The sequence below is a fragment of the Pseudochaenichthys georgianus genome, chromosome 21, assembly GCF_902827115.2.
Source record: "Pseudochaenichthys georgianus chromosome 21, fPseGeo1.2, whole genome shotgun sequence".
NCBI lineage: Eukaryota > Metazoa > Chordata > Actinopteri > Perciformes > Channichthyidae > Pseudochaenichthys > Pseudochaenichthys georgianus.
This window is the reverse complement of record NC_047523.1, coordinates 6509915-6644204: the sequence shown is the minus strand read 5'-3', so window position 1 is coordinate 6644204 and position 134290 is coordinate 6509915. Positions and strand designations below refer to the sequence as shown.

General features: G+C 41.1%; 6 protein-coding genes across 10 annotated transcripts; 4 read left to right on the top strand and 2 right to left on the bottom strand.

The window, feature by feature from the left end:
- Positions 1-7522: 7522 nt before the first annotated feature.
- On the top strand, positions 7523-8601 carry LOC117466253 (holotricin-3-like). Of its 2 annotated transcripts, none has more exons than XM_034109397.1 (4): positions 7523-7572; positions 7690-7731; positions 7819-8231; positions 8495-8601. In XM_034109397.1, the coding sequence occupies exons 2-4, from the start codon at positions 7713-7715 to the stop codon at positions 8528-8530; spliced, it is 468 nt and encodes a 155-aa protein (XP_033965288.1). In that variant the 5' UTR covers positions 7523-7572; positions 7690-7712; the 3' UTR covers positions 8531-8601. The 2 variants fall into 2 exon arrangements, with proteins under 2 accessions (XP_033965288.1, XP_033965289.1); XM_034109398.1 differs by having other exon boundaries at positions 7572-7608.
- An 11322-nt stretch (positions 8602-19923) lies between these two features.
- Positions 19924-20992, top strand: LOC117466262 (holotricin-3-like). Of its 2 annotated transcripts, none has more exons than XM_034109408.1 (4): positions 19924-19973; positions 20091-20132; positions 20220-20632; positions 20908-20992. In XM_034109408.1, the coding sequence occupies exons 2-4, from the start codon at positions 20114-20116 to the stop codon at positions 20941-20943; spliced, it is 468 nt and encodes a 155-aa protein (XP_033965299.1). In that variant the 5' UTR covers positions 19924-19973; positions 20091-20113; the 3' UTR covers positions 20944-20992. The 2 variants fall into 2 exon arrangements, with proteins under 2 accessions (XP_033965299.1, XP_033965300.1); XM_034109409.1 differs by having other exon boundaries at positions 19973-20009.
- Positions 20993-39383: 18391 nt separating this feature from the next.
- hibch (3-hydroxyisobutyryl-CoA hydrolase) lies at positions 39384-85714 on the top strand. The gene is made up of 14 exons (XM_034109912.2): positions 39384-39539; positions 40388-40430; positions 41024-41155; positions 42724-42808; positions 43315-43395; positions 44568-44620; positions 64052-64130; positions 75724-75869; positions 81602-81688; positions 81826-81884; positions 82291-82372; positions 83795-83914; positions 85381-85414; positions 85556-85714. Exons 1-14 carry the CDS (start codon positions 39508-39510, stop codon positions 85669-85671), a joined length of 1149 nt encoding a protein of 382 aa, XP_033965803.1. The 5' UTR covers positions 39384-39507; the 3' UTR covers positions 85672-85714.
- Positions 57512-60347, bottom strand: LOC117466576 (general transcription factor II-I repeat domain-containing protein 2B-like). Its single transcript, XM_034109906.2, has 2 exons — positions 58316-60347; positions 57512-58192 (listed from the first exon to the last, which is right to left on the bottom strand). Coding segments are annotated over exons 1-2 (1869 nt in total). The 5' UTR covers positions 60184-60347; the 3' UTR covers positions 57512-58191.
- A 9923-nt stretch (positions 85715-95637) lies between the features above and the next one.
- c21h2orf88 (chromosome 21 C2orf88 homolog) lies at positions 95638-102926 on the bottom strand. 3 transcript variants are annotated; one of them, XM_071207081.1, is made up of 3 exons: positions 102480-102926; positions 100914-101128; positions 95638-100211 (listed from the first exon to the last, which is right to left on the bottom strand). In XM_071207081.1, the coding sequence occupies exons 2-3, from the start codon at positions 100957-100959 to the stop codon at positions 99925-99927; spliced, it is 333 nt and encodes a 110-aa protein (XP_071063182.1). In that variant the 5' UTR covers positions 100960-101128; positions 102480-102926; the 3' UTR covers positions 95638-99924. The 3 variants fall into 3 exon arrangements, with proteins under 3 accessions (XP_071063182.1, XP_071063184.1, XP_071063183.1); XM_071207083.1 differs by having other exon boundaries at positions 100919-101128; XM_071207082.1 differs by having other exon boundaries at positions 100924-101128.
- Positions 102927-110085: 7159 nt separating this feature from the next.
- Positions 110086-113939, top strand: mstnb (myostatin b). The gene is made up of 3 exons (XM_034109913.2): positions 110086-110780; positions 111115-111485; positions 112269-113939. Exons 1-3 carry the CDS (start codon positions 110402-110404, stop codon positions 112647-112649), a joined length of 1131 nt encoding a protein of 376 aa, XP_033965804.1. The 5' UTR covers positions 110086-110401; the 3' UTR covers positions 112650-113939.
- Positions 113940-134290: the final 20351 nt, after the last annotated feature.

Here is a 134290-nt window from a genome sequence, read left to right as displayed (position 1 = left end):
AATCAAGATAATATTTGCATTAAAGGGAATAAAATGTCTTTGGTAGGAGGAGAACCGTAACAACCAACAACAGTTTAATTCTTACCATGAGCAAAATCAATACTAAGAGAGGGCAGGACCTGTGTATATGACTGGATTTAACTTATATCCCCTTCACTATGTATCCAATATAGACTCGGAGAGCCAAACAACAGTTAAATTGGAAGACGGCGATTAAGCTCATAAATGCATCATACCGAACTGACTTGCAATTTTCTTTAAAAATCATAGGATTTGATTTTCCAGACTATTTTCCATAAGAGTACATAAAACTAACAAAAGCAGAAACCCTACTCCACTAAGACAATATGGCTCATGTTGTTGTCCTGACTACCAGCCTAGTATTTCATTGTTGAGTGTGGGGTATTTGTTGCGTTTAGGCTGAACGCAGGTGGCGAAAAACAAATCTCCAGGTTCACTTTGACATTTATAAAGAGAGACTTGGCCTTTATAATTTGGAATTGAAAAACGCACGACAATCATTCTTCTCTGACATTATTACCAAAAACAAAAACAACGCACGTGCCTTGTTTGCTACCGTCGACAGACTAACTAACCCCCCAGTGTCAGTAGCCTCTGAATTTCTAACCACCAGGGCGTGCAATGATTTTGCCTCCTTTTTCACTGACAAAATTCAGAAAATCAGACAAGCAGTCAGTGCCTCTGCATCAGGAACAGCAAATGTGTTGTCTCTGTGTCCACTTAACATCAATTCAGACATCATTACATTACATTACATTACATTGCATTTAGCTGACGCTTTTATCCAAAGCGACTTACAATAACACAATTCCATCAGATTAATGATAAAAACCTAGAGGACATTATTCAACTTCTGAAATCCTCCTCCTGCTGCCTTGATATTATTCCAACAGGATTTTTCAAAGATGTTTTGCCCTGCATGGCCTCAGAACTACTTCATATAGTAAACAAATCTCCTCACTCAGGTATTTTTCCACAGGCCCTGAAAACTGCAGTCATTAAACCGTTCTTAAAAAGAATAATCTAGATGCCTCAGTAATGAACAATTACAGGCCCATATCAAACCTGCCATTTCTAGGTAAAATCATTGAAAAAGTTGTTTTTCAACAGTTGAGTAATTTCTTGCATTTAAATAGTTGTTTCGATGTGTTCCAGTCAGGCTTTCGTCCAAACCACAGCACTGAGACTGCTCTTGTAAAGGTCTTTAAGGACATCCACTTAAACACAGACAGTGGCAGAACTTCAGTGTTAGTATTATTAGATCTCAGTGCTGCGTTTGACACTGTTGACCACAGCATATTACTAGACCGACTGGAAAACTGGGTGGGACTTTCGGAAACAGTTCTAAATTGGTTTGAATCCTACTTAAAGGATAGAAACAACTTTGTTTCTATAGGTAAATACACATCTGAGTTGAGAAATATGACATGTGGGGTTCCTCAAGGCTCCATCTTGGGGCCTCTTCTCTTTAACATCTACATGCTACCACTGGCTCAGATAATGAAGAACAACAAAATAAGTTACCATAGCTATGCAGATGACACACACATTTACGTAACAATTTCACCAGGAGACTATGCTCCAATTCAAACACTGAGTAAGTGCATTGAACAAATCAATGACTGGATGTGTCAGAACTGTCTCCAATTAAACAAAGATAAAACTGAGGTAATGGTTTTTGGAGCCAAGGCAGAACGTTTAAAAGTTAGCGCTGAGCTTCAGTCTGCAATGTTCAAACCAACAGATAAAGCCAGAAATCTAGGTGTAGTCATGGACTCTGACCTGAGTTTCAACAGTCACATTAAAACAGTTACTAAATCAGCCTACTATCACCTAAAGAATATATCTAGGATTAAAAGACTAATGTCACAGCAGGATTTGGAAAAACTTGTCCATGCCTTTATCTTCAGTAGACTCGACTACTGCAATGGTGTCTTCACAGATCTCACTAAAAAATCTATTAGAAAGCTGCAGCTGATTCAGAACGCCGCTGCTCGAGTCCTCACTAACACTAAGAAAGTGGATCACATTACTCCTGTTCTGAAGTCTTTACACTGGCTTCCTGTGTGTCAAAGAATAGATTTCAAAATACTGCTGCTGGTTTATAAAGCACTGAATGGTTTAGGCCCAAAATACATTACTGACCTCCTGCTAAATTATGAACCATCCAGATCTCTCAGGTCTTCAGGGACTGGTCAGCTTTCTGTCCCCAGAGTCAGAACTAAACATGGTAAAGCAGCGTTCAGTTATTATGCTCCAAATATCTGGAACAAACTCCCAGAAACCTGCAGGTCCGCTGCAACTCTTACTACTTTTAAATCCAGGCTGAAGACTTTTCTTTTTGTCGCTGCTTTTAATTGAACTATTCATATCTTAAACTGCACTGTAACTTTTATCCATGTACTTTTTCTTGTAATGTTTAATTGAACTATTCATATTTTAGACTGCTCTGTAACTTTTATCCATGTATTTTTCCTTAATGTTTATTTTATTAGCTTTTCTTTTTTAATGCTTAATGTCTTTCATTTTTTTTTGTAAAGCACTTTGAATTGCCTTGCGTTGAAAAGTGCTATATAAATAAACTTGCCTTGCCTTGCCTTGCCTTGCCTTGCCTTGCCTTGCCTTGCCTTGCCTTGCCTTGCCTTGCCTTGCCTTGCCTTGCCTTGCCTTGCCTTGCCTTGCCTTGCCTTGCCTTGCCTTGCCTTGCCTTGCCTTGCCTTGCCTAGGCATGCAAAGAAAACTGACAGCTGAAACTAAAAGTATGTCATCACTCTTCAGAAAGTCTTATCTCCTGATAACATCACACTGTCTGTCAAACACTGACTCAACACCCGGAGTGTATGACAAAATAATTGTCTGTTAGGTACCTCGAAGCTTTAACATTCCATCCAACCGTGAGACAGAAAGAACACGCTGTCCTTTGTGATGATTCAGCTGGTATTCCTATTGTGTATCTATTTGTGATTGACACTGACACACAGTGTACCCTTTCAAAACAAATAGTATCTGATAAGAGAGCAGGGACCGCCCCGGCCTGACAGACCGCTCACCTTCAGGTTTCGCTACATTTAAAAGGAGCAGCAGCTCACAGTGAGGCTGAGGATCTGCTGCCCAGTACACAGTAAGTGAACCTTTACTGATCATCTATGCATATATAAATACATACATTAAATATTTTCAGTAATTTTTCATTGTCACACCTCAACACGCCTTACAGTTGCAATCCCATTTGAATCTCAGGTGTGTGATTTTAATTTGGTGTGTGAATTGTTTTATCTTTTTGTACAGGGGATCTGTGGAAAATGTCTGGACACCACGGTAAATAACTGTTTTGGTCTATTCTCATCCCTATATAACAAATGCATTGGATGTGCATCACATTTACTAAATATAGATTTTTTAACTTCAATACCAGGGGGACACTGTGGAAGAGGAGGTCATGGCCATGGTGATCACGGCCATGGTGGTCATGGACATGGACATGGTCATGGTCATGGTCATGGTCATGGACATGGACATGGACAAGGACAATGTGGTCAAGGCGGTCAAGAACATGGACAAGGACAATGTGGTCAAGGCCATGGACAAGGACACTGTGGTCAAGGCCATGGACAAGGACAATGTGGTCAAGGCCATGGACATGGACAAAGTGGATGCCATGGAGTGAAACGCAGGTGCAAGCCCAAGCGTGGACGCAAGCATATCAAATGTCACAAGAAGGGAAAGGAATGTCACGGGGTAAGACTCAACAGTGCCGTTTTTTCCACAGAAAGTAATTTTTTTCAGAATTCAGAGAAACATGATAAAAGATGTTTGTGTAATCCAATTGAATGAAAGCCGGAATGATAAAGTATGGCTATTTTATAATTGATTGCCATTTACAGGAAACTAACATTACAAATTACCTTGAGATTTGGTTTCACTTGACATACATACAAATGAAATAGAATACGCTCACATTTAAAAACAGTAAAAATCCTTGCTCAGGTATCAATAACTCATATAATAATAATAATACATGGGATTTTTATGGCGCATTTCCACTACAGCGCGGAGCGCGGTTTAAGTGTACCATGCCGTGCCCGGCCCGTTTTTGGTTGCGTTTCCACTAGGCGTAGTTCCGGCTCGCGGGTACTTTTTCACAGTTTTTCTGGCTCTCCAAAATCGAGGTTCTTTCTGGGCCAACAACCGGGCTGAGTATGCTAAACTAGTGAGAGAATCGCTGGCAACTACAACAAAATGAACATATTTTACCGTGATTTAATTGTAATACACGTTTCAAAATGATGCCGAATTAAAAACATACTGTTACCGATTAGTAAAAACCATGAATTAATGCTTTGACAAGTCTGCAGACAGACGGCAGGCGAAAAACCTTTTAAAACGTGTGTTACTGAATGGAGATTGGCTAAGCTAACGCAGTATATGCTCCGACCGTAGGCTGATGTTGGTTTTGTGTTTCGCATTGAAGATGACGTCACGGCTCCGCCTACACTGTGTTACTATAGATACTGGCCCAGTTCCTAAACTGTAATGGAAACGCAGCATAAAGTGAGCCTGGCCTAACAAGGCCTAAGCCATACCGTAGCCGAGCGAGGCCCTGCATTGGAAAAGAACCTAATGCTCAGGGACGCTTATCCCTTTATAACCTCAGGCAGTCACGTGTTCCTTTCGGTAAACATAGTTTTTGTAGCCATTAAAATGTTTTGGGATGATTATGCATCCGATTATTAGTTATTAATTTCCCTGCAACCATCAACACAATGCGCAGTTTATAACACATTTTTGTGGTAAAGAGATGTTCAGGTAAATCTTATGGTGGCCGACAGGTGCAATCCTGCTCCAATGGCCCAAAACACAATGTTAAGGTTAGCTTATAAATCCAGCTGTTGGAAAGGGTATGGAAGCAAATGAGAGAAGAAATACAGTCATCCAAGTCTGATCGAAATGTTTCACTCTCATTTATTTTTGTTACTAATATTACATAACTTGTTAACTCACAGTATACATTCTGTTTAGAGTGCATGCAGAAATTCTCCTTGTAAAAAAAAAAATCTTCACATTAGAATTAGATTTACGCAACTTAGAAAAGGTATCCTAGCAAGACATTTATTTTCACCTGTGTCATAAGCCCAGGAGATAAAAATATAAAATGAAACGTGCTCTCTTCTGAAACATCCTTTCCAAGAGAAAAACCCTGTCCAACTCTTTTGTCAGAAATGTAATGATAAGCATTGCTGTTTGAATTGTTGATTTAATTTTTTTTCCTGTTCTCCTGCTGCAGTCCTCCAGCAGCTCCTGCAGCAGCAGCAGCGACTCCAGCAGCAGTGACTCTGACTAGATGAACGTTCCTGGGCAGGAGAAAAACAACACAAGTTACCACCTGCAAATCTTCAAATTGAAAAGTTCTTTGTAACTCATAAGCATTTATGTCTCATAAACGTCAACAAGATTTTGTCAAAACTGACTTGTTCACTGATTGTAAGGCTTTTTATCAAACTAAATAATAAAGTGAAATCAGAGCTTGGAATTCTTTTTATTTTAAGAAAAGTCACTGTATTTATGTTAACCTGTTGTTAACCGACGCACCCTCACCATGGTCGGCACCTGGCTGGTACTTGTCGCTGACCCGACTCAAGAGCTCCATGTCTTGCGCCCCCAGTGGTCTCGTATGGAGTCAGATTTGGGTCAATATTCTGCTGTCAATCAAAGTCAGTCTAAAACGGCTTCCACCACTAAATTGAGCATTTAAATGCCACAAATATGGCTACACTCTGTATATGTTAAATTAACAATGGATCAATGTGTAAAATTAGACCTGCTATGAACTCAGAAAATATATATCTTTACAGCTCCCTTTGCCTCTACAAAGACACGGTTTGCTTCCGATTCAAGTGTAATGTTAATTGTGGCCCAAACACAAATCACAAATAGTAAACCAGAAAGAAGTTATTGAATAGAACATGAAAGGTCCTTTTCAAAATGGATTCCTAAATCTAGAAATATATTCATCATTCAAAGACACACTAACAACACTGAATTCATTTACTTTACCAACTTTATCCGTTTCTTTTGCAGTATTATGTTTGTATCATTTATTGATGAATTCATACATTACATTATAATTTTTCTTAATGTAGTCCTCAGGCAGCGACTCCAACTAGATGAAGAAGATGCGAGAAGAAACAGATGGAAACCTTCATCCTGCTACCTGAAGCTCTGGCCCCCAACCTGGGGTCTGCAGGGCTTCATGGGGTCTGCAGGGCTTCATGGGGTCGCAAGGCATTTTACATTTTAAGAGTTGTAACATAACTAATAAAAAAACTGAAGAATGTGCCTATGTCTCAGAGTTTAATCCTTTTTTGGAAAGAACATTTAAAGAATTGGGTAGAGTTTGGATTATTATTTAAGATATAAAGTTGTTTTGAATCGGTTTTTTTGTCAGGATAATTAAAATAGTTTGTTTGTTGTAATAATCATTCTGGCCTCAAGAGGCTGATGAAGTTCTATTTCTACATCCCTGTGCATTAAATCACCGCCACCAAGTGTTGAAAAATAATATGTGCAAGATAAATCTAAAAATAAAACTGACATGCAAAAATTAAACATAATACTCCTACGTCATCAGGCAGTCTCCCACACAATACAATCTATGTACAGTGGGTTTACAGAAAATTGATTGGCAGCCATTTTGGTAATTGCTCAAGTAATAGAAAAACAATAAAACATTTTACAGATCCAGCTAGTACTTGTAAGGAAGTATGTTTTCCACCACTACGGTACGGTATGACTGATCTACCCCCCCCCCCCCCCCCCCCAGTGTACCTTTTCTGTCCATCATTAAAGCTAGTATTTCTTACCTGCCTTTTAACTCTACATTTCATTTGACGTCATGGTTTCGTATTACACTATGTGTGTTATCTTTCACTGTGCATTCATATTACCTTTATGTACCCAAGGAGTGTTGAGCGACCTTTGTTTGGCATTGACTTTACTAATAGCTTCATCCTGTTACATTCACATGAACCTAGATGTAGTCACCTGCTCATTCATACCATTTTTTGTCTCTTAATAATGCCATTTCATCTTTGACACATAGATACGTCTGATAAGTGTACTAACAAGGGATTAATACAATATTAATTGATGTTATATTTCTTTCTGCCTGATTAAAGTCATCTATATGATTGTCGAGAAGGGATATGTGCAGAAACTCAGCTTATATTAACACAATCTCAAGATTAAAATGTATTTAAATATTTCAAGTGTTATGAGATTGCAAAGGGTCAAATATCTCTAACTAGTGGACTAAAAGATTATTTGTAAACCTGATTTTTTCTTGCAAATTCAAATCGTTTTTTGTTTGGGTGTGGGAATCCATATCTCAGACTGCACATGGTTCCTATTGACTGTATGTTAAAGATTACACAATCACACCCATTTAGCTCACAAAGCAGAAATGTCCTGATGGGTGTTCTGGCTCTGCCCTCTGTGAGGTGGCCTGCAGATAAAAAGGAGGTGGAGGCGGTGTGATCTGCTCTCCTGCACACAGTAAGTTCACCTCCGAAACTCAGCTGAGGATTCTCTGTAAGGTTCTGAAATACAGAATGATTGTATATATGTGTGTTACCTAAATTAACTGTGCTTTTGTTTTCTGTTTTGCTTTAGCAATCTTTATCTGAGGTTTCAGAATGTACGGAAACAACCAAGGTAAGTATCAAAATCACTGTCTATAAAAAAAAAAATGGATTACAGACCTGATGTTTAGTTTTGCTCAGTCCTCCTCCTTGTGTTTAGGAAACCACCCTCCTGGTTACCCAAACCATCCTCAACAGATGCCGGGGGGGTACCCTCATCCTCGGGGCTCTGTCCCACCACCAAACTACCCCCCTCAACACGGAGGCCAACACGGACCAGGACCGGGTTATGGGCCAGGACCGGGTTATGGTCAGGGAACTGGAGCTGGTTGTGGACCTGGTTTTGGTCAAGGCCAAGGACAGGGCCATGGCCAATGCCAAGGTCAGGGTCATGGGCACGGACACGAACATGGGCATGGACATGGACACGAACATGGACACGGACAAGAACATGGGCATGGACACGAACATGGGCATGGACATGGACCATGTCATGGAGAGGGCCATGGCCATAAACACAAGCATGGTCACAAGCATGGCAAGTGCCACAAGAAAGGAAAGGACTGTCACGGGGTAAGATTCAAACATTATTTTTTATTAATGCATGTTGGTTATATTTACTAAAAAATTGAAAATAAATATATATATATATATATATAAAAAAGAAAATCTGAGTTTATCACATGATATCAAAGAAGTATTGTATTTTTGAAAATAATTCACAATATTGTTCAAGAAATAATGACACTTTCCTTACATTTTGTGTGTGTGTGTGTGTGTGTGTGTGTGTGTGTGTGTGTGTGTGTGTGTATGTGTTGTGTTCTTCCCCCCTGCAGTCCTCCAGCAGCTCCTGCAGCAGCGACTCGGACTAGATGAAGGTTCCTGATTGGATGAGAAACAAGACAAGCAGGAAACATTTTCCTCATATATTACAATCAATATATTACTGTTAAATAATTCTTCATGTACAATTAAAAAATAGATTATGTATCAAACATTGTATCGCTGATGGTGTTTGTGTGAATGCAAAAGTGCTTTCTGTATATGAAAATGCTAGTAAAGTAAACTTGCAATGGCTTAGTTTTTTCATTTGCTTTTTGTAAGGAACTATTACGGCAGTGCATGCTTTTGATATATTATTATTTGAGCGCTCTCTTGTGTTTTACATTTCATCGGACCTCATGGTTTCATATTACACTGTGTGGGTTAATTATCTATCAGTGTGTATTCATATTATCTTATTCACCCAGGGAGCGTTGAATTAAGACCTTTGTTCTGAGTGATTTTGAAGACATTGAATCACTGCTAATTAGATAAACTCACACAAACCTTTGAGTGCTTCTGTATCTAAGATGATTCACCGCTCTTAATCTATTACCTATCAACACAGATATCGGCAAAGCTACTGGCAGGCAGGGCCCGGGCATGTCCTGGAAAGAGTTGAGAGTGCCATACGCCCTTGAGCTGGACCCAGCAGATATCAGTTTGCAGATTGTTTTGGTTTGGATGATTGTGGTAGGCATGGTGATGAAGCCGGGGGAGATGCGCGTCTCTGCTTTGGTGATTTTGGTGGGCGTCGTTGAGGAGCGGGGGTAAAGGACATGCTGCCAGCCCTGCGTATCGCCTTAGTCTGGTCTTTGAAATCCAGGAAGGAATCGGTGCCAGCCCTCTATATCTCCTTCTTGTGTTCCACACTCCAGGATGGTGGGCGAGGTGAAAGGGTGAACGGAGTATCCTCAAAGGCGTTGACAGGGGGGGGGGGGGGTGACGGGCGTGTGGACTCCTCATAGGTCTCCCATAATCAGAACATTCCTCAGGCGGGTGCAGTGATACTTCTTCAGGGTTTTCTGCGCGATGTTGTGTCTATCTCCTGTTTTGATTCCTCTTGCCGCTTGTCCTTGGCAGAGGGAACAGATTGATGACGCAGGCAGTTGAATATGTTAGAGATAAACAATTTCACTCCTGACTTGTTCAGGCAAACTCCATTTGCCTTGAAAAGATGTCTGCGGTCCCAGAAAAAGTTAAAATTGTCAATAAAATGCACAGAATGGTCAGTACGGCAGTTGAAAGCCAGGTGTTCAGTGCAAACAGTCTGCTGAATCTCTCCACTCCTCTTCTGACTGGCGTTAGAGGGCCACTGATGAACACCTCTGCATTTAGAGAGCTGGCAGTTTCCACAGACATTTAAAGTCTTTTTTCAGCACTTCTGACTCTTATTTCACAACATCATTTGTTCCAATATGTAGTACACATTCTTCACAGTCGGATGTTCAGCCCCAATATGCAGGATCTTCTCAGCCAAGTCAGAGACTGTATCCTTGGGAAAACAGAGTACTTTGGTGTTGTTCTTACTACACAGACCTTTTACATCTCTTACAGCAGAGTCACCCACAATCAGAGTTTCAGGCACAGTCGTTAGCTTTCCCTCTAGCCTTTTGGAGTAGCTATTGGTCCTTACCTTGCTGTGTGAAGAGGACGGGTTATCCAGGGTCATCAGAAAGAGATCTCCGGCTCTCGGTCAGCGGAGCGTATCTGTTCTGGATTGGCACATGGGTGGTTAGGAGGATTTTTGTAATTCTCCCTTTAGCAGCTGTCCCACTGCTGTTTAGGGGTTGAAGAGGCGCTCCTCCTGGGTGATAACAATGCAGGCCAGCCGGTCGCATCACATATTTCAGAGTGTTGGGCTCTGCCGTTATCCGTCCTCCCAAATCCCATGAAAATGATTTACTCTTAGGCTTTGCACCCAGAGAGTTCCAGGGAGGACCACCACTTGTAGATTTATGACCCGGTACACAGCCCTCCCTGTTCCTTGGGAATCCTGTAGCTGCTAACTAGCTGTGAGTTAGCATACCCCTTTTTCATTATTTTTGCAACACTGGTAAAGTGGGTCATTCCCCACGACATAGTCCATTCACCTTCCACGTTAACTTCCAACCGTTGCATTTTCATTTCCCAGCACGGCCATCTTCTGTAGAAGTTTGTGGAAGTCATCTGTAGAGAACGGAGGCATTTTTCTACCAACTAGCTTAAGCTAAATAGCATGCAGTAGCCTACCAGGCTTTAGCTGTTGCTAGGCCACGCTACTGTAAGACTGGGGTCGCCGTAAAAATGTTGAAATATGGCTTGAAACCCTCCGTCTATTTACGAAGATGAACTGTCCCAGTGATAGGTTAATGTCCAGGAGCCGCTGCTCGAAGTTTTCAGCAGAATAAGAATAGGAAAATCAGCCATAAAAAGTAAGCAGAGGCAGGAGCAAGCAGAAAAGCGTCTGCACTGTAAGAAAGATAACACAGCTAAGACGTTGAGACCACAGCTTTCCGCTTCGGCAATAGAGGCTTTGAACACCGACCACTTCTGGTTCAATGTCCCCAACCTCCACAGGAATGCCCGAAAAGCTCCGCCGGAGGTGTGAGTTGAAGGCCTCCTGAACTTGGGCCTCCTCCAGACGTTCCCAGTTCACCCGAACTACACGTTTGGGCTTACCAGGTCTATCCCAGAGGCTTCCCCCGCCACTCGACCCAACTCACCACCAGATGGTGACTCAGTTGACAACTCCGCCCCTCTCTTTACCCCGAGTGTCCAAAACATACGGCCCTCAGGTCCGATGATACCATAACGAAATCGATCATGGACCTTCTGCCTAGGGTGCTCTGGTACCACGTACACTTGTGAGCATCCTTATGTTCGAAACATGGTGTTTTGTTATGGCCAATCCATGACAAGCATAGAAGTCCAGTAAACAAACCACCACTCCGGTTCAGATTAGGGGGGCCGTTCCTCCCAATCACGCCCCTCCAAGTGTCTCCATCATTGCCCACATGTGCGTTGAAGTCTCCCAGCAAGATGAAAGAGTCCCCTTCAGTAGGGAGGCGACCCTCTCGTCCACTGGGGTAAACTACAACAACGAAGCACCCAACCGGGGATTCGTGAGTATCCTCACACCCGCCCGGCGCCTCACACCTTGAGCAACTCTGGAGAAGAATAGAGTCCAACCCCTATCCAGAAGTAAGGTTCCAGAGCCGACGCTGTGCGTAGAGTTGAGCCCAACCAGAGCCAGCTGGTAACGCTCCACCTCCCGCACAAGCTCCGGCTCCTTCCCCCCCAAAGAGGTGGCGTTCCACGTCCCCAAAGCCAGCTTCTGTCACCCGGATCTGGTCCGTCGAGACCCTCTGCTTTCACTGCCACCCTTCTGGCAGCGCACCCGACACCATCGTTGTTTCCCGTAGGTGGTGGGCCCGCGGGACGGAGAAGCGGAGATGTTGCTCCGTGGCAATCCCGGCCACCAGACGCTCGCTGACGAGTCCTCCTTCTGGGCCTGGCTCCAGAAGGGGACCCCGGGCTTCCTCCGGGCCGGGTATCCTCACTTCTTTGTTGTTCTTTCATGAGGTCTTTTGACCAGCCACAATCCTCAAAACCCAAACAGAACAAACTTAGAATCGAAAAACGATCCCCTTAATAAAAATGAAAAAGTACCAAACTCGCCATTACTTCATTGCCCAACGACTCCAATACTTTCACATATAGATGGATCCCAATCAACCCAACAATTCCTTAACAGCTTTATATGAAACAATATGCAAGACATCCATATTTCAGACTTACTATTCAACCACTTCACCATTACAAACCATCCATGTTTCAAAAACCATAAAATAGCTACAACTTTGACAGCCCGATAAATAATTTCACCAAATAACTAAGAACACTACCATCCGGAACAATCCTGATATCTTATTAAACTCAATTAGTGCAATCAAGATAATATTTGCATTAAAGGGAATAAAATGTCTTTGGTAGGAGGAGAACCGTAACAACCAACAACAGTTTAATTCTTACCATGAGCAAAATCAATACTAAGAGAGGGCAGGACCTGTGTATATGACTGGATTTAACTTATATCCCCTTCACTATGTATCCAATATAGACTCGGAGAGCCAAACAACAGTTAAATTGGAAGACGGCGATTAAGCTCATAAATGCATCATACCGAACTGACTTGCAATTTTCTTTAAAAATCATAGGATTTGATTTTCCAGACTATTTTCCATAAGAGTACATAAAACTAACAAAGCAGAAACCCTACTCCACTAAGACAATATGGCTCATGTTGTTGTCCTGACTACCAGCCTAGTATTTCATTGTTGAGTGTGGGGTATTTGTTTGCGTTTAGGCTGAACGCAGGTGGCGAAAAACAAATCTCCAGGTTCACTTTGACATTTATAAAGAGAGACTTGGCCTTTATAATTTGGAATTGAAAAACGCACGACAATCATTCTTCTCTGACATTATTACCAAAAACAAAACCAACGCACGTGCCTTGTTTGCTACCGTCGACAGACTAACTAACCCCCCAGTGTCAGTAGCCTCTGAATTTCTAACCACCAGGGCGTGCAATGATTTTGCCTCCTTTTTCACTGACAAAATTCAGAAAATCAGACAAGCAGTCAGTGCCTCTGCATCAGGAACAGCAAATGTGTTGTCTCTGTGTCCACTTAACATCAATTCAGACATCATTACATTACATTACATTACATTGCATTTAGCTGACGCTTTTATCCAAAGCGACTTACAATAACCACAATTCCATCAGATTAATGATAAAAACCTAGAGGACATTATTCAACTTCTGAAATCCTCCTCCTGCTGCCTTGATATTATTCCAACAGGATTTTTCAAAGATGTTTTGCCCTGCATGGCCTCAGAACTACTTCATATAGTAAACAAATCTCCTCACTCAGGTATTTTTCCACAGGCCCTGAAAACTGCAGTCATTAAACCGTTCTTAAAAAGAATAATCTAGATGCCTCAGTAATGAACAATTACAGGCCCATATCAAACCTGCCATTTCTAGGTAAAATCATTGAAAAAGTTGTTTTTCAACAGTTGAGTAATTTCTTGCATTTAAATAGTTGTTTCGATGTGTTCCAGTCAGGCTTTCGTCCAAACCACAGCACTGAGACTGCTCTTGTAAAGGTCTTTAAGGACATCCACTTAAACACAGACAGTGGCAGAACTTCAGTGTTAGTATTATTAGATCTCAGTGCTGCGTTTGACACTGTTGACCACAGCATATTACTAGACCGACTGGAAAACTGGGTGGGACTTTCGGAAACAGTTCTAAATTGGTTTGAATCCTACTTAAAGGATAGAAACAACTTTGTTTCTATAGGTAAATACACATCTGAGTTGAGAAATATGACATGTGGGGTTCCTCAAGGCTCCATCTTGGGGCCTCTTCTCTTTAACATCTACATGCTACCACTGGCTCAGATAATGAAGAACAACAAAATAAGTTACCATAGCTATGCAGATGACACACACATTTACGTAACAATTTCACCAGGAGACTATGCTCCAATTCAAACACTGAGTAAGTGCATTGAACAAATCAATGACTGGATGTGTCAGAACTGTCTCCAATTAAACAAAGATAAAACTGAGGTAATGGTTTTTGGAGCCAAGGCAGAACGTTTAAAAGTTAGCGCTGAGCTTCAGTCTGCAATGTTCAAACCAACAGATAAAGCCAGAAATCTAGGTGTAGTCATGGACTCTGACCTGAGTTTCAACAGTCACATTAAAACAGTTACTAAATCAGCCTACTATCACCTAAAGAATATATCTAGGATTAAAAGACTAATGTCACAGCAGGATTTGGAAAAACTTGTCCATGCCTTTATCTTCAGTAGACTCGACTACTGCAATGGTGTCTTCACAGGTCTCACTAAAAAATCTATTAGAAAGCTGCAGCTGATTCAGAACGCCGCTGCTCGAGTCCTCACTAACACTAAGAAAGTGGATCACATTACTCCTGTTCTGAAGTCTTTACACTGGCTTCCTGTGTGTCAAAGAATAGATTTCAAAATACTGCTGCTGGTTTATAAAGCACTGAATGGTTTAGGCCCAAAATACATTACTGACCTCCTGCTAAATTATGAACCATCCAGATCTCTCAGGTCTTCAGGGACTGGTCAGCTTTCTGTCCCCAGAGTCAGAACTAAACATGGTAAAGCAGCGTTCAGTTATTATGCTCCAAATATCTGGAACAAACTCCCAGAAACCTGCAGGTCCGCTGCAACTCTTACTACTTTTAAATCCAGGCTGAAGACTTTTCTTTTTGTCGCTGCTTTTAATTGAACTATTCATATCTTAAACTGCACTGTAACTTTTATCCATGTACTTTTTCTTGTAATGTTTAATTGAACTATTCATATTTTAGACTGCTCTGTAACTTTTATCCATGTATTTTTCCTTAATGTTTATTTTATTAGCTTTTCTTTTTTAATGCTTAATGTCTTTCATTTTTTTTTGTAAAGCACTTTGAATTGCCTTGCGTTGAAAAGTGCTATATAAATAAACTTGCCTTGCCTTGCCTTGCCTTGCCTTGCCTTGCCTTGCCTTGCCTTGCCTTGCCTTGCCTTGCCTTGCCTTGCCTTGCCTTGCCTTGCCTTGCCTTGCCTTGCCTTGCCTTGCCTTGCCTTGCCTTGCCTTGCCTAGGCATGCAAAGAAAACTGACAGCTGAAACTAAAAGTATGTCATCACTCTTCAGAAAGTCTTATCTCCTGATAACATCACACTGTCTGTCAAACACTGACTCAACACCCGGAGTGTATGACAAAATAATTGTCTGTTAGGTACCTCGAAGCTTTAACATTCCATCCAACCGTGAGACAGAAAGAACACGCTGTCCTTTGTGATGATTCAGCTGGTATTCCTATTGTGTATCTATTTGTGATTGACACTGACACACAGTGTACCCTTTCAAAACAAATAGTATCTGATAAGAGAGCAGGGACCGCCCCGGCCTGACAGACCGCTCACCTTCAGGTTTCGCTACATTTAAAAGGAGCAGCAGCTCACAGTGAGGCTGAGGATCTGCTGCCCAGTACACAGTAAGTGAACCTTTACTGATCATCTATGCATATATAAATACATACATTAAATATTTTCAGTAATTTTTCATTGTCACACCTCAACACGCCTTACAGTTGCAATCCCATTTGAATCTCAGGTGTGTGATTTTAATTTGGTGTGTGAATTGTTTTATCTTTTTGTACAGGGGATCTGTGGAAAATGTCTGGACACCACGGTAAATAACTGTTTTGGTCTATTCTCATCCCTATATAACAAATGCATTGGATGTGCATCACATTTACTAAATATAGATTTTTTAACTTCAATACCAGGGGGACACTGTGGAAGAGGAGGTCATGGCCATGGTGATCACGGCCATGGTGGTCATGGACATGGACATGGTCATGGTCATGGTCATGGTCATGGACATGGACATGGACAAGGACAATGTGGTCAAGGCGGTCAAGAACATGGACAAGGACAATGTGGTCAAGGCCATGGACAAGGACACTGTGGTCAAGGCCATGGACAAGGACAATGTGGTCAAGGCCATGGACATGGACAAAGTGGATGCCATGGAGTGAAACGCAGGTGCAAGCCCAAGCGTGGACGCAAGCATATCAAATGTCACAAGAAGGGAAAGGAATGTCACGGGGTAAGACTCAACAGTGCCGTTTTTTCCACAGAAAGTAATTTTTTTCAGAATTCAGAGAAACATGATAAAAGATGTTTGTGTAATCCAATTGAATGAAAGCCGGAATGATAAAGTATGGCTATTTTATAATTGATTGCCATTTACAGGAAACTAACATTACAAATTACCTTGAGATTTGGTTTCACTTGACATACATACAAATGAAATAGAATACGCTCACATTTAAAAACAGTAAAAATCCTTGCTCAGGTATCAATAACTCATATAATAATAATAATACATGGGATTTTTATGGCGCATTTCCACTACAGCGCGGAGCGCGGTTTAAGTGTACCATGCCGTGCCCGGCCCGTTTTTGGTTGCGTTTCCACTAGGCGTAGTTCCGGCTCGCGGGTACTTTTTCACAGTTTTTCTGGCTCTCCAAAATCGAGGTTCTTTCTGGGCCAACAACCGGGCTGAGTATGCTAAACTAGTGAGAGAATCGCTGGCAACTACAACAAAATGAACATATTTTACCGTGATTTAATTGTAATACACGTTTCAAAATGATGCCGAATTAAAAACATACTGTTACCGATTAGTAAAAACCATGAATTAATGCTTTGACAAGTCTGCAGACAGACGGCAGGCGAAAAACCTTTTAAAACGTGTGTTTACTGAATGGAGATTGGCTAAGCTAACGCAGTATATGCTCCGACCGTAGGCTGATGTTGGTTTTGTGTTTCGCATTGAAGATGACGTCACGGCTCCGCCTACACTGTGTTACTATAGATACTGGCCCAGTTCCTAAACTGTAATGGAAACGCAGCATAAAGTGAGCCTGGCCTAACAAGGCCTAAGCCATACCGTAGCCGAGCGAGGCCCTGCATTGGAAAAGAACCTAATGCTCAGGGACGCTTATCCCTTTATAACCTCAGGCAGTCACGTGTTCCTTTCGGTAAACATAGTTTTTGTAGCCATTAAAATGTTTTGGGATGATTATGCATCCGATTATTAGTTATTAATTTCCCTGCAACCATCAACACAATGCGCAGTTTATAACACATTTTTGTGGTAAAGAGATGTTCAGGTAAATCTTATGGTGGCCGACAGGTGCAATCCTGCTCCAATGGCCCAAAACACAATGTTAAGGTTAGCTTATAAATCCAGCTGTTGGAAAGGGTATGGAAGCAAATGAGAGAAGAAATACAGTCATCCAAGTCTGATCGAAATGTTTCACTCTCATTTATTTTTGTTACTAATATTACATAACTTGTTAACTCACAGTATACATTCTGTTTAGAGTGCATGCAGAAATTCTCCTTGTAAAAAAAAAAATCTTCACATTAGAATTAGATTTACGCAACTTAGAAAAGGTATCCTAGCAAGACATTTATTTTCACCTGTGTCATAAGCCCAGGAGATAAAAATATAAAATGAAACGTGCTCTCTTCTGAAACATCCTTTCCAAGAGAAAAACCCTGTCCAACTCTTTTGTCAGAAATGTAATGATAAGCATTGCTGTTTGAATTGTTGATTTAATTTTTTTTCCTGTTCTCCTGCTGCAGTCCTCCAGCAGCTCCTGCAGCAGCAGCAGCGACTCCAGCAGCAGTGACTCTGACTAGATGAACGTTCCTGGGCAGGAGAAAAACAACACAAGTTACCACCTGCAAATCTTCAAATTGAAAAGTTCTTTGTAACTCATAAGCATTTATGTCTCATAAACGTCAACAAGATTTTGTCAAAACTGACTTGTTCACTGATTGTAAGGCTTTTTATCAAACTAAATAATAAAGTGAAATCAGAGCTTGGAATTCTTTTTATTTTAAGAAAAGTCACTGTATTTATGTTAACCTGTTGTTAACCGACGCACCCTCACCATGGTCGGCACCTGGCTGGTACTTGTCGCTGACCCGACTCAAGAGCTCCATGTCTTGCGCCCCCAGTGGTCTCGTATGGAGTCAGATTTGGGTCAATATTCTGCTGTCAATCAAAGTCAGTCTAAAACGGCTTCCACCACTAAATTGAGCATTTAAATGCCACAAATATGGCTACACTCTGTATATGTTAAATTAACAATGGATCAATGTGTAAAATTAGACCTGCTATGAACTCAGAAAATATATATCTTTACAGCTCCCTTTGCCTCTACAAAGACACGGTTTGCTTCCGATTCAAGTGTAATGTTAATTGTGGCCCAAACACAAATCACAAATAGTAAACCAGAAAGAAGTTATTGAATAGAACATGAAAGGTCCTTTTCAAAATGGATTCCTAAATCTAGAAATATATTCATCATTCAAAGACACACTAACAACACTGAATTCATTTACTTTACCAACTTTATCCGTTTCTTTGCAGTATTATGTTTGTATCATTTATTGATGAATTCATACATTACATTATAATTTTTCCTAATGTAGTCCTCAGGCAGCGACTCCAACTAGATGAAGAAGATGCGAGAAGAAACAGATGGAAACCTTCATCCTGCTACCTGAAGCTCTGGCCCCCAACCTGGGGGTCTGCAGGGCTTCATGGGGTCTGCAGGGCTTCATGGGGTCGCAAGGCATTTTACATTTTAAGAGTTGTAACATAACTAATAAAAAAACTGAAGAATGTGCCTATGTCTCAGAGTTTAATCCTTTTTTGGAAAGAACATTTAAAGAATTGGGTAGAGTTTGGATTATTATTTAAGATATAAAGTTGTTTGAATCGGTTTTTTTGTCAGGATAATTAAAATAGTTTGTTGTTGTAATAATCATTCTGGCCTCAAGAGGCTGAAGTTCTATTTCTACATCCCTGTGCATCTAATCACCGCCACCAAGTGTTGAAAAATAATATTGCAAGATAAATCTAAAAATAAAACTGACATGCAAAAATTAAACATAATACTCCTACGTCATCAGGCAGTCTCCCACACAATACAATCTATGTACAGTGGGTTTACAGAAAATTGATTGGCAGCCATTTTGGTAATTGCTCAAGTAATAGAAAAACAATAAAACATTTTACAGATCCAGCTAGTACTTGTAAGGAAGTATGTTTTCCACCACTACGGTACGGTATGACTGATCTACCCCCCCCCCCCCCCCCCCACAGTGTACCTTTTCTGTCCATCATTAAAGCTAGTATTTCTTACCTGCCTTTTAACTCTACATTTCATTTGACGTCATGGTTTCGTATTACACTATGTGTGTTATCTTTCACTGTGCATTCATATTACCTTTATGTACCCAAGGAGTGTTGAGCGACCTTTGTTTGGCATTGACTTTACTAATAGCTTCATCCTGTTACATTCACATGAACCTAGATGTAGTCACCTGCTCATTCATACCATTTTTTGTCTCTTAATAATGCCATTTCATCTTTGACACATAGATACGTCTGATAAGTGTACTAACAAGGGATTAATACAATATTAATTGATGTTATATTTCTTTCTGCCTGATTAAAGTCATCTATATGATTGTCGAGAAGGGATATGTGCAGAAACTCAGCTTATATTAACACAATCTCAAGATTAAAATGTATTTAAATATTTCAAGTGTTATGAGATTGCAAAGGGTCAAATATCTCTAACTAGTGGACTAAAAGATTATTTGTAAACCTGATTTTTTCTTGCAAATTCAAATCGTTTTTTGTTTGGGTGTGGGAATCCATATCTCAGACTGCACATGGTTCCTATTGACTGTATGTTAAAGATTACACAATCACACCCATTTAGCTCACAAAGCAGAAATGTCCTGATGGGTGTTCTGGCTCTGCCCTCTGTGAGGTGGCCTGCAGATAAAAAGGAGGTGGAGGCGGTGTGATCTGCTCTCCTGCACACAGTAAGTTCACCTCCGAAACTCAGCTGAGGATTCTCTGTAAGGTTCTGAAATACAGAATGATTGTATATATGTGTGTTACCTAAATTAACTGTGCTTTTGTTTTCTGTTTTGCTTTAGCAATCTTTATCTGAGGTTTCAGAATGTACGGAAACAACCAAGGTAAGTATCAAAATCACTGTCTATAAAAAAAAAAATGGATTACAGACCTGATGTTTAGTTTTGCTCAGTCCTCCTCCTTGTGTTTAGGAAACCACCCTCCTGGTTACCCAAACCATCCTCAACAGATGCCGGGGGGGTACCCTCATCCTCGGGGCTCTGTCCCACCACCAAACTACCCCCCTCAACACGGAGGCCAACACGGACCAGGACCGGGTTATGGGCCAGGACCGGGTTATGGTCAGGGAACTGGAGCTGGTTGTGGACCTGGTTTTGGTCAAGGCCAAGGACAGGGCCATGGCCAATGCCAAGGTCAGGGTCATGGGCACGGACACGAACATGGGCATGGACATGGACACGAACATGGACACGGACAAGAACATGGGCATGGACACGAACATGGGCATGGACATGGACCATGTCATGGAGAGGGCCATGGCCATAAACACAAGCATGGTCACAAGCATGGCAAGTGCCACAAGAAAGGAAAGGACTGTCACGGGGTAAGATTCAAACATTATTTTTTATTAATGCATGTTGGTTATATTTACTAAAAAATTGAAAATAAATATATATATATATATATATAAAAAAGAAAATCTGAGTTTATCACATGATATCAAAGAAGTATTGTATTTTTGAAAATAATTCACAATATTGTTCAAGAAATAATGACACTTTCCTTACATTTTGTGTGTGTGTGTGTGTGTGTGTGTGTGTGTGTGTGTGTGTGTGTGTGTGTGTGTGTGTGTATGTGTTGTGTTCTTCCCCCCTGCAGTCCTCCAGCAGCTCCTGCAGCAGCGACTCGGACTAGATGAAGGTTCCTGATTGGATGAGAAACAAGACAAGCAGGAAACATTTTCCTCATATATATTACAATCAATATATTACTGTTAAATAATTCTTCATGTACAATTAAAAAATAGATTATGTATCAAACATTGTATCGCTGATGGTGTTTGTGTGAATGCAAAAGTGCTTTCTGTATATGAAAATGCTAGTAAAGTAAACTTGCAATGGCTTAGTTTTTTCATTTGCTTTTTGTAAGGAACTATTACGGCAGTGCATGCTTTTGATATATTATTATTTGAGCGCTCTCTTGTGTTTTACATTTCATCGGACCTCATGGTTTCATATTACACTGTGTGGGTTAATTATCTATCAGTGTGTATTCATATTATCTTATTCACCCAGGGAGCGTTGAATTAAGACCTTTGTTCTGAGTGATTTTGAAATAGTTACACACCCTGCGGCCAGGGGAGCCGCCAGGGATTTTGGGCCCCATGAAAAGATATCACATTGGTTACTTAAACATTTAAACATGTTTTGTTCTAAAATTGTTTGGGCCCCTGTTGATGCCTGGCATTCAGGCCAAAGAGATCCATTTTGGTTTCATCAAACCAGAACATTTGGTTTCTCGTGGTCTGAGAGTCCTCTAGGTGTACCATGGGGGCTTTCATGTGCCTTTTGCTGAGGAGTGGCTTCCTTCTGGCCACTCTACCATAAAGGCCTGATTGGTGGAGTGCTGCACAGATGGTTGTCCTTCTAGAAGGTTCTCCCATCTCCACAGAGGAACACTGGAGCTCTATCAGAGTGGCCATCGGGTTCTTGGTCACCTCTCTGACTAAGGCCCTTCTCCCCCGATGTTCAGTTTGGTTTGGGCGGCCAGCTCTAGGAAGAGACCAGGTGGTTTCAAACATCTTCCATTTGCAAATGATGGAAACCACTGTGCTCGTTGGGACGTTCAATGCTGCAGACATGTCTCTGTACCCTTCCCCAGATCTGTGCCTTGATTCAATCCTGTGTCTGAGATCTACAGACAATTCCTTGGACCTCATGACTTGGTTTGTGCTCTGATATGCACTGTAAACTGTGGGACCTCATATAGACAGCTGTGTTCCTTACCAAGTCACGTCAAATCTATTTAATTGACCAGGTGGACTCCAATCAAGTTTTAGAAACATCTCAATTTTCAGTGTCATAGCAAAGGGTGTGAATTCTTATGTACATGTGATATTTCATTTGATTATTTTTAACACGTTTGCAAAAAAGTCTTTAAAAAACGTTTTCACTTTCTCATTGTGGAATATTGAGAAACAAAATGAATTTAATCCATTTTCAAATAAGGCTATAACATAAAAAATGTGTAAAAAGTTAAGGGGTATGAATACTTTCCGGATGCACTGTAACCCGCTCCTGGGCTGCAAACAAAAAGCAGGGAGGCGAGACGAAAGGTAAGAAAATAACAATTTGTTTATTTCCTTATAAACAAATGAAGAAACAGGACCAGCCTCAGGTCCCCGAAGCTGGCACGGAGAGAGTGACCAGAGGAGTTCTTCCACGTAACCGGCTGGGCTCCTCCTATATCCTGTTCAATTCCAGGTGTAGCTCATCAACCCCTGAACCTGCGAACCTAAGCACACATACAAAGAACACACAGAAACAGCACCCCACGTGGTGTGGAGGAGTCGTCACAGTATCACAACCCCTGTCTGATTATGTCTTGTGATACGTATTTGTTCTTCTTATGTTTAGAATACATACCCTCCTGTTGACCAAGACCAGCGACGTGCAGTCAGGGGAGGCAGAGCCTCACCTGTCATACTCCAATGTAACGGAAAAACAACTAAAGATAAACTAAATAGTAATAATAATAAAATGTCTCCACTGATCTGTGTTGTAAATGTGATTTATGTATGATTCCAATCGCTTTTTATAGTCAAAATCAGCAAATTTGCCGAGCTCCGCTACAACTACGGGTGCGATGAGAAGTGAGGCAGGGAGGAGCCATGGATGTATAATAAGGGGACGAGCTCTGAAGGAGTAGGTCTCACTTCTCCGCGCCGATTCTATGAGTTTGCTTTAAAAGAAGGAACACTCAAAACAACCAGGACGAGGGTTAAACAATAATCTGTTTTAATTATAAAAGGTAATAATGCAATACAATATAATACATTACCATACCATATAAAATCATATCCGTAATGTAAAGAGTAGGCCTACTCCTGCCCTAGTTCACGTGCTGCTTCGACCCTTCGATCTGGACAGCGCGAGAAGAGAGAGCGAACAAAAGGATGAACAGGCTTTCATACCAACACAAACAGGAAGGGGTGGAGTTAACTGGTCGTCTTTTCCGGTCATCTCATTGGGAGATGCAAACGTGAATCCACGCGTACCAGCAGAGAACCAAACAGTTTCAGTTTGAAGCAAAACAAACACCTCTGGCATTCACTGTCTCATATTTCTGCAGCCTCCACACACACATCCCCCCACATTCCAGAGACCTCAGTTGTGTCTAAAGGATATTCCCTTGCTCACAAAGATAACACAAAGATCTCATCTCTCATATCTCCAACTTCTGGTTACACAGACTGCTTATTATTAATACAAAGTAATTAAACCCACACATATACTATTCAAGATATGTAGACTTCCCTGAAACATGACATGCTAGAGATCCTAAGCAGAATATACTCTCATCCACCTAGCCCCCTGTCAGGGGTGGCGGGTGTTGTAGGCTAGGGAAGGCTAAGCCTTCCCAAATATTTGTGTCACTGCATCCTGGTAAAATAAAAATATAATGTTTGTGTCTTTGACATTAGCACTGCTATGCAGCCACCTGTGCCCTGTACTACGAAGCCAGTTCAAACCCTGGATATGTTTGAGTTATCTAAACTAACCCTAACAAACGAGATCTCGACGCTGGTTAATATCAACTCGGTAAATCAAGCCACGGCTTCTCTCACCAACTGAGAGCGCGTTCACGTGAAAGGGGTGGGGTTAGCAACATTTGACCAATCATAAATAGGGACAAGTGTACTGACAGCGCAGCGTCATACTTCATTAATGAAAAGTAAACTAATATTAGACAAATATGAACTTTAAAGTTCATATTTGTCTAATATTAGTCATCCATGACTTAAACATAATAATCCAGGATACAAGCCACCTGCAAGGTGAATACAGAACAACTGGTTACAAAATAAATAAACTACCGAGTGTTTGAAAGCGTAACAGTTTTATGATATCACTGCCCCATCTAAGACACGAGTGGATCTGACTTTAATTACATTTGAGTTGAGTGTTTCGTCAACCTAATGTAATCTCTCATATCTTCAACTTCTGGTTACACAGACTGCTTATTATTAATACAAAGTAATTAAACCCACACATATACTATTCAAGATATGTAGACTTCCCTGAAACATGACATGCTAGAGATCTTAAGCAGAATATACTCTCATCCACCTAGCCCCCTGTCCTGCATACATACACCTCCCCCACAGAGCAATAAAACCCTGTTTACTCCAACCAGCCCAGAATGTTTATAGCCATTTTAGTCCTCACATTTATGAAAGGATAAAACAGAGAAATCAATATAAAACACAAACACAGGTATTGTTTGAACAGTATTCACTTAACTGCTACTATTGATAATTACCAGAGAAACTCAAGGGACCTCTTTTAATATCTGGAAATTGCAACAAGACTTTCTGCCATTTCAAATGTAACACACTTCTTAAATATCAGATGATAATAATCTTCAATCCCCCTTTGTATCTCATTCTCAAGAGATAAACTTACACAAGGCATTTTGAAACATATCTACTATCATTCTTTTCTACTGTGTCTGTCCCCCAATATTGTATAAATCTATCAGAAACTGAGACCCAAGGTACTTGAAATCTTTGGGAACAGAACATCACTTTCCATGGCAGTGAAGGAACCATGAGAGAGCAACCTGAGTGCTAGAAAGCAGTCTCCTTGTGGTGAATCATCAGCCCACTCGGTCGGGGCCGGAGAGCCTGGGGTTGAGCCACTTTGTCCTGATGACCTTCAGCCAGACGAACTCTGCTGTGTCAGCCTCCTGCGATACAAATCCCTCAAGCCTACGCTCCGGGCTCCGGGGCCCTCGGCTGTTTGATCCACCACTGCGTAGGCCACTTGGAGCCTGTTGGTGGGGTGTCTTAAAACAACAGACGTCTGTGAACAGGTTTTCTAAATTAATTGTACAGCTTCAGAATCTTAATACTTGGACTGTGCCAACTAAATAAGAACCCCAACATCTTTAGGTAAACTAAATAACATATTTCAATAGCTCTGAATTTCTGACAAGCATCCGTGTTTATTTTTAAATGAAATCCTTGAGATCCCATTACAAATCTAAATATGATTTGAACTGCTAATGTTTCTGGTAAAGAAACACACTAATGTTATGGATTCAAAAACAACCAAAATCACAATACTAACAAAGTGAATGATTTCCTGGTGATACTGCTTTTACCTGTCAGTGCTTAGATATTATCCCGCTGAAATAATGAATACAGAATTCCAACAAACTGTCATCAAATGTCTTTCTATTATAAATGTAGATGAAATGTATATCCCCATAATGACCTAAACAATAAAGTATATGGCTTTTACTTCTTTACCAGGCTAGTTACATGATGTTGTCTAAATTATATTTGGTCTCATTACATTACTATGTTTTAGCTTTAACTGTAAATATGTTCTTTCTACATTTCAAACCTCAGTTACTTTAATACCTGTTGAAACATTAGTTGAAACATTACTCACAGGTCAACTTCTTCAGTATTCCATTCTGGACTTACATCTCTCTGGTAGCCCCTTGGCCACTGATTCTTTATCTGTGATACCTGCTATAACTCAATCAATATTAGAGACATGTCAACATTCATCAAACAGTGTGTTATCCCCAAATATGGAGCAGGTCAATTCTAAAACTGTCAATCAATGGTCAGATTGAACAATCGAGTTGGGGCAGCAGGTTCCTTTCAGTCCCTAAATGAAAAATGTACATTGTGAAGTTTACACTGCCCCTTTTTACACATGAACTCATGTGTAACCAAAATCCTGTATGGGAAGAAAACCTTCAGGTCATAATGGATTATAAGACAATACCAAACATTTTTCCCAAATGTACATCCATCATTTCCACAGTAAACACTTCAGTGAAATGAAGTGTTTCTCTCCATCATTCAGTCCTAAAAGAAACAGAATCTTCATGTTTTAGTTTGAGTTTCACATTCTGCAAACTGCCACCTCCTGTGGGAGTGAAATATCATCAAGTAGATTAGAAACGGGTCACATGTGCGGTTTCCCCTTTTGTGGAATGTTAGGAAACCTCTCATTTCCCACAGAGCCCCAAAATAATGTGTTAGTCCAAAAGCATGCTTGATTAGTCATTGTTTTAAATCATGCAGTTGCACTGATCATATGCAGACATACACTCACACTGTCAGGTTGTAAAGTCAAGTTTGGTCAGGTTCACCCCAGAGTCAGTCATTAACAGTGCCTTCTCAAGTTACCCTGTCGGTCAGGGTCAAAGGTAATTTGGTCTCAAACTTTTTGGCCATGTGACGTGCTCTGCAGAGACTTTGATATTTCAGCATAGGCCAGTATTCTTTGTCTATAAAAATCTGTATATATGGAGCGCCATCATTTATTAATTCACAATTACAACTATAATGTTCAAGGTATCTCTAACTTTTCATTGGAACAGCTGTTTCCCACATTCCCTGAAAAGTGTCTAGTCAAAAATGTTCACTTCCCCATTGTACACCACTGCAGTTCATCCACACCTAATCCACATCAAAATGTCCAATAGATCTATTTCTAAAACTTGTGCACACAATTATTATCTTGAGTCAAACCTCTTCATCGGTCACTATACTCATGTATCTTCAATTCTGGTATACCTAAAAAACAATGTTAACGTCTTTAACTGTCCGTGGAACCCTGGGTGTCCGAACATGTAACAATCACTCCTTCCTCTATCAAGGATTTAAAAACAGAAGTAATTTCATCAATGGTTTGTAGCTGAACTTAGGAATCATCCCTCATTGTAGGTATGTTTTTACTTTTTAACATCTCTAAATGTTAGTTAATCACCAACTAAATGAATGTCCATTAGGAGGTGGTGCCGCTAGTCCTCTAAACCCATAATCCGGCGCCGTGCGCTTCCTGTGAAGCTGCAAGTAAGACTCTAAAAACCACCGCAGCTGTAGTCAGTTGGATCAATGAAACTCTTGTTTTTCACTGGGATGTCCTGAGGGGGAAGGAACCTCTGGATCAATGTGGTACAATCAGCAGACACACGTTGTCCTCTGCACAGCAAGAATCCCCAAAAACTGCAGTTCCTCGTCACACCACTGTTGCCTTGGCAACGAGGTACAAGCAAAATGTCAAACCCTCCTCAGAGATGCGTTCTTTGCACAGTTATTCTGTTTCTGTAGTGAGCAACTCTTCACTAACACACTGATTCAGAGTACAACCCAAAGGAGGCGCACAACTATCCAGTGCCGCTGTAATCACAGCAAATCAGCAACTGGAGAAAAACTCAATTTAAATCTCTTCCCCAAAGGGTTACAACATAAAACGGCTGAGTGTCTATATGGTCAGGAATGCTGAAACATGTGAATGTTAAAACAAACCAATGGCAGTAGTCTACCCAGATTCTTTACTTCATTAAAAGCAGTAAAACCACATTGTAAAATCTCTTTTGTCTAGTTGAAGTCCTGCTTCTAAAATTCTAGTCAGGAAAAAATAAACTTCATCTTTAAAATCTTCTTTAATTTGAAACCAAAAAAGGTCTTCCTTCTCCACCATGATCCTATTTCTAAATCAAAGTCCATACAAACTGATAATTTATCTTTAAAAACCATGAGGAATGACAGTTCTCATAACACACTATTCTTCCTTACTTCAGTTCTAAATCAAATGAGCCAAACAGGGAAACCCCCTTTAACCACTTGCTTATTCTATTCTTTTTGAAACTGTTTATCTAAGTTGTGTTACAAGCAGGTTAGATTTGTAACAAAATACAAAACTAACTGTATTTAGCGCTATATTCAATGTTATTCACTCCTTTTTTAAATTCAACGCTCAGCAGCCATTTTCTAGGCATTTTCGAGAAGAAGCACAAGCAGTCACACTCTGGGCTGCTGCACAGCAATTGGAGCAAAGCTGTGAAGAAAAAGGGGGGCTTTCTCGAACCCATGGTATCCTGTCATGACTTGACATGGTATCCTTCGCATATTCGACATGGCTTTTCAGCGATGTGACATTCTCATGCAGCCGAAACCCAGGTCAACAGAATCCTTTATCGTCACGTTTAGCCTTCTAGATTAACCCCACAGAACAAGAGAACGAGATTCCATTCGTTTCAAAATGGCTTTTTGAAATTTGCGTATCCCCCCCTTGGATTTATACTTACAATGCAACTGCAGCTTCCTATGAGACTGGAAAGCATTATTCTGTTTTGTTCTGGATGGAATCTTAAGAAACCACTGAACTTCCCCGATGGGCTAGCCGTATTGATTTCTGAAAAAACCCACGGGGCCTTTCACCATCGTCTTACATTCCTCATCGCTTCACGTGTAGCTAACGAGTCAGTCGTGTGATTCTGAAAAATCCACGAGGTTCCTAACCGTTGCTTTATTAATCTTATTAGTTAGTTTGTTACCTACCTATGCTAAAATATGCATTGCATTCTTTACCGTAAATGACACCTGGAAATATCTTTGACAACTCTAAAATTTAGCTTGAGCCAATTACAGACCTTCGATAGAAACAGGCGTCCGTTTTACCTTTCAGTTGGATCCATAGTTGTCAAATATTATTCCAGGCATCTCCCTCCGTCCGCTGGCTGCTAGTGTTTCCTCAAAAAAAACAACACTCATGACGTCACCACGTCGGCACGTCCTCACGTCACCACGTCATGACGTCATCACGTCGGGGTCACCATTTGAAGGAGTAGGTCTCACTTCTCCGCGCCGATTCTATGAGTTTGCTTTAAAAGAAGGAACACTCAAAACAACCAGGACGAGGGTTAAACAATAATCTGCTTTAATTATAAAAGGTAATAATGCAATACAATATAATACATTACCATACCATATAAAATCATATCCGTAATGTAAAGAGTAGGCCTACTCCTGCCCTAGTTCACGTGCTGCTTCAACCCTTCGGTCTGGACAGCGCGAGAAGAGAGAGCGAACAAAAGGATGAACAGGCTTTCATACCAACACAAACAGGAAGGGGTGGAGTTAACTGGTCGTCTTTTCCGGTCATCTCATTGGGAGATGCAAACGTGAATCCGCGCGTGCCAGCAGAGAACCAAACAGTTTCAGTTTGAAGCAAAACAAACACCTCTGGCATTCACTGTCTCATATTTCTGCAGCCTCCACACACACATCCCCCCACATTCCAGAGACCTCAGTTGTGTCTAAAGGATATTCCCTTGCTCACAAAGATAACACAAAGATTTCATCTCTCATATCTCCAACTTCTGGTTACACAGACTGCTTATTATTAATACAAAGTAATTAAACCCACACATATACTATTCAAGCTATGTAGACTTCCCTGAAACATGACATGCTAGAGATCTTAAGCAGAATATACTCTCATCCACCTAGCCCCCTGTCAGGGGCGGCGGGTGCTGTAGGCTAGGGAAGGCTAAGCCTTCCCAAATATTTGTGTCACTGCATCCTGGTAAAATAAAAATATAATGTTTGTGTCTTTGACATTAGCACTGCTATGCAGCCACCTGTGCCCTGTACTACGAAGCCAGTTCAAACCCTGGATATGTTTGAGTTATCTAAACTAACCCTAACAAACGAGATCTCGACGCTGGTTAATATCAACTCGGTAAATCAAGCCAGGGCTTCTCTCACCAGCTGAGAGCGCGTTCACGTGAAAGGGGTGGGGTTAGCAACATTTGACCAATCACAAACAGGGACAAGTGTACTGACAGCGCAGCGTCATACTTCATTAATGAAAAGTAAACTAATATTAGACAAATATGAACTTTAAAGTTCATATTTGTCTAATATTAATCATCCATGACTTAAACATAATAATCCAGGATACAAGCCACCTGCAAGGTGAATACAGAACAACTGGTTACAAAATAAATAAACTACCGAGTGTTTGAAAGCGTAACAGTTTTATGATATCACTGCCCCATCTAAGACACGAGTGGATCTGACTTTAATTACATTTGAGTTGAGTGTTTCGTCAACCTAATGTGATGCTTAAAATAATGCTTCTGCATACAGTATGTGATGTGACACTGTGAGTGTTGCACGGCCAGATACGGCTCAGCTGACTCAGATAAGGAGATAATATAGGCTATGATATTATATGATCGATGATCTGATTGAATGTGATATGAATGATAAGTGCGACACGTCGGCGTCTTCTCTGCATACAGCAGTTTAATCTGTATTTCCTTTATCCTGTAATATGATTTGATAGATTTAAACTCCGCACACTGAGCTCTGATTTTTCAGCAGGCGGTGCTTTCACTGAGTTGATCTCTTTTCTATAGATGCCAGAGGCGGGCAGCGTCAGGTAAAAAAAAGTGATTTAGCCTTCCCAAACCTGAGCCTCACGCGCCGCCTATTCCCCCTGTCCTGCATACCTACACCTCCCCCACAGAGCAATACAACCCTGTTTACTCCAACCAGCCCAGAATGTTTATAGCCATTTTAGTCCTCACATTTATGAAAGGATAAAACAGAGAAATCAATATAAAACACAAACACAGGTATTGTTTGAACAGTATTCACTTAACTGCTACTATTGATAATTACCAGAGAAACTCAAGGGACCTCTTTTAATATCTGGAAATTGCAACAAGACTTTCTGCCATTTCAAATGTAACACACTTCTTAAATATCAGATGATAATAATCTTCAGCTCTGCCTCCCGTAAACCCACAGTAACTGGCTTGAGCGCGGGCACTAATGTAGCGCGGGCACTTATTTTGTGAGTGCGCTCAAGCCAGCTACTGTGGGGTGAGGTGAGGCACAGATGAGCTCTGCCTCACCTCAGAATGCGTCACCTCACAGAAACTGTCTGGAAAGCGGGCCCTAAGCGCATGCCTGCACCATCTCACTGTATGTCACCAATGTAATGTTTGTAGATCCCTTTATTACATTTATCCTCGCCATCCATAGTCTCTAAATAACTTATTTCACGTATATGATATTTAAGCTCGCTGGTCTCATCATACAACGGCAATGAAAAAAGCACCAGGGGAGGCAGCCACAACCTCTGCCGCACTAAAGGGGGCGCAAGTGAGCCCACAGGTTCTTGTTGCTACTGTTATTCTACGCAGAGACGGTAGACGCAAACAACAAGCTAGACTTTTGAAACTAGAGGAAGATAAGAATGACTTTTACAAATAAGTAATAGAGATTGTTGTCCAGAAGGACAGCATGGACTTCATCTTCAAGTCAAGGTAAGACCACAATTGTAATGAACATGGGATCTTACTAAGAAAGAACAATCCAATATTTAGATTTTGGGTATCCTTTTGTTGAACGGTCTGTTTAAAATGAATCGAAGCATCAGACTAAAAAAGCTTTTGAAAATAACCGAATATTTCGATTAAGGTCAAAAATATAATATTTGTAAATCTGACTCTGAAAGAGTCAGATTGCCTCACCAGCCATGAACCTCACTGCACGTCACTGCTGTTGACTCATATGCCAGTATCATACCCTTATGGGCAATACGGTTATTATCAACCACCAAACTACTTCCATCAGACATGTACCATAATATATGTTCAAGGACCTCTGGCTGGTCAGGGGCATGGCCACAGAGATGGTACTGGCCAGCAAGACCGCCATATAGAGCAGCAATGCCACTGAGATGGCCATGACCGTAAGCAAGTGTCACCAGAATGGACAGGACTGTCACAAGGTAAGATATCATTTCTATGGCTTCTATGTTGGTTATAGAATATATGTTATTCTAGCAGTTCAGTAATTTTGATTAATCATAACGATAGTGATTATAAATATTTAAAAAAAACAAGTTCAAAATAAGCAATAATGATTACATTACAGTGTGTGTGTGTGCGCGTGTGCATGTGTGTGCATGTGTGTGTGTTTCCTCCCTGCATTCCTGCATAACAAACACCAGTAGTAATGATGCAATGGCTGATTTTTTATTGTTGCTTGCCTCTATTCTTCTTAATAAACAACTCTGGCTAATGTCAAGGTGTGCTTTTTATTTGCCATGGGAAGGCTGCCATCACCCTGGAACTTCCAGTGCAGTATTCTGATCTCAGTGTGATAGCCTGTGCAATCAAACACTTGTTAATGTTTACATCCACACTATAACACAACAAGTGGTTCTTTAAGAGCCACCACTTCTTGTTTTTCAATACATGTTTTATAAACTCCCACAGTATTTTCAGTGACTGGTGGAATATGCATTGAAGTACTTAGAGTATCTATAGCATAGTATAGTATAGTAATAATAATAATAGATTTATTTTACAGGTGCTCAAAGTCGCTTTACAGAGATAGTGAAAAGGAAAGAACAACAAATAAATATAGTTAAAGTCAAATTAAAATCAAATAATAGGCAAGGCAAGGCAAGGCAAGTTTATTTATATAGCACTTTTCAACACAAGGCAATTCAAAGTGCTTTACAAAAAAATGAAAGACATTAAGCATTAAAAAAGAAAAGCTAATAAAATAAACATTAAGGAAAAATACATGGATAAAAGTTACAGTGCAGTCTAAAATATGAATAGTTCAATTAAACATTACAAGAAAAAGTACATGGATAAAAGTTACAGTGCAGTTTAAGATATGAATAGTTCAATTAAAAGCAGAGACAAAAAGAAAAGTCTTCAGCCTGGATTTAAAAGTAGTCAGAGTTGCAGCGGACCTGCAGGTTTCTGGGAGTTTGTTCCAGATATTTGGAGCATAATAACTGAACGCTGCTTCTCCATGTTTAGTTCTGACTCTGGGGACAGAAAGCTGACCAGTCCCTGAAGACCTGAGAGATCTGGATGGTTCATAATTTAGCAGGAGGTTAGAAATGTATTTTGGGCCTAAACCATTCAGTGCTTTATAAACCAGCAGCAATATTTTTGAAATCTATTCTTTGACACACAGGAAGCCAGTGTAAAGACTTCAGAACAGGAGTGATGTGATCCACTTTCTTAGTGTTAGTGAGGACTCGAGCAGCGGCGTTCTGAATCAGCTGCAGTTTTCTAATAGATTTTTTAGTGAGACCTGTGAAGACACCATTGCAGTAGTCGAGTCTACTGAAGATAAAGGCATGGACAAGTTTTTCCAAATCCTGCTGTGACATTAGTCTTTTAATCCTAGATATATTCTTTAGGTGATAGTAGGCTGCTTTAGTAACTGTTTTAATGTGACTGTTGAAACTCAGGTCAGAGTCCATGACTACACCTAGATTTCTGGCTTTATCTGTTGGTTTGAACATTGCAGACTGAAGCTCAGCGCTAACTTTTAAACGTTCTGCCTTGGCTCCAAAAACCATTACCTCAGTTTTATCTTTGTTTAATTGGAGAAAGTTCTGACACATCCAGTCATTGATTTGTTCAATGCACTTACTCAGTGTTTGAATTGGAGCAGTCTCCTGGTGAAATTGTTACGTAAATGTGTGTGTCATCTGCATAGCTATGGTAACTTATTTTGTTGTTCTTCATTATCTGAGCCAGTGGTAGCATGTAGATGTTAAAGAGAAGAGGCCCCAAGATGGAGTCTTGAGGAACCCCACATGTCATATTTGTCAACTCAGATGTATATTTACCTATAGAAACAAAGTTGTTTCTATCCTTTAAGTAGGATTCAAACCAATTTAGAACTGTTTCGGAATGTCCCACCCAGTTTTCCAGTCGGTCCAGTAATATGCTGTGGTCAACAGTGTCAAACGCAGCACTGAGATCTAATAATACTAACACTGAAGTTCTGCCACTGTCTGTGTTTAAGTGGATGTCATTAAATACCTTTACAAGAGCAGTCTCAGTGCTGTGGTTTGGACGAAAGCCTGACTGGAACACATCGAAACAACTATTTAAATGCAAGAAATTACTCAACTGTTGAAAAACAACTTTTTCAATGATTTTACCTAGAAAACGGAGGTTTGATATGGGCCTGTAATTGTTCATTACTGAGGCATCTAGATTATTCTTTTTTAAGAGCGGTTTAATGACTGAAGTTTTCAGGGCCTGTGGAAAAATACCTGAGTGAAGAGATTTGTTTACTATATGAAGTAGTTCTGAGGCCATGCAAAGAAAAACATCTTTGAAAAATCCTGTTGGAATAATATCAAGGCAGCAGGAGGAGGATTTCAGAGGTTGAATAATGTCCTCTAGATTTTTATCATTAATCTGATGGAATTGTGTCATGATGTTTGAATTGATGTTAAGTGGACACAGAGACAACACATTTGCTCTACCTGATACAGAGGCACTGACTGCTTGTCTGATTTTCTGAATTTTGTCAGTGAAAAAGGAGGCAAAATCATTGCACGCCCTGGTGGTTAGAAATTCAGAGGCTACTGACACTGGGGGGTTAGTTAGTCTGTCGACGGTAGCAAACAAGGCACGTGCGTTGTTTTTGTTTTTGGTAATGATGTCAGAGAAGAATGATTGTCGTGCGTTTTTCAATTCCAAATTATAAAGGCCAAGTCTCTCTTTATAAATGTCAAAGTGAACCTGGAGATTTGTTTTCCACCACCTGCGTTCAGCTTTTCGACATTCTCTTTTTTCTGTTTTAACGGTCATGGCCTTTCTCCATGGAGATATTTTATTCCCAGTCACTTCCTTTACCTTAATTGGAGCAATGGCATCTATAACATTTTTAATTTTTGAATTAAAATGATCTACTAGCTCATTTACTGAGGTGTTAGCAGAGGCAAGTGTGGAAGAAAAATTCTGAGTAAACATTTCCCTAGTATTTTCAGTTAAATATCGCTTTGTGGTTACCTCTTTTTGAACATTTGTGTGAACAGAAATAGAGCTCTCAAAGAAAACACAGGAATGGTCAGACAGTGCAACATCAGTCACCACAACCTTAGAGATATTCAGACCCTTTGAGATAATTAAGTCCAGAGTGTGCCCCTTATTGTGCGTGGGCTCCGTCACATGCTGAGTCAGTCCATAGCTATCAAGAACACAAAACAGTTCTTTAGCCCCTCTGTCCTGGGGGTTGTCAACATGGATGTTAAAATCACCAACAATGACTAGACGGTCAAAGTCAATACACACTATAGACAGCAGTTCAGTAAGGTCATCAAAAAAGCTTGCACAGTATTTGGGTGGCCTATAGATATTTAGGAACAGAGCTCAAGAGGAGCATTTCAGCTGAAGGGCCACATATTCAAAAGAATCAAAGTTTCCATATGATGTCTTCCTGCATTGAAGGGAATCATTGAACAGAATAGCAACTCCACCCCCTTTCTTATGCATTCTTTCCTGACTCATAAAACTAAAGTTGGGAGGGGTTGATTCGATAAGAACAGCTGCACTGTTATTTTGTTCAATCCAAGTTTCTGTTAAAAACATAAAATCAAGATTGTGCTCAGTGATAAAATCATTGATTAAAAATGTTTTTCCTGCCAAAGACCTGACATTTAATAAAGCTAGTTTAAGTTCGTTAAACACACTATCAGTCATGGTTTTTGTAACAAGCTGTGGCTGACATGGAATCACTGCTACATTAGATAAACTGTATCTAAGATGATTCACCGCTCTTAATCTATTACCTATCAACACAGATATCTGCAAAGCTACTGGCAGGCAGGGCCCCGGCATGTCCTGGAAAGAGTTGAGAGTGCCATACGCCCTTGAGCCTGGACCCAGCAGATATCAGTTTGCAGCGTTTTGTACACACACATCCCTATCAGGCTTTTTATTATGTATTATTTGAAGGGGAGGGAGGAGGAGGACCCACCACCCTGCTCCTCCATACAAAAACAATCACACATGAACAAATATGAACTTTAAAGTTCATATTTCTCTACTATTAGTTTACTTTTCATTAATGAAGTATGACGCTGCGCTGTCAGTACACTTGTCCCTGTTTGTGATTGGTCAAATGTTGCTAACCCCAACCCTTTCACGTGAACGCGCTCTCAGCTGGTGAGAGAAGCCCTGGCTTGATTTACCGAGTTGATATTAACCAGCGTCGAGATCTCGTTTGTTAGGGTTAGTTTAGATAACTCAAACATATCCAGGGTTTGAACTGGCTTCGTAGTACAGGGCACAGGTGGCTGCATAGCAGTGCTAATGTCAAAGACACAAACATTATACTTTATATTTTTATTTTACCAGGATGCAGTGACACAAATATTTGGGAAGGCTTAGCCTTCCCTAGCCTACAGCACCCGCCGCCCCTGTGTGTACGGATTGATCGTCATTTTAAACTAGACAAACAGATCAATTCTCTGGTAAGATCCAGGTTCTTTCAGCTAAGAATTTTAGCAAAGGTCAAGCCTTTCCTTTCTTTTGATGACTTTGAGAAAGTAATACATTGTTTTATATCCACTAAACTGGATTACTGCAATTGGGTTACATTAATTACATTGGGGTAAGCAAGGCTTCCCTGTCTCGCCAACAGCTGGTCCAGAATGCTGATGCGCGCCTCCTTACAAGGACAGGGAGGCGTGAACATATTACGCCTGTACTCGCCTCTCTACATTGGCTACCAGTCAATTTTAGAATTCAATTAAAAATGTTATTGTTCGCATACAAAGCCCTTAACGGTTTAGCCCCACCGTACCTGGCAGATCCTTTAAAACCATACGGTCACTGAGGTCTGCTGACAGACTCCTTCTGGTAGTCCCACAATCAAGGTTAAAGCAACGAGGAGACAGAGCCTTTGCTGGTGCAGCTCCAAAGTTATGGAACGAATTACCCCTCCGGGTTAGACTTGCTCCAACTCTACTTAAATCTCGTTTAAAAACCCACTTCTTTTCCCTGGCATTTACAGGCCAGGTATGACAATGTTTATCTTACCAGTGTTTTGTATTGTTTTTACGTCATGTAGGAGAGTTTTTCAGTCTGTGGCTTCTGATCTGGTTTCATTGTCCTGTCTGTTTTTTTATGTATTTATGCTATGTTTTTATACAGTTGATGATGTACAGCACTTTGTTCAACTCTGTTGTTTTTAAATGTGCTATAGAAATAAAGTGGATTGGATTGATTGTATATTGTAGTATAGTGTTATTGCATTGTATAGTAAAGATGGTGAATTATATTAATGCAGTAGTTTAATTTTTGTTTAAGATTACTACAACCTCTACAATGTTGTCTTCGAGACGGGTTTAGATATTTATCAATATGAATAAAACAATATTATACAAAATTCACAGTACTGTTGAGTCTAGTGTAATATGTTTTAAATAATATATTAGTATAATATAGGAGTGAGAGCGCCTCCTCTGCACAGTAGGTGGCAGTGTGGCAGAAACAGCATGTACCCGGATGCATACATCTCCCTCTGTGGTGCCAGAGCCCTATAATAGAAGAGTTGCGACATCTCCGTTCACTCCATGGATGTATAATAAGAACTGGATACAGCGTGGGAGGCGAGGTCTCGTTCTTTCCAATGAGAGTTGCTCATTGGCGCAGGAAGACAAAATGGCCCAACCTTTGAGAAAGCGAAACGTCACAGATTACCCATCATGCCTGACTGTCAGAGCAGAAGTCACTCACTGATTTTGGATTGATGGCAAAGGCAGAGGGACTTAAGTGAGAGTGAAACACAAGCAATTCTCCATAGGTTGCTAGATGTATTTAACCCTTTCTCTTGTCTTTGTCTCCCTCTTTCAGCACAAGAACCCCAGGGGGATTCAATGGAGCCTGAAGACCTGCACTGAGACCCTCACCCTGCACCTGAGTCTCAACTCCCAGAGTTTTGCAAGCCTCTCCCTGTTCCTTATTTTGATTAAACAGACGTTAAGCTTCCCAATGGTGTGGTCTTCGTTTTGTGAAAGATTATCTCACATGTTTTGTTGCTGTTGTTGTCTTTTGTGATAGTTAAATTGCTCCTGCTGACTTGAGCCAGCCATTATTTCCTCCTCTCTGTGTCAGTGGGGAAACTTTACATGTGTACTCCTTTCTCTGAGCGCTTGGAGCATCCCCAGGCAGCACAGCAAACCATGGGGGAGACGATATGCCAGGTCAACACAGAGGAAAAGGCACAGACAAACTGTATGATATGCTATTCAATGTTTATTGAATTCCATTTATTTACAATGGATGTTCCTAAAACAACACATTTATCATCATCATGCTGCTGCTGCTGCTAGCCCTTTGACTCATTGTGCTGTCAGTTGACAATCATGGCACCTGTGAGTCTCCTGTCCTTTCTGAAAGTCATAAAGATTACATAGTGGCCCGGTGGTGGTGGGGTTATGGTATGGGCAGGCGTATGTTATGGACGACGAACACAGGCCACTCGATTCACAACATTACCCTACCCCTACCACTCACACCAGATACTGACTGGTTTTCGGACCCCCCCAGACCCCCCCAATAAAGCAAAACTGCACGTTTCAGAGTGGCCTTTTATTGTGGCCATTCTAAGGCACACCTGTGCAATAATCATGCTGTCTGAGCATCTTGATATGCCACACCTGTGAGGTGGGATGGATTATCTCGGCAAAGGAGAAGTGCTCATTATCACAGATTTTTTCAGATTTGTGAACAATATTTGAGAGAAATGGTTATTTTGTATATATAGAAAATGTTTTAGATCTTTGAATTCATCTCATGAAAAATGGGAGCAAAAACAAAAGTGTTGCGTTTATATTTTTGTTCAGTGTATATCAATACACATTAGAATGTGATGCTCCTGACTACCATACAAGTTTAAGAAGATAATATTTGTTTTAACGAATTCAAAGCAAGAAACAACAGCAACAGGCTCTGTAACCAAGGCAACGTTAGCCTAACATACATGTTAGCAGGAAAGCTGTTCACACACTATGTATATTTTCTACTTTTTTTCATGCTATTTTAATTCTTTTTGAGATGTTTACATGTTGGATTGTTTATTTCTTGTTTTTTACCTTCTCTAATATACAATGCCTTGACTTTTGCTGCTGCAATCATTTCCCAAATTGATATCAATAAAGTACTTCTTATCTTAATCCTCAAATATTAGCGATATTTACTTTAAAAAAACAAAAACATATTGATGTATCTACATACACATATCGATATGTTGTGTAAATATTACAAATCAAAACCTTTATGTACCACTAATCAAAAACCAAAAATCGCAGTTCAATCTCCTGTTATTAATGCATTCAAATGGCCCGCAAACGAACTTCCGGGAACTATCTGAGTCTCCGTGAAACACGTGACGATCAAGCATTTTAGCAACTCTTCAGAGTTCGGGGCTCTGGGTGGTGCGTACTCCCCTCGTGACGTCAGCGCACCGACCAATCAGGGCTCGGTCGGTGTCTCGTCCAGGAAGTAAATGCTGACAGTCCAGAGCAGAGGAAAGGCAAGAGCAAAGAAAACGGTATCAGAGTGCAGTTACCTGCTACAGGACGTAATACAAATATAATAATGTCTTTAACCGCGTTGACGTCTGCCTACAGGTATGTGACTGTGTCTCTGCGTGTATAATTTAAAGTTTGTTGTCCTGAGTTTGCTAGTTGTGTACAATGTGCAGTCTCTCTAGCTTGTTCTACAATATCAAATAATCTGGAAAGGTTGAATTCAGTCCCTGAGATGATAGCTACTGTCACTTAAAGCGTCATGATGCAAAGGTTGTACTACTGTGATGCATCCACCTCCCTATATCACTGATGTTGTTCTGGATGGGAACTTGGCCGAAATACATTTGATTGATTCTGAGTCTGAAGAACAGAACTGGGAAGTAACACATGTACTCAAGTACTGTACCTAAGTACAATTTTGAGATACTTGTACTTTACTTGAGTAGTTCCATTTTATACTACTTTGTACTTCTACTCTACTACAATTCAGGAGTAAATGGTGTACTTCTACTCCACTAAATGTATTTAATACCTTTAGTTACTTTACAGATGTGGATGAATTATGTGAAATGTAATCAAGTGTTAAATCAGACTTTAGTTCCACCTGGAGTAAATCCACAAGCTACCCTGCAGTCTACAAAGTCATTCAAACATTTACCAGCTTTGAGAACACTTTCTGATCAATCATTATAAAACATATCATATATATTATTCTGAAATGGACCAATCTGCACAAGGACTACTTTCACTGTCGCTACTTTCACTATATTTTGATGATAATACTGTTACTTGAGTAACATCTTGAATGCAGGACTTTTACTGTAACAGAGTATTCCTGCTCTCTGGTACTTCTACTTTGACTTAACTATAAGATCTGAGTACTTCACCCACCTCTGCTGAAGAATCACATGTTTTCAGATGTGTTTATGAATGATTGTGTCCTTCAGACTGAGGACCCTGTGCAGACTGCAGAGAATCCAGGGCCACATGGTGAGAAGCCCCTCATGACCTACCTTTCTGGATCAGTCTATGGATCCTGAATGTTGTTTTGTGGCTAATGTTTATTTATGCTAATGTAAAGTTAGCGTGCAATTGAATGTGTGACTTTCGCTCTCATCATATCATTTGAAGGATTGTCAAGTCACACTCTGAAGAAAAAATAGATTCATATAGAAATATTTGTGACCTCAGATTTGCCTCTTGCCACATTGTATTATAGAAAAGATGAAGGCCTACTTTTGTATATCCTTTTATTGGTGATTGGAAAAAATGCTAAATGAACCAAAGCCACCCATATTGTATAGACCAAACAATACATCAATATATTACATTTCAGACCTACCAATGTATGCCCTTCAAATGATGACTTCACATCAAACTATGCATGTAAATGTATTTGATTATGAATGTATTTAAGTGATGCTTTTTCATCAGTGGAATTCAGTTTCGATCAGTTTTCTCTACGCTCTGTCAAAGTTCTTATCCTTGGCTAACTATATACATCAGCTGTAGAGCTATTTCTGAGTTGATTCAAGTGTTCTATAAAGGCATTTACACTATTGCTCCGTCTCTGTTTGGATCAGATGTCGAGTCAGGTGGACTCCGGGGTTCTTCTGGAGAAAGTGGGCTGTGCAGGTGTGATCACCTTAAACAGACCCAAGGCCCTGAATGCCCTGAACATGCCCATGGTCCAACATATCTACCCTCAGCTCAAGGTAGGGCACGCTTGCTTAATGCTAACTTCTTCTGGCTTAAAGGTCCAGGCCTCCCCTGTGGTACATGCCATTTGTTACAGCAGCATGTGACTGGTTATACATGGCTTCCAGTATCTCACTTAGACTCTCATCAAAATCAAAACTGACAGTTTTCTCAAAAACCTGTAAAGGACTTGCTAACAAAATACTCTGTACAAAAAATATGTATTTATTTATATATATATATATATATACACCTTTTATATACTTTAAGATAATACATTTATATACTTTTAGTGTGTTTTAAAATACTATATATCTATATAAAAGTAAATTTCTTATACTAAACTATTCAGTTTAATCATTGGCCATCACTCTGATATACATTGTAAGTACTGTATGTTTTTTTTTATTTTAAACCATATCTGTTTACCATTGTTCGAGGGAGAGGCTTCAGGTGTTCATTGTTTCTCTGTAACTGTTGTGAATATGAGAAATGAAGTACTGAAAAACATGTTACCATAATGTAGCCGTTAGGAATGTGCTAACTTTAACTTCCTGAAAAACAGAGAAGTTTGATGTCATGTGATACCAGAAGACACGCATATAATTATTTCTAAGGATCCCTTACATCGCAAAAAGAAAGACAAAAAACTAAAACATATTTTTCCTTTGACCTGTTGTGCAATTTATTTAGATGATTTTGTTCTGAGTTGCCCAGTGGAGAAATTAACAGCGTTCTTACGGTCATTAAAAACCTGGAAAAGTCATGGAAATTGAAAATGCAAATTTCAGGCCCTGGAAAAGTTCTGGAAAACAATATTTTTATCAAAGTTTTGGAAAAGTCATGGAAATGTAACTAAAGTTGCATCAAATATAATTTATATTTGATCTAATCGCCGAAATAGTAATACTATAATGATAATACATACTGTATCGTATAGTAATGAAACTTAAAATGGCATTTATCTGACGAGATATTTTGCTGGTGAGAGATTTTAGTTGCTTTAGCGTGTAGAAAGAAGCTAGTAAAGTAAGCCGATTTGTTTTAGATAGGCACAACATGTTTCAAATGCAGACCTTATTTTCCTGTTCCATTTTCAAATAAACCATTTGAGTAATTTTTTTGGTCATGGAAAATTAGGTAAAGGTCATGGAGAAGTCATGGAAAATCATTGGTGAAAAAGTGTATGAACCCTGAATGAACTATCTCTACTATTCTAATGGTGGTGCTCAAAGCGTCAACAATATATTTAAAGGAACTCAACTGCGGTGTTGTTCTCCTGAAATCATGACGAGACTGATCAAGATTATCCACAGAGCTTGTTGTGGGCATTTTTATGTTGGAACTATTTCTATCAAAGGATGACTTCCAATGACTGACATACAGGAGCTGATGCTTCCTTCAGCATCGTAGAAAGAAAATAGTTCCTACAGAATAATGCTCAAACAACGTGTGGATTCTTTTTAGTAACGGTACAAAAAGCAGATGAAAAATATATCTGTTTTGGTTTTGAGGGTGAACTGTCGCTTCACCATAACATTTGTTTTTGATGATCCTTTGAATGCACTGCTGTCTGTGCTTGTAGAAATGGGAAAGTGACAATGAGACGGACATAGTGATCATCAGAGGAGCGGGGGGGAAGGCCTTCTGTGCAGGGGGAGACATCAGAGGTAAGCAGAACCATTGAAGGATCAATCACTGCGCTCTGCGAGGACCCTGTTTGGGCCTCATGTGTGTTATCAAACATTCACATTAAAGAGGTGAGCACCAGTTTCTCCTAGAGACAATCAAGCCACAACTAAAGATTACAAAAAAGAATGTAATAAATAAAAGCGTTTATATGAATATTTGCATTTTATTTGATCTTCTTAGTGCACATTCTTACTTTAACTTCTTATCGCTATATACATATTTGTATTTGATACACACTAAACTGTCACATTTACTCAATTTCTCCCAGGATAAATAAAGTATTCTGATTTGATAATGATTATTAACAGAAAGATTATGTCAGAAATAAAAACATGTCATTCTGTGAAGCCTTAGAAATATGTTTGAACTCTTTTTGATTGAGAGATATAGATTGTCCACTCTGTTACCTGAATGTAATATAAAACAGAGGCGTTGACAGTGTGGCTGGATCGAATTCCTGTTTTGATCTGTTTTCTCCTATCAGCCGTCACAGAAGCAGGGAAAGTGGGAGACCCTTTGGCAGAGGACTTTTTCCGTGAGGAATACACCCTCAACCACGCCATTGGTAAGCATTACAAGCACAATCACACCTGTATTATCAATCAGCTAGGGATGCACGATATTGGGTTTTTGAAACCGATACCGATAACTTCCTGCTTCTCAAGACCGATACCGATAACCGATAATAATATAATATATATATATTAAATGTACCTGTAGTTTTTGCACACCTGGTGGTAAAAAAAGACTAGTAGTGAGCAAAGGACATGCGCATTACTACTATGAACAAAACAAAGCCAAGAACAGTTCTGACTCTTCAAAGTGACCATATTTATTTTCCCAAATAAAGTTCTTGCCTTTTTCAAAAGCCTCGTCGATAGGTAAAAGCCCCGGTGCCTTTGCAGCTGGCTTTGGATTCGCCGGTAGTTTAGCAGAGCAGGCGTCTTCGTACGCTTTTAACACACCATCGTAGCCATGGCGATGTTTCAGGTGACTGATCAGGTTGGAAGTATTATAGCTCGTTGCCTTTTTCCCTCCTCGTGGAACTTCTGTATTGCATTTGTTAATACAAATAGCAAGCGAACTTTCTAACTCTGAAACTTTGAAATAGTCCCATACTACCGACGACATGTTTGTTTACTGTCCTGGCTTCATGGCTTCACGGCCGCACGCCATTTACGTCACAGCCAGGCGTGAGAAGGGAGCGCTGGATTTGTGAAAAACTCCCCTCTTCCTAAACCACTATACCACAGTACTGGCAAAACGGGAGGAGCCGAGTGAAAAACAAGCGTGCACCCCTAATCACAACTACTACTTGTGGGTGCTTAATTACTGATAGTCTCACTTGATACATTTATATATCGTTGTTCATTTCATCTCATCTCATTTCTCATTGTATATATGTTTACAATCAACACATTTTTTTTATATGATTACAAAAAGCTGTATTTTCTTTCACTTTTAAGTGTTGAATTGTACATTCTACTTTATCCTATTCCATTTAAAATGAACATAGTTTACTTAATCTTACATATTTACTTGAAAAAGGTGTGCACTCTTTTCTTGTGATTTTTCTTTTATGTCTTAAGTATATTATCCCTGGAGGAGCCTGGGAATTAAGACATGTCAACAAATATGCTGTAGATATTTTAGACATATGACAATAAAGCGGTTGAGATTTGAATCTGGTAAACACCCAGGCCTCTACTTTGCATGTCTTGATTCTCTGTTGTATAGGGACATGCAGGAAACCCTATATCGCCCTTATTGGAGGAATAACAATGGGAGGGGTGAGTACATTTAATATGAATGTGTAAAGTTTATATTATACATTTGGGTTGCCATTACACCGTTTCTTTTTGTGTATGTGTGTGTCATGATGAGACATGAAAGCGACCATACCAGCATTTCTTGCAGCCTGGGTGCCTTGTTAATTTAACATGTATTCTTCTGTGTGATATACTGGAATGTGCCTGTAGGTGTCAGTAGAGATCTTTCTGCCACTGTTGCCTGCTGCCAGCGGCAAGGTGGCCTCTGATTGGAGGAAATATGGAGTGACAGAGCAATGTTGCTGCCACTGTTATTTCCCTCCAGGTGTCAGATACATTCAGAATTTAAATTGGTACCTTTGCCCTACATTAGGCATGATATCACATACAATTATTTACTGTAATATATGAATATAGTATATTCCATGACACTGACCTTGACCGTGAGTTTACTCCTGAGGCTGCTCAGCCTCTACAAGGTCATTACTCACTGTGTGTTTGTGTGTGTGTGTGTATGGGGGGGGGCACATACTGACTATGAAGCCAAGTTTGAGCCAAGTGTCAACCCTAGCTCTAGCCAAAGCTCTAGCCAACCTTTATGGTTTGGTCCCAAACAAGGTTTTTTTTCTCGATGCAATCGATACTATATATAATCCTAAGTATCCGTTTAACCTTCTGCAGTATTAGGAGTAGCTCTAAAAGATTATACATTTGAGCAGCCAGGCAAAAATAGTGTCTGTTTTAGCCAGGTGATTTATACGGAGTGTCCTTTTTTCCCCCGGGTTACATTTGGAATGGATGTGTAGTTATTCACAGGAGGATACATCCTAAAGGCTGTGAAGCTCATCTCGTTGGCTGTTGTTTTCATAGATTTAGACAGCCATGATGACACTGACACCCCCACTTACTTATTTTCCTTTCCAATAGACGGAAGCTGTAATTCATGTGTCAGAACAAAGCTGACAGTGTGTGGTAGCAGCACAGTGATGGAGGCCGCTGAGTGCTGCTCCACTTGGTGTGGCACACTTCAGTTCTCCATCCCAGTGGAAAACCCTTAAGAGCTGCGATGCTCGTCTAACCCCCTCCACTGCTTATAACACATATTTATTATGGGTTTATGGCTCTGGGAATAAAGTGACTTGAAGATCAGCTCTCCTCTCTGTCATGTCAGAATACAGACATTACTGTTGATGCAAACTATTCTCACGGTGATTGCTGTTTAATGCGTAGTTAAAACAGGCTGGTTCTATATTTGGAAAAGACCAAGAGTCCCTGAACTGCACTGAGCTCAGGGAAGAACTCCCATGTCGCAACACGGTTCTGGCGCCAGTGATGACAAACTGCCAGAGAGTAAAGACATGTTCTGAGGAGGTCAAATATCTCTCTCACACACGCACACGCACACGCACACACACACACGCACACACACTTCGTCTATCTGTTGGCCCCTCTCTAGAATCCCTAGAATGAAAGTCTGTGAATCCTGCAATGTCATTAATCCCTTCCAGCTGTGCTTTGCGTCAGAGCAGACAGAAACTTGTTGGGTCTTTTTTAGCACGTTTGATCAAAAGGGGCCATATTCTATTCTCTGTCAGGTTCATATTAGTACTTTGTCTCTACCGAGTCTTTCCATGCTTCAATGCCCTGTCTGCTCTGATTGGATTCCCAGCTCTTTTGTGATTGATCAACTGCTTAGAGATGTCCCGCCCTTAGCCTGTCATGTACAATGTGTTGGAGCGCTAGCCAATAGAGGTGCAATTGTTACATAGTGATGTCATTATGTTACGGAAGTAAACAAAGGAGTCCAATGGAGGTGTTTCATGCAGGGGGAGAGAGAAACTTTGAGCTTTGAGATGTTAGTCTTTGCAGACCATTTACCTAGACACAAACCTATATAACACACTACAGGAAAGGACAAGCCCACAAAGCAGAATAGGGCCAAGTTTCCCTGCTACATTACCATGTATTATTATTGATTTAGTATTTATTGAGAATCTCTATGAATTAAAGTCAAATGTACACCAGTCTGTGTTCTGTTGCCGCATCGGATCTCCGCCAAATGAGTCTTGTTCTACCCGTGACATGCGTGACGTCACTAACCGGCGAAAGCTGTTTTGTTCGGAGCGGTCGTGTAACATCGGAAGTGAGCATGGAAAGTTGTAATAAACCACGATTTATAAATACAGCGGGCATATTGTCATGAATGACATGATTTCCCATTAATAATAGTATATATATTATCGTAATAAGAACGGTATTGTCCTTCATTTCGTAAGCTCTTTAAGATTGAATATAGGAGCCTTCAGTCGTACATTAGGCCCCTCAAATTCAGAACACACTGCTGCCTAACCTCCGTCAATTGGCAGCAACCCAATTGATGGATGTTTGTCCCATGACTCTAATGTCTTTCCTCTGGAGAACAGAGCTCTTGTTTGCTAATGTCTCATCATCTAATGAGGAGACAAGAGAGAGAGCCAACATAAAACAACATCCTCAGGGCGGATTCTGAGCCCTGCATAAAGCTTCTCATCTTCCAGAGCCACTGCACTGCTTGGTTTGAAAGTGAATACTTTGTGCCAGACTGATGTCAAACAGATGCCACCTTTTCTCTAAGTGTTTGCTACTGTTATCTGTCACTTCGGTCAACTGGAAGGCTTCTGCAGGATGCTTTACACTCTTCTAAACAGTGGCACTAATTAATTTGGATTAGCAAAACTTTATTCCCATGTCAAATTGATATTATTAACTATAGGTGCTAAGATTCCACTTGGAAAGGTGTGGAAAGTAACTACTCTGCAATATATTTAATTTAAAACATCAAAACTGTTATATCAATATTTGGTTTGTATCCAGTAAGCCGAATATGATGAAGACTTGACAAAGCCTCCCAGATTCTGACCCAGTGGAAAGTCTTCCCTGCCAGGTTGTACGTGTGGCAGCCTGTTCTGTTTGTAAGCATTAGCTATGAACATGCTGGTCCGCTCTCTTTTGCACATTCCCATTGCTTACAGCAGGAAGTGGAGACATGTTCTTATATGGTGCTTGGTGGCACCGCACCAGCACAGAGCAATGTTCCACTACTTTTATGGTAAATACTTTGTATGGGTAATGTGACATTAAACAAACCCCTCATTCCTCTGGTATCATCAAGTCAGCATTGCAAGAAGACTATTTAAATATTTTGTTTATTTCTCTCAAAAATATTTTTTTCAGGTTGTTATTTGTATACTTTGGAAAAATGACTATGCGGTTGATCCTCTGTTATTTTAAGTGCACTTCATATTACATGACTCATTCTGTATCCAATGACAAATAAAAGGGATTGTTTTGCTAAAACCTTACCAAATAGAACTTTGACCAGTATCATTAACTACATTATCAAACAAATACTCGCAGAAAAAGGCAGTAAAATATCTAAATGAGCGGACTGGAAAAGCTCCAGTGTCACTTGTAACATTAACCGTGGCTCTGTTCTACTAAGTGTTCCAGGAAGTCATTACTGTGACAGTGTCCCAAAATGCACAAAACAAGACCCTGGAGACTGAAGCAGATGATGGTTTCAGCCAATATTATTTGTACCATTATATACTGTAACTCGATGCAGTCACGTCTTAAGATTTCTGATTTTGAAATCTTTGTGATTTTTAGGGAGCCCAGGATTGACCATAGAGAGAAATAAACATATTAATCAGGGCCATGATTTGAATTTGTCTGCACAATATGGAATGTATGGCCAAAGTCGTTCCCATATATCAAGAAACCTTGCAAAAAAGAATATACAGAGAGCAGGTATAAGCGTTCTCCCTGCAGCATGAAGTGTGGGACACCTCCTTACAGTTATTATTAGCAATCTAAAACCAAGGTGAAGTGCCTAAATATTTGGAAGGTAACGTTGGAGAAGCAGGAAAAAGTAAGCCATATTTTTCAAAGTATCTTTTTTAAGAGAAATCTAGAAAGCCACTCCCCCAAAAGGATTATTGTTAAACATATCATAATGGACATAAACAGTGAGCATGGCTCCTGTTAGTACTCACAGCTGTCAAGCTAGGTGCTAATGAGAGTCTCATTTCAACAGCCACAGATACAGGAGTGTTTTTGTCGGCTAGTGACCTGTGGCGACACCCACCTCTCACTCAAAGCTCACAAAGGCTTGATTGTTTCCTACTTAATTCCTGTGCAAATACAAATCATCACAAATGCAACATTTCGTCATATGTGGTTTTTGGAAAATCTTTTGAATTCCTGGTTCAACCTTACAAAGCTCACTGGATTTGTGAGAAATGAACCCAGGCGTGTTGCCAAAGCACAGTCGTCATGTAATTCATGACCTGAGCTGACAGAAGTCTCAGTCTGTCTCTTCTGTTTGGGATCTGGTTCTTTCAGGAGACAAATGACTCCAGGCAGACTGTTTGGTCTCCAGCCATCCGATGTTCTTAATCCTCTGCGGTCATTTGTAACACAGACCCCCCCCCCCGCAGCTCTGCCCTCCTCTACACTCTGCTCACTGAGAGCAGGGTGAGGACAGGTCGAGGAATGAAATCACACTTACAGTATTGTTGGCAGGGATTCTGCCTTCAGCATGTGGCGTCCAAACACAGTTTTATTTATGAGCCAACAAGGAGCTTCATTTGTTTACTTTCATTAGTTCCATTTGTTCCGATAGTTTTGTTTTATTTATGTGCCAAGTTTTGCTTTATATTTGCGGTGTGTTTTTCTCTTTTCCTCTATCTAATGGGAGCGGAGTTGCTCCTGTGGGTATTGTCCACAGTACATGTATAATACCAATGTATACTTGTAAAAGCGCCTCGATGACCTCGAGGCGTGAAGATGGACGGTGTGGCGCAGTGTGCTGTGCCATGATCATCAGATCAAGGGGTGAAACCCGCCGCTGCTGCGTCTGTAAAGCCGGTGGGTCCTTGTGCAAGACTCTTCACCTGAACTTGCTCCTGTGGGTATTGTCCACAGTATCTGACCATTGCATGTATGATGTGCAATGTGTGTATATGTAAAGCGCTTTGAGTCATTGATAATGCGCTATAATAAATGTAAGGAATTATTATTATTATTAGCTAGCTGGCCAAACTGGTAGCAGTTTCTTCTTTGTTGTTGCCTTTTTTTCATCCACGGTACTTTTTCTGTTCTGTGTCAAGCTTCTATTGTTTGGCTGCTTGAATGGAATTCCTTAAAACCCAAACTTATTATTACACGAGTGCCGAGTTACCAACAAATCAGGATCAAAAAGTTGTGAAATTAATATGATTATAGCTCAGCTCATATCCATCTATCCATTAGTGGACCAAAGGTCACAACTGCTATGTTTTTGTTTTTGGGTTGCCTTTTAAAGGAATGGTCCACTCATTAGATAATTAATCAAAACTTCAGTATTTAGTGAAACGTTATGTTTAAACCATACCCTGAAGAAATCAGCGATATTCCCCGGTAAATAATGATTTTATAGCTCTTTTTTATCAAGACCTGTATATTCCGTCTGGCCGCCGCCATGTTTGCCATTTTCAGTAGTCACGTGATGGTCGTGACGTCATCCATGCGTTCACTTTGTCAACACTTTGTCAGTTCGGACTCGTCAGCAGAGGAACAAGTTTTGACCAATGTGAAGAGATTGGATGGGGGAATTCAGCCATACATATCAGTATGACAATACGACACCCTCTGTCCTTAGACCCTCACATCGTACAAGGAAAAACTTCCGAAGAAAACCCACAGTTTAAAGGGAACATGGGAGAAACCTCAGGGAGAGCAGCAGAGGTGGGATCCCTCTCCCAGGACGGACAGACGTGCAATAGATGCCGTGTGTAAATTGAAAAGATAATACATTTGCAACATAGGTAGTCCAAATGTTTGGAAATGCATGTGTGTATAATGGGAAGATGATATAAGATACTATATGTATGCATGTAGTACCACCCTTGCTAGCGATTCCCTCTCTAGTTTAGCATACTCAGCTTCGTTGTCCCTGGCCATAGAATCACGATTTTATGGGGCCGGAAAAACTGGGGGGAAATACACACTAGTCGGTACTACGCTATATGGAAAGGCCACCAAAAACTGTCCTGGCCTGGACGTTAAAACGGGGCTAGCTGCTGCAATGGAAATGCGCTATAACATACCTTATTCTTACTCCGAGCACTACTTCTGCTCCTCCGTCGCTTCACACTTGCAGAGGGCGATTTCTCAACTGGCCGAACTGGTGTCCTGGTCGGTGATGACACCAGAAAGACCGATGGTACTGCATCTCCATTAAGTAATGGTTGTTCTTTAAATCCCATGTTATGTTTGATCATACTCTCAGAGTAGTCGTCCGGAAATTTGAAATGTTCGCTGCATACATGAGCCTGTAAATCTCTCGGTTCGGGCCGGCCACATTTCGCTAGCCACTGCCTCCGAATGTACTTCTTATGCTTACCTTTTGGCAACAGATGGAACCGAGCATTCCGTGGATTGTTCCTATCAGAATTATGGCAATATTTCGCGATTCAGTGAGGCATATTTGAAGAGAGAAACTACAGTAAATAACATGGAGATCAACGTGTCTTCGAAAACCAAACGCATGGATTACGTCACGTCCGGGAAATGGCGGCGCCCACAGTGTTGATGTTATTTCGGTATATAATCAGTTTAAAATCACTGATAATGTCATCGGATTAAAAAAAAAAAAAGAGAGACTGGCAGAGACTGGTCTGTTTTATCGGATGATAATTTTTTAAATGAGTGTCATGAGCATACCATTCCTTTAATTGCGTTTGGTCTGACATGGCCCCTTGTCATGTAGTGAATATCAGGGGGAATTTGTCTTTGGACAGACATTTTCTATACGATTACATTGAAATAACACACACGCACGCACGCACACACGCACACTAGGGATAACTGTTATCATTGTCTAGATGTAATAGGACATCCTTCAGCTATGTAGCATTGGAAGAGGGGAACAGGAGAAGCAAGTAATAGGCACTATATTGTAATATTTCTCGATCAGGTAACAATGGTTCAACATTTTGGGAACTATGTACAGAATTAGTCCAGATAAATGCAGAATAATATAAAGATTTAATTAGTGTGCTTGTTGGTATTTTTCAAACTTCAGGCAGAGCCACGGGAATCAGTTTACCCTGTTTCCAATCTTTTTTTTGCTCAACTAATAATCTGCTGTTTTTTATTGACAGAAAAAGGGAGAGAAACTCCCTCTGGAGGGAAGACAGGCATTTTAGTCTTTGCAGACCGTTTACATGCGCAAAAACCTATATTACACACTACTGGAAAGAGAAAACCCCAAACGCGTAATAGGGCCCCTTTAATTTACTCATGTAAGGATAATGATGATTTCAAACCTTTATTTATCCAGGTGTATCCCCTTGAGATCGGTGATCTCTTTTACAAGGGAGACCTGCTCAAGTAGGTTCCACAAAAAACATAAACAGAACAACAAAAAGGACATCTTACAGCATCATTACAGGGATTACAATTTACAATAATTATCCACATGAGCAGGTGCCAACAGCTTCCGATTGAGTAGCATCCAACCGAGCTTTAAAAACATTTAGTGGCACCAGATTGCTCAGGTTCCATTTAATTTGCAGACTATTCCAAGACAGAGGAGCTGCGCATCTAAAAGCTATCTTCCCTTAGACAGTCCTAGCAGTTGGCACATTTAATAAAACTACAGCATACGATCTCAGGCAGTAGCCACTTACAATTCGCCGTGAGATCAATCAATCAATGTTTATTTATATAGCCTAATATCACAAATGTTACGTTTGTCTCAGTGGTCTTCACAGTGTGTACAGAACATCAGTATGACAATACGACACCCTCTGTCCTTAGACCCTCACATCGTACAAGGAAAAACTTCCGGAGAAAACGCACAGTTTAAAGGGAAAAATGGGAGAAACCTCAGGGAGAGCAACAGAGGAGGGATCCCTCTCCCAGGACGGACAGACGTGCAATAGATGCCGTGTGTAAATTGAAAAGATAATACATTTGCAACATAGGTAGTCCAAATGTTTGGAAATGCATGTGTGTATAATAGGAAGATGAATCCACGAGGATATCCATCCAGGACTTATGATCCAGGACCACAGCCACGACTCAAGATCCAGCGCTCGCGATCCAGGACACAGGACCGCAGGATCATCCATGACTCCGGATCCCGGCGTATATAGACACCAAAAAGAAAGACATGTGGGGAAGCTGGGTTAATCGGAACATGAGAGTACACAGGTATAGACAGAGAGAAGGAAGAAGTAAGATGTCCCCCGACAAACTAAGCCTATATCAGCAAAACTAGGGGCTGAATCTAATCAGCCCTAACTATAAGCTTTATCAAAAAGGAAGGTCTTAAGGATAGGGTGTCTGCCGCCCGAACACAAACTGGAAGCTGATTCCACAAATGTGGAGCTTGATAAGAAAAGGCTCTGGCTCCCATTGTACTTTTAGAGATTCTAGGAACAACCAACAACCCTGCATTATTGGAACGCAATGCCCTAATAGGACAGTAGGGTATAATGAGTTCTTTAAGGTAAGATGGCGCCTGCCCATTAAGGGCTTTGTAGGCGAGAAGAAGAATTTTAAATTCTATCCTGTGTTCTATAGGGAGCCAGTGTAAGGCAGCCAGAACAGGAGTAATGTGGTCCCTTTTCCTAACTCTGGTTAGTACACGACTAATAGTTGCTCAATTTCAATACCATAAGTCAGAACAAGGTCGAGAGTGTGATTATAGCAGTGGGTTGGTTTATTTACACTCTGACAGAAACCAACATAATCTAATATAGAGTTAAATGCAACAGTAAGGCTGTTTTTATCATCGTCAACATGAATATTAAAGTCACCTACGATAATTACTTTGTCTGTTTTAAGAACCAAAGTTGATAAAAACTCAGAGAATTCTGAATAAGGACCTGGTGCACGATACACTGTAACAAATAAGATTGGCTGCAAAGTTTTCCAAGTCGGATGCGTAAGACTAAAAACGAGGCTTTCAAAAGAGGTATAATTTAATTTTGGTTTAGTATTGATAAGTAAACTTGAGTCAAAGATTGCTGCAACTCCTCGGCCCGTGCCTCGAGCAATATGAGTGTTGACATGGCTGGGTGGAGTGGCCTCATTTATGCTGACATATTCTTCATGTCTCAACCAAGTTTCAGTGAGACGGCATATATCAATATTATAATCTGATATTAAATCATTTACCAATATTGCTTTAGATGCTAGAGATCTTATATTTAAGAGACCACATTTAATCTTCCTGTTTTGTTGCACTGTAGTAGTTGTTACATTTACTTTTATTAGGTTATTATGTATGACACCTCTATTAGGTTTTACCTTAAATTGTACTTGGGCAGACACACACACCGTTAATAGATCAGGGAGCAGATGTCGGATGGAAGTTTCCCTAACATGGCTTTATATATACAAATGTACCAGTGACTGAGCCTCCGTACAGTTAGTGAAAGCAAACCAGCCCTTGCATACAGGGTACAGTGATGGGTTAATGCTTTACAGTTTGTCACAAATCTCAGTGCACTGTGATACGCAGCATCTAACTTGACCAGGCAATTGGCAGGTGCATTCATATACATTAAATCACCATAGTCCAGCACAGGTACACAGGTCACAGTGACTAGCCTTTTCCTGGCCTCAAGCGAGAAACAGGACTTGTTCCTGTAGAAGAAACTTAGCCTAACCCTCAGTTTTTTAAGCAGGTTATTGACATGAAGTTTAAAAGTGAGACAATCATCAAGCCAGATACCAAGGTATTTGTAACAGGTAACCACTTCAATTTTTATTCCTTGCGTAGTTACAATATCTAAAACAGGCTCTGGTGTCTTTTTAGATTTTGAAAAGAGCATTACCTTGGTTTTCTCAACATTTAAAAGAAGCTTTAGTTCAGAGAGCTGAGTCTGAATAATGTTAAAAACAGCCTGTAATTTAACACCAGCCTCCTTAATGGAGGGACCTGCACAGTACATCACGGTATTGTCCGCATAAAAATGTAAGGTTGCTCCATCGACATTTTCACCTAAACTGTTGATGCAGATGGAGAATAAAAATGGTCCTAAAACATAACCTTGAGGCACACCATTAGTAATGTTTAACCACTCAGAAGACAGCCCATCAAAGTGAACACATTGGGACCTTTCAGAGAGGTAGTTTACTTCACACACCACCCCACTGCATGGCTGGACATGCCTATACTGAGTAGCCTCTGCTTTAAGATGCGATGATCGACGGTATCAAACGCTTTGGAAAGGTCAATAAACAGAGCTGTATAAACAGAGCTGCACAACTCTGCTTATTGTCTAAAAAACTCACAACATCATTCACCACTTTCATTGTGGCAGTGATGGTGCTGTGTTGCTTTCTGAAGCCTGACTGATGTTTAGACAGGATGTCATTTGTACATAAAAACACCTTTACCTGTTCACTCACTAGGCGTTCAAGAACCTTAGCCAGAACTGATAATTTAGAGATGGGCCTATAATTATTTATTAAAGTGGCCTCCCCTCCTTTTAGTAGAGGCAGGACATACGCTGACTTCCACAATTTTGGAATTGCATTTGTGCTGAGGGAGAGGTTAAAAAGAGTAGTAAGAGGAAGAGCAATAAAATCTGCAGCTATCTTTAAAAAGAAAGGTTCTACGTTGTCCGGGCCAGCCGGTTTCTTATGATCTAACTTGGTTAAAGCTTCACGAACAACATCAACAGTAAAAGGAGTAAAACTAAAAGGGTTTTCCAAAACACGTTTTTCAGAATCACAGACTGTGGTGTTCACAGAAGCAGAGTTAGTGACATAATCAAATAGAGAACCACAGGACACAAAATGCTCATTAAAACAATTGAGCATAGTGGTCTTGTCCGATATAGGGCCAGATGCTGTGGTAATGCACGGAGGTAGCTCATTACGGATATCACCGGTGGATATCGATTTTATGGCTTTCCAACATTTTCCAGGATTATTCAGGTTCTTTGTGGTTACTGACAGATAATACTTAGATTTAGCACTTTTGATTTGCGATGTGAAGCTATTTCTTAGCTGCCTAAAGCATAGCCATTCTACCTCTGAGCCTGATATCCTAGCCTTCGCCCAGGCCTTGTTTCTCTCATGTAGGAGACTGGACAGATTAGCAGAAAACCAAGGATTGTCTCGTCCCTTTACTCTAAATTTACACAGGGGTGCATGTCTATCAATGATCTCCATAAAACCAAGATAAAAATAAGACCATGCGGTTTCCACATCAGCACACAGATCGATTTGACCCCAATCAAACCCAAACAGATCATGAACAAAATCCTGCTCCACAAAATGTTTTATGTCTCTCTTAATAATAATACAAGGTTTAACCTTCTGGACCTTAGTGTCCCTAATTGTGGCTACAGCACAGTGGTCACTCACATCATTCGCAAATACTCCCACAGATGAGTATTTATAGGGAACATTAGTTAAGATGAGATCAATTAGGGAGGATTTATTAGGGGACTTAATGTTAGGGCGAGTAGGACTGTCAACAATCTGAGTAACATTTAAAGAGATACAAAGGTTTTTAAAATCCTCTGATACTTCAGTTAACCAGTCCCAGTTAAAATCTCCAAGTAGCACTATTTCCTTGTAGTCTAGCTGCAATATAAGATTTGCTAGCGAAGACAAGGAGTCCTTGACAGCTGAGGGGGGTCTGTAACAGCCCACCACCATGACCTGTTGCCCCTTTGCCAAAATTCGAATTGTTTACTGATAGATTTGGAAACTAATGTGGATACACTGAACTTATTCTTAACATAAATGGCAACGCCACCACCTTTATTAGGCCGGTCGGAACGATACACATTTACACCATTTAAGGCTATGTCAGAGGCCAAAATAGATTTATTTAGCCATGTTTCTGATAAAACAATGACGTCAGCGTCAGTCGAGGTTGCCCAAATGCGGACAAAATCTAGTTTACCTAACAGACTGCACACATTCAAGTGGATGAAACCCAACGCAGACCTAGCTTTAAAATCAGCAGGAGTAGCGATCTGACTACTACTACTGGGCGGACCAGGGTTAGGTTGTACATTTCCTGACAGTAATAGCAACAAAAAAAACAGGCATCTTTTCCTCTTAAACGACACGCATTCATTGTCATCTACTTTATGATAATCCCAATAACTGAAATTCACTTGTATCCTCCTTCAGGGCCGGTCCTACATTTTGGTGCCCTAGGCGAGATTATGATTTGGTGCCCCCCCCTCCAAGCAATACACAATAGAATATATCAAGAATAAATGAAAAATCTCTACAAAAGACCAATACACTACAAAAACTGAAATGTATCGACATGTTGGTTATATACATAAAGAAGGTTTCAAATGTATTCATTATTGTATGACCATGTTGTAATTGGGGGGTGGACGTCAAATCCTCTAGGGGGGTCCGGGGGTATGACCCCCTGTAAAGATGTGTTTTAACATTTTAAAGTAACATTCTTCAATCTGATGCACTTTGAGCAGAATTACTAGAGACTAGATCTAGGGGGTACAACTTTAAACACCCATATGAAAAAGATAGGTTTACATTTTAATAACCAAATAAGTATGTGAACATAACCAATCACCTACCATAGCCAATAACAAATAAATGTAACTTATTTTATTTTTGTTGTTCATTTATATCTTATTTTATCTAGTTAACATTTATTTATTCATGCATTTTTTTAATATCTCCAGTTTTAAACGATATTTTTGGTTTACTGTCCTGTAGTATGCATTGGAATGATTTTAAACCTGTTTATATTTATCCTAATAATTATAAAGGAGTGCCTTGGAAATATTTGTTTACATAAATTGTGACCAAACCGTAAAGTGAACTATCTAAACCAGGGGTGTCAAACTCATTTTCACCGAGGGCCACATCAGCATAATCGTTGTCCTCAAAGGGCCAGATGTAACTTATAAATGTAACTAAATGCAATGTAACTAAATGCAATGTAAAATAAATGTAACTACTCCTTAATGTTAAATAACTCTGAATGTATTACTTATTCAAGTTACAAATATTACATATATATATTTGCATAGATGTAAAAAATATCTTTGCTTGTTGCTTTGTTATTATAACAAATCCTTTTAATTTGTCAGGTTATGAAACCCACATTACTCCATCAATCAACGATCAAACTATCCAAGTTAATAAAGAAAAATAACATCAAACAGAAGTTATGACATTAACTTTGTTCAAAACTTGAAATAACAAATAACTGTAAAACCAACAATTGTGAGCTGCTAAGAACATGTGTGACAGATGTAGCATTTTACAAAAACAAATGGCTGCACACAGCCTTGCAGGGGGCATACATCCAACTAATGAGAGATGGTTTGATTACAGTAAACATTTGTCTGCATAAACACATAAAACCTGCAAACACTAAATACATTTCTACACATATAAAGTAGTATATGTAATAAACTCACAATAAGGGTTGTCTCAGTCCACAACTATATTGGTCAAGTTTTTAGGTTAGTTTTTGATGAGGAGATGCTGCCTGTCCTTGAACACACCATGTGGATCCCCTCTCCACCATCCTCATCCAACGATCATGTTCTGAAAATAACAAACACAAAACAAAATGCAAGCACAATCATTACATTGCACATAGTTTAACTATTCTTCTTCTTGGTTGAATTGCATTTTATTATATTTTATTAGGTTTTTAAAAATGCTTACCAATGTGTTTTCTGACCAGATGTCTGACACCGTTTCTCCATGGCCAGTGTGTCAATGTCTGGTTTTAGGTCCTGTGCTGTAGCAATCCGTAGAACAGCGTGGAGGTTGCCGTCAGTGATGCGTGATCTGTGCTTGTTTTTGTTTAGATTCATTATTGAAAACATCTGTTCGCACAGATAGGTGCTCCCAAACATAGACAGAACACGGGCAGCATGAAGTCGAAGCTGTGGCATGGAAGCAGGGGGCAGTAGACGGTAAAAGTCCTGGATTGTAGCATCCTGGAACTTTGCTCTCAGGCCACTATCGCTTTGAAGCTCTATTAACTCCATCTGAAGGTGTTGGGGTGCAGTGCACATGTCGGTGGTGAAAGGACTAGCAAAGATGGCAAATCCAGAGTGCTGTGCTCTGAAGTCAGAGAAGCGCCGATCAAACTCATTCATCAACAGGCTCAGTTTGGTAGCTAACTGAGCACATGAGAAAGTACCGGGACATGAGGCTGAGATGCTCTGACAAACAGGAAAGTGGGCAAGATTGTCCTGTTTCACTTGGCACATCCATAGGTCAAGTTTACGCTGGAAAGCCGTGATCGTGTCGGACATCTGCGTGATGACTTGTTTGCGTCCCTGCAGCTTCTGATTCAGTTGGGCGAGATGCTCGGTTATGTCACACAACATAGCAAAGTCACACAGCCAGTTTGGATCTGACAGTTCAGACAAGGGTTTTCCCTTACTCTGCATGAAAAGAGCAATGTCTTCCATAAGCTCAAAAAATCGTTTGAGGACTTTGCTCCTACTCAGCCACCTTACTTCTGTATGGTACGGCACGTCTCCGTGCTCCGAGCCCATCTCCTGCAAGAACAGCTGGAACTGACGATAATTCAGGCCACGCGCCCGAATGAAGTTCACTGTCTTCATGACCGTGGTCACTATATTATCCATCCCCAGCACCTTCCCGCACAAAGCTTCTTGATGGATAATACAATGATACGTTATCAGAGGCGTGTGACAGTTACATTCTTGCATTTTCTCCTTCATTAGTCCAACCAAGCCCACTTTTCTTCCACACATTGCAGGTGCACCGTCTGTAGTTAATCCCACCAAGTTTTCCCAGGGCAATGCGTTTTTAATGACTGACTTCTCCACCGCATCAAAAATGTCCCGTCCCGTTGTGGTCCCATGCATGGCAGCCACATCCAACAGCTCCTCAGTGACAGAGAGGTCCGACTTCACGCCTCTAATAAAAATAGATAGCTGCGCTGTATCCGTGTTGTCTGTGCTTTCATCAACAGCTAATGAAAAAGCTATGTAGCTGCGTGTCTCTTCGGCCAGCTGTGTTGCCAGGTTTCCTGCTAGTTCCTTAACTCGGTCCGCGATAGTGTTTCTTGATAAACTGACATTTTTAAAAGTCTGTATCTGGTCGGGACACACCTGCTCACAGACCTTCAGCATGCACTGCTTCAAAAACGTTCCCTCTGAAAAAGACTTTGAAGCGCGTGCGATTTCTTCAGCCACAACAAAGCTAGCTTTCACTGCCGCATTGTTTTTGGTTCTGGCTTTCGCGAACACATTCTGCTGCGATCGCAGTTTGCCTTTTAATTCTTGGGCAATTTGTTGTTTTTCTTGATGGCTGATTTTGGCATACTTAGCTCCGTGTTTGGTCTCAAAATGCCGACGTAGATTGTACTCTTTGACAACCGCCACCGCCTCATAACACAAAAGACATACCGGTTTTTCTCCTTGAAGCACAAACATGTATTCACCTTCCCATCTTTCTTGAAACAGCCTTCCATCTGCATCAATTTTTCTCTTCCTTGACATTTTGGGATCATTATTTGTATTTCTCAATTCCACTTGTTGGTTAAATCGCATCGATGTGGAAACACTGCAGTCTAGTGGCGGGATGCCGTCACTTCGCGGGTAACATAATCAGCATGTATTGTGGGAAATGTAGTTTTTGGTCACTGCACGCATTTGACTTGTTTATTTGTATACAATCAAACCTTTTAAGCTCTCGCGGGCCACATGAAATGACGTGGCGGGCCACATTTGGCCCGCGGGCCTTGAGTTTGACACGTCTGATCTAAACACTCAAGAGTCCTTTACCTCACTGAGCTGTAGTTATCAGCCTCAATCCAACAACAATCCGCTGAAAATTAGGATGAGCCAAACAGTCCCAGAACTACCAGCGTCTATGCCAAAGACCGGCCTTGTCCTCCTTACAGACACTACTATTTAAAAAGGGAAAGTAAGAAATAGTTGACCCAGGAAAAAAACATGAAGATAAAATGTTAGTATTTGGTTTTCCAAAGTTAAGACAGAGACATATTTCTTGGCATATGTGATATTCAGTCTTACACGAGGATAAAATACACAAACATGTGATGGAATGAAGCAGCAGCATCATTCCAGCCCGACCTTCAGACCCTCCAAGACATGAATCAAGTCCCTTACCGAGGTATTGGATTTCTCTCTCACATGACCAGTAAAAACCTGCTCCTCAGTAATAACATATTCCTCTGTCTGTGAATGATGACTTGATTCATGAGAAATCCTTCCAGAATGCTGAAGGTCAGTGAAGTAATGTGATTACCTTCAGCGGTTGGATCCACAGAATATATCATCTTCTTTTTATATCTTGAGCTGAGCACAGTATCCATCTTGTGTGTCTCTTGCTGGGTGTGGTTTCATTGTAATTATTTTATGATGACACCCTCTTTTTAAATCAATGAATTACTTGTATCCATAATCATTGACATTGTCTCATCAGCAGGCTATTACAACATTAGAATGACTCAGGACTGTTCTCCTGCTGTTTTGATAAAAGACAGCTGGTTGTGTTATTGTCATTGGAAAATGTTGTCTAGAATTTTTCGGATGGCACGATATATAGGAATTTGGTGCGGGACAGGATAAAAAACAACACACAATAATATGATTGTGGTATATTTCGGTTCTTAATACATATCCTTAGCAGTGAAAAGGCCGTCAAGCTCGCTATCAGGGTAGTTAAAAGAAAGCCTTATTTAATGATTTGTTTTATTTCAGAGCAACTTAAAAAATGTCTGTCTCTTTGATCCTCAACAAAACGAAGCTAAAGTGACTGCAGTATGTTTAACTTCCACTATAAGAGTTTTAAACGCATATCTTATTGTGAGTCGCATGACATTTCATATCGTCCCATCATGCTTTGTGGCTGTTTTTCTTTCAAGTAAAAACACCGTGAGTTGAAGTCAGGCTGATCTATTTTGTGTAGTTCGTCTAAAGTCCAAATCACTAATTTCATTACAACCTACACGGTAATTGACCTGTCTGTGCACTACATGTTCTATGCGTAGAGGTGGAGGATGAATGCAAGGGAACGATGTTTCCATGGTTACCTTATAATTTAACACACACACACACTGTCCTGATTGTACTGGAAGTGTCCTCTGGCCAACACTGCTCATTAGCCTCCACCTCTCTCTGCTGGGAGCCATAACACACACACACACACACACACACACACACACACACACACACACACACACACACACACACACACACACACACACACACACACACACACACACACACACACAGAACAAAAATATGAATGCAACACTTTTGTTTTTGCTCCCATTTTTCATGAGATGAACTCAAAGATCTAAAAAAAATTCTATATACACAAAATAACCATTTCTCTCAAATATTGTTCACAAATCTGAGATAGTGAGCACTTCTCCTTTGCCGAGATAATCCATCCCACCTCACAGGTGTGGCATATCAAGATGCTGATTAGACGGCGTGATTATTGCACAGGTGTGCCTTAGGCTGGCCACAATAAAAGGCCACTCTGAAACGTGCAGTTTTGATTTATTGGGGGGGTCTGGGGGGGTCCGAAAACCAGTCAGTATCTGGTGTGACCACCATTTGCCTCACGCAGTGCAACACATCTCCTTCGCATATAGTTGATCAGGTTGTTGATTGTGGCCTGTGGAATGTTGGTCCACTCCTCTTCAATGGCTGTGCCAAGTTGCTGGATATTGGCAGGAACTGGAACACGCTGTCGTATACGCCGATCCAGAGCATCCCAAACATGCTCAATGGGTGACATGTCCGGTGACTATGCTGGCCATGCAAGAACTGGGATGTTTTCAGCCTCCAGGAATTGTGTACAGATCCTTGCAACATGGGGCCGTGCATTATCATGCTGCAACATGAGGTGATGGTCGTGGATGAATGGCACAACAATGGGCCTCAGGATCTCGTCACGGTATCTCTGTGCATTCACAATGCCATCAATAAAATGCACCTGTGTTCGTCGTCCATAACATACGCCTGCCCATACCATAACCCCACCACCACCATGGGCCACTCGATTCACAACATTGATATCAGAAAACCGCTCACCCACAAGACGCCACACACACTGTCTGCCATCTGCCCTGAACAGTGAAAACCGGGATTCATCCGTGAAGAGAACACCTCTCCAACGTGCCAGACGCCATCGAATGTGAGCATTTGCCCACTCAAGTCGGTTACGACGACGAACCGGATTCAGGTCGAGACCCCGATGAGGACGACGAGCATGCAGATGAGCTTCCCTGAGACGGTTTCTGACAGTTTGTGCAGAAATTCTTTGGTTATGCAAACCGATTGTTGCAGCAGCTGTCCGAGTGGCTGGTCTCAGACAATCTTGGAGGTGAACATGCTGGATGTGGAGGTCCTGGGCTGGTGTGGTTACACGTGGTCTGCGGTTGTGAGGCCGGTTGGATGTGCTGCCAAATTCTCTGAAACGCCTTTGGAGACGGCTTATGGTAGAGAAATGAACATTCAATTCACGGGCAACAGCTCTGGTGGACATTCCTGCTGTCAGCATGCCAATTGCACGCTCCATCAAAACTTGCGACATCTGTGGCATTGTGCTGTGTGATAAAACTGAACGTTTCAGAGTGGCCTTTTATTGTGGCCAGCCTAAGGCACACCTGTGCAATAATCATGCTGTCTAATCAGCATCTTGATATGCCACACCTGTGAGGTGGGATGGATTATCTCGGCAAAGGAGAAGTGCTCACTATCACAGATTTTTTCAGATTTGTGAACAATATTTGAGAGAAATGGTTATTTTGTGTATATAGAAAATGTTTTAGATCTTTGAGTTCATCTCATGAAAAATGGGAGCAAAAACAAAAGTGTTGCATTCATATTTTTGTTCAGTGTAGTAACGCAGGTTCGGCCTGGTTTCATTCTTTATTTTCCACTTTTAGCGTCCGTTTCAAACTTTAATGTGGGGCCTGTCAGTTAGAGATGTTTTACCCATAACTGTTCCCTCCTCGGTATATTCCCCAAACTCTGTTCCTACTCTTTTTGTTATATAATTGATTTTTTTTATAACTCTGCGGTGGCAGTCTTGGCCGGCCAGTCTACAGATTTTCATTGACGCTATATGTCAAGAACAACTTGAGGGAATTTACTCTACTTTTGGCAAAAAGGTCCACTTGTAATTAAGGATGTGTTGATTAGAATTTGTTGGTCTAAGGCTGAAGGTCACTGTGACCTCCCAAAACACATAATTGGCCATATCTAAAGAGTGAATGTGTAAATGATGCTCATTTCATATTGTCGAATAGGGTCAGATACAGTGGTACAATTTTTGACAGACATGGATATAAACTCCGACTAGTTCACGGAGCATACCAGCCAATGGCAGTAATTCTATTTTTGATCTTTGTGTAACCCTGTTGTCTTCCACTTGCAGGGCGTGGGTCTGTCTGTTCATGGACGGTTTCGAGTGGCCACTGAGAAGACGCTGTTTGCCATGCCAGAGACTGCCATTGGTAAGACTGACCAGCTGCTAGAGCTCCTGGGGGGGTGGGGGGCACAGGTTGGCCCACATCAGTGTGAGCGGGTATCTAGACCGGTCGGCAACCCCTGGCACCGTAACCAGTGGCACACTAGGAATAAGTGGAATAAGTGTGCAAAATATTTACATTTTATTTTCGGATCCTGAACGAGACCGCCACCAGAGCTCGTCTCCCCATTACCTGCAGAAGGAAGCCATGCACGCAACGCAGCCCTGCTCTCTTTAACTCCAGTCGACTTGCTGCTGCTTTCCTCCGTGGTGAAACGATCAGGGGTGTAGTGCTGCCGGAGCGCGCACGCACTTCACAAATTGCAGTAGGCTACCCATAAGGAGCTGTACAAATGCCGCCGTTTTTTGCGTGGCTGTGTCTTTAGTTGAAAGCCCAGTGGCGATCTGCTCATCGATCATCGAAAATAATATGCTACACAGGGGCGGACTGGCCATCTGTGTGTTCTGGAGAATCACAGAACGGACGGTCATCATTATTATTAATATGCCGTTTAAACCAATTATTTAAATTTGTTTATAAAACGGACAAGTCAAATCCAGCAATCTGATTGGTTCTTAACCGTGATATAATGAGCGTATATTACGGGTAGAATTGTAGTTACTTTTCACAAGTCATGTATCCCTCCGCATCTGAGAAAAGCTACAACCGTTACAAATGTTAAATTACATCCGTTACGAAACTAACTAACTAACAAAGCTTAAGATGGAAACATTTAAAGTTAACTTCGACCTCCGGGGTGGCCTTACTGTGGAGGAGTGGATTGAGCAGTGCCTATCTCCAGAAAAAAAAGCACCTAAACGACGACATATAGAGCTACGTGAAGAGCAGGTAGACTAACTCCCCTTGTGTGTGCACAGCTCTCAACGTGCCCAGACTTGTAGTGATTTTCACCTCTTTTAATACTTTTCGCCTCATTCTGAAAGAAAGAAGTGAAATGTGCTAACGTGACGGCCGTCTTGGTATGTGGTGCGAGACGGGAGATGTAGTTCACTTACTTACTTCACAGTTTTACGACACATTTTTTTTTTTTTGACTTGCAAAATTATCTTTTAAATTGACAAACATCATGTGTAATTCGTGGCACAATTCAAACGGGACCGAAAGATAATCTTTCTCTCGCCATTGACTTCAATACATACTTTTTCCGAAATAAGGTCCCATGAAGTTCCCCGGAAAGGGAGGGACTTCGCCTCTCTATAGGCGGAGCACCCCTTTTCTGACCTCAGAAAAATTCAAAGAATAATCAGCTCCGTTGCAGCCCCGTTTTTAGAGATTTGGGTATGGAGGAAAAGAGAGAGGGTTGTGTTTTCTGACACTTGGTGAGTTCCCTGACACACCGGGGACAGTTCACGGCACACTGATAACACATTCTTTTTAAATGGCACTTCATATTAAAAAGGTTTCCGACACCCCTGATCTAGACCATTAATAATTTAGGAGCTGTGATTACAGTTGCACTTCCAGCTGGATCCCATTCAAATGCATTCATAGACATGAGGTCTGTCTGTGTGGGAAGCAGGGAGGAATACACAGAGGGAGAGATGAGATGTATTCAGAACAGCAGCTGAGAGTTGACCTCATCCTGATATAAATGGGTAAGGGCAGGAAGTCTCAATACCCAGGATGTGTGTTGACTTCATTTCTCATTTTAAAATGGGAAAGACACTAGGATGCAGGAGATAGAAATCAGGGGACAGAAGGATGATGGGTAAAGTAGATCAACCATTGGAGAGATCTAACAGGTTATAACACTTTCTGTCAGTTGTACATGCTCATAAACAATTAAACGTAATTGTTAAATGCTCACATTGACAATGATAAAAGTTTATAAAGTAATGTTCACTACATTCACCATAACCGGGTTAGAGTGTTAGCATGCTAACATTTCCTAGTTAGCTCCATGAAAATCAAAATGGTCCGATCGTCATTCAAATCATGCAAGCATGATTTTTCACTTATATTAACTTTGCAAGAAAGGGCACTTGGTCTTTGCGGAGGTCTCTGCTTTTTTGCTGCCTAAATGAATTATTCCAAGCAAAATTTGTCTACAAAAAATTAAGGTTTATTGCAACAAAAGCAGAACGCATACCATTGCCAAGGACCATGCTCCTTGGATGGTCCCATTACCTTAGAATTTGTATTTCCGACTTCAGTGTGTTCATGAGCCGTATGTTCTAATGTAGAAACAACATGGACATGCAAACACTGCTGTGTTGTAATGAATTGTGTTCAAACAATACTTTGTTCTGACTTAAGGGGGTATTTGTATGAATATTCTTTGTTGGAAAAAATGTTTTGACACCAAGTGAAAGGTACTGGCAATGGTAACAAAGGTAAAACTCAAATTGTGTAATGGCATAGTGATCAATTTGCTACACCCTTCCACCAAGTATCATGATCTGTATAATGTACATGTATTTAAACTACATGACCTAGCACTCTTGATATACTGTAGTGAGAAGCTGACAATGACAGCAAACACGCATATAAAGACATGACTGACAAATCTCACTGCACACGTATATATTCCTAAATGTATTCTTGTTTTAAGAGGATTAAAATAAAACTATTATTAAGATGCAATCCTCGGTGACGGCTATCCAAATTTATTTTGTTTAAAAAAAAATCAATGCACAGGAAAGGACCTATTTTGGGTGGGTTTTTTATTTTATGAAACCAGAAGAAATTGCAATAATACATAATTCTACTTTATCACTATCTAAATAGCTTGCTTCATGTAGAAAGCATCAGAAGATGTCTTGGTGTTTTACAGCGCAGGATAAGCTTTAGTTTGCTCTTTAGCTAATTAGACAGATGGCCGTCTCCTGAGGCTCTGATGAGATTAGTAACAAATCTCCAACAACTAATGAATCACAGCTGACGTTAAACTAGCTGCTTCTCATCCAGACGGTTTATCACAGTTCTATAATTGTGTAAGAGTATAATTGTATTTAACTATTTGCAGCAATATGTAATACCAAAGCATTAATCCCACAAGTTGTGTGGCAAGAAAGAGACTGTGAACCAAACAGCTCTCCTCAGTGGATTCACTGCATGAAGATGGCTAATGGATATTGAGGTGGAACTGGAGCTTCATTGATGATCACTTTAAACTCTTGACAGACTTTCTGCCCTAATTTGATTATATTTGTGTTGGAATAAGGTGGAAGAGTTTTGAGTATTTTGTGCAGAAGGCTGATCAGTCATACTGCAGCTTTAATGTTTATTTGTTAGTATTGAAAGGGCTCCCTCGTCAAAATACTGTCTTTTTTTCCATTAGATTGTGGAATATTGCAGAAACTAAGATCTGTGGCAAATATGTTAATGATAATTGTTTTGTTCAGCAGGATAATCTCCACATATTTATAGAACTTTCATTATTTTCAAAACATAAATGCAATTGTCAGGAAGCTATAAATAAACTACATTGACTTTGACATCACAGTTGCATGGCTGCGCATCACCAATGCTAAGCTCAATTTGGCTAATGTTTGAAATTATGGCATTTAATAGTCTCATAGAGTTACTTGTTAGCGACCACCGTGTTTATGAAGCGAAAAAGCTTTAGATATCGCAAGCTGGGTTGATACTGACGTATTTTATGTCGTAAAACAAAAAGTGAAAACTCTCATCAGCTTGTTAAGCACAGCTGTTTTTCAGGCATCTAAACACAAACATGTTCAAAAATCCAATAACTACGAGACAAGCTAACTGAAAGTGCTAAAATGCTGACTTATTTCTGGGTTTTAGGACTCATTCCTGCACCACTCTATTGACTGTGTGCAACTTCCAAGTACACTCACGTCATCCTGATCAAGCTTATTCCTGAAGATTCTAAGGGTAGGAATATATAATAAATCTTCAGCTGATGCTTTGCTCCGTGTGGTGGTGTGTAGTAGAATCACATGTCTGGAGATGATGTTTTCAGCAGAGGAAAAGGGTGCAGGAAGGAAAGGCTGGCTTAGGTTCGTGTTAGGTTCGTGTGTGGGATTTTCGAAAAGGCAAGGCCACGATAAAGAGTAGGAGGAAATGAGACGCCAGTTCAATTGCACCAGATTGGCTATTGTGTGTGTGTGTGTGTGTGTGTGTGTGTGTGTGTGTGTGTGTGTGTGTGTGTGTGTGTGTGTGTGTGTGTGTGTGTGTGTGTGTGGTGTGTGTGTGTGTGTGTGTGTGTGTGTGTGTGTGTGTGTGTGTGTGTGTGTGTGTGTGTGTGTGTGTGTGTGTGTGTGTGTGTGTGTGTGTGTGTGTGTGTGTGTGTGTGTGTGTGTGTGTGTGTGTGTGTGTGTGTGTGTGTGTGTGTCTTTCATCTTGTTTTCTTCCTAATCCATGCATTAAACTGTCGTGTTTTTCAGTGCTTGCATCTGAAGTAGCACATCAAATATGTAACGCAAAGTCACATTTTTCATCGAGAAAGAATCCGCCTGCGTCTTTAAAACCCTCTTGGCACAAAGGCAGGAAATCTTTGCTAATCCTCTTCAGCATGCTGGGGTCACACCTCGCTATCTTTTTAGGAAAACGTACAAAATACACATTTAGATGTTTATTTTTACTATAGTTTGTCTATTTGCGATTTCTCCTAGATTCACCAAAAGTTAGCATTCTAACGTAATTCTCAAAGCATTCTCTTCTCCTAAATCCTTTTGAATTCTCCTATCCACTATCCCTTAACCCCGTGATGTTTCACACAGAGGTCAAGGAATAGACGATAGGGTTAGACGATAGGAGCTGATCTTTGGACTATTCGACCGCAACCTCCGTCTCTCCTGCACAATCTCATCGGATCCGAATATGGTCATTTTTTTTGTATCAGCAACCAATCGTGAAAGTACAAAGGTTAGACAAAAAACAAAATGACCCTGACTATGAAATACCGTCACGGAGTGCGTTGATGCGCAAGCTCTCGTCCAAAGAACAGGGTTAGCGCCACACGGCAATCTTTAAAGGTTGTTTTCTCAAAATTAGTTTTTTCTCATATTCTGAATGAGAAATGTCCACTTCAGTAGCACGTACATACACCAAACCTTCCAGTTATATTCTTATCAATATTCTGAAGGTTTTTACAGAAGGGTTTGTTCATATATCATTCATAGTCTGAATTATATAACATTTTATACCTAAAAACATGGCGGAGATTGATAATCTAGGGCTGTTGACAGTATTTTCTGATTTATGGAGTGATACAAAGAGATATCGAAAATCCCTTCTGTAAAAACATTAGATTCTAATATGACTACAAAATGAAACAAGAATTTTGAACCTGGCTTTATCCAATGTTCAGATTTGTGTTCCTGAAATGTATTAAAATATGCGCATATTTAGAGAGATTATGGCTCATTTAAACAGAAAACTTGTAATACAAAAAACAATTGTCTTAATGTAAGTAATTAACTCGAGAAATGTATAGCTGATATCTTTAAGTTAAAAACATACCCTATTCACCTGTAGTGTCTCACCTTAAAGTACCAAAAGTAAAAGTAGTCATTGTGCAGATTGGTCCATTTCAGAATAATATATCCATCCATCCATCTTCTCCCGCTTATCCGTGGTCGGGTCGCGGGGGTAGCAGTTCCAGCAGAGAGCCCCAAACTTTCTTTTCCCTGGCGACATCAACCAGCTCTGACTGGGGGATCCCAAGGCGCTCCCAGGCCAGCGAAGAGATATAATCTCTCCACCTGGTACTAGGTCTACCCCTTGGTCTCTTCCCAGCTGGACGTGCCTGGAACACCTCCCTAGGGAGGCGCCCAGGTGGCATCCTAACTAGGTGCCCGAACCACCTCAACTGGCTCCTTTCGACGCGAAGGAGGAGTGGTTCAACTCCGAGTCCCTCCCGGATGACTGAATTTCTCACCTTATCCCTAAGGGAGACACCAGCCACCCGGCGGAGAAAACCCATCTCGGCCGCTTGTATCCGCAATCTCGTTCTTTCGGTCATGACCCACCCATAACGGTGTGGTAAAGCTACTGCAGTACTGCTCCCGCTGCTCGGATTCTCCAGCCCATCTCACGCTCCATTGTTCCCTCACTCGAGAACAAGACCATGAGATACTTGAACTCCTTCACTTGGGTTAAGGACTCATTCCCTACTTGGAGTGGACAGTCCATCGGTTTCCTGCTGAGAACCATGGCCTCAGATTTGGAGGTGCTGATCCTCATCCCAGCCGCTTCACACTCGGTTGCGAACCGATCCAGTGAGTGCTGAAGGTCGCAGACCGATGAAGCCATTAGAACCACATCATCTGCAAAAAGCAGTGGTGCAATCCTTTTTCCACCGAACTGCAGACCCCCTCCCTCACGACTACGCCTCGAAATCCGATCCATGTATATTACAAACAGGATTGGTGACAAAGCGCAGCCCTGGCGGAGGCCAACCCTCACCGGAAATGAGTCCGACTTACTGCCGAGGACCCGGACACAGCTCTCGCTTTGGGAGTACAGAGATTGGATGGCCCTGAGTAGAGACCCCCTCACCCCATACTCGGACCGGATAAGCGTACTCCCAGGCCCCCTCCAGGATCCTTGCGAGAGTAAAAAGCTGATCCGTCGTTCCACGACCAGGACGGAATCCGCATTGTTCCTCCTCAATCTGAGGTTTGACAATCGACAATGCAACTGCGTGTGTTAATAATTGCACGTTTTCACTGCTCATATATATGCGGGTTCGGGTCAGGTTGCGGATCTTGTGCCGACGGGTCGGGTTGCGGAACTACACTGAACAAAAATATAAATGCAACACTTTTGTTTTTGCTCCCATTTTTCATGAGATGAACTCAAAGATCTAAAACATTTTCTATATACACAAAATAACCATTTCTCTCAAATATTGTTCACAAATCTGAAAAAATGTGTGATAGTGAGCACTTCTCCTTTGCCGAGATAATCCATCCCACCTCACAGGTGTGGCATATCAAGATACTGATTGGACAGCATGATTATTGCACAGGTGTGCCTTAGGCTGGCCACAATAAAAGGCCACTCTGAAACGTGCAGTTTTGCTTTATTGGGGGGGAATGTTGGTCCACTCCTCTTCAATGGCTGTGCGAAGTTGCTGGATATTGGCAGGAACTGGAACACGCTGTCGTATACGCCGATCCAGAGCATCCCAAACATGCTCAATGGGTGACATGTCCGGTGAGTATGCTGGCCATGCAAGAACTGGGATGTTTTCAGCCTCCAGGAATTGTGTACAGATCCTTGCAACATGGGGCGGTGCATTATCATGCTGCAACATGAGGTGATGGTCGTGGATGAATGGCACAACAATGGGCCTCAGGATCTCGTCACGGTATCTGTACATTCACAATGCCATCAATAAAATGCACCTGTGTTCGTCGTCCATAACATACGCCTGCCCATACCATAACCCCACCACCACCATGGGCCACTCGATTCACAACATTGACATCAGAAAACCGCTCACCCATCACGACGCCACGACGCTGTCTGCCATCGGAGACGGTTTCTGACAGTTTGTGCAGAAATTCTTTGGTTATGCAAACCGATTGTTGCAGCAGCTGTCCGAGTGGCTGGTCTCAGACGATCTTGGAGGTGAACATGCTGGATGTGGAGGTCCTGGGCTGGTGTGGTTACACGTGGACTGTGGTTGTGAGGCCGGTTGGATGTACTGCCAAAATCTCTGAAACGCCTTTGGAGACGGCTTATGGTAGAGAAATGAACATTCAATTCACGGGCAACAGCTCTGGTGGACATAACTGCTGTCAGCATGCCAATTGCACGCTCCCTCAAAACTTGCGACATCTGTGGCATTGTGCTGTGTGATAAAACTGAACATTTCAGAGTGGCCTTTTATTGTGGCCAGCCTAAGGCACACCTGTGCAATAATCATGCTGTCTAATCAGCATCTTGATATGCCACACCTGTGAGGTGGGATGGATTATCTCGGCAAAGGAGAAGTGCTCACTATCACAGATTTTTTCAGATTTGTGAACAATATTTGAGAGAAATGGTTATTTCGTGTATATAGAAAATGTTTTAGATCTTTGAGTTCATCTCATGAAAAATGGGAGCAAAAACAAAAGTGTTGCATTTATATTTTTGTTCAGTGTAACTGGCAATATGTGCGGGTAGCGGGGCAGGTTCGGTATTGCACGTCGTGGGTGCGGGGCGGGAGCGGGTCTTGAAAATCAGACCCGTGCAGGACTCTGCAGCAGGGTAGCTTGTGAATTTACTCCAGGTGGAACTAAAGTCTGATTTAACACTTGATTATATTTCACATCATTCATCCAGATCTGTAAAGTACCTGAAGGTATTAAATAAATGTAGTGGAGTAAAAGTGCACGATTTACCTCTGAATTGTAGTGGAGGAGAAGTACAAAGTAGCATAACATGGAAATACTCAAGTACAAGTATCTTAAAATTGTACTTAAGTACAGTACTTGAGTAAATGTACTTAGTTAATTCCCTCCTCTGCTTAAAAGCCTCTCTTGTGTGAACAATTTGATTCAGGCAAAATATAGCGAATATATATATAGAAATATTCAAAACTAATAAACCCTAAAATAAAAAGTATCATTGTTGTGTCAATATATAAACGATAAATTAATATATATATAGTTTGACGTGTCTGTAGCTACCACTCGGACTAATTTGCCTCAGTCATTTAAAAATAAAAACTTAAATTATTATATATTGACATACCATCCGACAACAAATGAACTTTCATGGGCATTTCTGAAAGCTTCTGTTTCTAAGAGAATATCAGAGATATTAATCAAGAGTGGGCCTATCTTGATCATAGTTAAATACAGGAAGAAATGAGATGGCACAGGCCTGGGGCCTCATTTATAAAGGGATATACGCTCAAAAAATGGCGTACGCCAGTTTCTACGCAATGTTTGCGATTTATAAAATACTAACTTGACGGGAAAACGTGCGGTCCTCCACGCAAACTCTAACCCATGCGTACGCACTAAGCACAAAAACGGGAGAGACGAGAAACTGCGACACCGTTGGCAGAAGGAAGGATGGAGAGAAATGTGTGGAAATAATACCATAAACAAAATGTTACCTCATTTATCATATATGAAGAATTCATTTTCAAACATTGATTAAAGCAATCTTAATTAAACAAACGCCTGTTTGCGACTCCTCAGTGTACACAAAAACATAACTTGGAGAAATAAATAAATACGGATATGTTATTTAAAACCACCTCGAATATGTTGTGTTAATGTAATGAAATGTTTTCTCATAAATGATGCGGTTTTGCATTTCTATAGGTTGTACGAGCATGGTTTTATATACTACCATGTTTAATCATGTTTTATGCCGTTTGCTAAGACTTGATAAGTCGCTCATAAAACACAGGAGGTATGGAAACTAAGAACACCATATGTGGTAAATTGTACAGCTAATATAACACAACACATTAGTTGTATTTCCTTTAACTGGTGGATATAGAGTTGCTGCAGTGGAGACGGTGCGCACAGCTGATCGACAGCTGGGACACAACCACCAAATACGAAAACATAGGCCTAATTCAGATCCAGTCGTCATGACTCCACTCCGGAGGGATTCCCCGATCATTTCTTACAGTTTCTCATCAAGGGGGGGGTCTCCTGTCCCCGGTACAAACACACTGCCTGAGCAAGGCTATGTGTATTTTTTTTTGTCATGAACCTTTTTCGGACCACTTATTTATTTATTTTGGTGCTGATCCAACCTCCATGCTGCTACTCTGGTTCAAACTGCATCCACCAAACAATATGATTTATCTCGACCTCCCCAAAATAACCAAAATCTGACACGGTGTGAGATGTGTTTTTTAGCTGTTCTGTCGTCATTTCCTGCGATCTTCTTCATGCAGTCAGTCAGTCAGAATGAATGAATGAATGAAAGAATGGGCGTTTCTTTGACTATTTATAGGCAAATATGGGCGTTACGTGAAGCCCTGGAAGCATAGGAAGTGCTGTCCGCAATTTCCTCGCCGGTACGCAATGTTTGGTGAATCGGAAAATGTCGGAACATTTCTGTACCTATTTTTTGGATTTCTACTACGTAAGCAACCTTCCCACGTGAATCCTACGCACAGCATTATAAATGAGGCCCCTGATCACAGAGGATGTACTTAGTAAGAGTTTGAAGCATGGGGGGGTGTCCTAAATTCTCTGAGTACTAAAGTCACACTGTTCTTCACATTTTAATAATAAATGTTTGAAAAGAGCTTTGTACGAAAGCTGATCCATGGTGAGTTCCCTGAAGCTAGAACATTACAAGATGAATTCAAAACACTGTATGTGACTTCTTCCCAGCATTGATGACTGAAAGTAAAAAGAAAGTACTGTGGGCTGACTGGACTCCGTCCCTCCCCATCCCAAGGTTAGCATTAGCATTAGCCATTGTTAATCCCAATGAATAATAAGTAGTTACACCTGCTCCTTCCTGTGAAGCCAAATCCTAATGTTTGCCGTGAAAATGGCCGATAGTTGAAAAGTTACACACACACACACACACACACACACACACACACACACACACACACACACACACACACACACACACACACTCTCTCGTACCCTCACATATACCCCCTCTGTGGAGGGATTAACAGATTTGACCCGGCAGTGCTCACATTCTGAACAACAGCCATAATCTGCCACATTTATTATATTACATTTTCAGCCGTGAATCAGGTCAACTCATATAATCCCCCCCCCCTTCACCTCTCGTCACGATACGAAAGTCGTCTGAAACCCGACATTGACCAATGGGATCTGTCTAAATATTGAAATCGAATGGAAACCTTATTGAGAATCAGAATACATTCCGTACAGATTAAGGCTGTATATCTTTCATAATCATAATTGCTCGTAAACCGCTTGTTTAGATTTTAGCCAGCAATAATTTTTTTGTTTTGATAACGGATGTACTTAATCCTACTGGACATAAATCACCTCTGACTGAGGTGGATATATATTTTAGAAGGGAGAACAATGACTGCTGTCCTTCTTTTTTTTACAATGAGCATAAAAAAGCTACAATATGCTGGTTTAATGCATTGGTCGAGGGACTCATTTAATTGTGTCAAATATGAGAAATATTTAGTTTCTATTGGGTTTTCCTACATATTTTTTAGTTTTTCACAACCTACAAGGCACTGATGTTTTCACTTGTTTTTATGTTTTAGACTAAAGGATGGACTTGTGTATGTAAAATTAACCACCAGAAACTAATCCATAATGAATAAATAAGTTCCAACCCTTGCTGTTTTATTAAAATGAATGCTTCTGTGATGCAGTGTCATAAAAAAACAGAAGCCTAATATTCTTTACTTGTTTATCCACTTGTTATTTATGGGGTGGTTAGTAATGAAATTCCTCTTAATTTTCAGGAAACCTTGCTAGCTTTTGAACAATTCAAATGGATTTGCATCACTATAGGATGTTATATATCAAATGTCAGCAACATTCATATCAAAATCAGCCCCAAAATCCAGTCTATGTCCTGCTTTGGTGTAATTGTTGGGTACCTTGACAGAGTGAACAGTGAGGGGTGGTCTTTATGAACTGAATGTGTATTCTTTTCTGTTTTATTTTTACAGGGCTATTCCCTGATGTGGGAGGGGGCTATTTCCTGCCAAGGCTGCAGGGGCAGCTTGGACTATTTCTGGCATTGACGGGATTCCGTCTGAAGGGTCGTGACGTGCAGAGAGCTGGAGTCGCCACTCACTTTGTGGAGTCTGAGAAGGTACGATAGCTCCCGTCAGTAGATCAAACACTCCATCGCTCCGCCACCTTCACTGGCTGCCCTTCCTATGTCACCATATGTTTAAACCAATCAGTGCAGTATCTGCACTGCGCTCTGCACCAGCCGATTGGCGTGCAACTCCTTCACTGCAAGTGGGATACCTCAACAAAAACTCACCCGTTTGCTTTCCTGGCCCCAAACTGGAGAGACACTACCCACTGATATCAGCACAGCCGAAAACCCATCTGTTTTTACTGCAACTTGTCCAATAATTCTAATTTTTTAAATCTCAATACTTTATGTAGCACTTTGCTTATTGAAAGCTAATGTACCTGCAGGATTTAGCTTTTTGAGTTTTTATCTTCATGGTTGATATAAAAGGCTGCATACAAACACTTGATGAGCTAGGATTTCTGATATACTTGAGCACACGTGTGCATGGTATAGTGCAGCGTGGCGGTTAAAGGTCAACTGGTCACTGGCATGCTGAGTCACTGTGTGTCTCACTCTTGTATAAAGGTGCCAACTCTCCCCAGCTGCTCCAAGTTCAGGCTGAGTTTGTCCTGCTGCTGGTGTGAGGTCAGAGCAGCCCGCAGCACAGTCTGCGTAAGGTTTTGGATTGTGACCTTGATTTTCAGGACAGGGTGGAATTTTTCGTATCATCTCTATATTTATAGCATCTTTGTGTTATTTTCTAAGTGAAGGAAAACGCAAATTAAAAACAGTTTTGGAGAATGTCAAGTGCACTTGCATTTCCCCAGTGCTGCCATATTAGTTAAAACCTGCACAGAAGAGAATACATTCACATTTCTTTTTTTTTTGTAATACTTTATTTTGAATTTTTCTTTTAGTTAAAATAAAGCAAAGACATACACAATATACAGTAAGTAGGTACCCGAAACCTTTAAATGGCCTACAAGAAAAAAAAGCTGGGTATACATTGACAATTCCTGAGAATAGTCTAAAGCTGCCAGTCGACAGCATCGTAGACATAAACAAAAAGGCCAAGGGTAAAAAAATAAAAAAGATAACTGGGGATGGATTGCCAAACATCAGACACAACTAGAAAATGCATTTCCTGCTGAAAATGCGTGTGAATGCTCTAAACTGTGTACATTTGTTGCTGACTTTAGCTGAAAAAGTAGAAAAAGCTCAATATGTTATTAGCTGAATGGTCTCTGTAGCTACAAAAACCAAGTAAGTGTGTTGCTGAACTTAGCAGAGAAATGCAGAAAAGTGAAATTATTTGAATCAAAATGGTTAAAGCTAAAATGCATTGCAATGACTTTGTTGGAAACTTGAAAGTGAAATGTTAAACTGGAAGAGCAGTAAAAATAGTGAAGAAGCTTAATATTTAAAAGAAAAGGTTTAAAAAAGGTATAAACAACAAAATGTATAACCTCAATGTCCTGAAATAGGTGAATAATGTAATAGTTGAATGGTTTCTGTTGCTGAAAGTAGGCTGAAGGAGTTAGATATTAAATGAAAGTAGTAGTGAATGAATGTGTATTAAGAAGAGAAAAGAAAGTAAAAAGGCTTTGAAAAGCAGCAGAATATTTTAACTGCAAACTTTTGAACTAAAACCATACGTCACCAATAATGTATAAATATGTGGAACGTGCTGAAGTCAGTATGAAGTCTCCATCAGACAGAAAAGAATAGGCTGAGACAGTCTTTAAACTCCAGTCTGTTTGTCAGTGTTTGTTTCTGTGCTGAGCACCTAATCATAACACCTGTGTGTGAGCCCAGAGATCAAAGGTTTCCATGGAGATGTGCTGTGAAAGGAGAGCCTTTCCAATGTTCTGAATGAGAAATAAACCTCTTACATTTCTAACGATAGCAAACAAAAACGGTAGCTGCTTTCGTAAAATGACAACGCGTGGAGGATGTCAGGACCGTGAGGAGCGTCGGAATCTGCTGTTTGTGTACTTTCGGGTCCATAATGTGGCATTTTTGACAGATTTACTAAAGGTGTGCAGCTGCTGCTCTGAGGACAGATCAGGCTTGATGTACAATGGGCCTTAATGTAGACAAGTTGAACGTTGTTGTCACTTTATGCCCTCAGGAGGCATTTTGTTTAATTTTGTTCTTAATTTTTCAACGTATGAGAGGTTTTCTTACGTTTTTCACAACAAATGATGTCCAAGGAGTGTAGGTTTTGGGAATTATGGCCGTTTTAAAAAAGAATTTAAGGCGAATTTCAAGCTCTCCTCCACTCTCATCACGCACTCTAAGCCTTAACGAGCTGCGCAATACACACTCATGTTAAAATCTGAAGAAGGCCTCTTTACCAAGCTCCAAACTAAGTTAAATATCTCAAAAACTGTAAAAATTATAAAAGATCTGAAGAATAAGTTTTATAGCTGAAAATAGGTGTGATAACGACCCTCATCTGTCGCAAATGGGGGAAACAGATTTAATTTCTTACTTAGCTTGGTTTTAGAGTAGTGAAGCCTATGTAGGACTTTAAACTGAATTAATCTGTGTTTAGAATGTATAGAACAATTATGTATACTGGACTGTCCCTCTCCCCATAGCTCAGAAATTCTGACATTTCTGAAGAGGATTAGTCAGTTCTTCAGAGAGTTTCCTCAGTGAGAAGTATTGACTGTGGTCACCATGATGTCACACAATTCCTTTTTTTCAACTTAAGGCTCAGGAAAATAAATGTAAAAATTAAGGAACTTTAATTGGATGGAAGAAAGCATAGCTTATTAACAAAAAAGCCCTCCTGAGAGTTAACCAATAACATTATTTTGAAACAATTAACATTTAACCTGTTCAACCCTGAGCCTGTTTTTCAGGTCTCAGGCTCGAAAATGACATTCCCAGAACAAATGACCATATCTACACTTCTAAAAGGGTTACATTAATAATCTTTGTTCTCAAAGTAATGATAAACCTGTGAGTTGGATGTAGAAAAGTCAGAATCAATATAGATGTTTTTTATTTTAAAGAAAATTCAGATTGAACATAGTAAAAAACTGTAAATTATAGTGTCCGTCCAAAACATATTTTGTACTTATAGTGAAAACTAACCTTGAATGATGGGTTAGTAGACTAAAAGCTTTAGGAATCCAAAGTACAACATATAATAAGTACCCTGTATCAAGATTGATGCAAAACACTTTAAATGTGACCTTTTTAGAGGGATTTAGCAACAAAAAAACACTTTTGGGTGGATTTTCCATATCTCTGGCCCCCTTTGGTCGATTTTGACGAATGAAATCTCTGTATAACCGCTAGAGCCAATGGAATCGAGGGAAAATTCTACACACACCAACACGTTACCAAATAAGGCAATAGTATGAAGCTGCAGCGTCGGAGACAGCAGTTACAGAACCACACACACAGGTCCCGCGTCACGACCGCACACAGGTCCCGCGCCACGTGCTCCGTCACGTGACGGGGTCCCGCGTGACGGCGGCATGTGACGGAGCACGTGACAGTCAACACACGTTCACATGAATGTTCAGATATATATTCTGTTAATTTAGTTGAGAATTTCAAAAATATAGTCTTTTATGTCTTTTATATGTATATTAAACAACACTGTTAATTTAGTTTTGGGTATGTTTATAATTCTCGTTTCATTATTATTCAAAAGAAAACAACACTGTTAAACACTGTTCCTTCTACAGTATCATAATTCTCGTTTCATTATTATTATTAATAAATCAAAGGTGTCTTCGAAGAGGTGCTAGATTACTGAAAAACAACTGTTAGTGTGTTCATGCACCAGCCTGCAAAAGATAAACAAGCAGATTGACCGAGAGGCATTTCAGTTCAGAATACATTTTTATTTATTTTTATTGCGGGGTCTGCTGTTTCTTCACTGGGGGTGAGGCGGGGTCTGCTGTTTCTTCACTGGGGGTGAGGCGGGGTCTGCTGTTTCTTCACTGGGGGTGAGGCGGGGTCTGCTGTTCCCTCTCGAGGGAGATAACCTGTAGTGGCACTCTGAATATTGGCTGAAGGGTTCCCTCCAGCAAGCTTCTGGCCTCCAGAGTCCAGAAGGCAAACCTTTGGCCATGCCTTTGAAACAATAAGAACAAGACGTCATCTAAAGTATTGCATAGGCCAGTGACCACCAACTGGCGGCCCGCGGGCCACATCCGGCCCGCCAGACATTCTCATCCGGCCCGCACGGGGGTGACTGTGGCGTTAGCTGAGTGGTTACTGCGTTTCTTTTACAACGTCGTGAGTAAGGTGCAGTACCGGAGTCCAACAGAGAGGCAACAGCTGCGGGACAGTAGACTGCGTACTGCGAAACCTTCCCTGCCTTCAAGAAGAAGTAACACTTCGTTGTGAAGAGTCTGCTTTGTGCACTCCGCAGCAGTAGCCCCGCTGCGACGGACTCCAACAGAGAGGCAGGAGCTGCGGGACAGTAGCCTAGAAGCAGGGTTGGGTTGTAACCTAGACTGGTTGTAACGGAATACATGTAACGGCGTTACGCAGAATATAAAAATCAAGTAGGCTAACTGTATTCAGCTGGCGTTACATTTCAAAAACGAGTAATCTGATTACAGTTACTTTCATAAACCTGAAGTGAATACATTTTGGAATACTTATTGGAGTTATTGGTGGAAAGGTTTCCTCACAAAATGTAATATTCATTACCGGCAGAACTGTGTGTACACTGCACGGCGCTGCAGCATGTCTGTGAGCGAGAGAGAGATGCAGCGTGTCTGTGAGGCCCCGCCCCCGCACGCAGATGAGAGAGAGAGATCTCTTTTAAAATATATTGAAAGTTAGAAACGGAGATGGTTGGATAAAATTTGCAAGATAACGTTTATGTAGCATTTCTTTATTGTCGAAATGATGACATTTCATAGATCAAATCAAAGTGAATGGCCTGCTGCTGCTGAATGCATGGGGCAAGTGACTGGAACAAGTTTTAAAAGTTATTACATCGTTTCAGATAATACATTAAAGGTCCGCAGTACCTGAGCGTGCTCCACTAGCATTGTGGACTATATAAAAATCACTGGCCCGCGATTGTGTCTATTGGATACATTTTGGCCCTTGGACAAATGTAGTTGGTGATCCCTGCTGTATGTTAAATGGATATATCCGCCTGCTTTCATTTATCTTTCCATTCCCACAACAATATTCATAAATAAATGGCATATTTTGGACATAGTTCGAATGGTGATTAATCATGATTAATTAATTTTTAAGCTGTGATTAATCTGATTAAAAATTGTAATCGTTTGACAGCCCTAGTATCTTTATCTTTAGTTCTGTGCCAAAGTCAGTTTGCATTTTTTCACTCGGGTCATTTAGACGCTTCTTATGAGACTTGTGTTTTTGTTTTGGTAAAAATGGTTCATATCTTCAGTTAGCTGAGATTCCTCCCGTTAATCTGGTGCTACACATTAATAGTTTCATAAATGTTAAGAAGCCCTGACACACAGTCTCGGAAAAAAACGTTGGCTTAACAGGTTTTAAGGTCTCAAGGTAAGAATTGAACAAAGTCATGTACAGAGGCTGAAATGCAAAACATGAGAAACAAGAGAAAAGAGTTCATATAGAGTCCAGACTGGATTGTGGGCTGCCATAAAGCCTCGAGTCGGGCCTTTTGGACGTCACCATCTGTGTTTTTGGAGACCGAAGTGATTATATTTTAAAATGATGGACTGAAGTGAATATAGCCTAGTTGTTTGTAAAAACAGACACAGTCCACTGCACACAAACATGCAGATTTAGAAAATGTCCTGCCTTTATTTGAACAGATCCCGGAGCTGGAGAAGGAGCTGGTGGACCTGAAGTCTCCCTCTGCTGAAGACGTGTCCAGAGTGCTGGACTCCTACCAGAACCAGGTCAGAACCCTAACACGTGTACCACTGACATTCAACTACAAATATCCAGAGCCGCTTCAGTCGGCACAGAGTTTCCGACGGTCTGTTTTCCTGTGAACGCCTCGCATGATGATGGCAGATGACGGTTCTCTCCACAGAGCGCTCTGGGTGCTGACAAGCCTTTCGTGTTGGAGCAGCACATGTCTGACATCGACAGGTAGGCTTCAGTTCCTCTTCTCTGTTACTCTGAGACTATTGTGAGCTGTTGGTTTGGTTTTCCTTCATTATCTGTATTTATTTCTATACTATTAACTTTAAATATAGGAAACACCAGAGGCTGTACATGACGGTATATGCATTTAAAACCTATTTGATAATTAACCCTCCTCGTGCTCGTTTTGAAATATGATATAAATCCTTTTTTTGACAACAATTGAGCTAATACTTATCTCTAGTTATTATAATAAATACTTTGTTAGATTGGGACTATTTGCGGGTTTATTGCCTTAAGGGCCTTATGCTTTAAGGATAGACTTATAAGACACTGAAAGCGGGAAGATGTGTTATTGAGGAAACTTTTGATGCCGAGTTTGAATTACAGTGTGAACCCCCCCCCCCTTCAGGCTGTTCAGCTCCAGCAGTGTGGAGGGCATCGTGCAGAACCTGAAGGCAGACGGCTCAGAGTTCGCCAACACACAGGCAAAGGTACAGTATGATGATTTATATTCAGAACTCGTCATTTTCAAGCTGTAGTAGCGAAACAATGACCAGTTTACAGATAATGGAATGGAATGTAATTACGCTTTGCTAATGTTACATTTTTGAAATATGCTTTTTATCTCATGTAATGTGTGCAAGTGTTCAAAAGGATAATGTTATCATTTCATGTTGTCCTACTGTAAACACTGACACAGATTTCATGCTTGGACATGTTTACTCGTTGAGGGTGAAAAGTGCCTTGCTTATTTTGAAATGACCCACCAGAAACCTTATCGGTAAGAATGAGAAACAACTAAACAACCTCTGAAAATGGCCACTGGCAACCATGACTGCTGAATTTTTGTTTGTTGTTTATCTTGTTTTTTTGGTATTTTTTCGTTCTTTTATTATTTTTTCCTTCCTCTGGTCTATAGGCCTACAGTGGCCGACCCGTGCAAACGCCCCACAACGGCCAAAACACTTCCATTAGGAGAACCGCGCTGCAGTTTCAGAAAAGAAGCGAACAAAAAATGTTCCAAAACATGCAAAAGAAGAAACATCTTCACCAACTTCACAACACATGTGGAGCACTTAGAAAACAATCACCAGCTTGAGAACACATGCGCAACTTTATAATCCCAAAATGTCACCAAGCGCTCACAGTTTTTTTATTTGACTTGTTTATTAAACTGCATCATGTATTTCCTAATGGGAATGTTCTGGACCGTTGTCGTGTGTTGCACCTGTCGGCCATCACAGTTCTGGGCTACAAAAGTCACAAGCTAGCATGTGTTGAATATACACAAAAACTGAATAAATATTAAAGTTTAAACCATAAGATACGACAATATCAGTTAGGAGTTTCTATTACACTTTGGTCAATTTATTAACATTTTTCAAGAGATTGTGACACTGGGTGCTTTACCGGTTCTTCTTTTCTCTGATTTAGTTTATTACATCGTCTTCACTCAGTTGAGATGTAACCTGGTAGAAGGGCGTATAATCTTATGTAACAGTGCACATGCCCCAGTTTACACCCCCCACCCCCTCCAGGATTAATCTTACTGCTGGTATCTCTTGTTTTCTGTTTATTTGATCTGTAATATTTAAAATATGTTCATGTTGAAGAACTGATCTGATGCTTAGCTTAAATCCCCTGCTGCTTCCCTTCAGCAAACATGTTTTCCTGTTTTCATTCAAACCGTGAAACTCTGAACAAGAGCCAGTGGGGGGTCAGCTCAGGCATCAAATATCTATTAGAAACCCACTTCCTCAGTTACTACTACACCACTGACTCACTGTCCCGCCTTGTGCATTAAACATTCATAACTGTCTCCGTCTTCTTTCCAGTATTATTGTATATTATATTATATTTGTGTCACCACCTCTCCGTCTGAGTCTCTAACACAGAAGTGTGTCCTCCTGCAGATGCTGTCCAGGATGTCCCCCACCTCCCTGAAGATCACCTACAGACAGCTGCAGGCGGGGGCCGCTCTGAGCCTGCAGGACGTGCTGGTGATGGAGTATCGGCTGAGCCAGGCCTGCATGGTAAAACCAAAACACTCATTTCCAGTTCATTCACTCGTTCATAATTGGGTAGGATTGGCAAATGATTGCATTCACCAACGTATTGATTTACATTTATTTTCATAGTTTAAATGTCGGTTTTAATCATTTTAAAGGTACAGTCACCCAAACATTTCATTCACATTACATTCATATTTGTAATATAACCTCTAGTGCTATTTCTATATTTATTGATTTTGTAATTTTATTTTCACTAATCAACAACATAACAGCTTTGTAATCTACCCCCCAAATATCCCATCACCATTTTTTGAAAGTTTTTAAATGTATATAAATCTTAATATAAACTCAATGCACATACAGTCAGTTAATTATTTCTTGTTCTTGAGTTGTAAATGTAACATTCATTTTCTTGGTAAATGTTTTAAAGAACTTTATTTATTGAAGGGATCTTTTATGACCCGTTAAAGTTTGTTATCAGTGGTGGCTCTGATATGAAGTGCATGTTGTAAACTCAAAGTGTAAAAACATTCGATTTTAAAAATCAGGAAGCCATCACTCGGTTACTCACGATAATGATAAATGAACTGTACTTATATTGCGCTTTATCAGGTCTTTACGACCCCTCAAAGCGCGTCACATAGTACCAGTATCGTTCACACCGCCCTCTCACAGAGACGTGCACCTGCTCAAGGCTGCGGGATTAACTCGGGTCCAGTATTTTGCCCAAGGATACATCGACATGTTGATCGCAAACGCTGGGAACGAACCGACCACCTTCTGATTGAACGACGACCACCTCACAGCCACAGTCGCCCCAATTATCCAATATATACCGTTTGTAGTCCAAATGATCATTGTTTTTAATCATAGCACCTTGTTGTGAGCATTCTAAAATAGCAAATATTTTACTTTTACTGTATTACCTCGCAGCAGGAAGAGCGCCACTCAGAGGCTCCCTCACTGGCGAGTAGTTTGGTAGAAAGAAAGTAGTTCCTACATGAAACCATCTCTGCAGATTATCATGAGTAACTGGATCATGATTTCTAGATAAAGACATTGCTGATCAGTTTTTAAAATGAAGCTTTTGAGAACAACAACTTTAGTGCCATATAGTTGTATTATACTGCTGAGAGGTCAGACTGGAAGATATCTCCAACCTTCAGTGACTCACACTAATCTGAATTGATCAAACGTATTTATGATTTTGGGATGAACCGTCCCTTTTAATATCAGTTATACTGACATTAAACTCTTAATGCAAAGTTATATTTTTTAATGAATGCAATTCCGGTGCCTTAACTGGCAGGGAAATTGCTTATTCTCCCATTCCTATCCTATAATGATTACTTTTTCTTTTTTAAGTGATACATCATCATCCAAAGCTGGATGATGATAATAGCACAGCTGTTTTAGATTAGCTATTATTTCATCTGCTGGAGTAAACCATAAGAGGATTGAGTCTCATGGGAGTGTTTGTTTTGCAGAGAGGCTGCGACTTCTATGAAGGTGTGCGATCCGGTAAGTCACTGCCGTGAATGTCAGTTTAGCATAGTTTAACTATTGATTTTAAAGGGTTCAGAAAGAATCATTACATATTATTCTGCATTGCTTGACATCATTTGATTATTTGTTACGTTGTGATTTTCTTTGTGTCTCCAGTGCTGATTGACAAGGACCAGAATCCCAAGTGGAACCCGTCCACACTGGAGGAGGTGTCTGAGGAGAGCGTGGAGCAGTGCTTCTCCTCTCTGGGGGAGAAAGACCTGACGTTCTGATGCTGAACACTTCATACCCACCACCGAGATCCCCCCCCCCCCCCCCCCCTGTGTGCTCGGCCTTCTGAGAGGGCTATACTGCTCTGGAGATAAAGAACTACATAAACTTACATACTCTGACTCTATCTGACTCTATATCTTTAAATACTGTGTTGACATTTTACAGGAAAATCCAGGCTTCTCCTCTGCAGTGGAGGAAAAGAGAAGAAGGTCTGATTCATGTTCACTAATCTAAAGTAGTGGCTGAAGAGGTAGTGAGCAGCTGCCCTGTGTCACACATGAGAAATGTTTGGAGTAAACTGGCTCTGCAGTGTTTTGTACAGCAGTAACTCTCTTTTGCTGCAAATGCAAGGGACGTGCCGCACAGCAGCATAAACAGGAATACATGGAGGAGCGATGATCTCACCGCTGAGTGCTTTATTACATTTCCTGTGGGTGTTTGTTGATGTGACTTGGATCCGTTTCTTCTGATCTTCTGCAGTGTGGTCACTGAGTCTAATGCGGATCATGTATCCATTTCTCCCGTTTTGTTTTGTCTTTTTCCAGTATGTATCCATTTTCAGTGGCATATTTCGAAGTGTATCAGTGTTCTGAAGAGGGCTGCATGATTTGAAATAAATTACTGATATAGCGACTGCAATATAGGAGGGATTGATCATTTTAGCATTATTATTCCCTTTAGCATCGAAAGATTTATTAAAATGATCATGATTTGATAATTTTTTTCCTCACGAATATGTGTTGTTTAGTCTAGAATACTATTTGGAGGCCAGGATATCTCCGCATCTCATTAAAATGTTATTTTAACATATATTTAACCTTTCACCAATATTGTGGTTCCTGCAGTTTGAACATCAAGCTAGTCCATGTTGTGATTTCGATACAATTCCAATTAATTACACAGCCCTATTTCTGGAGGCATTAACATGATTGTTATATGACAAATACAGTTCTGTATGTGTGTGATAGTTTGTGTTTTTAAAGTTGACTAAATCCCTGTTTTTCAGTAGGTATCCCGATACATTACAACATGAAGTTTTCTTGTTGAGTGTGTGAAAGAACTTCATTTATTCAGGCTGGGTGCTTTATGACCTGTTATAGTTTGTTATCAGCAGCAGCTCAGATAAGAAGTCTACAAAGGAAAGTTTTATTGCAGTTGCATGTTGGGTAATAAACCTTTAGTGTTGGCAACAGTTTTCTCTACCTGCATCACATTCAGTCTGACTCTATTACTTATTTTAATTAGCCTCTTAAGTGTGAGCAGGAAATAAGAGTAACAGATTACATGTAACAGGATACTAAAAACGGTATCTGTATTCCATTACAGTTACAGAAAAACGATCTAATCAGATTACTGTTACAATTTAAAATAATTAAATTACTAGCAGGATTACAATTCTAAAATACATTTTTAAAATAAAGTACCAAATATTATGAAACGCACTCATGTATTTGTTCTTTGTAAACTTTAGTTTGTGTTTTGCACTTTCATTGTTGACTAATGTTTGAAAATGCTAATAGAAAGGACGTTTTTGTGGACAATTTTTTTGATTTAAAATATCTTGTTTTTTTATTTTTTGACGTTACATTGCTCCTTTGTCTTACAGAATACACTTCAGTAAAGCTATCTTATTGATATTAATGTTCTATTGTCCTAATTTGACATTAAGCTAGACAAAAAGTTATTACGCTACTTTAATTATGTGATTAGGTTACTGATAAAAAAATGTTTAACAGGTCATTTTAACGGACAACATTTTTAGTAACCCTCCCACTCTGTTTGTGTTTCATATTCGAGCAGCAGTGAGACAGTCTGACCTCCACATGCTTTATGACCAACGAGCTGCCATAAACAGAGACTGTTCGTGTCTGCTTCAAACAGCCGCTGGCCAGCAGTCTCTTGTAAATCCTTCGGTTGCTCTTCATCAAGCTGAACTTTAAACCGGTGTGTGTTCACTCAACTGTAAGGGGACACTCAGGTTGGAAGCCCCTCAGAGAGGTTGTTCGGTAGCCTTCAGTAAATAATCTCCAGGTACTCCAATGAAAGAAGGCATAAATCCGATTTATTGGCATCAGTTTTCACACATACTGTATGTACAATAAATGAACATAAGTCACACATTTTAAGTTATTAATGATATGTTCACAGGCCGATGTGTTTCATTTGACCGCTGATTCCCAGGGGGCATTTCTCACTCCTTTGGCAGCAGATAAGGAGTGTGAAGAGAGCAGGGGGGTATACTACGAAGCAGGATTTTCGCTTAGCCGGCTAAATTCAGGCAAAACTCCGGCTTTCCGGTCCTATGAAGCTGGTTCTCTTTTTAGCAGGCTAGATCTCCATGGTAACTTATGCTTAGCGGCTAACCTGGTCAGGACCAGGTTAGGTTGCAGGCTAAGAGCTCAACTCAGTGAAAGCACCGCCTGCTGACCAATCAGAGCTCAGTGTGCGGAGTTTAAAGCGATCAAGTCATATTACAGGAGAAAGGAAATACAGAAAAACTGCCTTTGCAGGAAAGACGGCCGGCAAAAATCACCGACTGTGTGAACGTGAAAATCAATCAATCAATCAATGTTTATTTATATAGCCCAATATCACAAATGTTACATTTGTCTCAGTGGTCTTCACAGTGTGTACAGAATATCAGTATGACAATACGACACCCTCTGTCCTTAGACCCTCACATCGTACAAGGAAAAACAAAAAGAAAGACATTTGGGGAAGCTGGGTTAATCGGAACATGACACAGGTATAGACAGAGAGAAGAGAGACAGAGAGAAGGAAGAAGTAAGATGTCCCCCGACAAACTAAGCCTATATCAGCAAAACTAGGGGCTGAATCTAATCAGCCCTAACTATAAGCTTTATCAAAAAGGAAGGTCTTAAGCGCACTCTTAAAAACGGATAGGGTGTCTGCCGCCCGAACACAAACTGGAAGCTGATTCCACAAATGTGGAGCTTGATAAGAAAAGGCTCTGGCTCCCATTGTACTTTTAGAGATTCTAGGAACAACCAACAACCCTGCATTCTTGAAACGCAATGCCCTAGTAGGACAGTAGGGTATAATGAGTTCTTTAAGGTAAGATGGCGCCTGCCCATTAAGGGCTTTGTAGGCGAGAAGAAGAATTTTAAATTCTATCCTGTGTTCTATAGGGAGCCAGTGTAAGGCAGCCAGAACAGGAGTAACGTGGTCCCTTTTCCTAACTCTGGTTAGTACACGAGCCGCAGCATTTTGAATTAGCTGAAGCGACTTGACTGACTGCTTGGTACTCCCTGATAATAAAGAGTTACAATAATCCAGCCTAGAAGTAACAAATGCATGGACTAGTTTCTCTGCATCGTTTTGAGGCAAGATATGCCTGATTTTTGCAATGTTACGTCTATGGAAGTAGGCGGTCCTTGAAATTGATTTTATGTGGGCGTTAAAGGATAAATCCTGATCAAATATAACACCAAGATTCCTTACAGTCTCACTGGAGGCCAAATTAATGCCATCCATAGTTAGTATATCTTTAAAATGAATAGAATATCACCTCCATCTTCAGAGCAATCTGACTATTATAACATTAGCGTTAAGAAAGCACTTAAATAGCTGCCACAACATAAGTACACTGAGTGCAGACGTCGATGTGTCCCATTATCATTCATATCACATCATAATGTATCACATATCTCCTTATCTGAGTCAGCTGAGCCGTATCTGGCCGTGCAACACTCACAGTGTCACATACTGTATGCAGAAGTATTATTTTAAGCAACACATAAGTTGACGAAACACTCGAGACAAATGTAATTAAAGTCAGATCGTGTTTTAGACGGGGCAGTGATATCATAAACCTGTTAATGTACGCATTCAAACACTTGTTCTGTTTCCAGCTGTGTTCACCTTGCAGGTGCAGCTATGTGGCTTTGATCCTGGATCAAGTGTTTAAGTCATGGATGTTTAAAGTTTAACTTCTTCATTTTTGACTAGTATTAAAGTTCACTTTTCATTCAGGAAGTATGACGCTGCGCTGTCAGTGCGCTTCTCCATGTCTGTGATTGGTCGAATGCTCCAAATACCACCCCTTTCATGTGAACGCGCACCTAACTAGATAGGACACGGCTGGCTTGAGCGATCCACTTGATAACCAGCGTCGTAGTACAGTTTAGCGAGAGCGCGTATGTTTTGGATTAGGCCAACCGGCTAACTCAAACATATCCAGGTTAGGTTGAACCAGCTTCGTAGTATAGGCCCCAGCCAGGTGAGTCCTGCCCCTGCTTATCTGTGTGTGTTCCTCTTTATAGACAGCCACACTCCCCTGCTGCTATCTTTGGGTCACTGTAAAACACAGAGAAGTATCTGTTTCTGGCTAATCGTGGCCTGACTTTAGACAAGCTTCTTGAAACTTTGATATAATAAAAGGATTAGGACATTGTTTAAAAAAAATTCACAGATCAGTCAATTGCTTGAATTTTCCAAATAGGGTTTGTAATGTAGGTTAACAGGTTAAATATTACTGTTGGTGTGGCTGCCAAACAACTGATAAGCAACTATTTAAACAGTCACCACACACCAAGACGGCCGTCACGTTAGCACATTTCACCTCTTTCTTTCAGAATGAGGCGAAAAGTATTAAACGAGGAGATCTATTGCACGTCTGTCCGTCCTGGGAGAGGGATCCCTCCTCTGTTGCTCTCCCTGAGGTTTCTCCCATTTTTCCCTTTAAACTGTGGGTTTTCTCCGGAAGTTTTTCCTTGTACGATGTGAGGGTCTAAGGACAGAGGGTGTCGTATTGCCATACTGATATTCTGTACACACTGTGAAGACCACTGAGACAAATGTAAGATTTGTGATATTGGGCTATATAAATAAACATTGATTGATTGATTGAACATCACTACAAGTCTGGGCATGTTGAGAGTTGTATATACACACAAGGAGTTAGTCGGTTCCGTGAGAGGTGAGTGTTAAATGAGTGTAACGTTAATGTCAGCTAGATAACATTAGCTAACAAGGTACACTCGTGTTTTGTTTTAGCAACTAGTTTTCTCCTTAATAACTGCATGATCGCTGTGTATGCTGTGGATAACATGGCAAGGACAAGGTAGCCTACGCAGAAAACGAGTTGCTAAAACAAAACACAGGAGTGTACCTTGTTAGCTAATGTTAGCTAGCTGACGTTAACGTTACACATTACACTCATTTAACACTCACAGAAACCTTGTACAGCCGGTCCCGCATGCTGGCTCTTACGGAACCGACTAACTCCCCTTTTGTGTAATAGCAGCTCTCAACATGCCCAGACTGTAATGATTTCCACCTCATTTAATACTTTTCACCTCATTCTGGTGTTGGTGACGTGTATTGTGCGAGACCAGAGATATAGTTCATTGAGCGGTTTCACAGACAAATAAGTGTAACTTCAAAGTTTCACGACAAACTGTGACTTTTTTTACTTGGAAAAGATTTGTTAAGATTGACAAACATCATAGGCTATGTATAATTCATGGCACAATTCAAACGGGATCGAAAGATAACTTTTCTCTCGCCATTGACTTCAATACATAATCTTTCCGAAATAAGGTCCCATGGAGTTCCACCGGAAAGGGAGGGACTTCGGCTCTCTATTGGCAGCCTTTCAATGGCCGTTTCTCAATGTCGAGTATACCTCATGGTATACCTGCTGCAGAGCCACTATTTCAAGATACTGTGTCATCGAGTGGCGCCGAATGCTGGGCATTTAAAGGAATGGTATGCTCATGACACTCATTTTTTAAAAATTATCATCCGATAAAACAGACCAGTCTCTGCCAGTCTCTCTCTTTTTTTTTTTAATCCGATGACATTATCAGTGATTTTAAACTGATTATATACCGAAATAACATCAACACTGTGGGCGCCGCCAGTTCCCGGACGTGACGTAATCCATGCGTTTGGTTTTCGAAGACACGTTGATCTCCATGTTATTTACTGTAGTTTCTCTATTCAAATATGCCTCACTGTATCGCGAAATATTGCCATAATTCGGATAGGAACAATCCACGGAATGCTCGGTTCCATCTGTTGCCAAAAGGTAAGCATAAGAAGTACATTCGGAGGCAGTGGCTAGCGAAATGTGGCCGGCCCGAACCGAGAGATTTACAGGCTCATGTATGCAGCGAACATTTCACATTTCCGGACGACTACTCTGAGAGTATGATCAAACATAACATGGGATTTAAAGAACAACCATTACTCAATGGAGATGCAGTACCATCGGTCTTTCTGGTGTCATCACCGACCAGGACACCAGTTCGGCCAGTAGAGAAATCGCCCTCTGCAAGTGTGAAGCGACGGAGGAGCAGAAGTAGTGCTCGGAGTAAGAATAAGGTATGTTATAGTGCATTTCCATTGCAGCGGCTAGCCCCGTTTTAACGTCCTTTAGCGTCCAGGCCAGGACAGTTTTTGGTGGCCTTTCCATATAGCGTAGTACCGGCTAGTGTGTATTTCCCCCCAGTTTTTCCGGCCCCATAAAATCGTGATTCTATGGCCAGGGACAACGAAGCTGAGTATGCTAAACTAGAGAGGGAATCGCTAGCAAGGGTGGTACTACATGCATACATATAGTATCTTATATCATCTTCCCATTATACAAACATGCATTTCCAAACATTTGGACTACCTATGTTGCAAATGTATTATCTTTTCAATTTATACACGGCATCTATTGCACGTCTGTCCGTCCTGGGAGAGGGATCCCTCCTCTGTTGCTCTCCCTGAGGTTTCTCCCATGTTCCCTTTAAACTGTGGGTTTTCTTCGGAAGTTTTTCCTTGTACGATGTGAGGGTCTTAGGACAGAGGGTGTCGTATTGTCATACTGATATGTATGGCTGAATTCCCCCATCCAATCTCTTCACATTGGTCAAAACTTGTTCCTCTGCTGACGAGTCCGAACTGAAATACCCCACCATGTTTCCGTGTGTTGACAAAGTGAACGCATGGATGACGTCACGACCATCACGTGACTACTGAAAATGGCAAACATGGCGGCGGCCAGACGGAATATACAGGTCTTGATAAAAAAGAGCTATAAAATCATTATTTACCGGGGAATATCGCTGATTTCTTCAGGGTATGGTTTAAACATAACGTTTCACTAAATACTGAAGTTTTGATTAATTATCTAATGAGTGGACCATTCCTTTAACACATAGATACAGTCTATGATAGATATATAAACACTAGATGGCTCATGGGAGATTTTCCAGCGTAGCTGACCGGCCGCCATCTTGCTACAGTCAACAGTTACTCTGATTCGCGTTATGGTAGCTGTTGTAAGGTGAGTGATCTGCACAAAAATACTCTTAACTCTCTGAAATCTTGACTGATTTACAAACGGTTTGGTTTGTTATAAACATTATTAGCATGGCTATGATACAGGATGCTTGGACATGTAAGAAATTGCAGCTTTTCTTTGTGTATGTGGTTGTATTTATTAGCTGGCTAATAACAAGAGTAACCGAGTATTACAAAGTTGACCCAGCTACTTTGTACCAGTGGGAGAGGCAGAACTGCTCTTTCTTTTCAACATAACTTAAAGGTCACATGTCATGGCCATTTCCATTGATCATAATTCCATTGTTGAGGTCATCTAGAATAGATTTATACTGTGCAATTTTCCAAACTCACATTGGTTTCGCATACAGCATCTCTGTAAAGTATGTGTATTCACTCTCTCCACTAAACGGCTCGTTGCAGCTCTTGCTGTGAGCCCAGTGTACTCCGATTGGTCGGGACCAGAGCCATATAATAGAAGAGTTACGACATCTCCGTTCACTCCAATGGACCACTTTTTTACAGCAATGGCGGATCGTGGAGCCTCTCAATCGTTCCCTGGAAGTTAGCGCCACGGCTAGCAGAGCTGTCGAGTTGCAGCATAATAGACCGTTCGTGACGGACTTTTAAAGGTAAGAAGAAGTTTAAAGATTTATATTGCGGATATTATCAGTACATCTGATTCAAATGAACATGTGTATTAAAGGATGTCAGTGGATTATCCCTAAATTAGTAGATTTAGGGAACGTTTACAGATAACAGATCAAGCTAGGAGACCGAAGCAAGTTAGCAACACACGTTGAACAGCCTTTTAATTGTAAATTCCGTTCTCTTAATGTCTATTTGGTCCAACGTTGTTGAATTAGAGAAGAGGGGCTTCTAAACGGGATTGTATGCGGGGGTGGAGGGAGTTAAATATTAGATAAATATAACTTTGGTGCGTGTAAGAGTGAGTGTTTTTAGCAGAGCCATATTGTGTCCTTGTGATTATGTTGATTATTACCTGTCTGTATAATGTTGCAGCTCAGCTGATTTTGGATTGATGGCAAAGGGAGAGGGACTTAAGTGAGAGTGAAAACACAAGGTAAGTTTAATACTACTGTTTTATATAAGTAAGCATACTAAACATGTATTTTATCACTGTATTATATAAGTAATCTTGTTAGTAACCTACTGTATGGCAGGTGGAGGGGCAGTGATGTTACAGGTGGAGGAGCAAAACTGCAAGACTGCAAACTCACAAGACAGAGAAATCAAAGTTTGTTCTCCAGAGAAGAGGTTGATTTCACTTCAATTTTTTATTTCATATTTTCTAAAGATGTGGAAATGGCAACAAAAAAAACTTGAGAGCTGTAACCAAGACAACTGTAACAACATGAGTAGAGAGCCACCAAGGTTTTTCAAGTCCCTCTCTTACTCCATTTTTACCAGATGTGGGACATCGGGCATGAAATAAAGCTGCCTGTCTGGTGTTGCTGGATGTGGCACCGATGTTTTATTTTGGTCCACCCCAAAGGATTTTCACATGGCTCGGTTAGAGCTACCCATGTCGGTGGTGACATCAAGCACATGTAGCCCTATGGATGCTGCCCTCTGTATTATATCAATAATGATTGGCCTGTACTCTGGATATATCATAGATATATATAAACACTAGATGACTCACCCGCGCTGCTGGCCAATGGAGACCGACGTTGCCACTTGGCCGCCATCTTGCTGCAGGCAGTGCTCTCATTCATAACATTATGGTTTACCATTTAAATAACCATAGCTTGCTAAAAAAATGTATGCATGTAAACGGTCTGCAGAGTCAAAACCCTCAAAGTACACCATGTAGGGAGTAAAACTCTAAAACAAAAACAAAAAATCCATAAAAAAATGTCATCTGTAGAAGCCGTAATACTGTAAAAAGTACAACCAATCCGTTTAGGCCGGCTAAACGGATTGGATGGCCTACTTGCCTGTCAGCCTTCCATCGGGGCACAAACTTATCTCGTGCCGACGTGCCCTCATTGGTCATGTGCGCGTTCGTGTGTGTTGGAGGAGGGGCTCTATAAGGAAGTGGCAGATTTTCTCCGGTTGTGTATTTTCAAATTCTAGCGATATCGAGCCGGTTTCTCAAACTTACCTACCCCACCTTTAACAACTCTTGGCTTAGAGAGTGGTAACATGAGACCGATTTTTATATATAAAATATAAATGTATTTTAATTTTATAATTTATTTATAATTTATTTTAAATATTAACAATATAATAAAATAAATGGAAATATATACACACAATACTGTGTGTGTGTGTGTGTGTGTGTGTGTGTGTGTGTGTGTGTGTGTGTGTGTGTGTGTGTGTGTGTGTGTGTGTGTGTGTGTGTGTGTGTGTGTGTGTGTGTATAGCTATTGCTTTATCTGATTAATGTTATTTTCATATGAAAGTCCATGATTATAAGTATGCAGTATCATAACTACATCTTTGATGTTTATAAAAAACCAAACCGTTTGAAAATTGGTTAAAAATTGAGCAAGCTATGGTTATTTAAATAGTAAACCATAATGTTATGAATGAGAGCACTGCCTGTAGCAAGATGGCGGCCAAGTGGCAACGTCGGTCTCCATTGGCCAGCAGCGCGGGTGAGTCATCTAGTGTTTATATATATTTATGATTTAACATGCATTTAAACAGTCCTTCGGGGCGCCACTCGATGACATAGTATACTTGAAATAGTGGCTCTGCAGCAGCTCTACTCGACATTGAGAAACGGCCAGTCTGTGGTAAAAGCCTCAAAAGGAAGACGGATGTTGGATGAAGATAGGCGTTCACAGAGAAGCAGATTTTAAACCGTTTTTTTTAACACTAACGGCTGTTGAAGGAAAATCTAATACAAATCTCAGACCTGATCTTTGCAAGAGTTACAGAAACTGAATCTTTTGTGAACTTTTAAACTTTTAGCAGTGATCACATCACAGTAGAGCCTGATATCAATCAATTTAGATGTATAGCATAAGAAATAAATGTGTCGTTTTAAAATGACCCATTATCCTCTAGCATGTGGACTATAAAACTAACCCAACATCCACACTCTCCACACTGCCACCAGCTCTTGTGCTATTGAAACAGGCCTTTCGTTTTATTTTAACTCAAAATGTACAGAACACAATAGACATTCACCTTTATCATTTGATGTAAAGCTAAACAAATGGCCTCAGATTAAGCATGAGGAGTATGGCGGGTCATCCCTAATCTCCAGTGTGTTCACAACATGTTTGGGACAACCCTAGCAGATTAATCTGTCAATGCGGATTATGTTTTAGGAGTTGATAAGAGTGACGTGTGTGGGGAGGCGATCATATGACGTTTTTTTGGAGAAATAAATCATTACCTTGTGAACACATTAATAGAGATAGCATGTTAGCACTTCCGAGCTCCCTTGTGTTGAAGCCAGAGATGTTCACAAGTATTTTTTTGCAAGTCCAAGTCAAGTCTCAAGTCTTTGGTCACGAGTCCAAGTCAAGTCTCAAGTCTTTGTGGGGTGAGACTTGATCAAGTCTCAAGTCTTTGGCCACGAGTCCAAGTCAAGTCTCAAGTCTCTAAAAAATAAAAGTCTCATGTCTCTTCTGGTTGTAATAAGCCTTCTATTGTCTGCTGCTATCCAGTCTGTTAAGAATACTGCACAGCTATATCTAAGAAATGCAAAGCATTTACTGTGTTATTATCACTCCTATATCTATTAGCATACAGTATCAGTACTGATTAGTTGTTTTTTATATGATCACTTTAAACAGGCTATTGCAATGCAATATGAGGACAAACATCACACTTTAGCTAAATGCAAACAACTTATAAGCAAAACACTTCAGAATCAGAAATCAGTATCACAAATACTTTATTAATCCCCCGCAGGGAAACTGTTAAAAGTACTTAAAAGCGGGTAATGATTAACGTTACCGACCTTTTTTATGTCATGTCAAGAGTTGGATGTCAACGCCACTCAACTCAAACAAGTGTGACAAGCAATTCACTCATCTTTTCAAATATTCAGTTACAAAGCTAGTAGCAAGCTAAATTAACATTACATAGCTGATGCTGAGCTAAACATGTTTGCTAACCGTCCATATGCGTTAATGTGACTGACCTCTCCGGGTGACTTTTCAAGTGCCTGATGAAATGTGACGTTGTTGCGCCAGCATCCTTGATTTTGATGTTGCAGACTTTGCAGTGTGCGCTCCTTTTGTTGGTGCCGCCGGCGTTTTGTTCGAAGTTTTTGTAGTTGAACCTAATTACAAGCGGTACAGCCGCAGGTGTGCCGCCGGTCGCCATTGTGTTACTACGAGGTAGTAACATAGGCGCGCACGTCTGCGTAATGAGCCCGGCTAAAATAACTGGATGGCCTACCTGCCTGTCAGCCTTCCATCTGGGCACAAACTTATCTCGTGCCCTCATTGGTCATGTGCGCGTTCGTGTGTGTTGGAGGAGGCGGGCTCTGTAAGGAAGTAGCAGCCTCTAGCAGATTATCTCCGGTTGTGTATTTTCAAATTCTAGCGATCTCGAGCCGGTTTCTCTCAAATGTACCTACCCCACCTTTAATACGGCAAAAATAGAAAACACAATGATTGTTCACGAGTCCCAACACACGAGTCCAAGTCGAGTCTGAAGTCTTTTGGTCACGAGTCCAAGTCAAGTCTGAAGTCTCTGTGTGTGCGACTTGAGTCGAGTCCGAGTCGCAGACTCGAGTCCCCATCTCTGGTTGAAGTCAATGTTTTTTTAATTACTTTTTGTTATGATTCCTGAAATAAGATATGTGGTCAACACACGATGTCTTAAGCTTTTTTACATGTCTCAAAAATGTTGGTTACTATCAACTGGCTAATTGAGACTTCTAAACGTCATCATGTCGAACATTAGCCACTTTTAGCTTAGCGGAGGTGAAGTAAAGATGGAGCAAGATTTGTATTTGCTTATTTGTTATTTTTGGCGATTGCATTTGCGCTTCTATTATAAAAGTGGTGTTAATATGTGGAGCATATCTTGCAGTATATCATAAACGTGTGTTTGCCACAGAGATTATTTCCTGCATATAACAAAATCCAATGGAGAAATCTCATTGCTTTTTGTTGAGGAAGCTCTTGCAATTTTAATGTACAGGTCTGCCTACAGAAATACGTCCTCACTGCACCCTCTATGATGCTGCTCTTCACTAAAATAAGCATTTGACATCTGCAGTAGTTAGATTTCCCAAATACAATCTGTATCAACTGTGTGATACCTTGTTGTTTGCCAGTTTTCTGTCAATCCAGAACTGTAACGGAAAAGGCAAGTGGAGGGAAAGACTTCCACCACTGTTTTATATGGCTTATTGGCTTGCGTTGGAGTATTTACTTGCAATTTGTATTTCTATTATGCATCATACTTATAATACTTTATAATCTGTTTATAGCGCTGTCATATAGTTATGAGCACCCATAAATATGAATACAGCTTGATAACAATAATAACACATTATAATGCATTTGCTGATGACTTTTATCATTATACTTTATAAATACTGCTCACTCACTGACTCTTTTTTTGTAAGTACAATAATAAATTCCCATTGTTGCGAAACATTATAATGCTCGATCTGTTATCTATCCTGAGGGATAGGCAGATATAATATATTACAAGCGGCTTAAAAGTTATTTTAAAATAGTCTTTTTTTTTAAGGTATGTAAAAAAGTCTAAAGCTTAATGAGTGACCGGCATTTCAAAAATCTTATTTTGATACATGACCTTAATCATTAGAAAATGCTTTATGTGCGATGTTCATTGTCTTAAAGCATTATGAATATTCACAAGGACTTTTGACCTACAGTAATAATACAGTGCTATAAGCAGATTAAAAGTGTGATTTAAAATGTTTTATAGACATTGAAAGTATTCTCATATTCACTGATTCCTACTGCTGTAATGATATTTAATAATTGTGTGGCAGTTTAAGTGTGTCCTCTATCATGTGCAGTACAGACAAGCTAGCAATAATACTTGCATTTTGGGCAAATCTCAATGACATCATTTAGAGCATTTGTGCACAGAGCTGATCTGTGGAATGTGATCCAGCTCATTCTTAAGGGCTTTGGTGGTTCTGAACCTCTTCTCCAAATAAATCTGCTCTTCCCTGGTTAGTATCGCTGCCCTCTGTTATGTAACCGCAGGAACGCATTTGAAGTCACATACGGACTGGATTGAAGTGCTATGTGTTATCGAGGTTTGTATATTTGTGCTTCTTTCTCCATGGGGCAGTATTTCCTGGTTAAAATTACACAATATTGACAAAAGAACAGGCCTGAAACACTTTGAGGAAAACCAAGTTCTGTTGCCAGCCAAATCCTTCTGGAAAGTGTGTCAATCCTTTCTTATGCTTTAGGTTCTGCTGAGAGATCAGCAGAAAAAAATTCCCAATCAATATCCTGGAGTGCAGGAAACATCATTTGTGCACATTATTTCCTGGACTCGTTGAAGGAGGGTTAGGGTACCTGATGATGCCACCAAATGAAGGGATCTAATAATAACAACCTCCCCCCGTAAGAGGAGGGACATCTGGACAGCATCGAGGGCCGGGATAGGCTTTGCAAAGAGGGACATCACATTTCCAAGCAATATCTGATAGCTTCTTGCTTTGAGTCCAGCCACAGAGAGAACCAATAAGATCTTAGAAGCACATCCAGCTGAACACCAACAGAATCCAACTTTTACAATTAATCACAGGAATGCGAGCGGGACGAGGAGGAAGAGGAGGAGAAAGAGAAAGAGAAGAAGAAAGGTTTTTAGGTTCACTCCAAGAGTAATCCAATCCAAAAGTAGGTCGAACTGAATTACTGGCAGCTCATTCACATCTCTTCTCACAGCAGAGGGATGCATTCTGAATGAAGGTGTTTATTGGCCTTGTTGCGCCACCTCAAGTATCAAGGGCTGAGACCCTCCTCCCCGTGTCATGGCACGTCACACTCGATGTATGGGATGTCTCCGTAGCGGCGGTCCACCTCCACCCACTGCTGCACGGCCCGGGCCACAATCTCCTCGGACAGCCTGTGAGCGTACTCCATCAGCACGGGGTTGGTGCGGGGGGAGCCCTCCACCCAGCCCGTCTCCGAGTGCACCAGGTAGGCCTTCTCCCCCCTCGCCCTGCCTTCCACTCTGGAGTTTGCATTCTGGGCTGCGGAGTCGCTCCTCTTGGATTTCACACACCCCATCCTCTGGAGGATGTTGCATTGATTTACTGTAACAAGAAGGAGTGAATAAAAGACAGCGCTGAGCAATGTTCAAAACAACAGATCTGAATTTCAACAGTTACATTAAAACAATTATATATTATCTAGGATTAAAGGAATAATATCAAAGCAGGATTTGGAGTCTGGATCTTCAGTAGACTCGACTACTGTAATGGTGTCTTCACAGGTCTCACTAAAAACTCTATTAGGAAGCTGCAGCTGATTCAGAACGCCGCTGCTCGAGTCCTCACTAACACTAAGAAAGTGGATCACATCACTCCTGTTCTGAAGTCTTTACACTGGCTTCCTGTGTGTCAAAGAATAGATTTCAAAATACTGCTGCTGGTTTATAAAGCACTGAATGGTTTAGGCTCAAAATACATTATGAAAGATCCAGAACTCTCAGGTCTTCTGGGAAGGCTCTGCTGCTAACATGGAGAAGCAGCGTTTAGTTACTATGCTCCAAATATCTGGAACAAACTCCCAGAGAACTTCAGGTCAGCTGCAACTCTGACTACTTTGTAAGACTTTTCCGCTGCTTTTAATTGAACTACTCATACTGTATAAAACCTGTGTTATTCTATATTAGCTGGATCTATGTTTATTATATTCTCTGCTTTTAAATGAGAGTTTTTTCCTGTTCAATGCCATTTTATAAAATGTATCTGCATTTGAATTGCCGTGTGTTGACAGGTGCGGTATAAACGTGCCTTGCCTTACTGTAGGGTGGGAGAGACTGAGTGAGATGTCACACATGGAAGTTTTAACGGTCTGCTCAGCTCGATGCTTCCCCTTGCCCTCACTGCGCTCCTGTCATCCACTCCCCCTCCCGTCCATGTCTGAACATGTGAGACACATCAGAGGGGGAGATCTAGAAGGTGCTGGGGGCCCATCCCTCTCGCTTCCTGCTGAAACCTCATTGCGACTGCAGAGAGAAAGAGTCAAACAGATCAAACAAGCTCAAGCAAATCAAACGTCTGAAATTGTACTTGCATTACAGCAGCTTCATCAAACAAGGACTAATGTTGTTTTTAATGTCTTGTAAACGCACTGTTGAGGAACCTGCGATCAAATAGTTTTAATAAATACACAACAACACCGTAAAACATGCTCAAAGACCCTCAATCGTACATTTGACCTGTGTATTTACAGTATAGAACTGTTCATTCTCAAAGTGAACTGCTTCACAAACCAGACACGTAGACAAGCCACAGGCTGCTTCTTCTTATCGTATCCTATGTACATGTCTTAAGACTCCTGCATTACTTGTTCACTTTCAGAATTCTCTGCATTATTTAGCAAATTGTATTTATTTATTTTCACTGACATGTAAATAGTTTACTTTACCTCCATTACTTGCACGTTGTTCTTGCAACATAATCTTGCACTCTGTTCTTCTTGCACTATTTTTCTTGTTTTTAATTTGTTTTATTGTTTAATGTCATATTTATGATGCATTGTTGAAGGAGCCTGGGACTTCACATTTTCATTGCCATATCTACACTGTTCATATACCAATAAAACCTTTGAATGTTGAATTTACAAATAAAAGAAACAATACTATCTCCCCACAAAAGTAATAACCAGAGTAACACATAGCTTTGTGATTAAAAAGAAAACGTAATACCAATGCAGGACTGAATAAAACTGGAATAAAATGAAAATAAATAAATAAAATAACAAAAGATTATAAGCATAGAGGGAGGATTTCAGTCATTTATTTTCCATCAGTCAGCCTACAGAGCTGACCCAAGCCCAGGTCAAGGCCTCACCACTTTTGAACACATCAAGTGTTACTCATCCCCCCCACCTCCACCCAGTGACTCAATTCCTCGCCCTAATTTGTATTGCATGGCACGGGGGACGTCTGTCTCTATCGGAGTGCCCTGGTGCTGTGCGGCTGTGCTGCTGTAAGCCTGACTCTCCATCTGTTCCACTGACAGGCTCCAGGACGACAGGCCCTGGAACACTGCAAACATGTGCTTCATTCAGAAAAGCTGCACAACACCAAGCTGTGAATCATGTCAGCAGGGAGTCTCCCTCAGAGTCTAACAACATTTTGGAGGTGCACTCACAAAACCCTCTGTTATATTCCTGTAAAACATCTCAATGTTGATACACCGCAATTGTGGGAGCATCCACTATCTGTCAGACATGCTGGGATTTGGATTAAACCACATTACTGTTTAAAAAACACAAACTGAGCCTCAGTGGGAAAAGCAAACATGAGATTAAACGTGTCAACAGGATGAGTGTGATACTAGCTCTGTACATACTTTTAAATGAGTGTGGCTAATGCGGCTGCTTTCTCCATTCCGACACAAATAAAAGAATCCAGAGAAAGGAGTAGAACCCAAGGTCGTTCAAATAAAAGATTATCCAGACATCAGGTGCTGCCGCGCCGCATCCCCTCCCTCCTACTCGGATCTCCAAACACTATCCAAGCGGGTTGACTTGCACGTTTGTGTGAGAAACAAAATGATATTTAAAGTTGCTGCTCCCTGTTTCTGTTTCTGCAGCATGAAGAGCTCCACACCAGATTGCAAAAATAATCTCTGTGCGGGGGATCCGGGCCGGCAGACGGGCTCCCTGTTGCCTTCACCCCGGTGGAGAGGAGCTGCTCAGTGGAGGGAGAGGTCAGCTGTGATCCAGCTTCATTCTGACTGACTCTCCGGGAACTCCCGAGCTCAGGAGGAGGAGGAGAGTCCGGCCGCTACGCACTGACACACCGCGGCTCCGAGGGAGCACCGCGGCGGACTGGAGCAACACTGCCACCTGGCGGATTTACTGAGTCCGCCAGGTGGCAGTACTAAGTAAGCACTGCCACCTGGAAATGGTTATATGCGCCTCTTATAACCATTGTTCTTAAAGGTGGGGTAGGTAATTCACTTCAGAAACAATTGTTGTTATATTCCATGGAATGCTCTTAACATCCTGATAGCAATGAATACATTAAACACTTTGACAATAATAAATACATAAGAAAATGTCATCTGTGGAAGCCGTGTCGCTGTAAAAAGCACGACCAATTATGTTAGCAGGCCCGGCTAAAGTAACTGGATGGCCTACCTGCCTGTCAGCCTTCCATCTCGTGAACAAACTTATCTCGTGCCCTCATTGGTCATGTGCGCGTTCGTGTGTGTTGGAGGAGGGGCTCTGTAAGGAAGTCTGAAGGAAGGGGCAGATTTTTTTCGGCTGCGTACTTTCAAATTCTAGCGCACTCAAGCTGGTTTCTCCATTCTTACCTACCCTACCTTTAAATGTCCCCTATAATACAAAATGCACTTTTAGATGTCTTTTATACAGATATGTGTCCCCGGTGCATAAGGAGAGTCACAAAGTGACAGCTTTACACCCACGGCCCTATCAGAAACGTCACTGTATCAGAAACAATGTGCGACGTGTTTTGGAAGTAATATGGTCTTTGTTAACATTAGCAAGCATCCTAACACTGTACTGGAGAGATGTGTAAAAAAGCAGGATATAAAAAGGTACTCACCTTGTGGTAAACCCATGAGAGAAATAGCATTTGAGCTCCATATACTGTTTCAGAAATAATCCTTGATCTTGTTTGGAACATAATATGGCGTTTATTCACGGCAGCATTTACCTGAGTATCTAGGTAGAATTCTCCTGAGCTCTCTCTTTGAAATGGGTGATCTCTTTGGTATTTTGAGCAAAACACTTGTAACACAAATAGTATAATAGGAGTCCTTTAAAGTACTCAGCACCAGTGTTGGGGACATAGGTGTAATTGGGGACATAGGTGTAATTTACAGAGTGTCTCTACTGTAGGCTATTTTTATTATATGTACAGCACTTTGGCTCGACCAAAAATCGTTTATAAATGTGCTACATAAATAAAACTTGATTTGATTTGATTACATCAGGGACATTTGGGACATGCCCCCACCACTTTTTCAAATGGCTGATTTAATCCATATTACTTTTCCAAAGTATAATTTCTAACAAATGCTCCAATAAATGTTCATTGAAATGCAGGGTGTCTGCACAGCTTTGGGGGGATCTGGGACCAAGAATAGTCTGCAGTGACAAGGACCACAGAGCAGGGGCCACACTGGGGAGGGTACGTGGGGAATAAGTGTAAGGGTATAATAAGCAGTTGTAAGGTGTCAAAAAGCTAAACCCCATTAGAGAGGTCTACATGGCAGGAAAGGGTTGTTCAATTTGAAATAGAGAGAACATGTAACAAGACGAATAGGGAAGAGACAAAAGACACAGAAAGAGACTAGAACATCGGCAAGGGGAAGAAGAAAGAGAAGAAAAAGAGAAAAGGAGAAGAGTATAGAGAAGAGGAGAGGCGGGGAGGGCACCTTCTCATATCAAAGGTAAATATATTTTTTAACATTTCACCTTTTATTTACCTGTGTCTGCATTTGTTTATTTTATAGGCAAGGCAAGTTTATTTATATAGCACCTTTCACCACAAGGCAATTCAAAGTGCTTTACAAAATGAAAGACATTCAGAGGTATAGACAGGTGAGGAGAGAGGGGGAGACCACATGAGGGAGGGCAAACTCAGCATTACCTCGTGCAAAAAGTTAAATCTAAATATGAAATGCTATTACCAGATTTTTCGATGTTCAGTTCATCTGTTCACAAGTTATTTTAACATTGTAACCCTTATTCTCTTTCTTTTTTAGCCGAGGGGAGGGGGACAGGAGGCCCGAGGACAACTGGGACCTCTCACTTAAAAGGTAAATATACATTTCTTTAATGTTTTCAGGATCCAACTATGAAGTTGTTTTAGATAAAAAGTCAACACTAGAGGAAATGTCTCTGTTGGGTTTCTAAGGTTTCTGCTGCTGTTGATATTCTCTGTTGAAAAATCAAGAGGCACATATATTCATATTGTTTTATTATGATGTTTTGTACAGAGCTCTTATTTTAAAATGCGCTCACAGTGCAACCATAACACCATTTCCAAATAATTCAGCTACATTGTTAAATAAGAATTAGGTTGTTAAGCCCAACCCTTAGTTGGCCATAGGGATAACACAAATACACCACATAAAGACTCCTTTAATCAAATCCATGGGATTAATTGTAATGAAACGTGCAAATTGTACAAATATGAATCCCAGGCTGAAACCCAGCAGTCCAGCGTCCTCCGCTTCATGCTGCTCTGGAGCTCTGGAGCTCTTCCTTCCCAGGTGCGCCTCGTTACAGCCATGCAGCACACCTGGGCAGATCTACTGGGGAAAAGGGCACATGAACACAAATAGCCGTAACAAGGTAAATGGTTAACTAAAACATAAATAGACAATTCTATTATTCAGACCTAAGCTCTTAGGTCCTTAACTGTACTCATCACTCTGGCTGCAAGTGTCACACCTTTTCAGTTAAGTTTTAGGTTCTGTATCTTGCCTTTACTCTCTTTAAACAGCTCTCCCATTATGTGTTTGGTTTGTTTTTATTACTGGGTATATTACTTCATTGATCTTAGAAATGAATAAATGGATAGTCCATATAACGGCTATCATTCACTCAGTGTCTGCTGTTTACTAAGGTGTATTGGAGCTTAGCCAAAGAGAACACATGTAAACTATACAAGCGACCGCTGAGATGCAGTCACATTGAATGCCACCATCTTTATGTTGTGAAATTCAAAAGGTTTGAAAAACAAGAGAGTATAAGTACGTTGAAAATATCATGAAAAAGTCTTGGCATAGTATGTCAACAAATAGTAGGGTTTGTAACCATGGTAGTAACACATGAAATAAAAAAGTATACATTTGTATAGTATGGTGAATCTATCTTTAATAAAAGTCAAAGCAAATAATGTTGAAAAAGCTATAGTATGGTATGTGGAGGCGTGTGGTGCAGTGGGTTGTGCGTTGGTCGTCAGGGGGTCACAGGTTCAAACCCCACTGCAGTCAGCATGTCGTTGTGTCCCTGGGACACTTCACCCCAAATTGCTCCTGCGGGGATTGCCCACAGTATTGAGTATGTAAGTCGCTTTGGATAAAAGCGTCTAACAAGTGACATGTAATGTAATAATAATGTAATGTATCAGGGTTGCCAACTGTGGGTACCTGGCTGGAGTGATATTTTGATATCATGGGTTTAATTACACATATGCGCACAAAATGACTGCTATCGTGTCAGTAGCGGGACCTTAGCATATAGGCCTATAGGATATACAATTGTATATATACAAATACACAATATTGGACACAAACTATAAAGGGCACACAGTTTCCTTCACTAATGAAAGTCAAACACATTTTTGTTTCCACTGTTTTATTGTGTGCCTGAATAAGCAATTCATTGATTTATCGGCTCCAGAGTATTTTTGTTGGGTAATCTATGGTAGGGCTAACCCATACAGAGGTGGGGCTCAAGTCAGTATTTGCAATGTAATTACACGCTATATCGCCCCATTGATGGTGAAACGCCACTCGTGAGGTTTAGATTATTTCCCTGTCTCAATCCAAATTGAACTGTATGAAATAAAAAGGCACATTTGTCTTGAAGTAAATAAAAAGGGCGACCTGGAGCCAATCCTGCTATTTTTCCACAGGTGACCAACCCCTGCACACATTCTGGTACTCTCTTGAGAAGAAAAATAAATACATCTATTACTACACATTTTTAAAAATGAATGCCATTTTAGTTTTGTGTTACTTTGTTCTGGAAGCTGAACCTGCTGCTCCTCACAGAGAGAAGAGGGAAGAGGCTGTGTGCATGACTTTACATTGTGGATAAGGGTGGATAGCCCCCATTGTTCTGTGTGTCAAAATGAAAGACAGCCCACACACCTATCAATCATCAAACCGTGGGGTCTTATTTCATTAAGTGTTGATTTCTATCAACACGTAATGTTGTATCGATGTATATAGAGATGTACAGCAAAAGTATTCTCCGTCGGGACTTCCTGCAACAACACTTCGCCGTTATCTTGATGCTGATTGGCCAGAAGACATTATCAAAGATGTTCTATTGAGAAGACGATCACTACGTGACAACAGTTTTCAAAACCATTTATAGTCTTCGGTATTCTTGTTTTGGCGTGAGAATAGTTTGGGCAGCGTGAGAGCGTGAGATTGAGAGTGAAAGCGTGTGTCACACGCCAGATGCGTGAGAGTTGGCAACCCTGAGTATGTCAATGTCTGGGAAAAAGGAATAGTGTAGTAGTGTATCAAAAAAGTCAAGTGAGTGTACCATGTCAAAACATCTTTTAAAAAGGCATAGATTAGTTTGTCAAAAAATATACAAATGTCATAGTATAGTATTTTGAAAAATACAATAGACTTGTTTATTAATTATTTAGAAGATATCATGAAGAAAGTCATAGCATTATTATAAAATATCATGAAAAATAGTAGGCCTAGGCCTACGTCTAAAAATATGTGAAAGCCAGAGTAAAGTATATCCTGTTGAAAATATCATTAAAACATATATAGTGTATTGTGTTGAAATGTAATGAAACGGACCAAAAATGAAGACAAAAGTCAAAGTATAGTATGGAAGTAGATCAGGCCCGGACTGGCCATCGGGAGGACCGGGAGGTTTCCCGATGGCCTGGCCTGTTAAGTGGCCTGCTGGCCTGAGGATTTTTTTTTTATATACGTATGTATTGTGAACGCAACGCTGCGCAAATGTGGGTCTGACTCTGCCTCACAGAGGGTGACTGGCTGTCTACATGATGTGGCCTGCCGACATGGCCACGTTCATACAGATCATACTCGATTGGTCTCTGTGTGTCATTCAAGCTCGGGAGGGTGTGTGTTATGTGTGGCGCGAGCGAGTGAGATAAACCGCGCGCACCGGTTACGTGTATTGTTATTGTTGTTAGCATCTGGTGCTAGCTAGCTGCGCTAACGGATATAAGGAGCTGTTTCAACAACAAGGTGGAGGAGAGTCCTCTCCTGTCAGACTGAGAGACTGTTAACTATACAGCTCAGGTGAGGTAAAGGACTCTCCGAGTGTTTAGTTTAGTGTTTACTCTGTGGGTCTCAAACGGTTTGGTCACCATTTATGTAAACACATATTTCCATTTGAGGGGGGAGTGATTAGTAAAATATGCATGAATAATAAAAAAATAAAAAAAACGTTAACTAGGTGAAAAAAGGTAAGACAAACTATTACAACTTGTTGAGAGCCAAAACGAGTCTTTGCTTCTGCCTCAAAGAGGAGCAGGAGGGAGAGGAGGGAGACAGGAGAGGCTGATTCAGGAGCACATACATACTCACAACTATAAATGAACCAAAAACAAATAAATAAACAAGTTTCAATGTTTTTTCATATTGGATATGGGATGTTATTGGTTATGGCCATGTTATTATGATTTTATGATTATTTAAATGTATACAGTTATGTTTCATATGGGTGTAGTCTCTTTATTTCCCCCTCAAAATGCACCAGATTGATGCATTTAAGTCCAACATTAAAAAACAAATCTTACCGGGGGGTCATGCCCCCGGACCCCCTATAGGATTTGAGGTCCACCCCCGCTTAAAATATGTTCACATAGGTTCCTAAATAGATTTGCAATTTTTTTTTAATAGTAACCCATGTCCATATGTTTATTTTGGGGTAGTAGATTTAGAGCGCTATCACTATGGGCAGCAACGCTGTAAAAATTGACAAATAAATCCAGCAAAATGGCACAACAAACTGGTAGTGGCCTGGCTGGGTGTATAATTCCCGGCCTGACTTATTGTCCCAGTCCGGCCCTGAAGTAGATCATGAAATAAAAGTCATGGTATAGATTGTATAAAAATGAAAAATAAAAAACGTGGAAAAGTCATACTATGTTACATAGTAGGTTGTAAATATGATGCATAGTTATAGTATAGCATGTCAAATGATGTTGAAAAAGTAAAAGTATAGTATGTTTTGAAAAGGTAAATTAAAGTCATAGTACACCATGTCAAATTAAAGACAGTATGTATGTATAATATGTTGGAAAATAGGAACAAATACATTATAGTCTGAGGTAAAAAGTAGAATATTGAAATGATCATGACAAAAACCTGGTATTGTCTTTTGAAAAACTCATAATGTCGAATATCAGGAAGAATTTTAAAAAGCAATCATATAGAATTTTGAAAATATCAGGAAAAATGTCACAACATTAAAAACATTTGTAAAATATTAATTATTTCTTTACATTATGTATTTAGTAGCCTTTTATACATTCAGATGTGTTTATAAGATGTATTTATCTAGCCAAGTGTTCGAAGCTTGGCTCTGTTCCTGACTGTATTTCATTTCTCCACCCATGTTCAGGTCGCCCTGTGACTGCTTGTTGTTGTTGATGATGACAGGTGTCACGATGATGTGTCCTTGCCACACGGTGGCGCTATCCTCTCATATTCTACTGCCTGGTTTCACCAACAACGACTTGAACAAGAGGATTAAGGTTTCTTTCTTTATCGTTGCTGATTTATTTTTTAAATCCTGAACATGGAAGGATCATCAGTTCCGAATTGACATGGGCCAATAATGGTATAAAAAGATTTGAAAGGGAGTTTACAAAAATGGTAAATGTATGCATGCATAAGTGTATACAAATAAAAGCCCATCCAATAGAAGAACATTTGAATAACAATGTTGAAGAAATACTATAACATTATGTTTATAAATTCAACAGCTCTTAATAAAATGTATTTCCATGTCGCACATACCTGTCCTCAGAGTTCACTGTTAAAACACTTTTGACACAAACATTTTAGGTTGTATCTTTCTCAACGTGCGAACTCAAACACGTATTAGGCTACACTCTGATCCGAGTATGGTGCTACTTCCATTTATGAAGTCCACATTTGGTTGTCTGGTGTTAATGTGTGGTGATGTAACTTCACCAGGTTCATCTAAACGTTACATATAACGCCGACAGTCCGTGGGCGCCTCTCCGCTCATTGCGCAATCCGTGCGAGAACAGTGAATGTGTGTATCTGCGGACACGTGTTGCACATGCTCACAGCCTCCATCCCTTTATGGTTTGACAACGAAAAAAAGTGTTCATGTCAGTCGGTTAAAATTCATTGTTGCCTGTCCAGCCAATCATAGTTTTTGACGACACAAAAGAGGCTAAAGTTGGAGTATAAAAAGGTGTGCGCTGATAAGGTATGATGCCTATCATTGTGGGACATTAATCCATCCCAGTCCGCTCGCGCATCAGTTCCAGCACACACCCAGGGATCCTTTTAACTCAAACACCTAAGAGACAATGCATCTGTCTCAGATTGTGCTGTATCTCAGCCTGCTCATTGCTTTGGGTCCAGTAGTTCTGAGTGACCAAGAGACGCACCAGCAGCCCCCCGCCTCTAACCCGGAGGACGCGGAGCAGTGCGCCACCTGCGATGTCCGGCAGCAGATCAAAACCATGAGACTAAACGCGATTAAATCTCAGATTTTGAGCAAACTGCGGATGAAAGAAGCTCCGAACATCAGCCGAGACATCGTGAAGCAGCTCCTGCCCAAAGCGCCGCCGCTGCAGCAGCTCCTCGACCAGTACGACGTGCTGGGAGATGACAACAGAGAGGTGGTTATGGAGGAGGACGACGAGCATGCCACCACGGAGACGATGATGATGATAGCCACTGAACGTAAGTCTTTATTTCGTTGGTTTTTTTAAATAATAATAAGGACGCGCTCAGACGTCTCCTACATGGGGTTTTACGCACGAGACTGACCGCACGGGAGACGCAGTTCATTTTTAACGCGTAGCTTCAGCTGATTTTGATAATAAAAGTGTGCAAGTATCAACATTATCTATATTTGAAACTGTTGTATGGGTCGGTGCGTCATTACGCCAGGTCATTACGCGCACACATGTCAGGGTTTTTAAACTGTAACAGCCCACTTCTAGAGTTTAAATGTCGTGTTAAGAATTTCTATTTTCTGTCTGTAAAGGTTTTTCTGTCTCTTTCTTTTCTGCAGCCGAGTCCGTCGCCCAAGTGGATGGGGAACCAAAGTGCTGCTTTTTCTCTTTTGCTCAAAGGTTTCAAGCCAACCGCATTGTGCGCGCTCAGCTATGGGTGCATCTGCGCCCTGCGGACGAGGCGACCACCGTGTTCCTGCAGATCTCCCGCCTGATGCCGGTCACAGGCGGGAGCAGGCACATACGCATCCGCTCCCTGAAGATCGACGTGAATGCCGGGGTCAGCTCTTGGCAGAGTATAGACGTCAAACAGGTTCTGGCTGTGTGGCTGCGGCAGCCGGAGACCAACTGGGGCATCGAGATTAACGCATTCGATTCGCGGGGAAATGATCTGGCCGTGACCTCCACAGAGCCTGGAGAGGAAGGACTGGTGAGCTAAACTTTAATTTACATTAAACTAAGATTGTGGTCAAGTTTGTTTTACTTAAAGGGATAACAAGCCGTTTGTCTCATCACAACATGTTATATGTACTGCTGTAACATGAATTAGATCTTGGACCAGATCATCAATCGCCCATTTCTAAAAGTCCAGTTCTAACTCTGTTTAAAGAGACATTTTGGATTCTGTCTCTTACTGCCCTGAGGCAGTAGTGTGCAGAGAGGCTTTGCAGAGTCAGCAGGTGGTTAAACATTCATGCATCTCACTGCTCGGAAAGGGAATCAAGATTTAAGACTTTTGAAAGCTGTTAATCAACACAGACTCCATGCAGGCGCACACCTGCATTTGGACACATGCCCGGCCCACCATAACCTCACATCTTATTGCTTGATTACATACAAGTTCACCTGCCCCACATTCCTCAAAGTGTTCTGTGTGACTGTGCAGATCAGACTAATTGCCTGCACACACGTCACACACACACACACGCGCGCACACACACGCACACACTGTTGCTATCAATGACAAACACTTATCATACAGCTCAAGAGCTGGCACCGGGCTCTGGGGCAATTAGAATACCTTGACGGCTGTGGCTAACCAACCATCATATGATTTAATTTCCTAGAAAAGTCAAAGTTTCATAATATTACCGTGCCGTGTTTGAAAACCAGCTGCCAAAGGGCACCAAAGTAAAATGAATGCTGTCACCCGCCTTCCTTTTCTGCAACCCAGCTGATGTCTAAGTATTCACACATGATCTCTCGTTTTTAGCAACCGTTCATGGAGGTGAAGATCTCTGAGGGCCCCAAGCGCCTCAGGAGAGACTCGGGCCTGGACTGTGACAAGAACTCTCCCGAGTCCCGCTGCTGCCGCTACCCGCTCACTGTGGACTTTGAAGACTTTGGCTGGGACTGGATTATTGCCCCAAAGCGCTACAAGGCCAACTATTGCATCGGGGAGTGTGAGCACATGCACTTGCAGAAGTATCCGCACACCCACCTGGTGAACAAGGCCAACCCCAGAGGGACCGCAGGCCCTTGCTGCACCCCCACCAAGATGTCGCCCATCAACATGCTCTACTTTAACCGGAAAGAACAGATCATCTACGGCAAGATCCCTTCCATGGTGGTGGATCGTTGTGGATGCTCTTGAGTTGGGACGGAGATCCTGGCGAGAGGGACGGGGCACAGCTCGGTCCGCCCTCCATCTTCAGACTTTTTGACACAACCAACCCACCAGCTCTAATGCTTTCCTGCAGAACATGGTGCAATAGAACCAGATTAGAAACAGCCTGACCTTCACACCCGCAACAGCTCTTACTTTCTTTCCACCCCTTGAAATCTTAGCCATAGAGGCTTCAGGTCAAATGACTGTGGAAAATACACACACACACACACACACACACACACACACACACACACACACACACACACACACACACACACACACACACACACACACACACACACACACACACACACACACACACACACACACACACACACACACCTGCTGGACCTTGGAGTGAATGTAGAAATTATCAAAGTTATCCAAAACTTGTTTTCCTCTGTATTCTGTGCTGTCCATTTATATCCCCATGCCGACAGATTATACTCATCCGCCATCCACTCCACTCATACCCTCCATACAAGCTGTTAAACTCTGCTAAACTGTGTGATGCTCGATAATCATGTTAGAGTGAAACTCTTCACTTTTTTAAAGTTTTTGGAGACTTTTGGAGTGGTATTTCATTCATTCGGGTGGAACACGAAGGTTCATAGGAGTCGATACAAATATGAAAACTGATTCTTTTTATAGCCTCTTAAATAACCCTGGTCAAACATTGCAACATAACATCTTTCTAGTATAGGATCAAACTTAAATGTGTGGTGGTGACTTAGAGGTTGACCGTTCCTATGAACAATGTTCCACCTGCGTGAAGCACCACGAAAGGTCTCGACACGTCTTTGTGTACAAACCCGACCAAGGAGCGTTCTTGCTCAGCATTATCTTCACTCTCCAACACAATAGCCTGACCTGCCCGACACACTTGAACTATTCTGATTGTAAATTCACATGACTGGACGGGAAGGACTTGAACTGAAGGCACAATGAATGCAGCCTACAAATAAAGAATGTGTTTAAGACAGAGGAAATGAGATGTGTGCATTTTGAGATCATGCTTAAACTCTGTCTCACCAACAACACAGTTTGCACTATGGCAACCGATAGAAACAATTGGTTGCTACGAAAGTTGTAAAAACTGATTTTGATATGTTTGCTCATTTGTATTGTATACATATGCCATTGTTTCCATAAGGAGTTGCCTTTCTATACCACTGTTGGTAAATGTATAAAACCACAATCTAGCAAGATGAAAGATGTAATACAGAAACTCTATATACTTGTTTTAACAAATAAAGTTTATGCTTGTTTGTTGAATACGACTTGTGTGAGTATGTTGTTCCTGCGTTACATTCAGAAAGTCAGAGTTTTAAGGTTATAGTGTTGCATTTCAGGTACATTTAGTTCAGTATTCAGTCCATCTATGCTCCTAGAATATGTGGAGAACAGTGGGTTCTTGAATTCAGTAATATGAAATGACCACTTGCAACTATACAACATTAGAAAACAATTAGAATGGAGTTGGTTTTGTTCTAAACTGGCTTCAGAGATAATTCGTTATCATTCTGCTGACTTTGATTATATCAATACTCAATGCTTCAGTATCGGAACACAACAACCTGTAAACGAACATGGCAGCACACACTTCTCACACTCCAGCAGCTGGGAATCTTTATGTCTTCTACACATGGGTGTAAACTGATAGGAAGGCAATGTGTGAGTGCGTGCACTTGATGGGTTGGTGTGTATGGAAAAAAGTCAAAATACATACACGCAGTCTACCTGACTACACCTGCACGATCCCATCAACATAAGCCTGTTTTGTCACGGGCGCAATTCAGACCAATTCCCCTGACTTTGCTTTTTATCCAGTGAAGGGATGGAAGTGTTGCTGTCTAATGAGAGGATGTGAACTCTGGTGCGCTCTGACAGCATGACCTATTCGACTGCCGGCCTCATTGAGGCTTGACTTCCGCCCAGTAGAGGGCGAATTGAGCACTGCCCCTGAGAGCCACTTCCTTTCCTGCTGAGAGCTGGAAAGCTGCCACGCCGATCGGCCTCAGCAGAGAGCAGACTGCGTGCAGAGTGGATCCACAGAACCTCTCTCCCAGGGGGAAGGATTCTTGGTTTCATTGACAGAGGGGAATAGTGTCTGAAAGGATCTTTAAATGACAAAAGCAAAGGTTTAATATCAAATGTAATGTAGGTTGTATAAATCATAGTAGATTTAGTAGACGGGACCAATTTAAACAGTAATCTCCATTCTCATGCGTGTTCCTCCAACTGTGATGTCTGCATCTGCAAACTGACATGAACTTTTTATAAATCTTAAAATCTCCAACAGTGTCCAACTCTTAACTTTCACTTGATACTATGACATTTAAAAAACGTAATTAAAGAGTATAAAAGTGCCAAACTGAGGTACTACGTATACATGTCAATTCAATGTCAATGTTATAGCCAGCACAAAAATGACTTCACTTCTTGACTTTACATTTAAATGTAACAGCTGCTTATAAATACAGACATCCGACGGAACGGTTTCAAGCATCTCTGCCTCTTTAGATAGTGAGATGTAGCAGGAAAAAAGAATGTCTGCAATAAAACAGCTTTATTGTGATGTGCCTATCAGCATTGTTCTTTTTACCTCCGCTGTAAACTGCATGCACCAGTATTCAGTTTATCATGCCCAGGTGCATCGTTTCATTCCGTTGTGTCCTGCAGAGATGGCTGCTGCTGCTGCTTGTTTCAGGCTGCTTCTTGAACAGGAGCTGGGAAATGTTTTGACTGAGCATCGCTGCGTCTGTCAGGAGTCGGACCCTGGAGGACTGTACCCGCCAGCGACATTCCACCTCTGACAGGTGAGGAAGTGAGAGTGAGAGAACGGGAAGAAGGATGTTAGGGGGTAAAGGAGAAGTCCAAGACAGCTGGAGACCTTGTTATTGGAAAGGGTTCTTGTTGCTTAAAGTTAATAGAATTTGAATGAATTGAATTGAATCACGAATGCTCATTAAATGACACATTATAGAGCTGCATAACAAATTGTGATAATTATATGAACCTGAATTCTGGTTATTTGATACTAAGTATACCAAAAGTTGATTTACCCAAATAAATAACTAAATAAAACATGTTGTAACCCGATTGCATTTACACGAGGTATCAATACGTACCTCCGGTGTCCTCATTGAGATCCTTTTGATATCCAATCTCTTTGTCCGACTCCAACAACCAAGCGTCACACCCTTCTAGTGTTTATGCAGGGCAAAGAAAAATTGTTAACACTCAGACCTTGATATTTCTTGTGAAAAAACAAGACTGGTGTTATCAAAAAAAATGAGGCAATTCAGCAAAGATTATCATGGTCATCAGGAATCATCCTCTGGGAACAATGTAAAGACATTTGACTTCAACTTTAAATGTTCATCCAATGGTGGCAATAGATGCAAAGTGAAGGGATCTTCACAGTCACCAGTATTCATCCTCTAAGAACTTGTAGAACATATCTTGGCATTTTGCTTACTCGTGCTGTGAGTAAGCAGTACACAAGAGAAATGGGTCCCAGGTTAATTTTAGGAAGGTCTAATCGGTCTCTCAAGAGGTCATGTCTGTAGGTCAAGACACCTGACAGATTATTTGAGCCTTTCAAGAGATGTATCCTCTATACGGGTCTTCCCAGAAAATGACGTCAAAGAACAAGGAATAAAACAGAAAATGTGTCTTGAAAATAAGAGAGAACTAAAGGTCAACATTATTGTTTTTGTGTACTTGTTTTTATAGGATTGTTACGGTTGCTGTTTGTCTGCTCCATAATCTGCTGGGATTGTTTACAGCTGTGTGTGTGTGTGTGTGTGTGTGTGTGTGTGTGTGTGTGTGTGTGTGTGTGTGTGTGTGTGTGTGTGTGTGTGTGTGTGTGTGTGTGTGTGTGTGTGTGTGTGTGTGTGTGTGTGTGCGTGATTATGCAAATGAGCTGTGTGGTTGCCCCAACATCATTAGCTGCCCATCCCCGGGTCCGCCTCTGAAGATGGGGATTGGATTGACGTCGTCCAATCGCAGCGCACAGCCGGCGCACACCTGCTGGGGAGGAGTACAAAGGCTGAGGAATATCACCACTCTGGAGGCTCTGCTGTGTGAGCGGAGGCCTCTCGCTTGTTGCTCTCGCTTGTGTGCAACTGTGTAACCAGTGGTTAACTAGTGTGATCTTGTGTGTTAGTAGTGCCTAGAGTAGCTTAGTTAGAGGTTAGAGTAGTTTAATAGGGTGTTTAGAGGAGCTTAGGTTTTTGTGACTGTTGCCTTTAGTTTACCTGTGTGTTTTGGATACATTCCATGTGTTAGTCTGTACCACTTGTAAAGTGAGGTTTTGTTTAGTTCTTATTTAGTGTGAGTGTTATTTCTTTGTATGTACACAGACTCCTTTTTAAGAGTCCTCCCTTTGTTTGGTTATTTGTCAACCTGTGCCCTTTTGGCCCTTTTTGTTTGTTCAGGCTGCACGCCTGCCATTTTGTTTACCGCTGCTATTATAAATAAATCACTTATAATTAATACCAATACCAATCTGGTTGTGTTTCTTCCCTTTAGTTCCCCTAGCCCAGGGGTCTGCAACCTTTTTGACCAAAAGAGCCATTTCGCTCCTTTTTTCCAAAAAATGTTTTGTCTGGAGCCGCAAAACATATTTCATAGTTTTGTATTGTTATATCAGACAAAAACTACAGTTTTTTTGCATTTATTAGGCTATTTATTACATGATATAAAACTGTTAACCTCTAATAAGAAACAAATAACTTTTATAAGGAGAATTAAAAATAATACACAGGCCTACTTTAAAATAAATTAAACACAGCACTTGGGGAGTCCTCTGCACATTTGAAGGGGAAAAAAATGTTATTAAATGGGCCCACTTTGAAATAAATAAAACATATATCTGCACCCTAAAAAGAGTTAAAGGTAAGAATGGAGAAACCAGCTCGAGTGCACTAGAATTTGAAAGTACACAACCGGAAAAAATATGCCTCTTCCTTCAGACTTCCTTACAGAGTCCCTCCTCCAACACACACGTACGCGCACATGACCAATGAGGGCACGATATAAGTTTGTGCCCAGATGGAAAGATGACAGGCAGGTAGGCCATCCAGTTATTTTAGCCGGGCCGGCTCAGATGATTGGCCGTGCTTTTTACAGCGCTACGGCTTCCAGAGATTAATTTTTGTATGTATTTATTGTCAAAGCACTTAATATATTCATTGCTATCGGGACGTTAAGAGCATTCCATGGAATATAACAAAAAGTGTTACATTTAAATTACATACCCCATTGAATTATGACTGACAATCGTCAGCTGGCTTCCTCTCCCGTGTTGTTCCTCGATACGTAAAGGCTGCACCACCGTTGACAACTTCTCTCTACATATCAGACATACCGCTAAACCAGCATCGTTTGCTGTGAAAGCATACAACTCTGTCCACGCAGAATTAAATCCTGTGTTCCTCCGGTACTTTTCTTTGATTTATCCATAGTTCGCTCATCGAGCCGGGGGTCAGTTTATTCGCCTCCAAGAAAAGGCGCTCGCGCGGGACCGGAGCAGGATGTGACGCATATTTTAGTTGACCTAATTAAAACCGTTTTGTTTTTTATTTATGTGTCACAGTATCACCTCAAAATACAACATACGAAACATTTTCAACCATCCAACAAAATATAAATAGTCCTCCAAATACTTTTATTTTATTTCCTTCTTATTTTTGTCTAAGCTCAAGGGAGCCAGAGCAGAGGGCTTAAAGGGCCGCGGCCGCGGGTTGCCGACCCCTGCCCTAGCCTAATAGGGAACGTAACACATGGGGGCTCGTCCGGGATCTCTAACTTAATTCCTGGGGTTATAAGTGTTTTTTTATTGCTGGAAAAAATGTGGTAAGGTTGTGTGCAGTGTAGCTGAGTATGGCAACTTTTGACTTGGAGTCATTTTTGGTCTGTCCTTCTCATGAGCAGTTAGTTCAGTGTCATAGGGACGAGTTATATGAGATAGCGCAACATTTCAGTCTCGCGGTGAATAAACCATTATTAAAAAAGGAACTGAGGGCCTTAGTAGTGGATGAGTTGGTGAGGAAAGGGTTACTAGTACTGGCTGCACCTGCTGAGCTCACTGTGTCTGAGGTCCTAACTGAAGATACGTTAGGTCAGAGGCAGGAGGCGGAGTTTATGTTTACGCAGGAAAAGAGTGGTGACAGCGAGGGGGGCGAGTCGGGTAAAGCACCGCTCACGCCGCCTCGCAGATGTCCAACCTCCCCTGCTGGCAGTACCGATTCCCAGAGAGGGAGTAAACTCCAAGTCCGCCTCGCCCGGCTTCAGTTAGAGGCAAAAGACAGGGAGCAGGACAAGCAGCACCGGTTTCAATTAGAGTTAAGGAAATTAGAAATGGACAAGGAAGTCCGAAAATTAGAAGTGGACAAGGAAGTCCGAAAATTTGAAATAGACAAAGAACTGAGAGTGCTGGAGATCGAGAAGGAAGTCTGGGTGCGTCAGATGGAGCTAGACTCCGAGCTGCGCGCATCCGGTGCTTTTGGCCGTGCCGGAGAAAGCTCTCCAGGTAATTCTCACCCACCTGCCTTCAATGTAGGTAAAATTTTTTCGTTAGTGCCGATTTTCCGTGAGGCTGAAGTGGATGCGTATTTTGGTGCGTTTGAACGCATGGCAGCGGCATTACAGTGGCCGGCTGACGCCTGGGCTCTGTTAATCCAGTGTAAACTCCACGGGAGAGCCCAGGAGGCGGTTGCTGCGCTGTCAATAGAGGACAGCCTAAATTATGACCTGGTGAAGCGTGCCATACTAACGGAGCGTCCACACTACAGCTTCAAAAATAGCTTGGAGCTGGGCGTGTCTGGAGCTTGGGGATTTTATTCAAGCAACACGACCAACAACCAATCACATGAATCTCCTGCCCCCGACATACAAAGCAAAAACCCCCGGGGATTTTATGCGAGCAATATATATATAAACTCCCCAAACAGGCGAAAACCTACCAGTTTCCCCCACTGTCTCTGCCACCTCCCTCCATGCCTGGTTCCTCCGGTTTGTATCCCGGTAGGTGAAGAGGGTCTGGTCATACAAAACCGGGTGATTTGCTACGGCGATAGTTAGTTTCTCCTCCGACTTTTTTTGAAATATAGAAATGAACGGCGGGATATCTCTCCCAGCTTAGACGTGGTTTGATTGGCTACGGCTTCAGCTGTCAGATTTTGGGAAACGGGATTTGATTGGCTGGCGCTGGCTACTCCGGCGTCTCCGGCGTCAGAAGTTGAACATTGTTCAACTTCTGTCGCCGGAGACGCCTGAGACGGACCGCTCTGCTACCCACAATTCAGTTCGGCGAAAAAGCGCGGCTACGTGACGTCACCCCATTGAAAGTGAATGGGCAGATTGGAGCTTTCGACGCTGTCGACGCTGTAGTGTAGACGGGCCGTTAGGGTATACGAGTTAGTTCCCGAGGCTTATCGGCAGAAATTCAGGAATCACAGAAAGGGGGCTAATCAAACACATGTCGAGTATGCCAGGGAGAAGGGGATGTTGCTAAATAAATGGATTGAGTCATGTGACTCTGCAGAGTATTCTGCCTTGAAAGAATTAATCCTGATGGAGGAATTTAAGGGGATTGCCTGACCGTATTGTGGGGCATATAAATGACCAGAAAGTGCACTCTCTCTCCGCAGCTGCTGTACTGGCGGACGAATATGTGCTAATGCATAAAACGGTGTTTTCTCCGGCTATTGCTGAGAACTCTCGCCGCATGCCGGGGGCACCTGTTGGTCAGCCAGCGAGAGTATTCACGAGGAATAGAGAGGAGAGAGAATGTCACTATTGTCATCAGCCTGGGCATCTAATTGGTAATTATATGCTTCTGAAGCAGAAGGAGCAGCCACCAAACATGACTAGGCCGAAAGGCATCGGCTTAATCAATACCAGCTCACTCAGTATTTCCACAACTGACAATGAGGAGGAAATAGATCCCTGTTTTAAGCCTTTTGTGTTCAAGGGATTGATATCACTAACAGGTGAGTCAGACGATCAGAGACCCGTCCGCATACTACGAGACACTGGAGGCTCACAGTCAGTGATTGTGGCCTCGGCTCTGCCATTCTCAGACAAGTCAGCGTGTGGGTATGGATCACTATTATGTGGCATTGAAATGGGTTACGTGCCCCGTCCCGTACACAGTGTACACATACAGTCACAATTAATTACTGGATGTTTCCCTGTTGCTGTGTGCCCAGCATTACCTATATGGGGTATAGTCCTTTTAATGGGAAACGACATCGCAGGAGGTAAGGTAACTCCTGCACTTGAAATATTGGATTCTCCTCAGACTGTGTTGTCTGAGGCCACAAATGCTCACATTTTCCCCATTTGTGCTGTCACTCGCGCGCAGGCGCATAAGAGTGACTCGGAGGTGTCGCTAAATGATACTATGTTTGGGACCCTGTTTACAGATGAAAAAATGCCGGAGGAAAAGCCAGCAGTGGCGATTTCCGTTCTCCCCGCTATGACCGCTGCGCCAGCGCAACCTGCCAGCCCAGCCGTTGACGGTTCCACACTCCCGGTAACCCGAGAGCGGTTACTCGCCGCGCAAAGGGCGGATCCGACGCTTGTGAAGTGTTTCGAGCAGGTGGTGAGTAATAGCAAAGCAAGGGGTGAGAAGGTGGCTTATGTGTTGGATAAAGAGATATTAGTGTGCCAATGGTCCCTCACTGCTACTGCTGAAGCTGACTGGGGTGTAGTGCATCAGGTAGTCGTGCCGGCGCCATACCGTCAACATGTACTATCCGTAGCGCATGAAAGCCAATGGTCAGGACACTTGGGCGTGACTAAATCAGATCATTCTCAAACATTTCTTTTGGCCAGGGTTAAAGAAGGATGTATCTAGCTTTTGCCATTGCTGTCATGTGTGCCAGGTTGTCGGTAAGCCTAATCAGAAAATTCCTCAAGCTCCGTTACATCCTATACCGGCTATAGGTGAGCCCTTTGACCGGGTGTTGATTGACTGTGTTGGTCCTTTACCACGTACGAAAACAGGTCAACAGTACTTGCTCACCATAATGTGTACGTCGACTCGTTTTCCGGAAGCTATTCCCCTGCGTAGCTTTACTTCCGCATCTGTAGTTAAGGCCTTGACGAAGTTCTTTTCTACATTTGGAATCCCGCGGGTAATTCAGAGTGACCAAGGGACACATTTTAAATCCAAGTTGTTCAAACAGGTCCTCCAAACACTGCAGGTTAAACATGTCGTATCCAGTGCGTATCATCCCGAGTCGCAGGGGGCGTTAGAACGGTGGCATCAGACTTTAAAAAGCATGCTGCGAAAGTACTGTATGGAAACAGAGAAGAATTGGGATGAGGGAATTCCCTTCGTTTTGTTCGCAGCCCGTGAAGCTGTTCAGGAGTCATTAGGATTCAGTCCTGCGGAGCTCGTCTTCGGCCTGTACGCCCCGTGGTCCACTAAAAATCTTACATGATGAGTTCCTTTCGGCTGATATACCTTCAGATAAAAACGTATTAGATTACGTTAGTCAGTTTCGTAAGCGTTTGCACCGAGCAAATTCACTCGCTAGAGAGTCGCTATCCGCCTCACAAGCGGTCATGAAGCGGAACTATGACCGTGCCGCTGTCCCTAGGCACAAATAGGTGATAAGGTCCTCGCACTATTGCCTATCCCCGGTTCTGCGCTCTCAGCCAAATTCCTCGGCCCGTACGAAATCTGTGATTGTCTCAGTGACACAGATTACGTGATTGGTACTCCAGAGAGATGACGAAAAACGCGCGTCTGCCATGTTAACATGTTGAAGCGTTATTCACCACTGATAGTACGCCGGCCGGCTCAGCTAATCAAAGAGTAGCTGCTTCCGCATTAATAGTAGTGCTGTAGTGACGCGTCGACTTCAAAATATCGTCGACGACATATTTCCGCGTCGACGCGTCGCTACACACACGTGGGTGTGTAAACAAAGCAACAAGCAGTTCGCAATCGCATTTCACACACAATGGAGACTGAAACAGCTACCACCTCCTCCTCACAGTATTGCGCACGAAGCCCTCAAACGAAAACATCTCGCCCTAGGTCTTCAAAAGCATGGGAATATTTTAAAGTTAGTCCAAAACGCAAAAATATTGTCATTTGCAGTCTTTGCCAAATGGAGTTGGCATATCACACAAGCACAACGGCTATGTTGGAACATTTAAAGCGGCAGCTAGCTGTGGTGGCTACCATTAGCAGCTAGCATTTGCTCTCCGATTTTTACATAAAAATGGAATTATGGATTATAAATTCAATCATTTTTTTATACATAGACGTTAAAACCCTATGGATTAACCGATTCAGCCGCGTTTTTTCTCATTTTAATGCCATTGAACACGTCTTTTGATCAGATTGACAGCTACGGTGGTGAGACGATCTCCCTAGAAGCTCTGTAAAGGTACGTGTTGTGATGACTGTATTTGCTTCCCCTGTCGCGAGCAACCTGATCTCACCAGAATGCGTGACTCCACCACGACTTCTTAACACCACAATGCGTGGTGGAGTCACGAACTTTGTTACATTTGCGTGTCTGCACCATGCAAACAACCCCAATGTAAAGTGAATGAGGCTCCTTTGTCGTGGTGCACACACGCATTTCTACCACATCCTGCAGTGAACTTTTATTCTATAAAACGTTTTTAAAATCTACTTTATGGCTTGTAGTAACTCACGGGAGGCTTCTTTTATTTTATTTGTATTCATAATAATTTTTATTTTTCGTCAGAATGTATTATGGTGCATTAGTTACGAATTTTTGTTCTCAAAAAACAGTGCATTGTGTGTAATACAACTGTGATTTGTATTACATTAGTTAGTTTTTAAGGAAGGCCAGAGCTTCAGATGTGTCAAATAGATTGTTCCCTAGTTAACGTTTTTTAAAAGAACATTATATTCCGATTTGATCATGTCCCCTTTATTGTATTACGGAGAGCAATGTGAGCATCCATTCCCATTGGATAACGGAGGATTTTACACCCGGAAGTAAGTATACTCTTTACTGTCGATTGATTTTACAGTGATATCTGCACTACTCATCAACTAAAAAAACACCAGATTATCCTTGTTGATTACACAACATTGATTGGTTTAATTTGTGTGCAATGCTTTTGTAATTTTCCCCTTCGATTCGGAGAAACAAATATTTGTTCAGTTTAGGATGGCCGAAGACACTACACTACCCAGAATCCTCAGCTATCGTTTGGGACTACACCATGTGCTTTGCTTGACAAACCCTGTGGTTTGTCCTCAAGCTCTGTGATTGGATGTTGGATGTTGAAGTTTACGCTGAGTGACAAACAGCATTTTGGAATGGAATGAAACCCATCGACGGCACACTATTCAAAACAGGAATCGAACGTCTCCTACCACCCCCCCCTTAGGTCACAGGCTCCTCCAACAGTGCAACACAATAAAACAGATACACAGAAAAAATAGTGCAAGTCAATACAAAAAGAAAAATAGTAAAATAGTAAAAAGTGAAATAGTGCAATAAGAGTCTATACAAGTGATTGGAATATATGATATATTAGACAAATCATTTCTAAGTAGCAGCCAGATGAATGTTATGGATGTTATTTTAAAGTTCAGGTGTTATGACCTGTGGGATGAAACTGTCCCTGAGTCTGGTGGTTTTGGTCCGGATGTAAGATAAGATAAGATAAGATGGTACTTTATTGATCCCAATTTGGGACATTGTTTTTGTTGCAGCAGCATAAAAGGCATTTTACAATAAAACAAAACCACAAATAAATAAGAATAGAAAGAAAAGAAAATAGAAAATATACGTGTTGAAATAGAAAACATACATGTAGATATTATATATGCAAATATACATATTCAAAAATATATGACAATGGAATATGGAATATCAAATATTGAACAGATGATATATGTGTACAATGTACAGCGAGGTTGTATTAGAGAAACTATGGAGCAGAGAGTTCTCTTCCAGCCAGAGGTGATTTATTGTACAGAGTTATGGCAGTGGGCAGGAATGTGTTCCTGTATCGTCCTTGTGACAGCGGAGCTGCCGCAGTCTGTTGGAGAAGGAGCTCCGTTGACCCTCCAGCTGCAGGTGGAGAGGATGGGTGGGTTATCCATCATGGACAACAGCCTGTTCAGTGTCCTCCTCTCCACCACAGCTTCAAAGGGGTCCAGCTTGATGCCGATGACAGACCCAGCTTTCCTGATCACTTTATTGATCCTGCTGGTGTCACCGGCTCTGATGCTGCCCCCCCCAGCAGACCGCAGCAAAGAAGAGTGCACTGGCCACAACAGACTAGAAGATCTCCAGCATCTTGCTGCACAAGTGGAAGGATCTCAGCTTCCTCAGAACATAGAGTCTGCTCATCCCCTTCTTGTACACAGCGTCAGTGTTGATCCTCCAGTTCAGCCCATAAGTGCACTCCCAGGTACTTGTAGTCCTCCACAACAGCCACATCCTCTCCTAGAATGCGGCTGTTGTGCCAGACGGCAGCAGACAGAACAGTTTGCGGCTGGGGTGATGGGGGTCTTTTATAATCCTGAGGGCTTTCTTTAAGGTTAACCTGGTATTTTTACTCCACTACATTTATTTTAGTTACTTTACAGATTCTGATTAATGATGTGAAATATAAACAACCCTTAAAGCAGACTTTAGTTACACCTGAGTAAAATTCAGGGAAGGTGATTGTCAAGTGCCAACAATCAGGAGAGATATTTGATTGGAGGACTGGCTTATCTAAAGCCAGTTGAGTAGCACTTGAAATGTTTTTGCTCTATGAAGCCTGATGTACTTTATGATTCTGTTTTCTTCAAGGTTGTATTTTGTTGGTCGAACGCACTTACTGTAATTCGCTTTGGATAAAAGCGTCAGCTAAATGCAATGTAATGTAATGTAATGATTGTTGGTGCTTGAGAAGACTAAATATGTATCTGCAGATCCCTATAAAGTATATACATTACTCGTTATTCTCTACAAAACTGTATATAATTGCTATTTTGGACATCCCTTTTCAAGATTTCAATATTACTCTAAACGTGTAATAACGTGCTTTAACCAGTAGGTGGTTTGGGTTAAAAAGCTGTCAAGTTTACAGTGTTAACAAAATAAAATATACTGCTGTTTCTGGTTTAGTTTACGACGGATATATTTAGTTACTGTTTTGATATTTGTAACACAAAAGCGATGGAAAAAACCCACAGCAACACAGAAAAGATGGTCTTAACATGAACCAGCGGTTTAATAGTTAATAAAAAACAATAATATCAAAACAAATTATTACTACTAACTTTATTGTGAAATTAAAACAGAACGGTAAAAGAATAGTTTCCGGTCTATTCTGAGCCCGATCTCTGTAGATAAATACAAATACAGAGCTACGATAGATGTGTAATATTTAATGCAGCCAAACGATTTATTACAATGCATTCATGTGATGACTTTCAAAGAGTAAAGCAAGCACTGCTGAATAAAGTATGATTTATCTTTTACGAAACGTTTTTTTTCATATGGAATGCAGTTGGAGGTCAACCAATCACAGAGCTTGAGGCAACGCGGAACAATAGCTGAGGATTCTGGGTAGTGTAGTGTCTTCGGCCATCCTAAACTGAACAAATATTTGTTTCTCCGAATCGAAGGGGGAAATTACAAAAGCATTGTACACAATTTAAACCAATCAATGTTGTGTAATCAACAAGGATAATCTGGTGTTTTTTAGTCGATGAGTAGTGCAGATAGCACTGTAAAATCAATCGACAGTAAGGATAATACTTACTTCCGGGTGTAAAATCCTCCGTTATCCAATGGGAATGGATGCTCACATTGCTCTCCGTAATACAATAAAGGGGATATGATCAAATCGGAATATAATGTTCTTTAAAAAACGTTAACTAAAGGGAACAATCTATTTGACACAGCTGAAGCTCTGGCCTTCCTTAAAAACTAACTAATGTAATACAAATCACAGTTGTATTATACACAATGCACTGTTTTTTGAGAACAACATTTCGTAACTAATGCACCATAATACATTCTGACAAAAAAAAAAAATTATTATGAATACAAATAAAATAAAAGAAGCCTCCCGTGAGTTACTACAAGCTATAAAGTAGATTTTAAAAACGTTTTATAGAATAAAAGCTCACTGCGGGACGTTGTAGAAATGCGTGTGTGCACCACGACAAAGGAGCCTCATTCATTTTACATTGGGGTTGTTTGCGTGGTGCCGACACGCAAATGTAACAAAGTTCGTGACTCCACCACGCATTGTGGTGTTAAGAAGTCGTGGTGGAGTCACGCATTCTGGTGAGATCAGGTTGGTCGCGAGTCCGGATCACTCAGTGATGATACTATATACCTACATAATCTGTGGAGTCTCAGCTTTAATCTTATATCTTGTATGTGCAGCTACGATAAGTAATGAGGGTACTTTTATCTTGAGTTCTGTGCCAATGTCCGTTAGCATTTTTCGCTCATGGGTCATTTAGATGCTTCTTATGAGACTTGTGTTTTGTTTTGGTAAACATGGTTTGTATCGTCAGTTAGCTGAGATTATTTCCGTTAATCTGGTATAACACATTAATAGTTTGTTAAATATTAAGATCCCCTGAGACACAGTATCGTGAACATTTTTTTTTTTACATTACGTTTTTTTTACATTACGTTTTTTATGAATTGAACAACAGAAAAATAATCGTTAGATTAGTCGACTAATCGATCAAATAATCGCCCGATTCATCATTTTCGAAATAATCATTTCCCCCCAGCACTAATTAATAGTGACCGATAGTTCCGGCCCGTCTGACGACGGTTTGGTGATGCGTTCACATCACCAGCCGGGTGCTCGGTTATGCAACTCGGAGATAATAATAATAATAATAATAATATATTTTATTTATAAGCGCACTTTTCATTTGCGTAAACAAAACTCAAAGTGCTACAAAATTAAAAAGGGCGGTAAAGACATTGCCCACTGTGTTAGGTCATCTGCAGGAGGCCCAGCAGCATGACATAACCCAGTTGGTGGATGGTTTCCCGAGCCTTTTCCATGATGTCCCGACACAAACTAATGTGATAACGCACGACATCGACGTAAGGGCGCGAGGCCGATTAAACAACATCCGTACCGTGCCAATCCGACCAAGCGCGAGTTTATGAAACAGGAGGCGAAATATCTTGTATCAAATGGCCTGGCGACACAGAGCTCTAGCCCATGGTGTTCGCCGTGTCTGGTAGAGGCTAAATCTGGTGGTTCTCCGCGCTTTATTACGGACTACCGTAAGGTGAACGCTGTTACGGTGACAGATTGCTACCCATTGCCGAGAATGGAGGATTGCATTGATAATTTAGGTTCCGCTAAGTATGTCAGTAAATTGGACCTACTTAGGGGTTACTGACAGGTACCTTTAACGGGCCGTGCCTCAAAAATCTCCGCTTTCGCTACGCCTGACTGTTTTCTGCAATATACGGTCATGGCGTTTGGTATGTGTAACGCTCCCGCTACATTTCAAAGATTGGTGAATACTGTCCTCTCCGGAATAAGCAATTGTAACGCGTATTTGGATGACCTCATTGTGTACACGCCCACATGGGAGATGCACATGAAGATCCTGGGGCAGGTATTCACCCGGCTCGCACAGGCGTCTCTTACTTTGAATCTGGCCAAATGTGAATTTGGTAAAGCTACTGTCACATATTTAGGGAAGCAGGTTGGGCAAGGCCAAGTCAGACCAGTGGAGGCTAAGGTTACTGCGGTGGCTGAATGTGCGGTGCCCGGCACCAGGAGTGAGTTTCTGCCGCAACTTCTCCACTGTAGCCCAACCCCTCACTAGGTTGATAAATCCCAAGGTGGATTATGTTTGGACCCCTTTGAGTGTGTAAAGACACTCTTAAGTCACGCTCCGGTGCTCGCTGCTCCCAATCTTGGTAAACCCTTCAAACTCGAGGTGGATGCTAGTGCAGTGGGGGCCGGTGCTGTTTTACTGCAGGAGGATGCGGAGGGAGTTGATCATCCTGTCTGCTATTTCTCCCGTAAATTCAACAAACACCAGGTACGCTACTCTACCATTGAAAAGGAGACCCTTGCTTTGTTGTTAGCTCTCCAGCACTTTGAGGTTTATGTCGGGTCCAGTTCTTTGCCGGTTGCAGTGTTTACCGATCATAACCCCATTGTCTTTTTGTCCCGCATGTACAACCACAATCAGCGTCTCATGCGGTGGGCTCTGATCGTCCAGGACTACAACCTGCAAATCTGCCACAAGAAAGGGTCAGAAAATGTGTTCGCAGATGCGTTGTCCAGGCTGGAGTGATGTGTTCTGTGGTTATGGTGTTTTAGGGTTCACAAAAACCCTGTGGGGTTTGTGTTTTAAGGGGGGGGGGGTGTTACGGTTGCTGTTTGTCTGCTCCATAATCTGCTGGGATTGTTTACAGCTGTGTGTGTGTGTGTGTGTGTGTGTGTGTGTGTGTGTGTGTGTGTGTGTGTGTGATTATGCAAATGAGCTGTGTGGTTGCCCCAACATCATTAGCTGCCCATCCCCGGGTCCGCCTCTGAAGATGGGGATTGGATTGACGTCGTCCAATCGCAGCGCACAGCCGGCGCACACCTGCTGGGGAGGAGTACAAAGGCTGAGGAATATCACCACTCTGGAGGCTCTGCTGTGTGAGCGGAGGCCTCTGCTTGTTGCTCTCGCTTGTGTGCAACTGTGTAACCAGTGGTTAACTAGTGTGATCTTGTGTGTTAGTAGTGCCTAGAGTAGCTTAGTTAGAGGTTAGAGTAGTTTAATAGGGTGTTTAGAGGAGCTTAGGTTTTTGTGACTGTTGCCTTTAGTTTACCTGTGTGTTTTGGATACATTCCATGTGTTAGTCTGTACCACTTGTAAAGTGAGGTTTTGTTTAGTTCTTATTTAGTGTGAGTGTTATTTCTTTGTATGTACACAGACTCCTTTTTAAGAGTCCTCCCTTTGTTTGGTTATTTGTCAACCTGTGCCCTTTTGGCCCTTTTTGTTTGTTCAGGCTGCACGCCTGCCATTTTGTTTACCGCTGCTATTATAAATAAATCACTTAATTAATACCAATACCAATCTGGTTGTGTTTCTTCCCTTTAGTTCCCCTAGCCTCATAGGGAACGTAACAAGGATCTTAATTAACAAAGCAGTTGAGTTGATTATGTGTTTATCTATTACATCAGACCGTTACCTAAAAAAGGTGATTCACTTATTTCTCTGCTGTGTTTCACTTTATCTCCTATCAATATTAGTAATATGTAGGCCAGGGCTATTCAATTAGTTTGGAATGGGGCCGGTTGATGAAAATGATCCAAAGCAAGGGGCCGGGAAAACGATGGCTTGAAATATCAGCAATCATATTAAGAGCTTCAGATACAGTAAATATTACAACAGCATAGTGGAGTAGATATTGTGTTTAACTAAATCAAACAACATAGCCCCAAGGCCTTTAGAGATCTAAATGGCAAGTTCAGAACTCAATAGGCCAACATGTGAAGCTAATTTAACCATCAACATCATTTCATTTGATTTAGGTGAAATGATCTAATCATTCACGCAGAGATGCAATAAATAACAGTTGTCACTACAGTAGCTAGTGTCCGGCAGTGGCTCAGTAAGTAGGGGCTTGGACTGTGAGCTGTAGGGTCACCAGTTCAAGTCCCCGACCAGACCTAAAATATGGAGTGTGGACTGCTACTTGGAGAGGTCCCAGTTCACCTCCTGCCCTGCCGTGGTGCCCTTGAGCAAGGCACCGGACAACCCCCTTCACTCCCATTGCTCCCCGGGTGCTGCTCCTAGTACTAGACTCCTGGTACTAGGATGGGTTAAATGCAGAGAACACATGTCACTGTGTGTGCTATTAAAGAGGGTTTCATCCCTCCCAATTCTATAGTAGGTGGGTTCGAAACCCGACGTTTTCAGAGTCTTCCCCTCTATCTCTCAATTTAACACCCTCTCTGGAATAAAGGCACTCTTTAAACAAATGTGGGGCCGCCAATTGAATAGCCCCGAAGTAGGCTATTCTTCTGTTTGATTTATCGTATACATATAGTGCACATACAATGACCACATGATCTGTGTTCATATATTTGGAGGCATCACAGTTCAAGGCTTGGTACAATCGGTAAGCTACAGTTCATGAAGGTTTGAAGTTTGTTAACTGACATGCATCAATTAAGGCTACATGGACAATGTGTTACCATAGGAAAAACATTGCAATGAACATTCTACTTCTTGTTCGGTTAACTTTCCAGACGTTAAAACAATACACATGTTCGATATTCTGTAGAAGCCATTGTAGATATGTCATTTGAGCAGCATCTCTATTCCTTCTAGTTCTACAGGAAGGCATCCAGACTTCCCCAACATCTGGACAAAAGAAGGGATGCCCTGCCCTGGCCGTGGTGCAGGGCCATGGACAACGGGTTGGGAACGAAAAGGGGCTTGCCAGGTGCATCCAAAAACATCTGGAGCCTTCAACAGATGTGCAGAGCAAACCATCTGGAGAAGTGTTTCTGCTGACAGATTGCTCTGTGGCAAATATCTTACTTGACCATAACATCGTTCAAGAGCGATGACAGATCAAGAGACTGAAGTGAAAGCGTTCACAAGGTTGGCTGACATTGTGAAATATAACTTAAAAATGCTTACAGCAATAATGCACTGACAGTATTTCATTGACCTCTACACAGATTTGTGACAAATAAAAAACTGACGCCTGAAAAATCAATATTTCTTCAAAAGTCTTGTTCCAAACCTCTGAAATACTTTTTAGTATAAACTAATCCCAACCCAGTCTCACGGCATTTCGTGTAATAGTCAAGAAATTAATTGAATCTATTGATTCGTGTTCACCAAAACGATTTTCCCTTTTTTTCGTGCCACACAGAACGATTTTAAAAGCAATGTATTTCTATTGGTAGTATGTTTCGTGCCTGCACCACGTCTTTTTGTCCGGTCGGGTCTTGGAAGACCAGAAGCTGTGAGGTTCATAAAAACATTTTCTTACTCAATAAATGGGGCTCAGAGCCTCAGAATACTGAAATCTGTATTTCCTTCTAATTTGTTATTATTTGGTGCAGGCACGAAACATACTACCAATAGAAATACATAGCTTCTAAAATCGTTCTGTCAGAATACTGAAATCTGTATTTTTTTTTATCTTCTTTCCTTCCAATTTGTTATTATTTACATTGTTTTTAAAATAGTTCTGTGTGACACGAAGAAAATGGGGAAATCATGTTGGTGAACATGAATAAATAGATTAATTTCGTGACTATAACACGAAATGCCGTGAGACTGGGTTGACTAATCCATTGGTCATCAACCTTGTTTAAAAAACCATGACATTATAGACTGTTCAGTGATCTCTTTGACATAAAATTATAGCACACCTGATCGTTTCCATGTCTCACAAGGAAAATAATTCATATGGGTTGTTAGGTATTTAGTTAGAAACAGTTGTAAATATAACTTGGGATACAAATTAGCAGGTTATTGTTTTGCCACTAATGTGATATTACGATCCAGTACACGTTTGATTCTATGTAAAATACATAGATCAGGGTAATAGCATAGAGTGTCTAATGTACATCTGACTTAAACAGTGCGCCTTGGAAGTCACTTTATCTTATGAGGACACAATATATAAGATGCAAATTGTAATCACTTAAACAACCAGCAGAGGATGATCACCTCAGGCCAGACTGACAGGTTGTTTATGAAAACCCCTCTTGGGTCTACTGAAAGCAATGAAAAGCAATAAAATCAACCAGTCTGGGACACGATAAGGACCAGATGGCCAGCTGCTGAATGCTAGCTGTCTTCACTTCTCTGTTGATTTATCCTTTCCGTCTGCACTTCGCTTGCTTTTTCACTTAGGGATGAGGAATCACTATCCCTACCTCAAAACTGACAGTCACCTCTGGGAAGCCATCATATGATTAACGACTTTGTAAAGCTTCTGGAAGTTTGGAGACGGGTCAAATTTGGTGTTCACTCCAAATATGTTTACCAAATTCCTCAATGTCAGTGTTTGTTTGCAAGGAGGGGTTCTGTGACGAGCAAAAAACATGGACGTTCGCCATCCAAGGTCCAAAGCAGCAAAGTATCGTCTCTGGGGACAGAGGGTTGACAGTGATGAAGAATAGATGTTCCTCCAAGGAAAATAAGGAAGTGCAGATTATGGAAACCTTCTGTCTCCTGATGATATGCTGTGCCTATGCTCTTAAGACAGACGGATGTAGAGAAGTATCATGTGTCAAGGGACCTTGATACATTTTGACATCTCAGAAACAATATTTATGTTACATTTTAACAGTTACTGTGCACAATAATATAATACAAGAAGCCAATTAAGTGATATTCGTGTGTCAAGTAGGACTTTCGACAGTCAGGCCTAGGTGGATAAAATCAAAAAATGTATCCTCCAAAGAAAAATGTCTTGCACTATAATTTCAAACTTGCTATAGGAATCGCTGACAAGTGATTAAAAATGAAAAGGAGTAGACTTGATGGCCCCACTGTGGATGCCCTTGACCCATGAAATTGAATGTGGTGTGGCTATACATTCACCAACAGTTGAGAACATTAGTGTGAGCCTGAAGCCCATAAACAAATAACTAAGTGGCTCTTCTGTGGTTGGCAGAAAAGTTGCAGAGTCCCAGCATGGCACCACTACCAATTACCAGCTGAAAAACACAAACTCAGATTCAGCAAAGATGTTATAGCTGGTCCCATATGGACCATGGTATAGTTAACAGTTTACAACGCTTGATTGACTGCTTCTGGCAACGTTTGGTGTGTATGGTGAGTATTGGGGTTTGTTGACAGATTAAAAGCTCTTTGTCTGCATCCAATTCAAACAGGCTTTAATGGGATCTTCATCAGAGATCAGAGTTAGGGGGAGATAAAACAAATTAATGTGTGATGTAATAAAGAAATTCATGACAAATTAATAAGATATATCAAAGGGTTTGTACTTTATTAAAACATTTCAGCTTAGTTTCGATGATATGTGAATTATTAGCATGAAGCGTTGATCAAACCGCTGTCACAGAGAGACGTGCATAATGTGCGGTACACATTAGGTCATGTTTTTGATGCAGCCATCATTTTGTAAACATGATCTGTTTCTACCGTGTTCGCTATCTCCCACTCCTGTGCAACTTCAAGAAACTGGCGAGCACATGCTTCAGTTAAATGCTTCCCCCCGTTTTCACAAAACCTAAAGAAAACGAGTGCAGATCATTTCTCATCGATCATGTGTCCCATTACCCTGAGATAGGTGCTTCTAACTGATGTCCAGTGGTTTTCAGTCACTATATGTAGATTGTATGTTAGATTACGACTATACAGTATGAGTTTTAATCCTTTGCAGGATCCTCTTAATTTTCCTTTAGCGTCTAGGAAAAAACATCTGCAGAAAGAACTCTCCGTTGCAGGTCTACGGAAGAGGATTGGGGCAGTTACAGATGGTTTTGTGACAATCTGACACTTTAGTTTAAGCATTTAGCCTCTTCATGGACCATGCTGGCAATTAAAAAAAAGCTACATTAAGGAACAACTCGTTAAGTGATTTTATTAACATGTTAAAGTGTTTTTAAACTGTAAACTATATTCTTTC

Bases quoted from the DNA above. Each gene is read 5' to 3' on its own strand.
- LOC117466262 (XM_034109408.1), top strand. The intron at 20,633-20,907 runs GTAAGATTCAAA...TCCCCCCTGCAG, and splicing joins AAGGAAAGGACTGTCACGGG to TCCTCCAGCAGCTCCTGCAG.
- LOC117466253 (XM_034109397.1), top strand. The intron at 8,232-8,494 runs GTAAGATTCAAA...TCCCCCCTGCAG, and splicing joins AAGGAAAGGACTGTCACGGG to TCCTCCAGCAGCTCCTGCAG.
- c21h2orf88 (XM_071207081.1), bottom strand. From the start codon at position 100,959: ATGTGTGACATCTCACTCAGTCTCTCCCACCCTACAGTAAGGCAAG. The intron at 100,212-100,913 runs GCACGTTTATAC...TTCTTGTTACAG, and splicing joins CCACCCTACAGTAAGGCAAG to TAAATCAATGCAACATCCTC.
- hibch (XM_034109912.2), top strand. From the start codon at position 39,508: ATGTCTTTAACCGCGTTGACGTCTGCCTACAG. The intron at 64,131-75,723 runs GTAAGACTGACC...TTATTTTTACAG, and splicing joins CATGCCAGAGACTGCCATTG to GGCTATTCCCTGATGTGGGA. The intron at 75,870-81,601 runs GTACGATAGCTC...TTATTTGAACAG, and splicing joins ACTTTGTGGAGTCTGAGAAG to ATCCCGGAGCTGGAGAAGGA.
- mstnb (XM_034109913.2), top strand. From the start codon at position 110,402: ATGCATCTGTCTCAGATTGTGCTGTATCTCAGCCTGCTCATTGCTTTG. The intron at 110,781-111,114 runs GTAAGTCTTTAT...TCTTTTCTGCAG, and splicing joins GATGATGATAGCCACTGAAC to CCGAGTCCGTCGCCCAAGTG. The intron at 111,486-112,268 runs GTGAGCTAAACT...TCTCGTTTTTAG, and splicing joins AGCCTGGAGAGGAAGGACTG to CAACCGTTCATGGAGGTGAA.
- LOC117466576 (XM_034109906.2), bottom strand. From the start codon at position 60,183: ATGCGATTTAACCAACAAGTGGAATTGAGAAATACAAATAATGATCCC.